This window comes from Podarcis liolepis, assembly GCF_965112155.1.
Source record: "Podarcis liolepis genome assembly, chromosome: 8".
Classification (NCBI taxonomy): domain Eukaryota; kingdom Metazoa; phylum Chordata; class Lepidosauria; order Squamata; family Lacertidae; genus Podarcis; species Podarcis liolepis.
Window position 1 is genome coordinate 25,634,103 of NC_139560.1, and position 102,774 is coordinate 25,736,876.

General features: G+C 44.4%; 3 protein-coding genes across 20 annotated transcripts; 1 reads left to right on the top strand and 2 right to left on the bottom strand.

Moving 5' to 3' along the window:
* Window positions 1-4,656: 4,656 nt before the first annotated feature.
* Window positions 4,657-22,509, top strand: CCNE2 (cyclin E2; the record flags this gene model as incomplete). Of its 5 annotated transcripts, none has more annotated exons than XM_083518357.1 (12): window positions 4,657-4,780; window positions 8,414-8,451; window positions 8,612-8,714; window positions 10,946-10,996; window positions 11,834-11,985; window positions 14,182-14,317; window positions 14,919-15,065; window positions 16,759-16,854; window positions 17,896-18,030; window positions 19,111-19,222; window positions 20,485-20,639; window positions 21,506-22,509. In XM_083518357.1, the coding sequence occupies exons 2-12, from the start codon at window positions 8,438-8,440 to the stop codon at window positions 21,602-21,604; spliced, it is 1,200 nt and encodes a 399-aa protein (XP_083374483.1). In that variant the 5' UTR covers window positions 4,657-4,780; window positions 8,414-8,437. The 5 variants fall into 5 exon arrangements, with proteins under 5 accessions (XP_083374483.1, XP_083374480.1, XP_083374482.1 ...); XM_083518356.1 differs by lacking the exon at window positions 4,657-4,780 and adding an exon at window positions 5,735-5,808; XM_083518354.1 differs by lacking the exon at window positions 21,506-22,509 and having other exon boundaries at window positions 4,677-4,780; window positions 20,485-20,873.
* INTS8 (integrator complex subunit 8) lies at window positions 20,332-48,002 on the bottom strand. Of its 5 annotated transcripts, XR_014529464.1 has the most exons (29): window positions 47,928-48,002; window positions 46,924-47,105; window positions 46,191-46,365; window positions 45,354-45,494; window positions 44,477-44,548; window positions 43,925-43,976; window positions 39,529-39,711; window positions 38,905-39,012; window positions 37,574-37,723; window positions 36,672-36,772; window positions 35,616-35,757; window positions 34,768-34,838; window positions 34,010-34,185; window positions 32,700-32,833; window positions 32,122-32,232; window positions 30,715-30,916; window positions 30,191-30,312; window positions 28,848-29,032; window positions 28,407-28,440; window positions 27,291-27,347; window positions 27,139-27,200; window positions 25,203-25,321; window positions 24,000-24,103; window positions 23,580-23,630; window positions 23,329-23,402; window positions 23,188-23,252; window positions 22,824-22,867; window positions 21,178-22,673; window positions 20,332-21,090 (listed from the first exon to the last, which is right to left on the bottom strand). XR_014529464.1 is itself a non-coding variant. In XM_083518352.1 (28 exons), the coding sequence occupies exons 2-28, from the start codon at window positions 47,051-47,053 to the stop codon at window positions 22,557-22,559; spliced, it is 2,982 nt and encodes a 993-aa protein (XP_083374478.1). In that variant the 5' UTR covers window positions 47,054-47,105; window positions 47,928-48,002; the 3' UTR covers window positions 20,332-22,556. The 5 variants fall into 5 exon arrangements, 4 of the variants coding, with proteins under 4 accessions (XP_083374478.1, XP_083374477.1, XP_083374476.1 ...); XM_083518352.1 differs by having other exon boundaries at window positions 20,332-22,673; XM_083518351.1 differs by having other exon boundaries at window positions 20,332-22,673; window positions 46,191-46,368.
* A 1,347-nt stretch (window positions 48,003-49,349) lies between these two features.
* LOC310713293 (neural-cadherin-like) lies at window positions 49,350-101,371 on the bottom strand. 10 transcript variants are annotated; one of them, XR_014529197.1, is made up of 35 exons: window positions 99,897-101,371; window positions 91,851-92,045; window positions 90,264-90,489; window positions 89,288-89,492; window positions 87,853-87,964; window positions 86,440-86,689; window positions 84,846-84,988; window positions 84,121-84,293; window positions 83,602-83,770; window positions 81,391-81,561; window positions 79,451-79,623; window positions 78,942-79,109; window positions 78,071-78,320; window positions 77,843-77,970; window positions 75,954-76,140; window positions 75,683-75,826; window positions 73,478-73,761; window positions 71,236-72,853; window positions 69,251-69,344; window positions 67,699-67,883; window positions 66,214-66,446; window positions 64,650-64,927; window positions 62,877-63,091; window positions 61,591-61,718; window positions 61,175-61,302; window positions 61,038-61,084; window positions 60,097-60,220; window positions 59,813-59,993; window positions 59,117-59,283; window positions 57,996-58,260; window positions 56,788-56,968; window positions 55,085-55,338; window positions 53,045-53,110; window positions 52,649-52,803; window positions 49,350-50,173 (listed from the first exon to the last, which is right to left on the bottom strand). XR_014529197.1 is itself a non-coding variant. In XM_083517147.1 (34 exons), the coding sequence occupies exons 1-34, from the start codon at window positions 100,945-100,947 to the stop codon at window positions 50,163-50,165; spliced, it is 8,349 nt and encodes a 2,782-aa protein (XP_083373273.1). In that variant the 5' UTR covers window positions 100,948-101,362; the 3' UTR covers window positions 50,035-50,162. The 10 variants fall into 10 exon arrangements, 5 of the variants coding, with proteins under 5 accessions (XP_083373271.1, XP_083373270.1, XP_083373274.1 ...); XR_014529196.1 differs by lacking the exon at window positions 53,045-53,110 and having other exon boundaries at window positions 52,629-52,803; XR_014529198.1 differs by lacking the exons at window positions 53,045-53,110; window positions 61,038-61,084 and adding an exon at window positions 51,042-51,198 and having other exon boundaries at window positions 52,629-52,803; window positions 99,897-101,362.
* Window positions 101,372-102,774: the final 1,403 nt, after the last annotated feature.

The following is a 102,774-nucleotide window of genomic DNA, read 5'->3' on the forward strand; positions in this document are numbered from 1 at the left end:
ATTGAAACATAAAAAGATGTGTGTTTATCTCTACATTTCAGATCTAACATTGTTATCCTTGAAACAAAATATTTTAAAAAAAAATCCTTCCAGTAGCACCTTAGAGACCAACTAAGTTTGTTATTTGTATGAGCTTTCGTGTGCATGCACACTTCTTTTTGCTATCCTTCTTTATACATTTGTCCAAAGACACCAGTATGAATCCATTGGCCTTTGCAAAAATGTTAAATTGCTGCCTGGTTTCCATAATCCTCATTGCATTTACTATGCATGCTTCACCTGTAGGTCCCTGGGCAGAGTGCAACAATTAAAAACTAAAACCAGGTGAAACCGATTACAATCACAAGGATAGGGTGGAAAACACACACCTCAGGTATCAGATAACACTTTTCAGGGTCAAGAGACTCGTACAGCACAATCCTAACCATGTCTACTCCGAAGTACTCAGTGGATCTGACTCTTAGGTAAGTGGGTTAGAATTGTAACCTTAGTAGGACTCATAACTTAATTTATAACTTGAACTGTAGTAGGCCCTAAAGCCATCTGAAAGTTAGCCTTCTCTCCCTTAAACCTCTTCTTAATGTAAGTTGATGGAGAGCCAATTGATGTGATGGTGAGAGGAAAATACTTCAGGCATGCATGTTTATTCTTTCTCTTCACCTGTTGCCAGCTTCCAAGGATGGTCTGTGGCTGATTCTATGATCTTGTAAAACTTCCACTCTTTCTTTTAACCAGCCCTCTGGCAACCAGGTGACCCCCCCCCCCGGATGTTTTGGATTACAAATCCCATCAGTCCTACGCAGCTGTGGTTGATGGGAGCTGTAGTATGAAGAGTGCCAGCTTGGAACAGGCTGTTTAAAACAGAACTGGAGCCACACTGATTACTTTTTCAGTTGCTGTTTCTCTCGCAGCTATGAGTCATCACAAGTTCCTTGCAGAGGCTCATTTTTGACTGCGTTATCTTATGATTGGGCAGGCTAATCTCCTTATCTGCAAACTGAAGCACATCACTGTACTTTTTATGGCTAAGGCAATGGAATATGGATGACCTTGATCACACCTTGCTGCAGTATTTTGGCCACACCACACCCAGGAGGCTGAGTTCTGTTAGTATAGTGATGCAAATTGCTCTGATGGGAATGACCTCTTCACCAGCAGTTTCAAGTGAGATTCAGCTGCTGTTTTTAAAAAATGAATGTGAATCCCAGAAGGGAACCTGGTAATTCAGGTCACTACCAATCTCAAAGGAGGGGCAAAAACAAAACAAAAAACCCACATTGCATTTAAATGCAACCCAAAGGTGGTAGGCAACACCTACAGGTTTTGTACAGAAAAATGGCCTGCCAGCTGCTTTCTGGTCCTTTAGAATTCTTTCCTATCTTCACAATGGTCCTGTGAGGTGGGCTAGGCTGAGAGAGCGGATAGGCTTAAGCATCTCTGCACTGAGCAGAGATTTGGGACTGGGTCTCCACATCAAAACACAAGGGTTTTGCCTTGATTCTGATCACATTATTTGGCAGCAAGTTCCACAGAGCTTTAAGGAACTTTTATTTCTTTTCTTCTTTGGAAAACAGGTATGCTGAGGATTGCAGCCACAGCTCGGGGTAGGCTTTGGCAATGCAGCTTTGTGCACTTCAAGCTTATTTTATTTTATTAAAGATTTCCTTGTTTTAGAGAAGTAAGTATAATGTCTCTCATATTTTTTCCATGTAACATTTTTACAAATCTGTTTCATTTGTTGAGACATTAGGGGGAGAAGGGGGGGAAAGGGGGTGGAGGGGGGGAAGATAGGTGGGGGTGGGGTCGGGTGGCGATGTTTCTATTATGCTTAATGTATGTAGGGTTTGGTGTCAGCGTTGCTTGTGCTGTTCACTTGTGTTCCTTTGGTGGTGAGAGAGGTTGGGGTTGTCCTAGGGTGTGGTTGTTTGTTCGTTTGTGATTGGCTGTGGTGGTCTTTGTTTTCGTGTGTGAGTGGGGTGGGTGGGTGTTTTGGATCAGGTTAGCCATACTGATTTGTATGCTGTTGGTGGATTATTGTCATTGTCTTGTTGGGCTGTGTATGTGATAAAGGGGAGCCATACTGGGGTGAAGGCGGCGTCTTCTGTTTGTCCCCGTGTCAGTTTCAGTTTATTGGTTAATTTTTCTAGTAGGGGTGTTTCCCATACTATTTGGTACCATTGGTCCATGCTTGCTCCTGACAGGTCTCTCCAGTGTCTCCTTATGGTGTTTCTGGCTGCTGAAAGTACATTGCCAACCAAATACACCATATAATAGCATATATACTCAAAGATGAGACAAAACAATGGGTACACCTAGAGAGGGACACAACTGAAAATATCTGCACTTCAAGCTTATTAACCCTGCTTCGTTCGCTCTGCTTACAACATCATCCAGTCCTGAATGCTGTTTAAGCAGACAATGGAACTGTTTCTTTAACACATATTGGCAGTGAAGCAGTTAACAATGATGGCAGTAGGTGTAATCCACACCATCCTACTATGACAAGACTTTCACTGATTGCATTTGCAGGAGGGCTCCTGTCTTAAACCAATTATGCACTCCCTAAGATGCCATAATGCCTTTTGTCTTGCTACAGTAGACTCAACACAGCTTCATAAATGGCATTTCTTTCTCCTTTCTGGGATTTCACATCCACATATGCTCTTGGCAATGCCTGCTTGTGCTGCAAAACAGACATGCAGTATTTAAGCAAACCCCACCTCCCACCCCCATTTCTCTCTATCTTTCTCTTTTAAATGCTATTGTATTTTATGATTGGTTTAAATCGCTGTCAGCTTTTCTGGGTGATGCATAGCCAACAGAATGGCAGGATATCAGTTTTCATATGAATAAATACATTAATGACGCAGTCCCAGCATTTATCTTTGGCAACTGATTTTAATATCTGTGAAGGGTCCCACCATTAAAAGAGGCTCAGCTGGTGCTTAGGGAACAATCATTGAAGCATCAAAGTGGTCTTCAAGGGAAAATCTGACCTTTGTTGGACTTCCTTACACATTCTTCCCCCTTTTTTGTATTCTCATTACTTACTCCCAACAAAACCAAGGGGCGGACTCCTAATGTAGACTGAAATAATGCAAGGATGGCTCGCATTAACATCTGACATATGTGCATTTACATCTCGGCATATATTTAAATTTTGTGTCATTTTAGAAAGTAATCTTTTATTTTATGTTTTAATATTTTTATTTTGAATTACCTATTGGGAGGCACCAAAATCTTTTCAGCGTTTAGGGCCTCTAATGGTCTTCATCCAGCCCTGAATTTAATCAAAAGCAAAGGATATCAGCATGGGCTGGTTAAAACAGAAAATGCAGAAACAATCTTGTCACTGTGCTGCTGCAGTTTGAAAGGATTATATAGGGAAAGATGAAGATTATAATTTCCTAAATGGTAATTTTGCACAATGTTCATTCAAAAGCCTTGGGGTGGTATTCAAGGAATACACACTGAAATTAATGTATTTAAGTTAGTCAATATATATTGACTTCAACCAGTCTGTTCTGAGTAAGACTATCTTTGAATTGGTCTGAGTACTCAATTTGCTTAAATGATCACTGTTGGGAAGTGTTTTAAACAGGGGTCAGCAACCTTTTTCAGCTGTGGGCTGGTCCACTGTCCCTCAGACCTTGGAGGGGGGTGGACTATATTTTTTGGGGGGAATGAACAAATTCCTATGCCCCAGAGATGCATTTTAAATAAAAGGACACATTCTACTCATGTAAAAACATGCTGATTCTTGGGCCGGATTGAGAAGGCGATTGGGCTGCATCCGGCCCATGGGCCTTAGGTTCCCCATCCCTAGTTTTAAACATCTAGGGAGCAAGGCCTGGTTTTGTTTGTTTTTCCTTTTCCCTTTGCAAGCCACTTTGAGGGGTTTTTTAAAAAACAATCAAGCGCTGTATAAACTTTGGTAAATAAATGCCAGTTGCAGGAAACTGCAGGAGAGAGTGCTCTTAGAATCATAGAACTGCCAAGTTAGAAGGGATCCCGTGGGTCATCTACTCCAGCCCCCTGCAATAAAGAAATCTGATAGTGCATTTGGAATACTTCTTTTGTCTTTAATCAATCTTGAGTTACAACACCCTTAAAATGAAGAGTCTCATGCTCTACGGATTGAGCAATCCTGGGTTATTCTTGCTTGAAGGCTTCCCGCAGGCAGACATCTGCCTGGCCATCGTGAGAACAGACTGCTGGGCTACTAGGTGGGCTTACCTTAAGTCCTCGTCTTCCTTATAATGACTTACTAATAATTGTATACAGTACTCATCAGGATACTGCCAGTACTTATTTACCTATAGATCGTATTCTATTACAGTCCCAAGCACTTTTTCCTTTCTTTTTCTCCTCACCCCTGCGAGAAATCTCCCCCCTCCCCCATTATGTCGAACATTTCTCGTGTTCCTGACCACATGCCAAAGCCTGGACACAGCCCTGCGCGCTGCAAGAAGGTCCAGCACCCCTTAACGGTGCTTTCACAGTCCCTCCATCTTTGACAGCGGCCTTCCTCCTGGCTTCCCGCGAGCCGTGTTTACATTCTGCCGACAGGTCCACGTTGCCGAGCCATTCGGCCTTCTGATTGGCCGCGGCGCGCGGCGCGGCTCCGCCCAGAGGTGGAGCCCGACGTGGCGAGCTGTCTAAGCGCGCGTGTTGCTAATGCCAGGCCGAGAGCCGCGGCCGGCGCAGGAGCCGTTCTGGTTGCACGGGCTCCCGGGAACGCAGCTGACACGGCTTTGCAGGGTTAACGAGCTGTTAACCGGTATGTAAAAGACGCGCAACAACGGGCTGAGAGGACGTTTGGGGAGGGAGGAGGGCTGGTTGCTTCCATAGCTGTCAACTTTCAGATTTGAAAATAAGGGATCGGCAGCCTCACCTGTCCTGGGGACAGTCTACGGGATATCTAACAATCCAGGATAGCAGCGGGAAACTGCGCTGGAATAAGGGAATTTCCCGCAAAAAAGGGAAGGTTGACAGCTATGGTTACTTCCCCCACCTGCCTTGGCGGGGGGCTTCTCCCCTCCCGCCTCGGCTGTCAAAGCCCCATGGGTGCCAACTCTTTGGGACCCTGGGTGCCCGAGCACCCACCCAATTCCCCATGAAAGGGCCGGGCACCCACACATTTCGGGGCCAGGGCCTTTCATGCGCACTGCATGGCACCCACGGCTCCGGAGAACCAACGATCACGGGGTCAAACTCTTGCAAAAGCCCCGTCGCGTCTCCGAGTCGCGGGCACAGCCGGTTGCCATCTACGACCGGCCTCGGAGGCGAGCGAGCATTTGGCGGGACTGGCGGGGGAAGCGAGACGTCCTCCAAAGGGGACACTCTTACGCAATGTCCCCCCCGGGGGCGGGGGAGAGAAGACGGACGGGGTGCGGGTATGGCTGGGCGATGCGCGGGAGCGTGCACCGGGCGTGCCTAAAAAGCTGCCCTGCTGTCATTGCATATAGTATATTTTTGGTGTGTGTGTGTATATATATATTTAGTAGTGTTTCCCTCTCCGAGGGGAAAAAACCGCAACAGGAACGAGCCGGGGGTTCCTAATGTCTGTCCGCGGCTGGGAATCCGCGAGGTTCGTCCTTTCTGTAGCGCGCGGGGCGCCGGGCGCGCTCCACCTCGGGGTTCCGGGGCGGTCGGGCGGGAGAACTCGCAGCCCGGGAACTGCAGGCGGCGACGAGAGGGCTGAGCTGGGACCCAGGCCGGCGCATGCGCAGGCGGCGCCCTATATAAGCGCCTTGGCGCCGGCGCCAGCTGAGAACAGTCCAGGTTTGGGCGGCAGCGGCGGCTGAGGTGCGGTCTTGGGGGGTCTTCTCTATGGGGCGGGGGGGCGGCAATGCTCGGGAAGGAGCTGGATGGCGGGCGAGGGCAGCGAGGGCTGCTCGCGCCCTGCTGCTTTCGGCCTATATGGGGAGGGGGGCTGGCTTTTTAAAAATTCCCCCCTCCCTGCGTGTGGTGAATGTCCTGGCGAGGAGGGGGCTGAGGGTGCCGGGGCGCCGCTTAGGGGGCTGCCCCAGAAAAGCGCTGAGGGGGGGGGGAAGGCAGCGGGCGGCAGGGCTCCAGCGCCGGCTGGAGGAGGAAGCGGAGCCAGAAGGCGGGATGCCCGCCCTCCCAGCTCGCCGGCCGGGCTTTTTTTGGAGGGAGAATGAGGCGGCGGCGAGGAAAGAGAGGGGATCCCCCACCCATCCGGCCCGGGGGGGCCTCTCGGGGGCCGAGGTGGGGGGTGGCAAGGCGGGAAAGTGAGGTGTCTCCCCTGCAGCACATTGTGGGGGGGAGTTGCTCCCGGTTTTTCCTAGGGCGCCTCTGCCTTTTTTGGGGTGGGGGCGATGGGGGTCTCCCTATGGGGGACCCTTTGCACCCCCGCCCCACCCCCGGCAAACCTGTTCCTCTCGTCGGTGTGGTCTGGGAACTGGCTGGGTCGGCCTGCCCTTGCTGGGCGTGTGAGGCTTTTTTGGAGGGAGAGCGACTCCCTCCTCCGGGGCGGGGGGCGGGGAGCCCGCCTGGTGGCTTCCCGGGCTGACCCGAGAGCACTTGCCTCCGTCTTTCGCCCCCTGACCCTTCGGGGTGTTTTTGCGGGGGGGGGGTCTCCACAGAGGAAAAGGTGTGTTTCGGGCGGCGGAAGGGATCTTCCCCCTCCCCTGGAAGGCGGGAGAGGCAGGTTGGGGTGCGGGGTCCATTCTGCAGAAGCCCCCCGCTTTGGCTCTGGACTCGATTTATTGGGGGACGGCGGGAAGAGAGGGGGGCGCATCTTGCCTGGGGAGGGGGCTGTGTTTGTGGGTCTTTCCCTCTCTTGCTGTCTTGATGCAAGGAGGGGGGGGAGCAATCGGGGTTTCTACTCCTATCCCGTGCACCCCATCTGTAACATTTCCTCTTTTGCAACCCCAGTATATAAGGGGTCGTCTACTCAGCATATATAAGTGTAGGCGGGAAATGCTTTTCTTAAAAAGAGAGAGAGAGAGAGTGCTCTTGCCCCCCCCCAAAAAAACTCCCTCCGGTATCCCTCCCCCACTTTTTTTAAAACACTGTGCTCTTTTCTTCATTATTATTTTTTACGTTTCACCCTCTTAGGGCAAGCGGGAGTTTCACCCGCATGCTGGATGGAGGGTGGTGGCAGAGTCCAGCCTGCTGTTGCCGCCTCCTGCATTTACCCGCTTTCTGTAAATTGGCGCGGGCCGGAGAGCCGCGTATAGCTGGCTCGGCAGCTTGGGGGTGGGGTGGGGGGCTCCTGAAGCTGCTGCCCCCCCCCCTTCCCGCTTGGCAGGCAGCGGGGAGAACAAATGGCAGAAAGAGGAGGGGGCAGCTCGAGTCTTTGTGGTTTACTTAGTTCACTCAAAACAAAATGTGTGTCTTTGCAACAAGTCATCATAAGTGATAAGATCCTAGTGAAAGTACTGTAAAGCTTGGCAATCTCCTTGCATGTAGGATTTTGGTGTGTAAACTATATTCATGTACAGTAATAGCTGTTTATAGACATGCAAGTAGTCTCGGCTCCTGACAATGCTATGTATGGGGTTTGATTCTGAGCGCATGGGGCATACATATTTGCAAAATATGCAAACCAGCGCTGCTTATGATTGATGGGGGTACAAAACTTGCAAGTCGGCAAATCTTACCTTGGGACTACATGCTCATAGCAGAGTTCTCTGAGGAAGCAAATGGAATGGTGCCTGGAGCAAGGCATGAAGTGGAACAAAATGGCTACTGGCATTGATGCTGGGAGGCAGCAGATGGAAGCTGGTTGAACCTGAAATTGACCAGTGAGCACATGGATGATGAGAAAGGGTGACCTTCAGTTTTGTAAAGAACTCTTGCTTTGAGCTGAGATGGAGGCAATTAACACAGACCACCCTTACTAAGAGGGATTGTGGGGTAATGTACTGCCAGTTCACTTCTCTTAATTCAGGTGTGCAGGGTTTTTCAGGGACTGGAGGAACATGACTAATGTGGGCAGTTTGCCCAGATTTCCTGTTCCAAGCGCAGGATTGTCACGAGGTAACAGGTGCCTGCCTCCCTGTGGAACACTTGTAGGCTCCTGGCTGTACATAAAAATGCCTTGCCCACGATGTTGGGCAGTTGCCATTTGGATGTTCTTGGTCTCTGCTACTTTCTGGAAATATCTTTGGGGTTTAGGCAGCAGGCATGCACACACTGGGAGCTGGACTTAATTTGAGGGGAAGGGCTGTAGCTCAGTGGTACAGTATCTGCTTTACACATTCAATCCCCAGCGTTTCCGGGTAGTGCTAGGAGACAGCCCTGCCTGAACACCTGGAGAGCCACTGCCAGTCAGTGTAGACAGTACTGAGCCAGATGGACCAATGGTCTGACTTGATGTAATTCATGAGCTAAACAGCACTTTGTATGTACTTTGGGTTAACCTATAGTCTTCTCTCATTTGCAGGCAACTATCTGGAATCCTAATAAGATGTCAAGGCGCAGGTAAACATCACTTTTATAATATGCTAACTGTATACAGTCTGACTGCAGCCCATAAATATATGCCATCATAAAAATGGTTAGTCTTTAAGGGGCCACAGTGTATGTATAGCAATACTCTCTACTGCTGTCTTGATGGGAAAATGTATTTACACTTCCACAGTAGTCGTTTACAAGCCAAGCTGCACCAGCCCTGCCAGGATATGTCTCCTCAAGAACTGCAGCTGCCAGAGTCTCTTCAGAACAGAAAAAGGAAAGCAATGCAGGTAAGTAGGAATTGAAACGGTCTCCTGGAGCCAGATGTGGTTAAGAATATGAGCAGGATTGCCTTGTTCAAGCTGAAACAAGAATTCACGGCATTGATATTGGTAAAACCACCTTCCTCTTGGCCTCATCCTCACACCTGAAATGTAGAGATAATGGGTGGAATTCAGCACCACACTATTACAAATGTTCCGTCTCTGCAAACATATCAACTTGCCAGATGGGACAGTGGCACACTGTTCTAGGGGTTCTCCCACCCACTCCAGAGCCAATTTCAGGGCAGTGGCGTAGCGTGGGGGGTGCCAGGGGTGCCGGCCGCACCGGGCGCAACATCTGGGGGGGCGCCCGCCGCCTCCGGAGTCGCCGAAGAGCCTCGGGCGCAGGCTATAGCAGAGCCCCATGTCTCGAGAAGGAGGAAACCCCGGCCATGGGCGCTGTCCCCAGGTGGTGCAGCAGGAGCTAGGTGGCGAAGGGGAGCCCGGGGGAGCGGAGGCGCCGCGGGGACACGGCTCGGGAGCTGCCGCTGAGGAGCCAGAGCATCGTCCCCGGGAGGAGCGGTGGTGGCGGCGGCGGCGGCTGCTACTGCAAAGCAGGGAGAGAAGGAGGCGGCGGCGGGGGGGAGCCAGGCAGGGAAGTTGCTGCTGGGGATGAAGAGGCGGCGGCGGCGGGAGACGGACTTCTCTCCCTCTCTGGTGCTGCTGGCGTGATGCGCTCGCCAGCCCACCGGCCCCTCCTGAGCGGGATATGGGTGGGCGGACGGGGTGGGTGGGGGAGAGGCGCCGGGCCTGCCTCGTGCCCTGACAGGAGCCGCCGCTGCGCCCGCGGGCGCCCTTGACAGGGCGCCCCTCATGCCGCCTCAAGAGGCGTTGGGAGGCAGCGAGACTCCGCCGGGCCCCGCCCCTCACTCCGCGCTCGGCTTCAGGGCTGTCTTGCGAGGGGGCGGCGGGAAAAGGCTCTGAGGAGAACCTCGCTGGCTGTCCCGCCGCGTCGCTTTTCCTCACGTCGTTTTTCCATTCCCTTGAGGGGACGGGGAGGTGAAGGGAGCCCGCACGTGGCGAGTCGTCGGTGGAGGTAGAGAAACCACGCACATTAGATATTAATAATAATAATAATAATGCTTTGAAATTTAAGACTCCCCCCCCCCAAGGAAAAGGCACTTTCTTGCCCTGCCCGTGGACCAGGAGGTCGTGGCGGGCGAGGCCTTCAGCAGCGGGGCCCTTATTTGCGCTGCCAGCCTGACCTTCACCCTCTTACATATAGAGAGGAAAGGAGACGCGGAGGTGCAAAGGCTTACGGGGCAGAAGTAAGCCCCGCTGAGTTCATCAGGGGTGCCAACGTGAATACAGTATGATATTGGGGGGGGGGAGGCAAGTAAACCCCGCCCTGCATAGTTGATCACATTGGCAATGCCCATCAACTGGGGGGCTGGCCCCCTCAAATGTTTTATTGGGGGGCCTGAAGCAGCGGCGTGGCGTGGGGGTGCGGGGGGGCTGGGCGCAACGTCTTGGGGGGGGGGGCGCGCTCGCACTCAAGTGCTAAAATCCACGGGTTAGGGGGCGCAAATTACTTGCCTTGCCCCGGGTGCTGACAACCCACGCTACGCCACTGTTTCAGGGACATACAGTACATGAGGGGAGGGGAGGGAATCCCCATTGTGGAAGCCTTTGAGCAGGCCTTCTGGGGATGGGATTTGTTAGATGAACCCCACACCATATTTGTAAACAAGGCAGACATCGGCACCTGGCACTCTCAAGTGGTTGCCAAGAGGCTGCTGATGTTGAAGTCTCGAATTCCTTGGTCTGCTTCTTCCCCCACCCCATCCCAATTTTGGTTTGTGTGGAGCTTCCCCAACATTTTATATTTTCCACAATAACCAAAGCAGCTCATTGTTTCTGTGGTTTGCAGTCATCTGCCACAGATCACAGCTCTGTTGCTGCCTGTCCACGCTGCCAAGTCAAGGGAAGGGGTGCTGACACTAAGCAGCACTTTGTCAGGGAAGATTTTAAACCTCGTCCTGAATTATCACTGTTTAATAGCTGTGATCAGTGGTTGGGCATATGTCGCCAGTAAATGACTTTCAAAAATGAATAGTTGTTCACTGACGGCTTTAATGCTCCTATTTTTGAGGGAGGGATTTGAAATTGAGGGAGCCCTTGATGTACCAGGAGAATTTGGCTTCACTTGGTTGCTGCTTTGCTCTTAATCAAGGTGCATCTGTGTCTGTTTTCCAAAGGACCCCACGAGAACAGAAGAGATCAACATGAGACATCAGTATGAAATTAAGGTAATAATGACCTGCGTAACCATTGATTTTTAACTTAAGTTGGTTTGCATTCTTCAGTATGTATGAGAATTTAGATTGTTAATGTGTCCATTGTGAGCAGGAGGTTCTTCACTTTTTGTCAGGGAAAGCAGCTTTTTTCTTTTTAACTAAATACATAAGGGAGAATTAATGAATCCAGCTGCATAGTGTGTGATTTGTATTCATTTTGTTGTGTTGGCTGCTGCAGTTTGTGTTCAATGAATATTTCACCACGGAAAAACTTACTTTCAACTTCCAGGAATGTATAGTGTTAATTATATCACTTCCCAATATCCCACCTAATGTCTTGCTGCTGCAAGGGTTTGGATAAAATGCTTTAGGGTTTGATTTGCAAGGCCTAGTAAACATTAGCTGGTTGATGGTGTACCTTATTTTTCGCCCTATAGGACGCACTTTCCCTCCTCCAAAAATGAAGGGGAAATGTGTGTGCGTCCTATGGGGCGAATGCAGGCTTTCGCTGAAGCCTGGAGAGCAAGGGGGGTCGGTGCGCACTGACCCCTCTCGCTCTCCAGGCTTCAGGAAGCTATCTGCTAGCCGTGGGAGATGCAGCTCTGTTCTGGGGGCTGGAGTCGGGGGAAGCTCAGGCTTCCCCAGCCCCGCACCTGGGGGGAAAATAATTTTTTTCCCCTTTATTTCCCCCCCAAAAAACTAGGTGCGTCCTCTGGGGCGAAAAATACAGTATTCTATGTGACAGTGAAAATGTTTCAAAAGGCTGGGACAAATTCTGCTACTCATAAACTATCTTGCTTGGTGTTGTATGTATTTTTCTCATGCTAGCTCTTAATATCTCATTTGTAGAGTTGTTGGCCATCTACAATATCAGGCGGCATCTCCCCTTGTATTATAATAGAAACTCCTCACAAAGAAGCGACAACCACTGATTTTTCCAGATTCAAAAAATACAGGTTCAGAAACCTCTTCATAAATCCATCACCTTTACCGGAACTTAGGTAAGTTACCTATAACCAAAAGCAATTGTGATGCTGCTATACTTTGATATGTCAGCAAAGCGAATGTAGTGCAACCCCCCTGTGTTCTTCACCAATTTGTATTGGTGGGTAGTCTTTGATTTGGAGCTAGTGACATATAGAAAACACAATGAGGAACACCACTAATAAAACCGTCTTGTTTTAGTCCTTGGTCTGAATGCTTTGCCTATCATCAAGGGCAATATGTGAGCTGTGAAATTTTGATGGACAAATTATATTCCAAGGTGTCATCTGTGTTTGATGGAAATTTCATATAAATCTGGCATTCTATGAAAAATGTGTTAAGATCATGTCTGCAAGTATTGTTGCTGTGTAGTCTCTTACACTGCTAACTTTTTGGAACTGCACTGACTAGAATAGTCTTCCTCAGTACAGTGCCCTCCAACTTAGATGTGCTACCTCCCCGTATACACCACCTCTCCCCATATAAACATACCTGGACTCTGCGATTATCATACGAGGCCCTTCTTTGTGGGCCCCCCTCCATGAGAGGCCCAGAGGTTGGCAACACAGGAATGGGCCATTTCTGTGGTCACTCCCCATTTGTGGAATTTCCCCCCCTGGGTGGCTCACCTGGCGCTTTCACTACACATCTTTAGGCACCAGGTGAAAGCATTGATAACCATGCTGTGAATATTTTATTGCCTTTGAAATGGGTTTGGGGGAAGAGGGTTATTGATTTGTTTTTGTTCTATTACGTATTTTTTGTTCTCATATTTTTACGTTGTGAAACCACCATGTGATCTTTGGATGAAGGGTGGTATACAAATTTAATCCATAATGAGAGGACTCACAGGAACTGTAGTCTGAAGCATCTGAAGGGCATCAAATTGGGGAAGACTGGACTACAAGAAGGTGGCGAGATTGGGAACAACACATTCATGCATATAGTAAAGAGAAGCACCTATACCGTATTTTTCCATGTATAAGACGTCCCCTATTTTGGGGGACTCCAAATTAAGAAAATGGGGAGGATTACTCAGAGTTGTTTAGCTTTTTTGTGGGGGGAAATTGCCGGAAATCGCTCACCCGCCACTGACAATTGCATGCATTGCTGAAGACACGCAGTCGCCAAATGGCCACCCTATTGCCGCAGCGGCAGCCAATCACCAACAGCCCTTCTCACAGCTACCAATCACCCACACTATCGCCACTGTGAATCTCCTGCTCACGGCTGTGACCAATCGCACCCCCCCCCCGCACTACCCATGTATAAGACGAGGGCTAATTTTAAAGCTCATTTTTTAATTAAAAACCCTTGTCTTATAGATGGAAAAGTATGGTATGTGTTGGTTTTCATGTCCTTTCTCTTTCCCTGCCCTGCTTGAGTGAAACTGACCATTGTTGTGAAACTGCCCAATTGTCAACCTAGTCCTAATAGTCATTCATTGTTGTCAGTCAGAAAAATCATCTGTTACAGTTTTGCTTAATGACAAAATGACAATAATTTGAAGCAGTTGTTGAAAACTTACTGTCTTCTGACAAGTCTCTATAGCCACTTAAAAGCTCAGTGAATTGATTACTGAGTAATATCTACCTCTTTTCAGTTTTTTCCCTTGAAGGCATGCAACATTGACCATCCTTGATTGGATTTACAAACCTCAAAGCAACTCCATTTGATCAGGGGCAGCAGCTGAAGGGAAGAGCAAGCACCTTTTATTATGCTTGTCATTGGCATAATTAAATCATAGAAATGGTGCAGGGGTGAAGGATTGAAGCCTCATCCCAGGGATGTTACCTCAATCTCTTATCTTGTTGGGAGTAGGAAGTAGCCATGCTGTGAGACCTTTCAGTTGAGAGGGGCTAAAATGCTATAAAGAAATGTCCCATCCCTTCAGCTCCCTTTAAAGTCTGAAAAGTCAGATACAGCCATCTGCATCATATGTAGTCTTCAGGCAAATGGACTTTCCTTATCTGTTCTACCTCAGATATTTTTTTTTAAAAAAACCTGTATTTCATGAAATCCAAACAAGCTTCGAGTAGAACCCCTTTGGAAAACTAAGGTCATTAGAGTTTGGAGACTAGAAATAATACATTGAATGCACTAAATCCAAGCATTTGGCTTCATGCCATTGAAGTCCAATTTTTGCTGAGACCACGTATTTTATGTCTTTTTAAAAATAATCTGGAATTTAAAATGTCTGTCTTTGATTTTAGCTGGGGAAATTCTAAAGATGTCTGGTTCAACATTCTCAAAAAGGAGAACAAATATTCTCACTGTAAGCATTTCACATCTCTACACTCCAACTTGCAGCCACACATGAGATCAATTCTATTGGACTGGCTTCTGGAAGTGAGTATTGAACTTATAAATGTAATGTGTGTATAAAGGACAGTCCTGAGAAGTAGCAAGACTGACCCAGAGTGCTTCATCCCCCCCTCTTTTAAGTATTAAGCTTGTTTATATTCTGCTTTTTCAAATTGTGCTGAAAGCACCTCACAAGTTTAGTCAGCATATCAGTATATAGCAGGGGTCACCAAGGTTTATCTTGCCTGGGCCGGATCGGTCCCACAGAGATCCCTCTGTGGGCCAGATTGGTGTGCATGTGAGTGCCCGAGCCCACGATTTTCGGCATCTGCACATGCGCAGATGCCATTTTCAGCGTCTGCGCAGATGCCATTTTCAGTGCCGCAGAAGCAAGTCTCCACACCGTGCTGGTTTAGTGCAGCGCATGAGTGGGCAGCTCAGTTCAGGGGCGGCTTGGGGGCAGGTCAAACGACCTCCACAGGCCACTTCTGGCCCATGGGCCTTAGGTTACTGACCCCTAATATATAGGCACAACAAAAACATAGGCATAAATATATCCCCTGCTGAATTACAACTTTTTAAAAATGTTTTGTCTCGCTGTTTGTAGTATAGTGACTGTGAATAAACAAAGCTTATTCTGTAACAGGTATGTGAAGTATACACGCTCCATAGGGAAACTTTCTACTTGGCACAAGACTTTTTTGACAGATTCATGCTGACTCAAAATAATTTAAACAAAACCATGCTTCAGCTCATAGGAATTACAGCCCTGTTCATTGCTTCCAAGCTTGAGGTAAGTAGCTGTCAGTGAAACCATTCTGCCGTTGACAATATAGCATTTTAAACCCATAATTGTGCTGCATGTCCTTTACAGGCAAAGGCCCATCCCAGTATAGCAGCTGAGGAAGAAATGGGTCTTTTTTCTTTTGATTAAAGTAGTTTGGCTTATTACTGAGGAAAATGGAAGGTCTGAGTTGCAGAGTTTGCACACTGAAAGAGCAGCTCTTGGAAGTCTGTGTGTGTGCTCACAAATGATAGCCCTAATTGCCATTAGCAAATAGCTGCCTGTGTTCTTAGCCCTCAGAGTTCTTACTAGGATTCTAATCACGGGGAAATGCATCCCTCAGTAACTGAAGGCTGGGAGTTTCCTAATACAGTACTTAGCTGAGACTGAACACTTTATTTTGTATCCTTTCTGCTTTACAACTTGCCTTTTCACCAAGAACCTCAAGGTGACCTGCATCGTTTCCCCCATTTTATTCTCACAACAACCCTGTTAAGCTGAGAGGTGGTGACTGGTGTAAGCTCCCGCAGTGAACTGAATGGGGGTTTGAACCCTGGTACTCACAAGGGACGCGGGTGGCGCTGTGGTCTAAACCACTGAGTCTAGGGCTTGCCGATTGGAAGGTCGGCGGTTCGTAGCTCAGTCCCAGCTCCTGTCAATCTAGCAGTTCGAAAGCACGTCAAAGTGCAAGTAGATAAACAGATACCGCTCCAGCGGGAAGGTAAATGGCGTTTCCGTCCACTGATCTGGTTTCGCCAAAAGTGGCTTAGTCATGCTGGCCTCATGACCCGGAAAAACTGTCTGCAGACAAATGTCAGCTCCCTCGGCCAGTAAAGCGAGATGAGCGCCGCAACCCCAGAGTCGTTTGCGACTGGACTTAACTGTCAGGGGTCCTTTACCTTTTTACTCCCAATTCTAGTCAGAAACTCCAACCACTACCATACTGGCTTTTGCTAAGACTTGCTAAAAGAAGAGCACCGATATGTATGCCTAGCAGGCCAAACATGTCAACATCATTTGAATGATGCAACATGTTTTCGTTGTAAACTTCACCATCTTTTAATGCACTCTATGGGCCGGGCCTGTACATCTTAAAATGTTTCAATTAAGCTGGCAACTGATGAGATCTGTAAAGATCTCAAGCACAGCTTAGGTTGGGGACATGGTAAAGGACTTGGTTCTAATCGTCTGGCTTCAAATTTCACCTCTGACTCCTGCTTTGTGACGGTGGTGCTTTGCAAGTCAGACCTGGGCAAGTGACAGTGGTTCAGTGAAGCAGCTTTTGGACTGCCCTGTGCAATGGGCCTTAGGATTTCATGGCGTTGCCAGTGGGCTCATGATATGAGAGTTTGCACAGTAGTACCACTTCTGTGAAGTTTCTTCTCCATGTGTGGGGATCAGTGCATAACCGTAGTGGCTGAGGATCTATCTCAGCGAGTGCTTGGCTCTTTGCTTTTTCAAGTACTTGCCCACTCCTACATGGAAACAAGGATTTGCAGCTGAGCCTATAAGTTGGCATGCTAATGGCTGCTCTCCCATGGGTGGTAACAGGAGCCTAAAAGCATCTGAATCTAATTTGTGAAATTGAAATAGCTGTGGTATGCAGAATAGGGTTGTAGGAGAATGGATCAACAAGTCTGTAAGCCCTGTTGGATTTGCTGTGGTTTGTTCTAACATTCTGTCTTTTTCTTCTTCCTTTAAGGAGATTTATGCTCCCAAACTACAGGAATTTGCCTATGTTACTGATGGTGCTTGTAGTGAAGATGATATTATAAGAATGGAGCTCATTATATTAAAGGTAACAAAATGAAGATGCTGACCATTTTAGCACATATTTAAGAGTCTGCATCCTAGGAATTACTCTATTGGATGGGTAGCTAACATGGTGCCTTCCAGATGTTTTAAGTGCAGTTCCTATTACTCTGACCATTGGCCATGTTACCTGCTCTTGATGGAAATTGAAGTCCAAAACATCTGGGGGGGGGGTTATCATATTTGCTCCTCCTACTCTATTGGCTTCTTAGGCAGAGCAGATCGTATTTATTTATTAGCAATGTCTCCAAAATTTGGAATCTGACTCTGATGTGTACCTTGAAAGCTGCTTGGATACACTCTGTGAAAAGAGTGGATCCATTTTAAGCTTTGTATTTTACAGAAGATATTTCTTGACCACCATCTCAGGGCTGGAAAGAGTTGGAGCTATGTATAAAGCAGCTAAACATCTCATGCCAGTGTATACATCCTGGAATGCTCTAACAGTACCCTCTGGGATAAGAGAATTGCCTGTGACTTGAGCAACTTTACTTGATTTTACATAAGAACTGGTTTTGCTTGGCATTCTCAGAATGGAAGTGCTTAATCGGAGGCTTGTTGCCAGTACCAGGAGAGGGCACTGGGATCTTGTACATATTTTCAGGCAGGAATGGGGTATCTGTGGCCCTCCAGATGTGTTGATGGGAGTTGGAATCCAGCAACGTCTAGAGGGCAACACAGGCTCTCTATTCCTGATTTAGGGCATTGTGCAAGGGTTAAGTCTTGCAGAGCAGTAGATGAAAAGACCGAGTGGATTTCTGTATCATAGGATAGCATGAGGGGAGGGCTCACAACTTGAATTCTGCTTCATTCTACACAAAGAATGCTGAGCATGTTGGGGAGAAGGGAAAAATAAAGAACTGTTCTCCCTGACGCGTCAGTGATACAGTGCAGAAACAGTTCTGCACACTGCTGTGTGAGAACTTGTGCAGGGTTTTGGGCTGCATGAATAGAAGTTTACTTGCTAAGTTTGTAGATGTAGGCATCATGCCCTAAAGCCTTTGTTATGATATTCACACACATGTAGGCTCTAAAGTGGGAGCTGTGCCCAGTAACGATCATCTCTTGGCTGAACCTTTATCTCCAAGTGGATGCTCTGAAAGATGTCCCAAAGGTGCTGCTACCTCAGTATTCTCAGGAAAAGTTTATTGAAATAGCACAGGTAAGTTCCTATTCCAGCACATCTGGTGCATAAGAGCACCATACAGATATATAGATGCAAGATTTCAGCTCAGGTAGACAACTTGCAGGGTTCATGTTTGAACACCAGGAAGATGACATTGAGGTACAGGGCAAGAATCAAGTGATGGAAATTTCTTCAGTGCTTGATCATACAGCTGTCTCCAGCGTTGGTCTCCCACAGACGACTTGAAAATTGTGAAGGGTCTTGGCAGACCACGTAAATGATTTTTTTGCCTGTTGGAGCAATTGTGCTAGATGCTGTATTATTTTTAATTGTATTTTAATTCAAGCTTTTCTTATGTATTGCATTGTAATACAGTAAAATGCAGAATAAGAGAACATGCTTGTTGCATTGGTTATAAAGCCTGTATGATATAACCCCACCCACCCCGCTTCAAAATATATGGAGGTACCCAGTTCACCTGGTCTCTGGATGATTCAAAGCAGTGCTTGGTTGCAAACAAATTATAAGATGAGAAACCTTTAGTGCAGCACATCGAGCTCTTGGCAAGTGGATACATAAGACAATTGGTTTGGATTCTAAAATGTGATGAGGAATCTCATGAGCTAGCATCAGTGCAGTGTTGATCTCGAGGACTCAGGACGATTATGTGAGACTGTAGCTTGCAAATGTTTTCCAAATACATTTGATCTTAATTCAGTTAAAATATTTTTAACATCTGGATTTTATTAAATTAATTTGTCCTTTGGATAGCCCTACTCAGACACAATAGTCTTAAGTGTTATGAGGAACCTCCATGTATCAGCTCAAGTAACATAAGCTTAGTGAAACTGGTGCTATTCCTAAACTCTAAGCCACCGACAGGCATCATTTGTAATCTTGCACCCTCATAATCCAAGCAATGGACAAGCAGCCATCCATCACGGATGCTTTAGTTGAGATTCCTGCATTGCAGGGGACTGGATTAGATGACCTTCAGCATCCCTTCCAACTTTGATTCAGTGAGTTACTTCAGCTTCTAGTGATTAGCTATCTAATACGGAGATTGGTTATAACCAAGTATTTATACTAATAAATGTGGTTTTTCCCTCCTTGCAGCTTTTAGATCTATGTATTCTAGATGTCAATTCTTTGGATTTCCAGTATAGAATATTGGCGGCGGCTGCACTCTGTCACTATACTTCAGTACATGTAGTTACAAGAGTCTCAGGTAAGATGGAGCATCTTTTTTGTTGTTACTCATGTTTTCATGTCCTAGCTATTGTAAGATGTCTGAGGCTGCAGTAAATATGTGGGCATGCAAACTGGCACATTAAATAAATATGTGGGCATGCAAACTGGCACAAACTGGCTGGATACCTTTTTATTTTAGAAATAAAGTACAAGCAGGGCTCCTCAACAATATTGTATCACTGGTGTGTTACCCAATATTGTGGCTGAGGGGGCTGTTGGCTCAGGATTGAAAGGGGTCGTTCTCACTCTCTGGAGGGTTAGTTATGGAGCCTGCTCACAAATTGTGTCTGTGTACTTCTCAATAGGCTAATTTTTCCTCTGTTTCCTCCCTTCCACCTCTGCCCTTAGCTCATGCTTTCTCATAACTCTGCTGCCCCTTGAGCTTTCTTGCATTTAATCGTGCTACATTAAATTTTGAATTCTAGGGTTACCTCTCACTTTATCCCTGGCACATTTAAAAATTGCCTACCCAAACAATGGGATTTTTCCTGTCTTTTACACAACGTCTCTTCATCCTGTTCTGTTCCATTTCTCTCCATGTGCAAACTGTGATTACTCCAAGCATGATAAGATTAATGAGAAACAAGAGGGCGTTTTATCTGCAGTTGTCACTAGCTGAGTCTATTAGGAGTTATCCTTGGGCATGCTGGGTACTACTTTATCCCTTTGCAATAGGAATAAGAATTGCTACATCCTCTTGCCAGCACACCAGCCACTATCTTGGAAATAATATCTTGCACTTATGCTCATCTAGCTTCGCTGGGCTGTGGCTGTTTATATCTGAAACAAGGCATTTTAAACTCTGCACAAGGTTCAGAGTTTCAGAAATGCACAGTAGTGGCGGAACCAAGGGGTTCATGACTGTTGTTTCCTAGTTTTGAGGTTGCCTTGAGTCTGAAACTGATGGCCAATAATGAAACTGAAAGCTATTTCAGCGAGTGCAAGAACGTTAAGCTGTGAATGAGAGAAGCTAGAAACTGAAAATCTTGCCTCTGCCATGAACTCAGTAGTTGGCCTGGAACAAGCCACTGTTCCAGTAGATTTGTTCTAGCATTAATGGCTTAGTAATATACGCAGAGTGCCATATAAATACTTAAAGGCTTTTATTTGTAATCATGTAATTTTATTTACATTCTGTCCAACTGTTTATGTAAAATATCAAGTGTAGCTCTTGTATGTTGTAGAGCAGTGAATACGCATTATGAAGACCTAGACTCAAAATTTCTCTTTTATTATTAGGCTTGGAGTGGGACAGTATTGCAGAATGTGTAGAGTGGCTAAAACCGTTTCTTAAGGTTGCAAAAAAATCACCAGTGAAACTAAAGAATTTTAAGAAAATTGCAGCAGAAGACAGGCATAATATACAGACGCACACAAACTACTTGGACATGCTGGTGAGTTGTTTCTCCCACTCTGAGTTTCATGTTGTACCTCTGAGTGTTAAAGTAATGTCACGTATCTTGCCCACTTCCAGTGTAAAAGTTATTTGGGCTGGCAAGACATATTTGTATAGCACTACAGAGATGTTTAAAGAAATAGGTTCAAGTTCAAGGTCAGGAGCTAGTGAGTTCTGGGCCAGATCCAGCTGCTTCCTTCTCCACTTGAGCTGGTCCAGGACAAACCTCTGACCCTTAGGTCTTTTAAAACATGAAACACTATCGTCCCTGACCATGTTCATACTGACTAGGGCTGTAAAGACAGTGATGTACATTTTTGGCAGTTAATATAGTTGCATTAGAAAGTAAAACTAATGTATAAAGATAACTGAAATTTGAAGATGCATCTAGTTTTAAATACATGAACACAATAAGAAATAAGCTGTGTTGGAGCAGTAGTACAGTTGGTCTTTTATCAGTAGACAGGCATACTGTAAACAGAACCAATGTGCCCCCAACTCAGACTAGGTGGGCTACTGGCTTGATCCAACAGGGCTATTTTGACCAGTCACTAGGCTTGTTTAAGGGCAATGGGTAGGGGTGGATACATGTCCCCTTACCTCCCTGGAGAAAAAGGAAGGAAATTCTTGCCATTTGCATGAAAGATGCAGACCATGAGGTGAGGAGAGGGCACCCTAGCTGTACCAGTTCCTTTTCAAGGAAAGGGGGACTATATGTAGGAATGCAAGGGAGCAATTTTCTGCCTTTGAGTCCACAGGCAAAAGCTCTCATGAAGGAATGTGCTCTGAACCATAGGGGAATAGCAAAGCAGAAATTGCTTGGTTTACCATTTTGGTGCATTAATTTAAATATTAATTAAATAGGATGAAGTCAACTATGAAGTAGCTGTTGCAGCACCAGGCCAGCTATCACCGGTGTCTACAGGAGGAATAATTACCCCACCCAAGAGTTCTGAAAAATGAAATCCCTGCACAACAGGAGTGTGTGCCAACCTGAACAATATTGTAAGACTGTTGGAAAATACATCCTGGACTTTTTACACTTGACAAGTGGTTGGGAAGCCTATCAAAAGGAAGCTCACATTCAACTTTACTGACTTTGCAGCCCAGTAAAGAACAGACTATGAATTAACTGTTCAGCAGTCAGAATGAACTACACATTTTTAACCTGTTGAATGGCCTCAAGTAACTGAGTTTTTTGATACCTGTGGGTGAGTGTGTCAGTGGTTTAGCTATGTATGAACTTAAGATATATTCTGCTGACTTCTGTTGAAAGCACATTGTACAGTCAACTTCTACACTCAACAGCATTAGTCAGATTTTAGAAGCCTGCATAGCAGTGTAACTGCTACTGGGAGATCAATCTTGCTACTATACTTCTGTAGTATAGCTATGAGATAAGATGAAACTGGTTTTAAGCATTGGCGTAGGAAAGTGGGGGTGAGAAGAGGCTGCAGTTAAACATTGAAACTACTTCTAAAATCAGCAGGCAACTTAAGCAACCAGCATGTAACTGGAACAACACCTGCTTTACCGTGAATAAATGTCACATACTACCTCTTTCCTCATGAGGTGCTATCTTTCCTTTTATACAAGAAAAGCTGCCACAAAGCAAGGGTGAAAAAACAAGCAGGTGAAGTTAAGACTGTTCTGCAACAGCTTAAGTACTACGGAGAGTCATGCTCTGTCCAAGGTATTTTACTGTCCCTCTTTATGCCAGCTTGCATTACAAAAGCTAATCCGCTTCTGTATAATCTTGTAAAAAGAAAGGAAGAATTTTTAAGTTTTCTAAATAGGAAGATGCCACACAGTATGTTTATAAATTTGTAAAAAAAAAAAGGTCTTATGCGTTAATAAAGTGTTGGAAATAACTTGCAGCTGCCATCGTTTATCTTGCTCTCTTAGAAATGGTGCTCTAAAAGTAAAGCTTTGCCATTGCTTGAAGAAACTTCTTTTTCCGTCTTTGAGCAGCAAGCTGCAGCACTTCTTCTGGATTACTGGAATTCAGCTCAGTCTGCCCAATAGCTTTAATCTAAGTATTGAAACAAGCATCAGCATAAGTTAGTACTGGCAATAAGCAAGTTCTGAGAATCATTTCAGTGTTTTATATGCAATGCATATTGTTTATGTAATGGCTGCACAGAAGAAAGCACATAGTAGCAAAAGTTAAACAGCAACTTACTGCTATTTGCTTCTTGTCTGTCTCTCCTCGCTTATGATGAAGGTCTGAAACACAATTAAGGAAACCTAGAAATACAGTGAGCAGGACTTTATATAGAAAGTTTTCACATCCTTTAGCCTCTCACAATTATTAAATACTCCTATGAATGGAAGTTCTGCTTTATTATCTTTTTCATCTTAGTAAAATAAACCATTTTAAAATGTCATTAATACAACAAAATAGAATCGTGGAATCATACAGCAGAAAAAATAAAGTGAAGTTTATATACTTTGATGGAAAGAATCCTTCTGTGAGCACAATTCAACAGTATAAGCCACCCTGGTTTTCAAACCAATCCCACGGTGCTGTTTTTATAAAAGGATACATGTCAAGTATTCCAAGATGGTAATATCCCAGATGTAGTCATAATAGGAGTCCATTGCATCATGGCTAAGAAAGAAATCTTAGTTAATGTACGTCAATACATTCAAATGCACAGTATGTGGAAAGTTAAAACCTTGCTTACCTGTTTTGCTCCTGAAGTGCTTTAAATGCAGTTTTATAATCTATTTCTCTAAGAAACTGGCACAAAATGGCTACCTAGAAAAATTGAGAGTTGATAAAATGTAACTATGTCACTAACTCCAGATAAGGGAGGCTCCTATTTCATTTATATTATACTGCAATATACATTATACTATACAAGTCTGTGTTTTATTCTAGCAGACTTGTATTGGTAGGACTTGTTTCTAGGTACACAGCGGATATATGCCTTACCTGCGTATGGCAGTTGAGCAGAGAACAACATTTTATCATTCGTTTTATCACCTGGAGAGAAATGGATATACCATTTTTAGTAAGTCTATAATGTATCCAATCATCTGAGATAATCATCTGATACTCCAGATACAACTAACCCCTCCACAAAGCACTTAGCCTGCTACTTTTTTTGGCTGAAGCTAGCAATAATAAAGTAACAGAGCAAATATATCTGGCAACTATATCAATTATCTTTTTGCTCAACATGAATTTCTACAGGCTTCTGGTTTACTTAGAACTAGGTTTCTTTGGCTCTGGAACTGCTCAGAGCCTAGGGAAACCCATCGACTGAACTTGTGTTATCAAACTTTGAAAACCAGAGCCCTATTTTATGTTGAAGCGGAACATCTTTTGCCTGTTCGCTGACATGTAACTCACCTGATCTGTATATACATCTGGCGGTACCATTTTAGTAAAGAAATCCGAACACACAGCTCCTGCCTGAAGATAGTAGTGAAGAGCAGCAGAGTACTGATTGGTTGCTGCATTGGGGAGAGAGCAATAAAAACAAGCAGTAAATTTCTATCCTGACTCTTTTGAAACAGCATGCAGTAGGTAAGATTAACTGAAGACAGCAGTAAAAGGTATAAGGATCCCTGACCATTAGGTCCAGTTGTGACTCTGGGGTTGCGGCACTCATCTCGCCTTATTGGCCGAGGGAGCCGGCATACAGCTTCTGGGTCATGTGGCCAGCATGACTAAGCCGCTTCTGGCGAACCTGAGCAGTGCACGGAAACGCCGTTTACCTTCCCGCCGGAGCGGTACCTATTTATCTACTTGCACTTTGACGTGCTTTCGAACTGCTAGGTTGGCAGGAGCAGGGACCGAGCAATGGGAGCTCACCCCGTTGTGGGGATTCGAACCGCCGACCTTCTGATCGAAAAGTCCTAGGCTCTGGTTTAACCCACAGCGCCACCCACGTCCCTAAAGACAGCAGTAGTTAGTATTTATTATGGCAACTAAGGAAGCAAGGGTAAAAAACAAATTTTCAGTTAAGAGTCTAGTCCAGGCTTCCTCAAACTCGGCCCTCAAGATGTTTTGAGATTACAATTCCCATCATCCCTGACCACTGGTCCTGCTAGCTAGGGATCATGGGAGTTGTAGGCCAAAAACATCTGGAGGGCCGAGGTTGAGGAAGCCTGGTCTAGTAAGCCTACATTTCTGTACTGGCTGTGGAGGAAGAAGATTCCTTTCTGCATGAAAGTGCAGCTACAAACCTTTTATAATAATAATAAATAATAAACCTTTATTGTCACTACGCCACCTGTGTGCAGTGAAATTAAACCTTCTAAGCAGGCTGGTAACCTGTTTATTTTTGAAGCTGCTCTACAAGAACAATGACCACTCATGAGACAGAACGCCCCACTTGCAATTCCAGGCATTGCTTCCAGAGGAGTCTCAAAACTATTATTCACCAAATCTTTCCTTCTATCTTACATAACAAGATGTGTGTGTGTGTGTGTGTGTGTGTGTGTGTGTGTGTGTGTGAGAGAGAGAGAGAGAGAGAGAGAGAGAGAGAGAGAGAGAAGACAGCCAGTAACACAAATGAAAGAGTGAGAGGAAGAAGTTCATTCAACTTACCAAAATAAATATCTGCTTGAATGATTAACCAGAAGTGATTATTTGAATTTACAGTCAGTGCATAACTGACCAACTCTTTGATAGTAACAGCTACAGCTTCAAAATCCACTGACTGCAAGCTGAAAAGACAAAACATTTTATAACATTTGTCACCTACTTCTAAACTGAAAGTGTAGCATTCAAATTTTAAAGATGTAATTAAACTCTCACATCGTCATACACTATTTAAACACATTTCCTGTGTGTGATTAAAGTACCCCAGGATCACAGAAATACCACCGCTTGGGCATGTTAAGTGTGATCAGGAAGAAGCCAGGCTGCAGCAAGAGCTACTTCATTTTTGTCTGCAGCTGGTGCAGAATTTGGCAGCCAGGTTGCTCACCAGGGCAAGTTGGTTTGAGCATATTACACTGATCCTGGCCTGACTGCACTGGCTGCCAATTCATTTCTGGGCCCAATTCAAAGTGTTGGTTTTGACCCATAAAGCCCTAAATGGCTCAGGACTGCAATACCTCAAGGACTGCCTCTCCCCATATAAACTGACCCAGACTGCATCACCTGAGGCCCTTCTTGATGTGCCCCCGCCACAGAGGGTGGAAACATAAGAAAATGCATTTTCTTATTAATATTCTACAGCCTTTTAAATGTGTTTGTGGAAAGGGGGGGTTATTGATTTTTTTTGTTTCTGTTTCAACTAATTATTTGTGCTTTTATCTTGTATTTTGTGAACTGAGATCTTTTGAAGATGGGTGGTGTGTACATCTGAAGAAGAATACAATCTCATTACAGTGGTCTAGTCACACAGGAAAGAAGTCATGTGCAGTTTTCCACTTCATTAATTCTCCTATTCTCCCTCACCATTATCAGCCAGGATTAAATAACTCTCTTTCCAACTTTGCATTTCACAGACATTCCAACAAAACACCTCAACCAGGAGATACATAGAGCAGACAGGGATTCCATTATTGGTGTTATACTGGCTCCAGGCTTAAAGATGTACAGTTACCACCCTACACGATGCACTGCCAAAACTGGCTTGAGCCACTCTAGGAAGGATGGGGAATTTGCCCCATAATGTTCCTTATATATTCATTTGGCATAGTCTCTCCAAGCTGATCATTATCCAATTCCCCTAACAAACCCAGAGTCCTCCTCAGGCATCACCCGCTGTCACATAAGCTTTAAGAAAGGCACGTTAACACATGAGAGTAGTTAGTCAAGCACAACCAAAAGGTATCAAGCCCTAAATATTCTAGATTTAACAAACAGGCATTGCTCTCTCTGGGGAAAACAGAATGGGAGGTGTAGTTCCTTGCATAATTGACAGGAAAGCCATTTTATTCTTTAAAATGGAAGGCGCAGAGTTGCTCCTGAAAAACTGTTAAAATATAATTGCCGCAGTTTTCACTCCATAAGACGCACCTGACCATAAGACGCGCCTAGTTTTTAGAGGAGGAAAGGGGGAAAGCCCTGTTTTGGGGGGATCAGCTCACAGTTCTGCAGCTTCTTTTGCAGAGGGGAAAAGCCCCCCCCCTTTTTTTGAGGATCAGTTCAAAGTTGTTGAGCTTACTTTGCAAAGGGAAAAAAATCCTGTTTTTATGGGGTTCAACTCACAGTTCTGCAGCTTCTTTAGGAAAGGAAAGGGAGCCATTTCCAGACAGATAATCAGCCAGTCAGCAGAACATTCAACAATGGAGGCCTGGGCATGGGGGCGGGGCCAGAAAGGGAGCCAGCGATCGACCACACGTTCGCTCCACAAGACGCACAGACATTTCCCCTTACTTTTTAGGAGGAAAAAAGTGCATCTCAAGGAGCAAAAAATACGGTAACACATAGACAACCCTTGAAACAAGACACTCAGGACCAAGAAGCAATCTGCAGATCCCCAGAAAAGCACATTTCACAATTATAATTGGAGCAAAAACAATTTTCTTACTTAGGAATGGATGATGGCCAAATAGAAATATGTTCTGCGGTAATATCATTCACAATGTCTTCCTAGAAGAGGAAAGAATATGATATGGGAAATGAGTCCGAGAGGCAGACATCAAAGTCAAATATTTATGATAAGGAGAGTACTGCACTTACCCGAACATTATGAAGCTTGACAAACAAAGATAATATTGTTGTCAAAACTAGAGGCTCCTATAGCGGAAAAACAAAAGTACATGATACAATGCTTCTTTTCAGTGTCAGGGAAATCCAGTTTTTCTTCGCAAACTTTCAAAATGCTTATACAACTTTGAAATGAAATCTATATACATAGCCTCTTAGATTACTGATAAGGATATTACATGTCGTAGAAAACTATGCAACTTCACACACAGGTTAAGGCCATTTTGCAAGAGATGTGTGTCACTCTTTGCATTTCTCAAGTCTATTTTTTTTTAAAAGCTGCATGGCCTACGATGCACACTTGATTAAAATGACTGTCTTCCGAATCTCCCCAACATATTAAAATATGGCACTGTACAGAACAGGTGTTCTTGCAGTTACTTGCGAAAATAGATTTAAGTAGCAATTCTTAGGTAAGTTACCCAAGCTATTTATCTGTAGGGCCACACCATAGCAAAAAATTATATGGCCAGCTGCATGTTTAGGTTTGGGCTTCTATTCAGAACAGGGAGCTTGTTTCCTACCACTGCACTGCTGTTTCTAGAAAGTCTGGTGCATATTATTGGTAATATACAATATATAGCTAAGCCTGGATAGCTCAGAACATGGTGCTGATAATGTAAATGTTGCAGGTTTAATCCCCAGATGGTACATATTCCTAGATGATTCTCAGGGTCCCTTCCAACTCTGCAATTCTGTGATTCTATAATTTTCATTCTATGTATTTCTCAGTTTGTGGAGTCAAAGGCAGCCTCTTTGTTAAATCAATGATAAAACAAGAAACCTAAAGAATAGAGTCAGTTTGAAAAAGGGGACTGTCCACTGAGAACACAGAAGTAGTCACCCATCTCTCTGGAGTTTGATTGATTTGCTTTGGTTTATTACATTTATTCTCGCATCTATCTGGAATTTGGCAAACTCAACCTGACAAAGGGGAATGCATCTCCTGTTACAACTCCCTTTGAACGAAGGATGAGGAAATAACACATTTCTCAAGAAAAAGATAATATCCGCCTGCAAAATATTTTCCTGCAACAGTGGTTTTTTTACAGGGTTAGTCCATAGCAAAAACTTTAGCTCCAAACTCACCCGCAACTTTTTGATAAAAGAGAGCAGTTCACTCCTAAATAATAGAAGACATGTGGTTACTGTTATCAACTATTTAAAGAAATTCATTATTTATATTTATTTAATTTATTTGTAAAAGGTTTTAAAAGCAAATTTTAATGCAACAGGAACTACAATGTACAATCAACCATCAGACCTGAACCAAAATGCTGAAGTGTATCTTCAACCCCAGAACAGAGTGCTATAAACCATAAGGGGCTCAAATAAGCAGGCCAGTTTACTCTTTTCCCTCCCCACCCATATATTCAATTAATCCTATGCAATAATTAATTTAATTAGACTCAATTTAGGGGTGGAGCAATGTTGTAGCTCTTTCTAATGTTGGCTACAGGTACACCCATGTTCAGAAGACACCTATTTTGGCTTTGAGTTGTATTTTTTAAAAAAACTATAGCAACTTACCTGTACATTATGCCCAACGTTGAATCTCTCTGCTTTATTAAGCTCACTCTGCCATCATTCCCTCGTTTGTGTTGGTTGGTTACACTGCAGATCTGTACAACCACCTCCCAAAGGTCTTTCGCTGCCCGTCTACTTTCTTTGGGTCCAGGAAGATCTTTACATGTGGCAGCCAAAAGCTGTCCAAGCTAAGCAAAACACACCACCAAGAAGGAACCGTCAGTCTTTGAAAGCTTTCAAGGAACGCTGTTTCTTTTTCCAGCAATCTATGCCTGGTTACAGCTAGGAAATCAAATCTGGCAAAGAAATCCTCAGCTACACAACCCAGAGACCTACTTCGGGGAAACCCAAAGTTGCTTGTGTATGTCCAGAATGTTTTACTCTTTCCTGGCAGCAGACAAACTCTTACACCTCATATAACACGTGCTTTTGGAATTCAGAATTTCAACAAGTTTAGCACATACCACATTTTGTGAATCTTTGTACGTTTGTCCATTTACTGTTTTTATGTTTCCCAATTTGAACTATCAAATGGTGATTTTCTTGAGTCAAAATGAGAGCACCCCTAAACATTATTTTTTTAAAACAGCACTGTGTGTACCGTATTTTTCGCTCCCTAAGACGCACCTGACCATAAGACGCACCAAGTTTTTAGAGGCGGAAAGCAAGAAATAAAATATTCTGCGCAGAGCATGTAAGCGGCTCTCGTTTTTCTTGCTTTAAACCCTTCCATCCCTCTTCCCGCTTCGCTGAAAAGCCAGCAGAGCAAGCTGCGCAGCTCTCACTGAAACCAGTAGAGCAAGAGCGATAGCTGTGCAGCGCCTCTTGTTCTGCTGGCTTCCCAGCAAAGCAGGATGAGGGACGAAAGGGAGACCTTACAAGGGAGCGCTGAGCAGAGCCCGGCAGCGGCTCTTGCTGGCTTTTCCGGGAGTTGTGGGAAGGGACATAGGGCAGCCCATCAGTCCCTTCTCCCACCTTGCGAAAAAGCCCCCAAGAGCCGCACACACACTTCATGCAGCTCTTTAAAGGGAGCACTGAGCAGAGCCTCCCACCTGCATTAGCTCCATAAGACACACACACATTTCCCCTTACTTTTTAGGAGGGAAAAAGTGTGTCTTATGGAGCGAAAAATATGGTATGTGTATATGTATATGTACATGTATGGGTGTATCTATATCTATATGCAATCTATATCTATAGCTAGACGAGTTAAAGCAAATGTTGTTGAAAAATAAAGCTCCATTAATTTGGGAAGCATTTGAACAGAATAACAGGTAAGTCTGGAGACAGTTTAGGATTTATACAATTTCAAATGTATTGGTAGTCAGTTCCGAAACATGCCTTACCTTCACGTAAGGATTGGTCTGAACCAGTGGGAGAGGAACTTGCATCGTTAAGTACTCATTCTCCCTCCAATTCAACAAAAAGGCAACGCATTCCTCTGCTACAACTTGTCGAAGTGGAATATCTAAAACAATATTTTTAAAAAGCAACTGATTAGATACTTTTAACATCTTATATGTTTACAAGCATACAATGTTTATTTGTTTGAGAAAATTTATATACCACGTCATTGTAGTCAAACCTCTAAGCCGTTTGTTTACAATAAACGTTAAAATTATCATTAAGAAGCTAAAATCAGTTAAAACATTTAAATATAATTAAAATTGACAGCAATAAAGATTGAAGTGCATCAATGTTACTTCAGCATCCTGCTGACATCCTTCCCCCAAGCACCAGGATTGAAGAATACAAATAAAATCATTCACTCGGATTACAAGCTAATATCTATCAGTTGTGGAGCATTCCCCCTCCTCTGATCCTAAGCTTCTGAAGAAGTTTTCTCACATAATTAGCCAAGCATTCTTACCAGGAACCCTCATTTCTAAGTAACCTCGAACTCTGCTGATCAGGTTAGAGGGGGGTGTTTCTCCCAAAAGCCCTGCTCCTGCTTCATGGGAATAAATGTCCAAAAGTAGCACCTCGTTCAGCATGACTTGGCGTAGCTTTGGAGAAAACTCTGTCACAAGTTCAAGGCAAGCGGCAAAAAGCTGTTTTGCATGGACAAAATCCTGTAATAATAATAAAAAAACAGTGTGAGGAGTTTGCCTATTTCTCTTCTAGTTGCACGTAGAGTGGGTTTTTTTGGGGGGGACGATGACAGTAGCTATATTCATGTACAGTGGTACCTCGGGTTAAGTACTTAATTCATTCCGGAGGTCCGTTCTTAACCTGAAACTGTTCTTAACCTGAAGCACCACTTTAGCTAATGGGTCCTCCTGCCGCCGCCGTGCCGCTGGAGCACGATTTCTGTTCTCATCCTGAAGCAAACTTCTTAACCTGAAGCGGAGTGTGTAACCTGAAGCATATATAACCTGAAGCGTATGTAACCCGAGGTACCACTGTACTACAACAAAAAGTCCAGAGTCCTGTAATAAAACATTTAGCCTACAGAAGCACATAATGCAATACGCTTGCTAAAGTGGTGGTTTGTTTTGGTGGAGGCAAAGGGAATAATTAAATTCCACACTCATGATTTTGGTTGCTGCTAAGAAGGCTGGGATAAAAATCAATGGTCTCCATGCCCCCATACCCTATGAAGATCACTGTGCTGCATCATGACTGTCTATCACATGACTATCTCCATCCTGTCTTAAAGGGCTAGTAGGCTTTTGAAATTATTACTTTGAACCACAGAAACTGAAATCAACCCATAGAAAATAAGGAAAGTCAAAGTAGTAGGTTTTTAAATATCTAAATATTGCATGGAGCACAATGTTTTCATGCTCATAATTGCCTTGCTCTGCACAGCAATGCAGGCTATGGAGCCAGCTACGCCTCTTTCTCAGTTGTGAGAACAGATCTGCCCAGAAAAGGCAGAACAATTCCAGAGCACCTATTGCTGATATACAGTGGGAAACCCATCCACAAACCTATCCCACCCCATGTGAAAGGCCAGTAGTCTTCAGGCAAAAGGAACATGGAGCAAATTAGGCGCACAGCCTAAAATTACAACAGTCAGCCACATTTCCCTCTCATAACGCTGGTGGCTTTATGTGCAACTCAAATATGCCATTTGCGGCCTAAGACCAAGACACCGGACATCACAGTGAAGGGAACAACCACGGCGAATAGGAAAGTGGCACCATCTTTTTAAAAAAAAATCCCACATGCTTAATCTCCAACAACATAATACTCAGTCCTAGTAATAGTTATTAGTAGCATTCCATAATGTTAATTGGCAAGATTCTTATTAGCAAGATAATGATTACCTCACCTTGACTGTACTGCAGTGTAGTCCCTTTGCCATAAGGATGTAGACCAAATCCCTGGTCAAATTATCTTTGATCCCTAGGATTACATTGCCGTAAACATTTGGCACTTCCCACTAAGAAAAAGCAACAACACAGAAATCAATAACTGTAATATAGCTCAGATTTAAAGAAGTTGCCATATTTTTCCATGTATTAGACAAGGTTTTTTGACTCAAGAATCATGTCAAAAAACTGGGGTTGTCCTATACATGGATAGTGGCTTGGGGGGGAAGCTGCGCGCAGCCAGCCAGCTGGTTGGTGGGCACGCAATTCCTTACCCCATGCCGCTGTGGGAGGCGCACACTCTAGGGAGCTTACCACCTGCAGTGGTGTGTGGGGAGCGGCTGCCCACTTTTGCAAAAACCTAGCAACGGCCCTGCTGGGGTGATGGTGCTCATGCAATTCCCCCTAAAAAAAAGTTCAACAACTTTGGGCCATCTCCCCTAATTTTCTTTAAATTTAGTCCCCAATAGTAGGGGCCATCTTATACATGGGGGTGTCTTACACACAGAAAATTAAGGTAGTCAAAAATTAAAAGTACCTTGTTAGAAACTGTCCAGAACTGGCGTTCTGATGTCATGCCATGCAATTCAATTAAAATTTGGCGGATCCTCCAGGGATCGGCTGATAATATAAGCTGATGTTCAAGCTGACCAATATTCACACTTGCTGAGGCTGGAAGAGAAAGTATCACGGAGGTCAATGAGCAATTTATTATATTGAGTTTTCCTTGAACCAAGCTATAACTAACTGGAGGCAACAGACAAAAGATTGACATTTTTAAGAAAAGATGGATCAACTAAAGATACTTTTATTTTACACCAAAATGAAATCACTTTAATTAATGCTATCCACCATATAGAAGTTTGAATGTACAGTGCTAATGTCATTGCCATACGTAGACACAGACATACACAGGAAGCTTCAGGGGGCATCAAGACTCTTTGTAGTCATAGCCCTCAGGACACATTAATTTTGGATTCCCTAAAAATGTTACACTTCTGTACCTACCACCCACACATCCACACTGTGTTTGGTCATCCTTTTCAAGACAGGGAAAATGAAAATTCTGCATTGGGTTACAACAATAAACGAATAGACTCTTGGGCTCGATAAATAGTCTCAAAGAGAATCTCTGTCTCAGAAATACGGCATGACAGCAATATCCCACTGTTTCACATAATGCCCAAGATGATGCCTCTTTCCTGCTCTAAGCTCTCCAACTCAACTCCCAAGTAAATATGGGTCATCCTAGCTGCAGCTCAGAAAGCCATGTAAGTCCAATTCTGTGCCTCCCTGAATTAAGCTGGGAAGGCAAGCAGAAAGATCTCTTTCCTGCTCCCAGGAGCACCTTGAGAGATTGTATGCTTGGTTCTACCACTCTCATTTCTGCCCTGAAGGGCCAGTAGCCCTTAAAGCAAAAGACAATAGCACCATCTTCACAACCTAGCACCGGCTAGTCCCATTATCTTAACTCTTTCAAGCCAGAGCGCAGCAAGCAACAGTACTCTACTGGCTACAGGTGTGCAGTTTAGATTTTTCACTCAGATGCTTGCCAGGGAGATAACTATCGCAGATTGAGTAGTGAACTGCAGGCCTGTTGATATCCCATATTGAGCTGGAACCCTTAGCACCTGGTAGTCAGAAGTGCATGGCTTCTGAATATGCAGGTTGCAATGTTAGCCATCTATGATGGCTAACAGGAATTTACAATAACTGCCAAAACACATACTATAGCAACTTGTTGCATAAGCCGATTACTTCTTTGCACAGGGCTTAACTTACTGCAGGACTGTCATTTGTCTTCAGAAAAAAAGCTATCAAGGAATATTTTAGGGGGGGGGGAATAACCTGGAATATCATAAAATGAAGTTATAGGCTTAGTGCCTAAGTTGACTCGAGGCGACCTTTTCCTCATTTGATCAATAAGCAGCTTTCGTTCATCATCTTTCAGCAACGCTATGAAGAGCTCGTGGGAGGAAATCATGAAGACAAGTTGGAGGTCTTCCAAACCCAAACAGAGATTTCTGTAAAAAACAATCAAAGGTCTCATTAAGTAAAGATTAGCAGAAAGAGAAATTGCAGCACTTTGTGTAGTTTGTAGTGGCATGACATTTGGAATATACATTCAAAGATGTTTTTAAACAAGGGGCTATTTACTAATCACTGCGTTTACAGTGAATCATGCCAGGTGTCCAACTGACCACATGAGAAAGGTAGTTGTTGAGACACTGGTGTCTTGTGTAGCAACGGCTAAGGAAATCAGCAGGTCTTAATTACAACTGCCTTTTGAATCACCTACCTAGAGTGGATCATGGCAATGAACAAAAAGCATTCTACGTAAGAGTTATTTAGCTTAGGTTTGACCACAAATTACACCAGCAGTTATCACCCCACCTTTTAGAAGTGGCACATGTGGGAATTTGTTGAAGCTGAGAAAACGTCTGAGGCCTATTTAGCTTACAGACAAACACTATTATGTTGTTTCTTCCTTGGTACCAATGATATCTTAGGACCTGATATACTTAGCACTTAACAACTTCCCTGAATGAAAGATACTAATCAACTTTTTAAGGAGGACTGCAAGTAATCTAATATTGCATACTTACTTCAGAAAATAGGCCATTTTCCTTTTTGAGGATTCTGAAGCACTTTCTACTTGTATTGATTTTGAACATACCTGCAAAGTTGAAATACTGAATTGAGCTTTAGTGAAAAATTAAGTAAGCTTAAAACAAAAACAAAAGCACACACATTTAATTGTTTTTTCATATTGTGTATACTCCTTCAGAAAATAGACATTTTCATAAGCTCCCTCAAAAGAGTATGCAAAAGAGGAGTAATAAAGATAGCATGCTAGCCACTGAGGAAAAAAACATTCTAACAACAGCGATATGAAATGTTATAAGATCCTAGATGGATTTAGTGGTTCATGAGTACAGCACCTCTACACAAATGCAGCCCTGCATGCTACTGAATGTCTGAATCAACCCCATGAAAGAGCAGATTTTACCTGAAGTAGTTGTCAAGGCAGACTTGAAGCTAGCCAGCAGATAACCTTTTCACATTCATAACATTAGTTCATTTGGGTGAGGGCAATCTGAAAACATACTGTGTATTGTGGCTTCCATATGCTGGTTGTATACCTTCTGAAGCAGTTAAGTGTATACACTCAATTGTCTGATAACTCTAACCAATAATTACATGGTAAGGAGATGTATCTAGTCAACCAATCTGCTACCCAATACCGTAACTGAACGGCTAATGATTTCATAGCCACAAAACTAAGCAACACATATTTTAAAAGTTAAGTAGCACCCATTAGTTCAGATGCAACAGTGAAAAGCATAGCACTTAAAAAGTGCATTAGGATCAATAAGCTGTATTCAGTAGCTTTAAAAAGCAGCTTAGAAAACAGTTTAAGCAGATGTGCCTAAAACTGAGGACAATTCCATACCTCTAGGAGAAAGTCTATTTTTTCTTTGGTGGGTCTAAGAAACAGCTGGTTAAAGTGGACACCGACTGGTCGGCCTTGCATTACATCACAAACACTGTTGCACACACACACCTTGAAACATATTTCTTCCAAGACATCATTCCTAGAAAAATACGGAAAGTTCACATGCTGTTAGAAGAAAAGCACATAAAAGGACACAAGGGACAGTTCTTACACTCCAGAATGCAGCTTGACTGCCCAGAAGGGACTACTGCAGAAGCAAGTTTGAGAAAGGTATTGATGATGGACAGTAAGATATGGGGCAAACAATTCATCCTTCACATTCCAGCCATTCTCTTATTTGTTTGTTTGCTTGATTGATTTCATAAAATTTATGCACTTGTATGGTAAAAAACCTCAAAGCACATTTATCATCAGCATAGAAGACAGAGATTATGAATGTGGCATCAGGACTGTGGATGGATATACACCAGGGATCAGCAACCCTTTTCAGCCGTGGGCCGGTCCACCGTCCCCTCAGACTATGTGGTGGACCGGAGTATTTTTTTTTGGGGGGGGGGGGGAGATGAACGAATTCCTATGCCCCACAAATAACCCAGAGATGTTCCTCAATGAGGCAACACAAAATACAGCTTCTTAACCCTTTTTTTGGAAGAAATAAACACAGAAAGTGTATGCTTCGAACCTAGTTGGGGGGGGGTGTCATCAAATGCATTTTGAATGCTTACAAGTTAGCCCTGCACTGAACCAATGAAACATTTCAATTCTTTTCACACTAAGGGAATAGTAGGGACCAGACACCTAGGATTATTCAATTCCTGCTTGAAATGCTGTTCTAATAATGAAAAGCAAGTAGTTCAACATTTTAAAAATAATGTGAACTACAAGCAAATCAGGCCAAATTACCTCAGAGTTTTAAGTTGTCAACCATGAGCTGAAAGTACCAATTGGCTTGGAACTGGTCCGAGCCAACTGCTCGGAAATCTATACCTTCTGCCTGGCCTTAACTGTTAAGCAAAGAGTGCATCGGAATGATTCATTCAAGTTATTTCTCACCCTTGTTGAGCTTTCTGGGAGAGTTCCCTGAGAACTGATTGCCTGAACTGAACGGGTAAACTGGGTGTTCGGTTATCTTCAAGGAAAATTTTCACTAGTTCCTGAAGTACACGCAGAGAGAAGATGAATCAGTTTGACAATATATGGCATTTGGCCCAACACCAAGACGGAATAGTTTCAAAGTTAGCTGGAACCAGTTTACTGGATACTGCAACAACAACTCAACTTATACAGATATTAAATTAACTTATACAGATGTGAAATGTTATTTTTCATCGTTTTGAACTTAAAAACATGTCAATATACAAAGCGTGCTGCGAAAATCAGAATATGAAAAGGTTTTAAAAGTATAATGAACTTTTTTTTTGTTATTTATGTAACCAATTGATTACAATACAAAATTAAAAGTGACAGCTTTGGTTCTATCTGTTTTTTATTCTCAGGAGAATAACAATTCCTATATACAGCAGACTACTTAATATTCTGCTTACTACTAATAATATACTTGAGGAATAGGGACGCAGGGGGCACTCTGGTCTAAACCACTCTGCTCTGTCCCAGTTCTGCCAACTTAGCAGTTTGAAAGCATGCCAGTGCAAGTAGATAAATAGGTACTGCTGCGGTGGGAAGGTAAAAGGTGTTCTGGCTTCTGTCACGGTGTTCAGTTGCACCACAAGTGATTTAGTCATGCTGGCCACATGACCTGGAAAGCTGTCTGTGACAAACACCAGCTCCCTCAACCTGAAAAGTAAGATGAGTGCCGCACCCCGTAGTCGCCTTTAACTGGACTTAACCACCTAGGGGTCATTTACCGTTTACCTTTTTACCTTACTTGAGGAATAAACAAGCAGACTAATATAAGGATCACATGATGTGCAATTCAAGCTTTGCAAATCCTTTACCTGATAACTGCCAGATCTTAAACAGCTGTGGATTTGACTGTAAGGAGTTGATGGCTGTGAAGTATTGTCAGAAGGTGCAAGAACTCCACAAGCTTGGCAGTAACCAGCTAACCTTTTTTCATCTATGATGCAATGAAGCGAAGAGCCAATCTGTAAGAAATATCCAATTTCTATCAGTAACTTTAAAATAATTCATTATTTAAGACAAATGTCTTCAAAGGCTATATACAGTGGTACCCCGCAAGACGAATGCCTCGCAAGACGGAAAACCCGCAAGACGAAAGGGTTTTCTGTTTTGGAGGCGCTTCGCAAGACGAATTTCCCTATGGGCTTGCTTCGCAAGAAGAAAGCCCATAGGGAAATCTCCGGGGACCTCTTTTAAATGCTGGTGGTGGGGAGCAAAGCCTTTCCCCCCCTTCGGCCTTCAGAAGAGGTCCAGGAAGGCCGGCGGGGGCCGAAAGGCTTTGCTCCCCACTGCCAGCATTTTAAAAGCAGTCCGGGATAGCAGGGAAGCGCTTCCCGCTATCGCGGATGGCTTTTGAAGGCAGGCGGGGGGGAGCAAAGACTTTTGCCCCCCGCCCGCCTTCAGAAGAGGTCCTGGACCTCTTCTGAAGGCGGACGGGGGGCGAATGTCTTTGCTCCCCCCTGCCTGCCTTCCCGGGAGAGCGGAGAAAGGCAGCACGTTTCTCCGCTGTCCCGGACGGCTTTGGAAGGCAGGCGGTGGGGAGCAAAGACTTTTGCCCCCCGTCCGTCTTCAGAAGAGGTCCAGGACCTCTTCTGAAGGCGGGCGGGGGGCAAAAGTCTTTGTCCCCCCTGCCTGCCTTCCCAGGGGCTTTTACATCGCCCCGGACAGCGGAGAAGTCCTCTGCTGTCCCGGGGTTTTTTAAAATGCTGGGGGTGGGAAGAAAAGCCCTTGTCCCCCCCCCCAGCCTTCAGAAGAGGTCGGGGGACAGACCGTCCCCGAACCTGGTCTGAAGGCGGTTTCCATAGGAACGCATTAATTGATTTTCAATGCATTCCTATGGGAAACCGTGCATCGCAAGACGAAAAACTCGCAAGAAGAAAAAACTTGCGGAACGAATTAATTTCGTCTTGCGAGGCACCACTGTATGATGAAATCATTTCCTAAATGTATAAATATTATGCATTACATGTTCCAATGGAAAACTCAGTTTTCTTGTACTTAAGACAAAGGATCAGGAAACCCAAATAGGTAAACCCAAATTGCTCACAGGATATATCTAGTTAAAGTGAGCACTAGATCGCATTGCATGAATTTGGTTACAGAGATGCAAAAACTGAAATGAGCTGTCTATTGTTGAATGACGTACCTTTGAAATCAGTTCCTTGGTTCTAAAAAATTTCTCTCTGGCGTTTCCATAAAGAGCAGAATCTGTGGAACCTTGCTGAAAATAGATGGCACCTAAATCATAGCAGACCTGAAACACAAACAAGCAGCATTTCTTTCAAAATTATATTTTTTGTTTCTTACGCTGTGGGAACATTAAATCTATGTTGAAAGTTCAGGATATAAATTATCTAAACAAACAAAACTATGGTAGATGGAAAAGATTGACTATGCTCAGAGTGTCGAAGACTCTGTGGTACATATTTGCTTGAATATGGGTTTTCCTTCCGTTTCCAACAATTGGAAAATATCTAAATTGAACTTAGTAATAATTGGGAAAGGAACAGAGGCCTAGAGATAATTGTAAGACTCCATACTTGAAGCTTACTTTTTGTAAACCACTTTGAGATTATTATTTTTAAAAAAATACACATTCAAGTGATATATGCATTTTATGAAATAATTAAATATGAAATAAGCTTAGAAGCCACAGGTAAATCAAGGAAGCTTGAATATGGAATAATAGTGGTGCTTTGAGGCATGATGAATTGCATCATAAGCACCACCATTTCAGCAGCTATGCTTTCAGGCAAAATGTCTGGCATACCTGACACTGCAGTTCCTCAGCACTGATGTTGAATCCCGCTGTGGAACTCTCTGTTTCTCCATTAACCGCACCAGGGTCCATGGCTAGCAAATCTAGAGTCCGTATTGTGTGAATATAAAGATCTTTATTTAATTTGAGTGCTCCTTCTAAGACCAGAATGGAATCAGCAGCCTGTTCTTTTAGCTGTAACGACCCAAAGAAATGCATGTATCCAGTTATTATTGCCACTTATTTATTCAATGTGTTCATTATATTTAGAATATTTAGCACAAAGTTCTCCTTTACTCCATAAGCAGCATAGGATCTTACTAACTTACTTAACCCCAAACAATAACCCTTTAATTGGCTTCCGGTTCAGATTATCTTGCACACTTCAGAAGTAACATCACAGTCCTGAACATGCTCACTCAGAAGCAAGCCCTACAGAATTCAATCACAATCTTCAACCAGGCCTTTGGCTGATTAAAATTATACACCAACTTTAAATGTGCCTGTGAGAAGAGAAGATTATTGTTGCTTTTGTTTCAATTATTTACTGGTGTTTTTATCTTGTATTTTATCCTGTGAACAGCCCAGACATCTTGTGATGAAGGGTGGGAAATACATTTAAGAAATAAATAAATAAAAATATGAATGAATGAGGGAATAAGACTAGTAACTTGTGAAAAGAGCCTGGCTCTTTCTTCCTGTGCTTTTGTGGCCTAGTTCCTTGCACCACAATACACATACGTGAGAAAATTTCCTTTGGGGTGGGGAGCTGCATCTGTCCGGCAGACCAGATCATTATGTGTCCCACCCCCTTCCAGGTAGAGTGTGACAAATGACACCAGGTGATCTTTTAGCCCAAAGTTGTCTCCAGTAGCCTCCTTTAAAGCACTATTTCACACAGCATAGGGTTTTACAGACACTGCCAATCAGCTAATCCCTGAGACAGGTTTTTATCTATCCCATACCTTACATCTTATATGACACAAGGTGTAGGAGCAGGTGGGAATGACTTAGCCAAAATGACCTGGCAGACCAAATTAGGCCCGTGGGTCAGAGGTTCTCCACCCCGACCTCCTTGAATAAACTCTTTCTTATAACATGGACCTGGAATTAGACCACAAATAAGAGGGCACCAACAGGGTCACAGGAAAGTTACAAAAAAGATGGAGACTACGATACAGCAGCGGTGAGAAAACCTCCTTAAAATCTTAAGTTGTTACATACATAAGCTAATTAATTGAATGGAAGACGGTAGCTGCAGGATAATCCAACGGGGGGGAAGGGGGGGTTACATTCAGCCTATATGTAGACTTACAGTTGTCTGAAGGATAAAGGTAAAGGTAAAGGGTCCCCTGACAGTTAAGTCCAGTCGCAAACGACTCTGGGGTTACGGCGCTCATCTCACTTTACAGGCCGAGGGAGCCGGCGTTTGTCTGCTCTGCAGACAGTTTTTCCGGGTCATGTGGCCAGAATGACTAAGCCGCTTCTGGCGAAACCAGAGCAGCGCACGGAAACGCCGTTTACCTCCCTGCCGGAGCAGTACCTATTAATCTACTTGCATTTTTTGGGGTGCTTTCGAGCTGCTAGGTTGGCAGGAGCTGGGAACAAGCAACGGGAGCTCACCCTGTCGCAGGGATTCGAATTGCCAACGTTTTGATCGGCAAGCCCAAGGCTCAGTGGTTTAGACCACAGCACCACCCGCATCCCAGCTGTCTGAAGTATAGGCCTCCCTGAAAGGAAATTATTCAGTATTCTTGGAAGATAAAGCCGGCAGTAGTCAAAACACGCCCCAGCCGCCCAAGCAACTTCAACTATTAATGCTGATAAGAGGCTGCGGGAGGTTCATCTCACTCAAAAACAACAATAGTGTTTCTAGAGTAAACCTATGCTTAATTAAGCCGGCTGCTCTGTAATTTTCAATCACCCTCTGACCAGTCTGGCACACTAACTGGTGGGAAGGATGATCAGGGGGCCAAACAAACGTTTTAGAGAAATTGAGGACTACTCACTCCCTGCCCCCCACAGCTAAACAGTCTAAGATCGGGATTTCCCCCCCTCAAGATGTCTTGCTACGTCTGCACAAGTTCCCTTTCACAATCGCTTTGCAGTGCTAGCTGAAGTACATGGAGATTCATATGAAGATCCTATCAGCAGTATCGGGGAGCCCAACAGCAATCATAATAAGGCAAATTCAGAACCCCAGAAGGCTGAGACGAACCCGAGTGCTACTCAGAACCCAGCTGAGCTGATTCTAATGACAGCTAAAACAATTGATTTGTCAAGCACTGAACTTACTACATTCCAAAATGAATATTTTGATCAGTAAGGTCAAGGGGACACTCGGTAGGGAGATCTACTCGAGTTGTCACAGGGTTTCAAAGGTACCTCCTCTAACGCCCCACAAGCTAAGGAGATAAACACCCCCCCCCCCCAAAAAAAGAGTTCCAAACCTTGAGAGAACTCAAGCCAGAGGTCTGGCAGTGAAATGAAAGAGCAGCAACATTTAGTGCTGCAAGCAAACCAAGTCAGCATTACAATATGCACCTATAAAGGCAGATTCCTACCTTGGTCCACATTTCTATCAGCTAAAAGACACATGAGGTCTTTATTAGGGGAGCAAGCCGGTTATATATACCTGGTTAATGTGGAGTCTCTGATCTGCCCCAAACAAACACATAAAGTTTTACTATCTTTCAGGAGTTCCAGTATCCTGACAATGTTACCATGTGCCAAGCCTATGTTGACCGCTATGCGAGTTTTTCCAACACAAGCTTTTAAAAATTTTGACTATATTGCCATTATTAGATAACCCTAAAGCAGCTGGCCATCACAACAACAACAACAACAACAACAACAACACACCACTAAGGAGAATTCAAAATAGCCAAAGCAACCCCCCCCCCCGAGGTTCTGATCAACAGCCTGGAATCAGAAAATTTAACCAAAGACAACTGCAACCGGGAGGAGAATGTGAAATGCTCTTTTAAAGATCTCCCAATGGAAGAGCAACAAGGGATTATCGGAAGGCTTGAACTTTTGAAATCCAGTCTTTTAAAGATTTCTGCAGAGTTCAAAATTCCTACAACATACCCAATCAATTTTCAATCCAAGGAGTCTTCACAAAAACCCATTATCCTCAATACCACCCACACAAGGAACTATTCATCAAAATACGAAACAACACAAGCACACTCCAGTCCCCTTCGGCAAGCAACAGCTCTGATTCGGTGGGGAAAAAACGTTACAGTGAGGCAGGTATGGTCACAACATCTGCCTGGCTCTCAATGCGGGAGCTTGAGGATCAGGAATTGGGTTCACCACATAAGGCAGTAGCATCACTGCTTGTTGGAGTTCCTCATTTTGCTGCATTGATTCACCCAGAAACTTGGGTGAAGGATTTAGCAGCGGACGAAACAGCACATCTGCCTGAACAGAAGATGCAGCAACCGCGTATAGTACAGTGGATGCTCGGGTTGCGAACGTGATCGGTGCGGGATGCACGTTCGCAACCCGCAGCCTTCACAACCCACAGTGGCGTGTCTGCGCATGCGTGGGTTGCGATTCGGCACTTCTGCACATGTGCAAAGCGCGATTTAGCACTTCTGCACATGCGCAGCCGCTGAAACCCAGAAGTAACCCATTCCGGTACTGCCTGGTTTCGGCGGTCCGTAACCCAAAAAAACACAACCTGAAGTGTCTGTAACCCGAGGTATGACTGTATACAGGACACTTAATAGCGGCGTGGATCAGGGACTCTGAACTGTAGATCCTTAGCACAGGAAATCTTAGAAACTAGTGTTCAAGAACCTGCTTTGCTGACATCACCTGCACAGCAACGGCAGTTGCTCACTGCTATCTGCCATAATGATAATAACTTTACAGAACAACTTAATGGGGGGCGGGGTAATTAATAACCATCTGTCAGAAGGAGTACTGACACCAACATAATTACTTTAAATGTGAAGAGACTGAGAAATGTGGTAAAACAGGCCAGAATGGCAACATATTTATACAAAATAGACCCACACATAGTATTCTTGCAAGGAACTCTTAAAGCAGTTATTTACACAGTCATGGGTTGGGCAAAAATTTATAGCCAGTGTCTCCAATAAAGCAAGAGGAGTTGCTGCGTTAATACACTCATATCTTAATTTTCACTCACATCTTAATGTATTCCCTTTTAATGAGATTGGAGCGCATGAGGTGTTACTCTATGGTTTTTATGAGCATGAGAATGTTTGGAATATATGCTATGGCAAATAAACTATTGAAAAGAAAAGAAAATTACCAGGGGCCATATTTATCCAGGAAGGATTTAAATTCAGTACATTGATCCAAAGTTCCACATTTTTTCTTTAAATACCTCAATCCACTCACATTCACATCTAGCAAAGAAAAAGGCACTTACTACTTTCAGGATATTTTCTGTTACTTCCTTTTCTTGCTGAATCTGATTCATTCTAAATAAAAAAGGCAAAAGCAACAATGAGCGTACCATTCAAAGCAATATTAAATGGATGCCCCTATATTTAGATTTCCAAAACAGCTTACATCTTTTGAATTTAAAAAAAACAAGGGGTTTTTTTGTTTACAAATTTTAAATTTCTCCAACAACACTTCAGTAATAGAGAATTGATTCAGTTTTTAGATTTTAGGCATTTTACAAAGCTTTTCTGAATATAATTTGCTCTAATAGGACCAGAACCTATTCTCAGCTACAATGAATTCAGTGGCAGGGTTCTTTTTTAAAAAAAAAGTTTACCAGCACGCACACACACCCTTTTAAAAAAAAATACAGTAAAGTTTCAATTGACCATGTAACCAACAATAATATTTAACGGCTGAACAATATTTATTGAAATTATCTATGATGTTAAACCACTTCTGTGTCTTGCTAAAATTAGAGTTAAGTTGATTAATATATTGCTTGTAAGGGTCTGAAACAAATGCACAAACTTACACATTTAACTGAGGTGGACCAGGTTTCACTTGTTTGACAGGAAAACTGCTTTTGACTATGGTCCTAATAGCCCTATTAAAAGAAAGTTAAGTGATAAGCATAGAGTTCAGTCATGGAAACAAACTGATTTTTAAATTGCCCCCCCCATTATGTTTTTACTGTAATTTTACTGGTGTTAGCCGCCCTGAGCCCAGCTCTGGCCGGGGAGGGCGGGCTATAAATAAAAAATTATTATTATTATTATTATTATTATTATTATTATTATTATTATTATTAGCTCTATCCATTATTACAGCTTCAAACAAAAGTTTGTGCTACATTAAAACAGCACTCAAAGTGTGATAGTCACAAGTTATCAAAAAGCACCAACAGCCTATCTGATTCTAAAAAATATCATGTATAGTATTGCACATGAAGTTGCCAACTTTTTTCTTGCATGGCTCCTACGTATAAAAAAGCTATTTTACAAGGAAAAATATGTGAAACTTTATCCATGACTGCATATGCCCCACCCAAGAAAAATGGCAACAAATAGATCTAAGACTCTACACCACATTTAAAATGGGATTGTGGTCAACCTCTCCTCCGATTCAATAACTTGACAGTATATCCCTATAATTTTCCTTGATCTTTTATGTAAGTTACAAAATAATATTATAGTTAGGGATCTACGTACACATTGAAAATAATGATTTATTACAACTGCTGGTTTAAATCTCAAAGAAAACTGCAAACCAATGTGCATACAACATTTTTGTCCTAGGACTATCAAATTAGACCAGTTTAGTTTAAGCAATATAATCAAGATTAATTTAATCTTAACACTTGTCTCCATATTTGAATTACATCAATGACACTCAAACAATGACGTTCTCACCATCTATTGTAGAGTAGTATCGCCATTGCTGTGGTTGGAGGTAAACTGGCAAGGTCCACATCTACATGCTTAGTTCCTGGAGGAACCTTACTAATGCACAGCAGTTCGTTCAGCAGCATGTTCAATACAGGAACCGATAAGCTGAATAAAAGACCAAGGATTGCTAAAGTTACAGAATGGTACTTCGTTGCAAAACTTCCTTAAAGCAAAACAGTGGTACCTCGGGTTAAGAACTTAATTCGTTCTGGAGGTCCATTCTTAACCTGATACTGTTCTTATCCTGAGGTACCATTTTAGCTAATGGGACCTGCCGCTGCGCCGCCGCCATCATGCGATTTCTGTTCTCATCCTGAAGCAAAGTTCTTAACCTGAGGTATTGTTTCTGGTTTAGCGGAGTCTGTAACCTGAAGCGTCTGTAACCTGAGGTACCACTGTACAACTTAAGGTAGCATACATCAGGTTTCCAAGTGTTCTCCCATACAGGCGCTGACCAGACTTGTTTACTTTCAGCAGGCTTGCTGAATCATGATTAATAATTATTAATATAGCATTGTAGGTACTTTTTAAAGCATACATTTGTATTGGCATGTGCTCCTCTAAGACAACAAAAACAATAAAAATCAGAGAGAACGTGCACAACAGATGTATTTTTTTTTAAATGAATGCTGTCTAAACCCTGGGACCCTCCAGATGATGTTGGACTACAACTCCCATCAGCCCAAGACAGTATGGCTAATGGTGGGGGATAATAAGATGTTTCTGGCCTACAATTCCCAAGAGCTGCAAGTTCCCCATTGATTATATGTTAACAACATTAACCAAGAAGTCCACTGATACCTTTTCTCCAGTACATCCAAATCCCACTTTAAATGTGCTGCAACTTTCAGAGCAAGCAATTTTAAAATGCGGTTTCTCTTGTTATCAGGTGGAGGCTGGACCTGATTCTGCTCATTCACCAAAGGTTTGGAAGCCTGCTCCAAAAACTGAACGATTAGCTGAACAGGTGAGGGATCTACTGGGCAGAAAAGACAGGTTTGGAAATGTTTGATCTGGATGAAAATGCTAGAGAAAAAGAGGTAACCAATACAAAGCAAACAGCATTCTTTCCAGGATGAACGTGCAGTGATGATTTTTTATTTAGAGAAAACAAACTTGTCTGATTATTTAATACTGATGAAGATTACAACCCTGCATTTATGGCCCTTTCACACATCACACAGACACAAACTCAGGTCTACCACCAAATGAACACTGTAACCAATCATGGCTATGTTTATGATGTGTGCTTGCAAATGTTTGCCCTATTTCTATTCAATATGATACCTTTTATACATTTTTTGCTAAACATTCACACATTCATAATATGTGGCATTCCCTTAGGCTAAAATGCCACTGATTTCAATGGGATTTAAGCAGCTTAACTGTACGGCCACAGTCAAATGACAAGTAACAAATTTAGCTCACAACAAAAGAATTCCTATACATACAACTAAGGAGAATCCTAACCATTCCATCAGAAACAACACAGTCAAGCTCTCTTGTTCTCTGTAGATTTTTTGATATTACTAACCAGGCGAAACTTTTTTCAGATGTTTGTCCAGCAGAGACTCCTCTAGCAAAAACTCAAACCAGGATGTTTGGGGAGGTGTGCAAGGTCGACTTGAAGTGACGGCCTCCCGGTCAGCAGCTTCTGCACTCATCTTCCTCTCTGCAGTTTCTTTCCCTTTCTTCAAGCATTTGCTGGGCCAGCAGCTGCACCAGATTTAAAAGCAACATCATAACAGAACATGGCTGCTCCATACAGTGCAATATATTCCTACGACTGCAGAGTATCTAATCCTCACTGAGATCCACAACACAAACACAACAAATGGGGATCGGGGTGAGCGGGGACGGATATCTTGTTTGTTTGTTTGTACGAAAGCAACACACTCCAGAACCATCAAAACAAATGCAAAATAAATAAAATGCAAAACAGATATTTAATTATTGATTGATTGGTCTGCAGCCAAACATCCATAGATCTCAGGGGCGGTTCACAACATTAAACGCTTCTCATTAGGCTCCATTTCCATTTCACCTGCATCCTTACATGAAAACCAACAGAGAGTCCCTCATTAAAAAGCATACATGAAGTGACTCTTTTTTTTGTTTTTAAAAGGATTTCATTGAGGCCTTTGCTTTTGTGCACCGGAGCTGTCTTCCCCAGGTGCACTAGAGCTCTTATTATCAGCTGACACGGATACACGTAGAAACGTTGCAAATGTTGCAAACAGTGAGCTTTGCATAGAAGCGTCACCTTTCAGGTGTGTGTTGGTTACCACCCTGTTGCATCTCACATACGCGGGGGGCCAACCATTCCTGCATCCAGACCCCGTTTTGGAGGGGCCACGGCAGCGGTGCAAAGCGACACATTCCGGGACCTGCGGCACATCTTCCAGCGCCTCCTCCTTTGCACCCCTTCTATTTTGCAAGACCGCACGCCACCTATTTAAACATCCCATCCCTTCAGAGCACTCCCCACCACCACACCACTGGAACCCAGCGACGCGGCAACCCCTTCGCCCTCCTCACCTTTGCTTCTGACCCTTCACAGCCAAACACCTCCGCCTCCTCCTCCTCCTCCCGCCACCAACCAAAATGGCCGCCGCCTGCTCTTATCCCGCCCGCCCTGCCTCGGGGAAAGGGGAGGGACGGAAAGCCAGCCGGCCGGGCTTTTGCTCCGCCCCGATTGTAGGATTCCGGCCAATCCAGAAGCGGCGGCAGGCCGGGCTCGGAAAGCGATTCGTCACACCACAGAACTCGCACGTGCGCGGCGAGAAGCAGTAATTCAACCGGTAGACCTTCTCCCGGGGTAGCTGTGCGGCGGGTGAAAAGGTTTAATGGATTGTTAATCCCGGGGGGAGCTGGAGCATTTATGCGTGTGTGTGTGTGTGTGTGTTTAAGACGGTGGAATCCTGCGCATTATCTTGGCACTATCCGCTCCCTTGAGATAAGTTGCAGAGATGTGTCTTATCATTTCTACACCGCCTGATTGCAAATATACGGATCAGCTGTGTCTCCACAATCCAATCGCGGATGATTTTTATAGTGGGCTGAGCTGACATTGAGCAACAGCACCGACAGGTGGGCGAGAGTTGAGCAGTTTACAAACGTCTACTCCCTCATTTATTGCCCACCACACTTCCCCAGGACCCTGGTAATGGTGGTTCACCATCTGCTCTCTCTGACCCAGGTACCTGCAGCCTTTTTCTAATTTTCCCTCTTTCCTCCCAAGTGAAGTGCTCAGCACAACAGGTGAGCTCAATACCACATTCCCACCCATCAAGCATCCTCTGTATGTGGCAATGGAAGCCTTCCAAAGCAACTACTCTATTCCAAACTTAAAAATGAAAAGTGTAATGCTGGTGGTCAGCAAAAGAGGGACTCTTTCAAGGCAAATCTTTTTAAAATGCGGTATAAACACTGATAACTGGGAAACACTGGCCTGTAAGCGCTCCACTGTGGAAGGACGTGTGGAACCAGAATTGGCCTCTGTAGTCACTTACAGACTCACTGTTAAGATTGTGTTCATGGAAGACAATCTTACTTGGCCATGAGTGATTGCCAAAGAAGTTGGCTTGTATGTTCTCACCAGCTGGCCATTCCCCAGCACTCCGTATCTCTGCAAGAATCTGGGTTAGTCACATACACACCCCTTCTGCTTGCTTCTGGCTCTCACACAGGAATCAACCTAATTAGCACCCAAACTTATAGGCAGGAGGCTCTAGAAGGAACAATGCCCTTTGGTATCAAATCATTCAGAGGCAAGCCCAACAGCATCAGACCCACCACTCAAAGAAGTGCTTCCCATATGCCCATGGGGGGCTGTGGGTTAATTCTATACTAATTCTACATTTTATTTGTGGTTTCTGCTGCCGCCCAACTGTTATTTTCTTCCCCTTATTTAGAAAAATGAGAGAAGATTTTATTGACGCCCAAGTACAAAAAGAGAGAGACAAGTAAACAAATGTATTTTACAATATCTACACAATATCTACATAAAACATTTAGCATTAAGAGGATTAAATAATACAATATGGCGGAAATTTACTTGCACATCTAGATTACTACTAAAGATTCACACGTTACAGATACTTTAGAGGCTACTCTTCAGTGCTACAGAATTCCTTCATTTCAAAGCATTTCAAAGCTTCACAACAAATATCCTTCTAACGTTATTTGTACAACAGACACTAAAATACTGTATACAGATAATTTAAGGGAAGGTGAGGAGATCAACCACACTACTGTTCCCAAATAACCAGCATGAATAAATAGAACCAAAATTGGATTGTTAAATAAAATACTAAAATGTTTTTGAAGTGTGCTCTCCTAGGAGTAGGATCCATCACACAGCAATGTGCTAGGTTCCTGTCTCCCACATTTTACAACTATTCAGTTGGAAGTTCATAGAGCTCTTTTAACCTTACAAACTTTGGTCCCCATTCTTGGAGATAATTATAATTTAGATCTTCCTCTATGCTGGAGAGGTCCAAGGAATGCAAGCTTCCACTCAAAGAGTGTTGCCACTCTCGACAATAAACTTGAACGGTATCAGCTGGAAGGCTCTGCAAATCTTTGTCTGCATCCTGTTGTATTTGAGACACATAATATTTGAGGTCTGGGACCAAAGAAGAAGATTCTTTCAGGCATGCGTGATTCACAAGTGGGTTTCTTTGTGGTCCAGAATGTGATCTGAGGAGTGAAGCAGTGTTTCCTGAGGAAAGATGAGGTATACTTTGCAGAGGTTGCTTCAATGCGTCTATATTATAAGCACTCTAGGGAGGAAATGGAAAGGAAACATTAAGCAAATAAAATTACTACCTTTAATTATTTTATCACACTTTTCATCACTTTCAAGTCTTTATTCTGTTTTCTGTCCCAGTGCCCTGGGACGTCAGTCACTATTTGTCCTGTTTGAAAGATGGTGACCATGGTAGTAAGATGATGGACTTACTCAAGGCCATATTCAGACCATGGTAGAGGAAGGAGGACTTTGCATTGGGAGTTTTCCAGATCCAAGTCCATCTCTCCTTCCCCAATATGGTGGCCTACAGAAGCTGTAGGACTCCAACTCCCATCAGCCCCAGCCAGCATGGCTGATGGTCACAAGTGATGGGACTTGTGGTCCAAAACATCAGGAAAGAACTGGTTTGGGAAAGGCTGCTTTATCTACTGAATCACATTGATTCTCAAAAACTCAGTCAAATAAATGGCAGTGCTTCACATATTAACCCTTAGCCCCACCCACCAAATACACACTTCTACATACAATCAAGGTCAGGTCATACAGAATTTCTTAAAGATTTCTGCTTCCCTTCTGTAGGTCCACAGACTTACTAGCCAATGAACATACAGACTCAAACTTCATGTGTTGATGGTTGGGGAGAACCACTCCTGCCAGACCTCTTAATTCACAGTGTATATAGTTTTCCCCACATGAAGATCAAACTCTAAGAATTTTTTATTATATGAAATAGCTTTCAGAGACCTCATGAGGGAACGTTTTGGCAAAACGTCAGTCCTAGAGCAAGACCTCTGGCTGATTCCAGAGAAACAACACAGTTAAAATGCACAACACCAGTTTTTTAAGAAGTTAATGCTAATTAATATTAAACACAAGACAGGAGAGACAGTGTCAAGTACCTTTTGTACTCAGAGTTGGTTTAGCCTCAGCTGAAAGTACTGTATTCAGTTTTATCTCTTCTTTTAAATGTGGCGACCAATAAAATTTGCGAGTACTCCAGACCCGGCTCTTGGATTTTGGGGGGCGCTCAGACAAGGCAACCCTGGCCCTCTTAACCTGGAAGAAGCAGGTCACGCAAACTGAGAATCCTCTCGTGCTGCCACTGGGAGGGGGAGGGCTCCATACAAAAGGAGAATGGTGGGATGATGGGCCCTTCACCCATCTTGAAGCCTCCTCAGAAGCACACCTCATCATCCCCTGAGCCAGCCCTGGAGTACTCAAAGGGGAATTCACATACATGTGCAGTAAAGGACTACATGGAGGGTCTGTGTGGGCTAGCACACTTGTGCATTGCTACCACCACACTCTGTAACATCCGTGTGTTCAGTGGCATCAGGAAGAGTTGTACCCACATACAGATGTACACAGGTAGAACTTCCAATTTCAACTGAACATGAAAACTTCAGGGAATGTGGCAGTGACAGGTAAGGCCCTATGATGATCCCTTCCATGTGGAGGGGTTCATGTGAACCACCCTAAAGGAAAGTGACAATGACAAAAAGGGGAGAGACGTGAAACACAAGGGAGGTCTATGGGAACTCAATGTTTACCTCAGACAAATAAGTCTGGGCTGGTGAATGTGGTCCAGGACGCTAAGAAGTCAGGGTCTGGGTTTTTTAAATCAATGTTAATGAGAATATTTGAGGGATAGGCATCAGGGATAAAATCAAGGGCAAAGGGGGTCTTATCACAAAGGCAACATCTCTTTCCCATTACAATTCTGGAAGTGGTTGTGACACTTATTTCCTCACTGACCCATCCATTCCCAGCCTCCCAGTTTCGTTTTTTTAAACTTTCATGGCATACTTCCTGTATCAAACCCACAGCCCATGCTTTGCTAGTCAATTAACCTGTTCTATTTGGAACCTCGCAGCAAGAGGCTTACAAAGGATGGACTTCAGTACCTGGTCAGGTAAGCTGCATACAGCTTGGCAGGGGCTGCATTATGCAACTGTAATTTCTAATCTCTTCCAGTTTTGTAAGAATGTAACTAAAATTTGTTTTGTAACACAATAACAGTAATAAAAACTAATTAAAAAAACTGGAAGCACAAATATTCTTTGCAATGTTTTTGTCTGGAGAGTACATTTTTTGGGGGGGGGAAGGGTGTATGTATTTTACCCCGATTATCTTTTCCCCTATATTCACTCTTTTCTTGTTTATCTCCCCCCCCCCACTCTTATTCATATTGTAAACTGCTTTGTAAACAAAACTTGAAAGCAATAAATAAATATTAATTTTATGCAGTCCTAAACCTGCACACTAGGGAGTAATCCCCACTGAACACAGTGGGGCTTACTTTTGAGTAAACATGGACAGCATTATGCTTTAGCTATGGTTAAGTATTTCATTTACGAAACTTTTCCCCTGACAAAACAGTTTGTATTTATGCCTTCAAAATGTTTATTTTACTTCTTTTTTATTTTTCTGATGCATATTTGAATCTGGCCTATTAAGGAATTTAAAATGCCGTCGTGATGCCATACCAGGTCATGCAAAACCATACCAGGTCATGCTCCCCTCCACCCTCCTCATTATAATTGAAGATGTTTTCTCTAACATCTTCCCAGCTTTCGTGTTCCTCAGGGATGTGGTAAATTCCTCCTTTCCGAAACCTTGATCTCCCCCACTGACTCCACACAGTATAGGAAACTAATAAACCTGAGGAAGGAAAAAGAAAGAAAGAAAAAAGAAACATTGGTTATGAGCAGCCTTCAACCTGCAGAGCATAGCTGTATACAATTCATAAAGAAGAAAAGCAAAGCATTTAAGGTTCATATTCGTATGGAGGAAATTCCGTGTTTTAATTTAAGGGTCAATTAAACAAAAGTACATTTTTCAGGAGTGTAATGAATCATCTATATCTTAACATCAAGCTTCATTAAAAGGGTATTTTACTTACCTACAGGAATCCACTAGGACATTTAAATAGAGGGCATTTTGGCCAGTCTCTGGCCTTTCACCAATCCTGAGTAAATAAGATACCCAAAGTAAGTAAAACACTGTTTTAATGAAGATTAAAGTGGTATTATAAATTGAGTCATTACTTTTCTGAGACATGTACACAGTGGCCACATTTGTATGCTCGAAACTTGACTTAAGCTGAGGCACATGAACCTTTTACTCATGCGTGCAGCCCCTTCCTTCCTCTCCCCTTGTTGAAAACCACGATGAAATGAGGAAGTCTGTAAATGACCATAGTTTCCCATTTCATCTAAATCATGAAACTATTGGTGCCAGCTTCAGAACAAGTCAGGATATTAAATCACGGTTTGAATTTGGTTTAATATATCTTGGCTTGTTCAATGACTAATAGTTGCTATAGCTGTATACCGTATTTTTCGTCCCATAGGATGCACCTAGTTTTTTGGGGGGGAAATAATTATTTCCCCCCCAAAAGCAGGTCGGGGAAACCGAACCAGGTCGAGGAACAGCGGGATGGCGGCGCTGCGCCTCCCTGCTGTCCCCCGAGCTTGTGGGGCTGGCCGATGTCTGCCCGGTGCGAGGGGCGCTCTGCTTCAGGGCGCCCCGCCCGCTGGGCGGCAGGCTGCTATCCGCAGCGTGGGGAGCCCTGCGGGGAACTCCTGCAGGGCTCCCCACGCTGCGGATGTCTGTCCAGCGCACGGGGCGCTCTGCTTCAGGGCTCTCCCGCAGGGCTGCCTAGGCTGCGGATGTGTTCCCGAAGTGCCGGGAGCTCTGCTTTCAGCACGCCCGGCGCTCCTGGAAGCATGGTACTATCCGCAGCCTAGACAGCCCTGCGGGAACTCCCGCAGGACTGCCTAGGCTGCGGATGTCTTCCTGAAGCCTGGAGAGTGAGAGGGGTCGGTGCGCACCAACCCCTCTCGCTCTCCAAGCTTCAGCGAAAGCCTGCATTCGCCCCATAGGACACACCCAGATTTCCCCTTCATTTTTGGAGGGGGAAAAGTGCGTCCTATAGGGCGAAAAATACGGTATTACTTCCAGGGTGAAACTCTGCATGTCTCTGCATACTAGTCATTGGGGAACAACAGTGGGGGAGAGCAATTGCCCTCATCTTGTGTACTTTCCACAGGCATCTGGCTAGCTGCCGTGGAAAGCAGGATGCTCTGATCCAGCCTGGCTCTTCCCACATCCAAAGAGAGAAGCGAAGGGGCTGCAAAAACACGAATAAATAGCTTGTGCTTATATCAGCAGAAATATCACCATCCAAACTGACTATTTGAGGGAGGCTTTTATTTTGCTTTATTTCCTGCCTTTCCTCCAGGCAACGTACTGATCCTTGGGCTCATTTTTATCTTTCCCGAGTTAACAATTCATTCAAAGGTTTTCAAAGTCCTAAGCACAGGGTTAAATGCAGGGAGGCAGCCTTGGAGGTTCAAGTGTGGATCTCTCACTGGCAAGTCCCATGCATCTGTGGAGCTCCACTGAACACAGCAGCCAAAGAAGGGGAGCCCTGGGTACACAACCAGCTTTAGCAAGACTGCTCAGCTGTTATCCAAATGCACACAGCAGGGGAGTAGAATCACACCCACTGGCCCTTTCTTTCCCTACAGTGGTTGCCCACAGTGCCCAACATAGCAGCATTCTGGGGTCCTGTGGGAAATGTAAATGCCAGGTCTTGGACCCAGTTGCCCAATGCTGATCTGAGCACCAGGGCAGGGAATTTTACGGGGTGCACAGAGGAGCAGTGGGACTAGGCCTGCCACATATATTCAAAACAATGTAGATAAGCTTCCGTTTTGTCTAGCACGTGTGCCAATCTTGACCAAGAACTACTGAAGACATAGATGGGGAGATGGGAAGAACTGGGGCGAGGGAAGGGAAGGAAGAATGTAGCCAGATTTCCATGGAGTATCTTTTACTAACAGTTGTTAAAGCAGTACAGGAAGGCAGAGGCGTTGCTAAGTGTCCTCATTTCAATACAGAATTAAGTTGTAGCACAAGAGAGGTGAAACTTTCCTACCTAGAAAAACAAGCAGGCACATGCTGATAGCCAAGATGGAACCAGAGCTGAGCCCCACGGGTCTTCCAGCTTTCACAGGGCCGACTTCGCACCATTTCCCTTTATAACCTTCAGGGCACTGGCAGACGTATTTGTCTCGGGACTGGGCCACACAGGTCCCTCCATTCCTGCAGTTCCAGTGCCCGCAGGGTGACGATGTGCACTGTTTCAGGCCCGTGAGATTATCCATCACTTCCACTTTCCCAGCTGGGCACCTGGATGAAGAGAAACCCACCGTTTTCATAAAAGAGATAAAACATGAAGCCGCTGTGTTATTTTGCAATGTAAATAAATGCAAAGGAAGGATCGGAAATCCCTTGCCGTGGCAATTTGATAAGCATCCGCTTTGGGGACCCACAAGTTTCTTTAGGGGAGCGAGCAGAACCAGTGGCTGAAATAACAGCAGGTACCTTTTGGGTCCCACCTATGCTGCTTTTGTCTCTGGATGTCTCCAGGCTCCACTATTTTGCGGGAGGGATTCAAGCATATGCCAGAAATTCAGGTTTGCATAACTAAAGTACATAGGGGCACTCTGTTGCCCTAGTGCAGGGGTCAGCAAACTTTTTCAGCAGGGGGCTGGTCCACTGTCCCTCAGACCTTGGGGGGGGGGGCGGACAATATTTTGAAAAGAAAAAAAAAATGAACGAAATCCTACGCCCCACAAATAACCCAGAGATGCATTTTAAAGAAAAGGACACATTCTACTCGTGTAAAAACACGCTGATTCCCGGACCATCCGCACGCTGGATTTAGACGGCGATTGGGCCGGATCTGGCCCCCAGGCCCTAGTTTGCCTACCCATGCCCTAGCACAACAAACCCAATTAATAGGAACGGCAAATGGACTCTGATAGGGAAAATGCACTGAAAGTTGTGGGGTTAGGAGGGAAATGTGTTAACACTCCACGAGCAAAGCAGTGTGACTGTTCATTGTTACAGAACTGCCACATAAATGAATCGGAATGCATGCTCAATGAAGGCCAGGCACAGCGTAAGCTTTGTGCCAGCAAACCAGGATCGATGCAGAATAAACAGATTGCCTGGGAGGAGCACCTATCTTGTGTGGCTGTGCTCCTGCAACGATGAACCAGAAGCAACACTTCCTGTGGTCCCTTGGTGATGTGTGCAGGCCAATAAGGACCCTGGACTACTTGGTGCCCCTCTAAAAGCAAGGGATGGGAACGGAGTTTTTTTTCAAAAGTGGTGCAATGCTCTCCAGCCCCCTTAAGCCAGTGCTTGCCTGCTCCTGCATCAATGTTGATGCCCTCTACAGACGAGTTAGAACGGTTATCACAAAATCTGGAACGACGGCAGGAAATGTTCTCGGGAACAGATGTTGTCCCAGAAAGTAAGCTAGTCCCAGCTCCCAACTAAAGCAAAAATGAAAAGCTCTCTGGGTGCATGTAGAAAGGTTCCTTTCTTGTCTGTGTGCAGGAGCTCATGCACACTGGTGTTGCAGCAAAAAGACTTAACACGGGACATTTACATTCGGTTGCTACATATGGTAGGGTTACTGCTGGCTTGATTCCTTCCACAGATATGAGATCAGCCCAATGGGCCACCTAGGCTGGCATTCTGTCCTCACCGTGGCCAACCAGTTGATTTTACAAAAGGAAAAAGATTTCAAAAGGAAAAAAGAACAAAGCAAGGCCAGGATATATATACCTGCACTCATACTTCCTCCAAAGGTCTACACAGTGGAAAGGGCTGTAACAGGGCTGACTGCTGCAAGAGCTGGAATGGCAACCTATGGTGATGCCCTGCTGCTCCACAATAAAGCTGTATTCAGTGCTTTTGCCATCCACAAGAAGAGGCTGACCATTCAGGCGGACATCCCTCATGCAGCCTGCAGGGGACACCAGAAGGAAGAGAGGCTTAAGTGAGTTTCGTTGTAAATGGTCCTCCTTTAACGGGAGTGTAGTGCGACATCAGAAGTGGTGAAAGTGCATTGCACCGATATTCAGTGAACCCTGGATGTCACTCAAGTCAGGAGCACCATGCTGGTGCAGCGATGCAGAAAACTGCTAGTCTGGCCAAGTACAGCACAGTGCAAAGCTGTCCCTTAACAGAGAAATGGGTGGAGACAATGAGAACCACTTCCCAATGCATCATCTAGAAAGGTTATTCCATTGCTATTGAACAAGCAACACCTATTACCTGTTACAATTGCATTCCATTGATACAACATAGAAAAAGCCACAGTTATGGGGAGAAATGATGATAATGATAAATATTTTTAAAATGAATGGCTTCCTAGGAGTTATACTAGGATGGCATGGCATTTTCAGTGGGGGCCCCAAACATGGAAGAAGTGGGTGGTGCAAATTCTCATAATCTGCCTCTGATCTTCTTAGATACGCTGTACAAAGCAGAACTCAAAATAAAAAAATTCCTTCCAGTAGCACCTTAAAGACCAACTAAGTTAGTTCTTGGTATGAGCTTTCGTGTGCATGCACACTTCTTCAGATACACTGAAACAGAAGTTGCCAGATCCTTCTATATAGTGAGAAGGTGGGGAGGGGTATTACTCAGAAGGGTGGTGGGAATGGGAGATAGGCAGATAGCTGAGAGAGCCTCTTGACGACTCTTAACGACTGTAATAGGTCTTACAGGAAAAGGCAAGGGGTGAGAAGGTGAGAAATGGCTTAGTCATGTATAATGAGATAAGAATCCAATGTCTCTGTTCAGACCAGGTCTCTCCATGGTTTTAAGTTTGGTAAAAGCAGAACTGGTAGTACTGTTAGATGAGTGGGCCCATTTCTGGTCTTGGGGCCCTGGGAAATGCCCAGTGCTGCTACCCTCTGGAGGAAGTTCTGAGCTGCACATCCTTAGTGGTTCTACAAAGGGCATGAGCAATTTTTTACACCACGTACCTTGGAAATCGCTTTCTGAACCGTTAGCAAGGCGGTTTCCGAGCACAATGCTTGCCAAATTCATTTCAAACTGTCCGCTTGATCCCAGAATGGCCGAAGTCTCATGATCGCCTCCACCATCATTGATACGCAAATAAAATTCATTGTGATACCGCTGTAAGGCTAGTTCAACCCACTGACCGTTGTCTATGTGCACAGTGCTTAACTGAAGCGTGTGGTCTTTGTCTCCCAAACTGAAGCTCACACCAAAATGTCCACCAATTACCTGCATGGAGACATGATAAATAATTTTATGGAAGACGCATACAGCATACTTAAAGATCTGAGGGTTTAATGGGAGCAAACTGTTGTTCTTTGCAGCGGGAAAAGTGCTCTGCTCCAATTAAGTTTTTATAAGATTAAAGAAACTTTTCAGAAAATGCAGCTTTTTAACTGGAAATCCATTTAACTGGGAAATGAAAATAAAAATAATTGTTGTGTTGTGTCTAACATAATCACAGGAGAAAACAGCTGTAGAATTATGTAATATGTAAAAACAACTTTCTTTGTTAAGTATCTGGGATGGTCATGTATGCAATTTGTACTTGAAAGCTGGATGCTGGCTGCAGCCAGAATCTCAATGACACAAAGGCAGCTGGACAGCTCAGCTGGTTATAGCACAGTGGTGATTGAAGCCAAGGTTGCAGGTTCAATCCCCGTAAGGGGCAGCTGCATATTCCTGCATTGCAGGGGGCTGGAATAGATGATCCTCAGGGTCCCTTCCAACTATGATTCTATGATGATTCCATGAAAGGTAGAAAACACTGAAGGCCTTATAGTTAACACGTTGTTATAGAAATATCCATTTCGGAGAGGATTACCCACAATTTAAAGGTCTCCAATGGGTCAAAAGACCAAGATTGTTTTTGTGCTTTATTTCTTGCACTTTTGGAACTGATGCAAATTATTCTCTACCTGCACTGATGAGGGAAATCTGGATTGTCTTTTCCTTAACATCAATGTATGATGTGACACTTACTTTTACTTAATTTTATTTTTTGCTCCTGTAATCGCTGGTTTGGTTTTTTTAAAAAAAGAAAAAATGAAAGTGTTCGTGGAAAAACAGTGGATTAATTGTTTACCTCCACTCTAATGTATCCGCTTCCATCCGAAGATGCCATACTGAGAAGGGTGCAGAAGGACATCCTTGTGCGTACTGCAAGTTGGACACGGGTGTGGTACGCATTAAACAGTGTTTTCAGTTCATAGTGAATCCAACTATCCTTTCCAAAAGTCCATTCTGGAAGAGCTAAATGTGAAAGGACAGACGAAGGTCATACTGTGTAATAATTTGGACTTTCCCACCTCCCTTTTACTTCCTAAGTGTCTAGTATGAATTTATATTTTATTAAAATCAGAGAGTCTTTATTAGGGCACAAGGTTTTGTGGACCACAGCCAACTACATTGCTGCAGGAAGGTGTTCTATTAAGCTGGCAGGCATAAACACGACACATTTATTGACAAAAAATATTAGCTTGCATTTTATTTTGGTTAGGGACAAAAATATATCTAGTCCTCAGCACCTCCAAGTCCATTTACCAAAAGTCCCTGTTCCTTGTTATGGAAGCAGAATTAGATTATGCAGCGCTTAAGTAAAAAATACACAAAATTAGGGGTGGGAGCATGGTGCAAAATGCACTCCTAATGGAAAAGCTAACAAATCCATCTCATTAAAATCAAAACCGAAACCAACTCTACTCCGTGATGAGTCCACTGCCTTGTTGCCAGAGTCTTTTCCTTGGGATTACTGAGATTTCCCCCACAATGCAAACCAAACCTTTGTCACATCTTGCTCCTGTGTAGCCGGTGAAACAGTCACAGTTAAAAGAGCCCCAGTCGCCAATGCATTTGCCATGGGTGCCACAGGAAGACACACCAGCTTTCTGGCACAACCCGTCAGTCAGAGAGCAGCCTGGTGCACTGTTCAAGGACTCTGCGGGATGCTCTAAATTGTATACCTATAGAAAAATAGATAAGCAAGAAGAATGGCGGTAAGCAGCTGCAGGTAGACTGGGATAGCAGGGAGCTGGGGAAGAATGTGCAATGCCTTGACGGTCTTACCTGGCTATCGAGGACAACATTTCGGATGCAGCCAACAAACCCTCTGAAATGCTTTTGTGACGTATGGTAGGGCTGGGCCTTCTTCACTCCACCCAGCTGGAGAGGCTGGTGAACATTGAGAAATCTACCAACAGCAAGAGAATTAGAAAGGTAGAAAGCGAAAAAGCAAAACACACCCCACAGTTCTAATAAACCTACAGCCAACCTAGATAAGGATAACCGCTGGCCTTTGAGGAAGGGAACACAGGAAGATGCCCTATACTGAGTCAGACCACTGGTTCATCTAGCTGCCAACACTGACAGGCAGCAGCTCTCCATGGATTCATACTGTGGCTGTGTACACACCATGCATTTAAAGCACACGGCTCCCCCCAAAGCAGCGGCGTAGCGTGAGTTGTCAGCACCCGGGGCAACGCAAGTAATTTGCGCCCCCTAACCCGGGGCAAGGCACGTAATTTGCGCCCCCCCTAACCTCTAACCTGCGAGTTGCCGCTGGCGCTGCTGCCCAAACGACGCCGCTTGCCCGGAGGAGGAGGGGGGCAGAGAGGCGAGGAAAATGCAACGGCCCAGCAGCTGCAGCAGCAGCGGCGGAGGCGGGGCTGTGAGGAGGGGCTGCCTGGCGCGTCCTCCGCGGCGAGCGCTGAGAGCCGCTGCCTGCCGGGCGCCTTCAGCCGGGCGCCGCGAGACACGCGGCTCTGCTACAGCCTGCGCCCGAGGCTCTTCGGCGACTCCGGAGGCAGTGAGCGCGCCCCCCCCCAGATGTTGCGCCCGGTGCGGCTGGCACCCCTGGCACCCCCCACGCTACGCCACTGCCCCAAAGGATCCTTGGAATGGTAGCTAAACTAAGAACCCCAGACAGAAGGCAGGTTGTTGACAACTGAATGGTATGATGTCTGAAGTGGCCCAAAGAATCAAAGGTTATCATTAAACAAGTCACTAACCTGCATGTCTTGCGACGTAATGAAATTTGCTGACTTAGCCCACGGCCCTACCGATTCAAATTGGCCTGCATCAATTAAACAACCTAAACTCAAGTTGATTGATCTACCAGTCAAAGCTTATATTTCCAATATTTTACCTCTCACTTCCTGGAGTCTCGGAAGAAACTTTACAGGCAGATTTATCTGCCCTCGACACTCCCTGCAGGGCACCGACGCTGTTCATAACAGAGACATTTACGCAGTGGTCCAAGATCAGCTGTACTTTCTAAAGTGGAAAAGATATTTATGTTGACTCAGATTGGAGCCAGAGCACTGGAGAGTCCTGTCTCCTGCCCCCCGTGCCAATTCCCCAACCAAATTATTCCACCTGAGAAAAAAATATGCATCTACCCATGTAGCATCTAATCACAAATCTAATTTCCTCCCTTCCTCTACAAATGTGATTTCCATTCAGGATAAACTAACATAAAAAAAATATGCTATGCTCAAATAAAGATTGGGTGTGAAAGCTCAAAAACTTCTAGAGTCCTTTTGGGGTACACTTTACACTTGCCTTTCCATCGTTGATTATGTTTATGTTATGCCAGCGCCGATCAGCGACGTTGACTTTCTCCGACAGCTGCAGAAGCAGTGCCCCTGAGCCATGGCTCAAAGTTAGCAATGGAACGCCCTCCGAGAGCTCTGTTTAATGAAAGAGAAAAGCATATTGGGTGGTTTTCTTCCTTGAGAATTTCGCTTGATCCTTGTTGACATGCACTTCTTTTGTATCATCTAAGACAGGCATCCCCAAACTCGGCCCTCCAGATGTTTTGGGACTACAGCTCCCATCATCCCTAGCTTACAGGACCCGTGGTCAGGGATGATGGGAACTGTAGTCCCAAAACAGAGTTTGGGGATGCCTGATCTAAGACTACAAGAACTCCCATTACCTTCATGCAGGAGCAGTTTGCCCAGTGGAAGAGGAGTTGGCCACAGCAACAGCATCCCAAGGAGAAGCGTCACTGTCGCTTACCAGGAGTGGGGGGAAGCGGATGCGACTTAGAGGTTGCACCAGCAGGACTGCTCAGTTGGCTCTACCAGTGCATCTGTGCAGCCCTGACCTTGCTGCTGCCTCGTCCCTCCCTGTAAGTAGCAGCGATGCTACTGCGGGGAGGCCCCACCAGTCAAGTCGCTCCTGGCTTTGCATACCCTCAGCTGGGATAACTCAGTTGGTACAGAATGAGACTCTTAATCTCACATGTCGTGAGTTTGAGCCCCACGTTGGGCAAGAGATTCCTGCACAAGAGATGACCCTTCTATGATTCCGGTATAAATACAGTTGAAAGAGAAATATACCTTAGGTGTAGAGAGCAAAATGAGAAATAATAATAAGTTTATTATTTATACCCCACCCAACTGACTGGGTTGTCCTAGCCATTCTAGGGAGCTTCCAAGAGAATAAAACACGGCAAACAAATATCAAACATTAAAAACTTCCCTATGCAGGGCTGCTTTCAGATGTCTTCAGAAAGTTGTGTAGTTGTTTATCTCCTTGACATCTGGTGGGAGGGTGTTCCACAGGGCGGGTGCCGCTACCAAGAAGGGCCTCTGCCTTGTTCCTTTTAAACTTCACTTCTCACAGTGAGGGAACCACCAGAAGGCCCTTGGAGCTGGACCTCAGTGTCTGTACTGCCATAGTCCAGAGGTCTTTGGAATCACTTCCACTGCTCTACCCATTTTGCCTCTGGCCCTACCCATCTCAAGCATGTGGTCCTGAGGGAATGCCGGGGGGAGGGGGATGATTCCTACCCCTGCTTTATGATCCAGTAGTACAGAAGGAGAGAAACAGAAATCTTTCACCTAGGGCAATGAAATCCTCTGCTTCCCCCGGCTTCAGGTGTGTCATGGGCCCGTTGTAAAGCAGAAGTCCATTGGCTGCTTCGGTAATGAAATCCAGCGCGATACGGCTCTGAAAGCAAGGCTTGAGGGTCGGGAACCAGGCATATCCGTGTCCTCGGAAGGTGTGCTGTGTCTGCTGGCATTCAGGCCCATGGAAAGCCATGGGGCACTTGCAGCTGCAGAAATAAACCAACGTGTTATTCCTGTCCCTCTCTCTACCCCTAAGCAGACACACATTGCAAATCAGAAAGCGTAGTAGCTACCCTTTGCCACTGGAAGGATGGTTTCTAGGACTCACCTTATTCTTCCTGATGGTTAGTTGTTTAAACTGGTTTTAATATTTTATTTGTACATTACTTAACCCGCTTTGAGATCTTCTGGTGAAGGGCACGCAACAACCCCCCCTTAAGATTATTGTTAGTAGTAGCAACATACAGGCAGAGTTTCTTCACACAGTGCAGTTAAACTATGTAACTCACTCCAGCAGGAGGAAGTGAGGGCCTCTAAAATGGGTGGATTGGCTAATGACCAGGGGTGATGGGAGTTGTAGTCCAGCGACATTTAGAGGGCCACAGGTTCCCCACCTTGGGTTATGGTGTCAGATAAGGGCAGGGAAGAATTCTCCTCAGCCCTTAAGCTCAATGGATGACCTTGAAATAGCCGTTATTTCTCAGAATTATCTACCTCAGTGTGTTGTTGTGAGGATTAAAAAGGAGGGGATGGGGGGGGACTATGTACACTGCCTTGAGTTCCTCAGAGAGAAGGTGGTATATATCTCCTACATGCACACACTAAATCAAACAAAACAAATTTCTTCTAAATTCTTTAGTATCTAAAGGGCCTAATGGACATCCACAAATAAAGAAATGGGAAAGTTCACTGTACAGTGAGAAGTACTCAAGAGATGGCAGACAATGTTCCAGGAGGAGAAAGGAGACAAAAACCCAAAACATTTTTTGCAGGGGAATAATTTCCTTTCAAATATAACGGGTCCACTTCTATTCATTGGTTTTAGGAAAGAATTGATCAGGGAGGCAAGAGGAGCTATCCTTAAGCTTGAAACCATAGAGATTTAACTTCAAAGCCCAACATTGCCATCTTGTGTCTTGGAAAAATATGACAGCCATGAAGCCATTTCAGAAACATGTCTGGGGTCAAAGATGTATAATTCTGCAAAACCTGGGATTCTCCCAGGCTTCAAGATACTTCCCTCTTGTGTGCAGATGGTGTTGTTTCAGCTACATCAGAATTGGTTATTAGCATATAAGGTGACCCGAGTATATAATCTGCGAATGGTATTTCCTTTACTGTGCTTTTAGTTGGAATTATTGTACTCCGCCTTGAACATTTCTTCACTATAAAGCCTCTGAGACTTGTCCAGTCTCTAAGGGCGGGTGCTCACCAGGTCATTTTGTGTCAACCGCACCCACATTTTCCACACTTGATGTCAGGAGCGGGAAGTTCATGAGGCAAACCTTCAAGCTGTGGCTGCGAAGGAAGGAGGGGGAGCCCATTCTTCCTTTGCAGCCATTCAATTCGCATGGTTTTATATGATGTCAAGTGATTGGCAGCTGAGTGGCCCCACCCGCCTGTCAAAAGAGGCCTGCAGAGGGTTGGCTACTTTCGAATCTGGAGTTCTACCATGATCCAGTTCCCCACCCCCACATAAAGGTTGGCACTTCTTTAAAACAACAACAGCAACAACACAGCTCAATCATGAGCCAATCTACTAACCTGTAGCCCAGGTCTGTGTCTGTACAGGTGCCACCATTAAAGCATGGATTGATCCGGTAGGAGGAACAAGAATGGTGCTTTCTCTCCCGAGCTTCGCAAGTACACTGGGCACTGCTCATCACTGTAATGGAGGCCAGCAAAACATTTCCGGAAGAAGTAATCGTGGGAAGAGCACTGAATTCATTTTTGCTGGTGCATCCGGCGCTATGAGAGCAGTTTTCAGTTGCACACTCATCTATGCCAACTTGTGTGATGCTGATATTCAGGATAGTTTCCAGCTGTTGTGGGTTAGATCTAGTTGTCAGCCCTTTTTTTTTTAAAGGAACCCCAAATGCACAAGAGAACTAGACTAAAAACACCTCTTTGAAGACTTCACAAATGATACCTTTTGGGCTCTGCTGCAGTTGTCTCATAGCAAGCAGTGCCCCACAATGTATTTGTTCTTAAAAAGTCTCCTCTGAACTGAATTCAATGTTCAATTTGGTCTTAAGCTAGTGCAGCTTTCCGCAACCCTGGTACCCTCCAGGTGTTTTGGACAACAACTACCATTAGCTCTCCTCCAATAACCCACTGGACCCACCCTGTCAAGTCTCCTTCAGCCAGCTCTAAGAAGCCAAGACGGGAAAGGGTCAAGGGGGCAGGTGAATGGAATGGGCTTGCTTCTCCAAGCAGCTTCCCCACTCCAATAACTGAAACTGCCCGTTCACTGGGCAAGCTGTAACTGTGATGTGCAGCTCTGTGTGACTCTGAGCCATTTTGTCCCTCAGGAATTTATTATTTCTTATTGCATTTAGAAATCTGTAAAATTGTTACAGTAGGCTGCTGAGGACAAGAACAACGCTCTCTTGGCCACATGGCAAGAGTCCACTCGCCACTTGGAAAAGTTTTGTTGGATGGCTTTTCCTGCCATCATCACCCTACGGCAATACAGTCATACTTTGGAAGTCGAAGACCTTGCGACTCGAACCTTTTGTCTCCCGAACACTGCAAACCCAGAAGTGAGTGCTCCAGTTTGCGAACGTTCTTTGGAACCCAAACGTCCAACATGGGTTCCACGGCTTCCGATTGGCTGCAGGAGCTTCCTGCAGCCAATCGGAAGCCGCACCTTGGTTTCCGAACGTTTTGGAAGCTGAACAGACTTCCGGAACGGATTCCATTCGACTTCCAAGGTACGACTGTATACCCTCAGGTTCAGACTGGGATTTACCCTACCTGTGCTCCAGCTGCCCCCTCCCCCACACCATTTTTTTTTGCCAGCACACCACCAGGTGTTAAGGAAACCATCAGATTCCACCAGTCCCCACAGGCAGGCCATCTCAACAGGTCCACTCCCCCTGCAGAGTGGAGTTCTTTGGGGGAAAGACTATCTTCAAACCTGTTTGATCATGAAGTAGTTGCCGTGTGTTTCCCATGCAAAACTGCACTCTCAAAATCTGGAATAAAATTTAGAAGGAAATCCACAAAGATTCCATCAGATAGCTTCTGTAGACTTCATTAAAAATGTTGCCTAGAATTGCAAGGGGTTTTTTTTGGGGGGGGGGAATGACAAATAAACACCACTTACCCGTGCTTTGGACACAGCAACATTTCCGTTAAGTTTTTCTGCTTTGTAATAGGGTGATCCATGAATTGCAAACCATACATCTACTCCTTGTGTTTTGCCTGGGCTGTTCAAGACACTGAAGATGTGGACATTTTCGAGTTGGGCCGGTATGATTTCTGAAAAAAGCTTCTTCATTTGGTTGTACTTACTTTCACTCTCGGATGACTGATATATAAAATCCTCTGCAGTGATATCTGTAAATATATCACACACACGCAAATTTCCAAGCCTGACACTGAAGCAACGGTGAAATAAAAACCTTCAGGCATCTCCTCTCTAAAAGGCAAGACCACTTCCAGAACGTTCATAGGAATTCATCCTTTGAAAATTTATCCAATCTCATACCTAAACCTTAATTTTTTAAAACACATACTACTTTACCAACATCTTGGTACTCCATGGTTACCTGTGGCCTCTACCAAGGGACAAGACACGTTGCAGGAAACCTTGGGCTATTAAACTGACCTGAAATCCTGGCTTTGGGGGATGCCATGACTAGGTATGGGGGAGATATTTGATTCAGTTCATATGTAATAGTGGACATGCCAAATTTTGCACACACAGAAAAAAAATCACAACCTGAAACACAGCCATTGTTTGAAATTCACATTTCTCTGAATCTGCAATGCAGCTTTCTAGCCAAGTGATGCATACAAAAATGCATAAACCAGGGTAATGTTTGTATTAAAATGCACTCTTATTAGGTAAACTGCTTTGCAGTTTAGACAAAATTGCATACAAACACAGGTATAGAAAAATGTACCCGAAAATGCTGGTGAATTTTTGTAAGAAAGTTTTGTTAAAAAGGAGTGGCAGACCGATTTGAAAATGAGAATGGAAAAAATAGGAACTTGACAGAAACCATAATTGACAGTGTTCCCCATCACTAGTCATGGCAGCATTTGAGGGTGCAGACCGCTCTTCTCCTACTGATACTGGGAGCCAGTTGAGTTAGCTTGTGCTGGAATCCAACCAGGGAAGGTTGCTGACAGTGAGAAATCACTTTCTGTCTTCTATACCAGGGGTGGGGGACCTCCAGCCCTGTGCAAAAGCATCCTTTGAAGCAACGTGCCTGCATTAGCCACTTCAAAGAGGCTTTTGCAAAGGGAAAGCATCACTGGATGCCGCTATAAGGTCAGCTGATTGACATGTCAGAGGTCCAGCCCGCCTTGTCAACACTGGCCCGCTAGAGGTGGGGTTGATAAAGATCAGGTGCTCCAGCCAGAAAAGGTTCCCCACCCCGGTCCTAGAATATCACTCTTCTGGGTCCTGGATCAACAACCTTCCACCAAGAGAACTATGATACCCTTATGAACCTGTTACATTGCAACCTTTGATACCCCTGGTCATGAGTCCTTAGTGACTCAGTTGCAGGCCTTGGTGGGCATTCAGGAGTCTCAACAATGTTAACTGATCTCCAGAAGATGCTTACAACTCATCAATTACCTCTTATTCGGATGGATCCTGCATTGTGAGCAGCTTCTTCCTTGATTTCTTTCACAACCACCCTTACAGTGGAGACCACATCAGGCCAGATGCCATCTGTAACTTTCACTCTTATGTCATAGGTTCCTGAAGGAGTTCCTTCTTTGATACTTAGTAAGCCAGAATTGTCATTCAGAATAAAATACCTGAGAGGAAGAAACCATTCATGGTATCAGCCGATCAAATTGTGGCTAGAGCTCTCTGTTGACTCAAGTGGTGTATAAATTTTGTTAAATGAAATAACAACAAATGCATGCATTCACATCATCTGCTTGATTTTCATTGCTGTGTTGGCTCGTTGCATTTCATGTGAATTTAACCCTCTGGCAAATTTATCTGCTCCCCAGTATAATTGGTTATGCTCACCTGTTGATCCTTAAAATAAATTTGTCCAGGAGCAGTAAGTGAGAAAGGGTGGCACTAACGCACCTGACCTCCTGGCCAACGAAGTTACTGCCCTCCTGGAGGGAAAGGAACTAAGCAACCCGTGCTCTGCGGGCCCAGTGGAAAAGCCAATCCAGCATTCCTGCTGATGTGTTTGCACAGCGTCAACCACTTCACTGCTCCTCCTCCCCCCCCCCACTTCTCGGTGATTGGCAGTGCCTCTGCTTCTGGGCAGTGGCACACCACCTTTTGGGGACTCCTGCCCTTCCCAAATCACTTTGAAGTATGAAATTTGCATATTAATGCATTGCAAAAACACACATAATCTCTTAAAGACTTTCCTTCTAAAGAAACCAAACCTATGGCACATACTTGCACCCCTGAAATCTCTCATAGTTTGAAGTTAAGGGGTGCACATAATACTATTTTTTAATAGGTAGATTACATTGTCATGTGCAAATCGCCCCATAAGTGACGCATAGGGCCCAGCAATTTATATCTAGAAATCTCAATAGTCTTAATAACAATAGCCGAAAATGTTTTCCTATGTCCACCCTTTCACTTTATGCACGTCACACTAAACTATAGCATAGCGCAAGGGTTGCCAACATTTTTAGGTCCACAGGCACAATTAGATTTTTGGGCAAGTGGGCACTATGCCACTGGTTACCCCCTACCTTAGCAGCCTACCTTTAAAACAAAACCCAGAAATAAAGTGTGCAAACATTTCACATTTCTAAGAGCTGGGTAAAAGTCAGATTCAGCAGAATCCATCTGAGCCTTGAAAACACATAGAGCTGAAAGAGGAAGTGGGGAAGAGAGTCCCCTCCTCCAACTTCCTTCTTCAGCTCTATGTTGTTCTTAAGGTAGAAAAAGGAAACCACTCTTAGCACCTTAAGACAAAGGGGGTAGTGTGTGTGTGTGTGTGTGTGTGTGTGTGTGTTTGTGTGGGTGCTCAGAGGTATCAGCCGCCATGTTGGCAACCCTGATTTAGTATGATGTGTGAATGCAGCCCATGTGTTCTGTGAAGCTATACTGCATTAGTTTTCAGAACAGCTACCCGTTTTTGATACTCGACTCTCTCATTAAGAGAGAGTTATTTTAAAAAACTTAAAAACTTGACATTTACCTGGGTGCTTTCCCTTCAAAGTGATACGTCTTGTGGTCCCAGTCATCATTGTCTGGGGCATGAATCTGACCCAATACAGTTGTGGGTAAGATACCTTAAAAAAAGAGAAGAAAAATGGGAAAAAAGAAAATCTACTACTTACGTAAATGTGAGAAGGCATTCTGCAAACGTAAAAAATTACTATTCATTTTATTCTGCTATCATGTTTGCTTTTCAACTATTCTGGAAGCATGTTGTGCTGTTGAAATATCAGCGCAAGATATCAACACCTGCAACCTGACACACCCCTGTCATCCAGGCTGTGCAGGCTGTATGCCTACGAAAACAAAATCTGGGACAAGAAAACTTTTGTTTCAAGGTAAAGTAAGGAAAATCAAATTTAGTGAATTGAGACAATAAAGAAAAAACTGCATATGCTTGCTCATAGCAGGCACCTGTTTTAGAAACCCAGGTTTTTTAAGTGGAGGGAATGTCTCAGAAAAGGAAATACGGAGACTCAGAAACCAGCCAGGTAAGGGCCATGGGAACTATGCTGAGCTCACCAACCACCAAAATTCCTGTTCAGGCCCCTATGCCACCTGAGGCTTGGATCTAACAATTCCTAGGGAGGAGCAGAGGGACCTGCTTTATGCCTAGTCAGACCACTGCTCTCACTATTCTCTACAATGACTCACCATTGCTCTCCACAATTTCAGACAACAGAAGTATTTCTCAGCCCTACCTGAAGATGCCAGGGATTGTACCTATGACCTTCTGCATGCAATGCATGAGCTCAATCACTGAGGAATGATCCATGCACTGGGGGGAGGGATGTGCCAGTTCCAGCCCCTGCCCCCCCCATGTAAAGTCCTCTCACCATCTAGAGTGGCTTTTCAGAAGTTGTAGCATGCTCTGCGGCTGGTGGGGGAAATCAACAAAATACCCTGCACCTTCAGAAGTGCTTTCCTCTTGCCCACACGTGGATCACTGGTCCCAGACCAGGATTTCAGCAGGCACTAGAATTAGATCTGTGAAGCAGCCCAGAACCTTCTCTCCTCTAACTCTCGTGGGCCAAATTTGACCTGTCAGTCACTTGACATGACAGTTATGCCAGGTGATAGGGGCAATCTTGCAAAGAGCCCTGCATGGTGCATTGAAACACCACCCATCAGCTGATTATCACACATGATGTCAGCTGTAAAGGGAGGTGGGTGTGGGTTAAGAGAAAACAGCCTCATGGGCCAAATTGAGACCTAATTAAACCCATGAGCAGAAGGTTCCCCAAGCCTGGTTTGCACTCATTCACACTTCTCTTAAAAAGCAGGGCTAAACATATGCTTTTTATTAAGGATAGATAGCCAGAATGCCAAACAGCACAGCAGGTGCCAGTCTCTGCTTGCATAACAGCCTGATGGACGTGACAATCACTACTGCCATGTGATTTAAGGGGAAGATTGATGGTAGTAGGCAAACTGATGGGCATTCGCCAGAACAGATTTTGGAAGACATTGCACGAAGGAACACATTCAACCTACCTGACTTTCTTAGTACTATTTTTACTCCTTCCCCCAAATGCACCCAAATTTACAACCCGTAAATCTTTGGGAAGGACTCATCAAGGTAAAACCAATCAGAAATGTAAAGTTGGGAGGGGATTCACCAAGAACCCCTCTGTATGCATCCTAATGTTCACCCAAGGTGTTCTGAAACTGACTATGAACAGGGAATGCAGGCCACAAGAATGCAGAATACAGGCATGACCATAGATAGCTTCGTGGCAAGTCACATGCTCTGCATGAAGAAGGTCTCATGTTCAACCCCTGGCATCAGAGTTTCTGGGGGTTTTTGTATTTTTTAAGGATCAGCGGGTGGGGAAAATGAGCCTGAGACCCTGCAGAGCTGCTGCCAGTTTGAGTAGACAATACCAAGGTAGATGTACAAAACATGACCTGGAATAAGGCAGTCTCCTTTAAGCATGGAAGCCAGCTTCATCACCATCAGCTTACCGTTGTAGCTGTAGATGAGGCACTCCATGAAGCCAGCAGCATGAGGGTGGTCATTTCGGTCTCCGATATTCACGGTTAATGTGTTGGTTGAGCTCATGGGAGGGCTCCCGCTGTCAGCAATGAGAATCCGCAGTTCAAATACCTTGTGCACCTCCCTGTCAAACGTGTGCAACGCAGTTAGCATTGCACTCCCGTTGCTGAAGTCCTGCAAATTAAAATAAGTCACGCTGCCAAAGTCGCTCAGTAAGTGAAAGGAGAAAGGCGCCCCGTTTGCTGGGCTGTCCCTGTCCTTAGCGTACAAAAGCGTCGAGGTATCGTTCATCTGGACAATCTGAGGAGAAGGAGTGTTTTCCCAAACTACTGGGTTGTACTGCACCTCAAACTCTGGTCCGTTGTCGTTTACGTCCTGAAGAGCCACGAGGACTGTGGCACTGCCGCTCAAGGGAGGCTGTCCCATATCTGTAGCGATGACCACGAGTTGGTACTGTGCCACAGTTTCATAATCCAGAAGACCTGCCACAAGGACCCAGCCATCAGTAGCCACAGAGAACTTCCCATTTGGGTCCGACTTATTTAGCAGGCGGTAAGAGAACCGTCCATTCAGCCCGGAATCTAAATCAACAGCAATAACCTGGACGACTTTAGTTCCGAGGGGGACGTCTTCAGCCAGACCTGCTACCTCATAGAATTGTGGGTAAAACAGAGGAGCATGGTCGTTGGAGTCCTCCACGTAGATGACACAGTGAGCTATGCTGGAAAAATCCAGGTCCTCTGCTTTTACGGTCAAGTTAAACACCCTCTCGTGGGGTTTCTCGAAATCTATCCGCTTCCTCAGTCGAATTATACCGCGTTTGTCTGCTTTGTCCGTCTCAATAAAGAATTTGTGGTCCTCATCTCCACCTACAATGCTGAAAGCCACCACAGCGTTTTCTCCTTCATCCCCATCAGTAGCTGACACCACAGCAACCTCAGCGCTGAGGCTTGCGCCCTCGGAGACAAAGGCCGTGTAGATCTTTTGCGTGAAGGTTGGCGTGTGGTCATTTACGTCAGTGACCAAAATAGTGGCAGTCCCTGTTCCAGTCAGGCCTCCTCCATCTTTCGCCTCAACCACCACCAGGTACCGGTCTTCTTTCTCCCTGTCTAAGGATCCCAACACAGTGTAGATGGTGCCAGTAGCTGGGTTAACTGAGAACAGGTTGAGGTTAATCTCGTTTTGGACGTTCTGAATAATACTGTAGGTTAACACGGCATTCTTCCCAGCTCTGGGGTCATCAAGGTCTACCGCCGACATCTCCATGACGGTGGAGTCAGCGGGGGCGTCTTCTGGAATTTGCCCCATAAAGCAACCGTCCGAGGCGCAAAGGAAAAGAGGCGGGTTGTCGTTCACGTCCGTCACGTCAATGATGACGTCAGCGAAGCCTGTTAGACCCTCCCCATCCTCATCCGTAGCAAGAACAAGGAAGCGCCACACGGACCGCTTTTCCCGGTCCAGCTTCTCATTTGCAGTGATCTCGCCTGTGTACTCACTGATAGTGAACTCCGCTTGGGCACCCTGACCGTGCAAGGAGTAGCGAAGGGCACTCTGGTCAGCTTCCTGATCGGGGTCAGTTGCAGAAACCTGAAAGCAAGTACAAAGGTTCAGCACCAAACACCTAAACTTTGGAATTCCTTTCCTACGGAGGCCTGTTTAGTGCCCCCTACGGGTGGTCTTCCGACAACAGATACATTATTTAGAAAGGTTTTTAGCCATCAAGCTCACCTGGGGGTTTTTCCTGCTGCTTTTAATAGGCTGTTTCATTGATCTGGGTTTTTTAAAACCTTGTCTTGTATATCGGTTTATATTTGACGATATTTTGTTTGTTTTATGTTATACTTTGTTTGTTCTTAATCACTTTGCACATTATTATCTGGATAGGCGGTGTATACATTGAAATAATAAAAATAAAAACCCAAACATGATAGTTTTATTGCAACCAGCTGAGATCACTATGGAGTCTGGTAGAAACCAAACAACGATGACATGGTGTAAATGTACAGTTAGTATCCAGAAATTCACATAAATTAGGCTGCAATCCTAAGCGCAAACCCACACTTACTATGGAGAATTAATCCAACAAAGCTCCTCAAAACTGTCTTCTGAGTGAATATGCTTTCATTTCAAGAACTGCAATTCTTTTAAGTTGCTGGAATTTTCCACCAGTGTCATTTGCATAATTTTTGAACCCCGATTTACCCTGCTTACCCGTAAAACAGTTACCGGCAGATCAGTAAGTTCCTCCAAGACACTGCTGTGGTATTCGTCCTGGGAGAAGACAGGGGCTTCGTCATTCTTATTGACTACATTGATGATAACAAGGGTGTGGTTCTCCCATTTTCCATCAGAAGCTACCAACTGAAGCTCATAATGCTGTTCTTGTTCATAGTCAAGACACTGGGCAATCAATAGAGTTCCCATCTCAGGTTCCACGTAAAAATCTCCTCGCTCATTTCCTGAAGTGATCTGATATCTGAGCTTGGCGTTAGATCCTAAAAACACGAGGTTGCTACCATATTATCCTTATCACAGCCCGGGAGATCTCTGAGCACTAGGGTCTATCCCAACATTACTTTCAGAAGAATTTTGAAAAAAACAAGAAAATTTTAGATCCAGGCTTAGTGTTGCTTAAGAGTAGACCCATTGAAATCAACTGACTTAAGAGCCATGTGGTTCAATGGGTCTACTCTCAGTATGACTAAGGCAGGCATAGGCAAACTCAGCCCTCCAGATGTTTTGGAACTACAATTGCCATGATCCCTAGCTAATGACCAGTGGTCAGGGATGATGGGAATTGTAGTCCCAAAACATCTGGAGGGTTGAGTTTGCCTATGCCTGGACTAAGGCTTCAGTTCTAACCCCACTAACTTAGAAGTAAGCCCTGCTGAATTCAACAGGGCTTAGTTCTGAGTAGATAAGGTTAGGATTGCATCGTATGCTTGGATCCAACACAAAATGTAGAAGGGTCATGCATGCCTACTTCCAAAGTAAACTGTATGTATGTATGTATGTATGTATGTATGTATGTATGTATAGCAAGACTCTGAAGTGAATCCAGAGGCTAGGTACCTCTCTCTTATATCATTATCATTACTTTGCATTTTATTATAATTCAGTAGGCATAAAGAACAAACAACAGAAAACTGTCCCAGTTTAGGAGTCATGTACAGATAGGAACTGCTACTGACATGACAGTGCGATACGTTCTGTGAAAAGAGAATAGCACCATAAAGAGTATATGGCTTCCAAATATCTACAGCAAGTGCTGTTAAGTGTCTTTGTGTATTATGGTCAGAAATATACAAAATACAGTTTCATCCCCAGTGGCACAGAAGGTATGTGGTTTTTTTTCGCCTTGCAGAACTTGTGCATCTCATGTAATCTTTTCTGAGACTGCAACTGTCCAGACATTTTAATACCAAGCAGCAATATTTAGACTTTCCAAAGCCTTCCACCTTTGGACTACAGTTCGTTAACGGCAACTAGCAAAAAATGCAATAAGTCCTCCAATTTAATAGCAGCATTTTGCCCTATAAATAACAATTCCGGCACGGAAATAACAAGTCCCTTTGTTATTTTAACCAACTCTTAATGGGCGTCAGTCCAAAATTATGATCCATCCTATTTAAATAAAAAACCTTGGGAATGTAAGAGTGCCAGACGAAGATACTAACACATGTGAGATACTAGCCAAAAACTTTTAGCTTGGCTATATTCTAACTCAAAAGGTCCGAGTCTACTTTCCATTAAAAAAAAAAAGGGGTGGATATAATGAGCTTATGAGAAATGCTTTAAAAAATTATCCCGGTTCTCTTTACAGAACATTAAGAAAGGTCTGAATAAAGCTAGTTTCCAAATACAGTGGTGCCTCGCAAGACGAAAAGAATCTGTTCTGTGATTCTCTTCGTCTAGCGGTTTTTTCGTCTTGCGAAGCAAGCCCATTGACGGATTAGCGGATTAGCGCTATTAGCGGCTTTTAGTGGCTTATCGGATCAGCTGATAAGCGGCTTAGCGGCTTAGCAAAAGGGGGGGGGAGGGGGAAAAAACCGCAGGAACTCGCAATACATTTTCGTCTTGCGAAGCAAGCCCATAGGAGATTCGTTTTGCGAAGCACCTCCAAAACGGAAAACTCTTTCGTCTAGAGAGTTTTCCGTCTTGCAAGGCATTCATCTTGCGGGGCACCACTGTAGTCGTATTTTGAAAAGTACATGACATGCAATTTTTGCCATTACTGTTTTATTCCACATTCTATAAACCTGTTCCTGTACCACATATAGAAAAAGTTCCTTCGAAGACAGGACAGTTGCCACCTCATCTTCTGGAACAGCCTGCCATAGCCTCACTACTGCGTCCAAATTAGAGAGGTTTCCGTCAAGACTGGACAACACATAAAATAAACCTGTGTTTCTGTACCTTCATCTTTGTCATCTGCTGTTGCCGTCAAAAATGCATACCCGACATCCTCGTCTTCATCTATATTAATTTCATACACCAAATGCAGGAAAGCAGGGGCATTGTCGTTTATGTCGCTAATTAAAATCCTCACATACGCTGTATCTGAAAAGCAAATAATCAGCTATTTGCCTTTGGAGGCTCAGGCAATCACAATGCCAGCACATCATTCTGAACCCTCTTTTGACCCACAGGAACCTCTATGTTCTTTTTGAAACCCACTGAGGTTTACCTGTGTTAGGCTGCCCATATAAACCAGGCCTGGCTGATTCAGAAGAATCCTGGGAATGAACTTCAATCAAGTAAGATCCTCTCTTCTCTCTGTCAAAAGATGCCTGGGTAGAAATGACTCCCAACTTGGAATCAATGTTGAAGTATTGGTAATCTTCACTAGTGTCCTTCAGTATTGAATAGTGGACCTGCAATTGAAGAACATAGGAGTGGGCTTTATACTCTATCCCATCTTCGTAACAGCTCAGAAACAGGAACACAACCACTCTCAAGGACATCCAACTTAGTTCAGCTCCAAGACCATAATTATTTGATAGTCACAGACCTATGCCATTTGTAGCACTTACAGAAAGTTAGGTAACAGCACCGTTTGTGTGGAAGCGAAAGGTCTGTGTAGTCACAGTATAGCCACAAATATGTGGACTGTGGTTTTCTACCCTCTAGAGCAGCCTTTCTCAACCTGTGGGTCCCCAGATGTTGTTGGACTACAACTCCCATCAATCCTAGCTAGCAAGGCCAGAGCTCAGGAATGATGGGAGTTGTAGTCCAACAACATCTGGGGACCCACAGGTTGAGAACCACTGCTCTACATTTTGAACAGCTGTGTGGACTTGCCACAGAGGGCATAACCTTTGAAGCAAGTCAACGACTGAACAATTCAGAACTCTCACCAATTGCTGCAATTTGGATTCACACACTGGTCTTTAAATCTTTGCACTGGAGAATCAGACATTCTTATGTTTGTGAATCTGCTGTTGGTTGCCGTTGATTATTGAGTAATGTGAGAACGGCTTTAAGGTCTGAGGTTGCCCTCAGCAAAGTGTCTTCTGGAGTCCTGTCATGCCAATAAGCCCTGCAGGTGGCAACAACACTTCTGCTATCAAATCTGAGTAGCATAAAGTCCCCGTTTTAATTTGTCACAATGTCCCCGAGTAATGTGACCTCAGAGGCATCGTGGGAAGTTAAAATGGAAGCTCACAGGCCCATCCACTCAGCACAAAGTGGGGGAGGGGGAGGGAAAGTATCAGCACAGTCGTCCAAGGGTCCCCTATAATACACTAACATGAGGTCAAGAGTAAGCAATCAATTCAGGCTCTAGCCAGAGTTAATCTATTTCTCCCATGAAAAGAAGAGGGTGAGAAAGGGGAAAGGAGGGACAGAGAGAGAGAGGGGGGAAGGACAGAGACAGGGAAAGAGATGGTCTCACCCACTGCCAGGATGCAGCCCCTAACAAATGACCCCTGAGAAGAATGCAACTTTTGGCAGGAAATAAGAATTCTTCCATTCTTGTCTTAAATGATGTACAGTCTACACAAGTGCTTTAATGCATATTGGCATCCACAAGTTTTAATGCATGCAACAGATGGCATGTGGCGCCAGTTGAAAAGAATATGTATACTGTAACTTCCTACTTCAGGAGGCTATTACAGTCAAACCTCAGTTTTCTAACGTCTCGGCTGCCAAACGTTTCAGAAGCCGAACGCCAAAAACCCAGAAGTGAATGCTCCCTTTTTCAAACAGGCCTCAGAAGTCGAATGGCTTCCAAGGCGCTTTTTTCATTTCCCCCCCCCCCCACTGACTTTGCAGCCAGCCCACTGATCCTCGGTTTTCAAACGTTTCGAAAGTCGAACAGACTTCCGGAATGGATTACATTCGAAAACCGAGGTTCCACTGTAGTACAAAAAGTTAGGGTCTTGAGTCAATTAAATGGTACTCAGCTAGATTTTACTCGGAGCGCATGCACTAAAATTAATGGACTTAACTTAGTAATGTTCAATGGGTCTACTCTGAGCAAGACTTCACTGACCACCACCCAGAAAGTTTAGGGATACAGAATCGCATGTTGCATTTTCTCACTCGTTTTCAGTAAAGGGAAAGGTAACAACGAACCTCTCCGTGGAGTCCCGAGTCTGAATCCGTAGCAAGAACCTGCACAACAGAGGTACCAACCGCTGCTCCCTCAGGTACAGAAACCTCGTAAGTAGAAGATGTGAAGAACGGGACGTTATCATTGACGTCTGCGGAACAAAAAGGCAGATTTAGCGATACATGGTTCGCTGACATCAAGTACTTGTAATTTCAGTTTGATATGCCGATATTAATAAACGGATAACCAACCTGTGACATTAACACAAACCGTGGTGAAAGATGCCAATGGAATTGTAGCTACATTCTGAGCCTTGATGCTCAGTGCAAAGAACTTGGTGGTCTCGAAGTCCAGAGGTTCAGCTACCAGCAGTGAAGCAGACCCATCTGCTCTGTTCGGTTTGAGGTAGAAGCGGACAGGCATGTTTGTCTCCGGAACCTGGCCCTCCTCCAGGGTATAGGTAACCCTTGGGTCACCAAGTGGGGACGTTGCTTTGATAGTCTAGGAACAGGAATAACCAGGAACACCATTCAGTGGGGAGATGCATTTACATGGGCCACCTTGATCCTTAAGAGTCGAAATGCAGATGATACTATTGCGGCCAACGGCCCATGGCATCAGAGCTCTGCTTTCCTGTTAATAATAACCAATCCTCTAATTCTGCAGATGTTTTGGAACACACCTCACATTAGCCCCAGCCAACTGGCGGTCAGGGATGATGGGAATTATACTTCAAAACGTCTGGAAAGGATGTTCAAATTACTGCCACGCACATTTCACACAGGAATCCACACCCAAGGAAGAACAGAAATGAGCTGTGGAGCAAAAGGAGCCAATTCTTCTTTAAAAAATAAATAAATCAGAGATGCAGAAATATGGATTCACTTGTGGATACCGGTGTCCAATAGGAGCAAGACTTGTTTGCAGAATTTCAGAACAATTAGGGGAGGGACCATGACTCATAGAAAAGAACCATGCACACCCTCTTGAGCTCCTGGGAAGAAAGGTAAGAAACTAATAGTCCCACTCTATTTTGTGTCCAGTTCTGGGCACCACTCAGTGTAAACCAGCTTCCTTTTATCCTGAAACAAATACGTTTCCAATTTTATTTTTAAAGCCTACCACTATCTTGGTGTCTCGAATCGTGCTCTCCGGGATCGTGACCGAATAGGCACTTTTCTCCCACTGCGGCGACTGATTAAGTGTGTTCGTTACAGTGACGGTCAGTTCCACCGTGCTGCTCCGGTTCCCTCCATCTGTAGCCACGATGTATCTTGTGATCTGAAATGTCTGCAAAATAATTTTTAGCAGCCGTTCACCAAAAAACGAATGCTCGTTTGCTAGAACAAAGGCTGAAAAAAAGCAGGTGCAGCAAGTATTCTGCCTGCCAGATTATATTCTGTAAACCAGAGCTTTCCAAATTTTTCATGCTGGTGACATACTTTTTTGGACATGCATCATTTCACAACACAGCAGTTCAGTTTTAGCAGCAAACCGGAGGTTAAACTGACCCCTTTCCAGCTCTGGGAGGAGCGCAGGTAGTGGCCACGTAACACACCTACACACTGAGCCAACACACTAATGTGTCGCGGCACACAGTTTGGAAAGCTCTGCTGTATGCAGAAGCATACCTGGGAGATTACGAGATTCACGTACACCCAGCCTGTGCTGGGGCTGACTTGGAAGTATTCTGGCTCCTGCGGCAACATGGAGTACGTGATGGCGGCGTTTACCCCCTGGTCATCGTCATGAGCTGCAGCATGGAGGAAACTTGTCCCCACTGGGGTGTCTTCACGAAGGAAGTCTTTGGAAAGATGGAAGCACAGAGTTCATTCTAAACATGCCCTGGCCTAGTTAAAGTGGCATTTCAGTGATGGCAATGACAGCACATAAAAATGCAAGGAAGGCCCTGCCGGATCTAGTCCAGCATCCTTTATCTTAGTGGCCAACCAGATGCCTCTTTAAGAAGCACAGAAGCAGAACATGATGGCAATAACCTCTTCCTGCTGTTTCTCCCCAATGGACTGCTACTCAGAGGCATTGTTGCCTCTGATCCTGGAAGCAATATTTAGCCCAGGGACAACTTGTGCCTGATGTGACTGGTAAGGCAGGAGGAAAGGGAACAACGGTAGGTGGAGCCAGAGGCAACAACAGTTAAAGCCCCCTTTTGAAGGCAGGCAGGTAGGGGCTGGCTAAGGACAGAATGAGGTTGGTGGGGCAGAGTCCAACTTGTCCTAATGGATTAGCATCTGCGGACAGCCACTGTATGCAGCCTGGGGGTCATTTTGGACTCACAGCTGCCCATGGAGATGTAGGCCAATTCTGTGTCCAGGGTGGCCGCCTACCAGCTCCATTTGGTACGCCAGAGGAGACCCTACCTGTTTGTGCACTGCCTCGCCAAAGTGGTACATGTTCTGATTATCTCCCACTTGGACTACTGCAATGCGCTCTACGTGGGGCTACCTTTGAAGGTGACTCGGAAGCTACTAGACAGGTGAGTGGGAGCAACTGCCAGGACCATAGAACACCAGTCCTAAAGGATCTACATTGGCTCCCAGTATGTTTTCAAGCACAATTCAAAGTGTTGGCGCTGACCTTTAAAGCCCTAAATATATCTGAAGGAGTGTCTCCACCCCCAGACACTGAGATCTAGCTCTGAAGGCCTTCTGGTGGTTCCCTTACTGTGAGAAGTGAACCAGGCAGAGGGTTTCTGGGTAGTGGCACCCACCCTGTAGAATGCTCTCCCATCAGATGTCAAGGAGATGAGTAACTATTTAACCTTTAGAAGAGATCTGAAGGCAGCCCTGTATAGAGACTTTTTTAAATTTTTGATGTTTTATGATGTTTTTATATTTTGCTGGAAGCCATCCAGAGTGGCTGGGGCAACCCAGCCAGACAGGTGGCGCATAAATAATAAAATTAAGATGATGTTTATTTACTTCCCCCCTTTCTTTCATCTTGGAACCTACATTTTCTTCCTAACAAGTAATCCACCTAGGCCAGTGACCACAAATGTACATTTTCCCATACAAAGCAGTCTTCACCTAGCTTTAGTATAGCTGGCTTCTGCACTGCTGCTCATACAGGTGAGGCGAGTATAAGCCGCAGTCAGAGATGTTGCAGAATTCCAATAAAAACAGAAGCGGAAATTGCCAACGTTCACTCAATTGTCCCGTGCCAAGAACAGAAATCAATCCATTGACTACAATTGGAATTTGCTTCTGCACCCCCCCCCCCCGTTTGTAAATGATACGTAACACAAACAATATGTATTTCATGATGCTATCCCCCTTCCCATTTGCCTTGCATTTCCTATACAATGAAATGAATGGCCTTTGAACTGGGACAAATGGTGTGGAATAATGTAATGATAACTCTTTGCCAGAAACTGAAATGCAGTGGAACGGAAACATTGCTGCATGTGATGAACATGGGTTTGAAAGGAAATTTAAATTTATGCCATCTTACAGCCCTACAGAGCAGGAATCTAACTGAAGGCTTCTGGGCTCAACACGCACTTCGCAAACTTAAATAAACTCTCATAGTGCAACAACAGTTTGTGCCTACTCACATTGATAGCGGCTGTTCTCAAACTTTGGATCGTTGTCATTCATATCAGCAATGAAGATGGTGATTTGACACACTCCAATCAGTGGCTCCTGAGCTTGATCTGTAGCCGTCACAGAGAGCGTATACTCCTTCTGTTTCTCTCGGTCAAAACGCCGAGCCGAAACGATAACACCTAAACAGAAACATTACTATCAAAGAGTCAGCAGGATCACCGCTGGCTTTAATCAGACGTTTTCACAAGTCTGCAGCAACTCACTCCCACTGTTCAGGCTTAATAAAAGCTTATCCCTTGTAATGTTTGCCTGCACAGAGGAGCTCCTTTTTTCTTCCACTCTGCAATTTATTTTTCTTGTGTCTCACAAAATAGCTTAGATGGTATACAAACATTTACTGAAGAAATTGCCCAACTCCCAATGTGTTTTGACCCAATTTCTCTCTTCTTCAGGGTAAAGGGCTATTTAAAAGAAATAACATAACTACAGAACCACGAGCTTCTGCTGAAATAACCAGAAGATGAGTAGTCAGCTTGAAATGCATTGAGAGTCTGAAAACAAAAATTCAGTAAATATTTGTGCACCCGAAGAATTTAGCATCATTATTTAGAAGCACAACACGGTGAGGCTTGAAATAAGTACAAGGATATACAGTGGTACCTCGCAAGACGAATGCCTCGCAAGACGAAAAACGCGCAAGACGAAAGAGTTTTCCGTTTTTTGAGTCGTTCCGCAAGACGAATTTCCCTATGGGCTTGCTTCGCAAGATGAAACGTCTTGCGAGTTCTTGCGAGTTTGTTTCCTTTTTCTTAAAGCCGCTAAGCCGTTAATAGCCGCTAAGCCGCTAATAGCCGCTAAGCCGCTAATAGCCGTGCTTCGCAAGACGAAAAAACCGCAAGACGAAGAGACTCGCGGAACGGATTAATTTCGTCTTGCAAGGCACCACTGTACACTTAAAAGCAAGTGACAGTAGGCCAACAACCAGTTTAGATGAAGAAAAACTATTTCCAGTGGGATTGACAGGGAGGAGAGGGGTATTTAACCCCCCCATAACCCCTTCAAATGGTTCATCTCCATTTAAAATTTGAGGATATAATTTATTGCTTTATTTCATAACAATAGTTTATAGACAATTTCCCATCCAAGGGTCCTGCAGCATTTATAGCAAGCACTAAAATGTAAAAAAATGCAAAATAAAATGAATATTAGAATATACATAAAATCTCAGGGCAGTTCACAAGATAAAAATACATAATAAAAGCACGAGATAACTAGTTAAAGCAAAAACAAAACAATAACCACCACCACCACCCTCCTTTCACAAATATGAATATAATGTCAGGAGCAGTGTCAGGGTCAATGGGCCAATGACTTAGCCAGAGAAAGCATGAGCAAACGAACAGTCTTCCGAAGCACTCTAGTGCAAGTGCCTCCCATTCAGGGAGGGCTGTAGAGCTCAGTGGGTGGAGCACCTGCTTTGCATCTAGAAGGTCCCAGGTGTCTCCAGGTAAGGGCTGGGAGAGATCTCAGCCATGTGAAATTCTGGACAGGCCCTGCCAGTCAGGGCAGACATTGCTGAGCTACATGGACCAGTGGTCTGACTCTGTATAAAGCAGTTCCCCAGGTTCCTATAGTAAGAGGGGAACAGGCTATGGAGTTAACACTTTCTGATCATGCAGGATCTGGCTCGCCCGGCATTTGAGAATGGAGAACTCTGAAACAACAATGGGATATTAGCTCCGCCCAAGACATGATGGACAGCAGCAACGGCTGGGAAAAGATAGACATAATATTTTACAAGGACAGGAAGGAACACCACGGACAGAATAATTGTCACACACAGGAGGAATAAGGGTGTAGTTTGAATGCTTCACCTATAGATGTATAAAACATTTAATGTGTCAAGACGAATGGATGTCGTTAATATTGCAGTTGTTGTGTAAGGGATTGTTATTTTGACTGGAGTGTAACTGAGATGAATAGGATTTTGGAACGCAGAAACAAAGTAAATCATCAAACCATCCATTCTAGCACATGGGAGGCCACCTAAATTATATAATTTGGCATCTGAATGATTGGGATTAGTAATTGCATTATAATTTGGCATTGTTATAATGAGGCTATCATTGGACTGTTGTAATTGAAAACCAATAAAAGGTATTGTAAAAAGAAAAGAAAAAGAATGCAGCGCTAGCCAGACTATGAAAGGCAATTCTTACCTGAATCAGGATCAATACTGAAGCCCGGTGAAGCTCCATCTCTGTGCATGAGGCCATACTTCACTTCTCCATTCACTCCAAAGTCTGCATCGTAGGCTTCCACCTGCAGAACATAGGTTCCTGGAGGCTGGTTCTCTAGAACCCAGGTACTGTCACTGTAGTAAGCACACTGCAATACAAGAAAACAACAAGTTAACTTGAGCAACTTCAGAAATCCATTATCATGTAAGGCACAGTACTCTGGCAACCAAATTAAGTGCAAGATAAAGCAGATGGAGTCAGAGGCATTCATCTGAAAGGAAGAGAGAAAGTTTTAAGTAGAAGTTATTTAGGAAGACTTCAAAGAGCGACTTAAAACTGGACGAAACTTTACAGGTTTGGACTTTTCAAAATCAGCAGCAGCCAAACATAGAGAATACCACATCTTGCACGTTTGACAAGCAGAAGTCAAAACTACTAACAATTCTGCTGCTACATTAAAAATTAAAAACACACGAATGAGGCAGCAAGTCAACTCACCTCCCTGAAAACAGGCTTGTTGTTGTTAATGTCATTTATTTCCACCATGACTTCTGCAAAGCTGCTGAGAGATCGTGGTCCCCCCGAGGAATTGTCATCTATGGCAGAGATATTTAGAACATACTGCGGGCTTTTCAGTTTAGGCAGGGGGTTTCTGCGAAGTCTAAGGATACCTGGATTCAGAAGATTGAAGATCAAGAAAAGAAAGCAAAAGAAAATTAAGTATACTTGGATTCAGGAGTGGGGGGGGGAGGGGGAGTTACCAACAAGGAAAATAAAAAGGTATCTCTCTTTACAGGACATAAGGGTCTTAAATGTGAGAACGATAGGTCCCCATAGATTTCTGGAAAAGGTGGTTTGTTTTATCTTTAGAGTGACACTTCTAAAGGGAAATGTTTGTGGGGGTGATCAGGCAAATTCATCAGTGGAGCAATTGTCTGTTTGACAGAATGCCTGGTTTTTATAACTATTTTAGCTGTGTAATATATTTTATCTTGTACTTTTCCTTTTTGAATGGCTTTGGCTACACAAATAAACATGACAACTTATAATAAATGAATAAATCCAATTTATTCTGGCATTGCCAGGAAAGCTATGCTGAAACAATGAGCAGCCTGCATATATTTGCAAGGATTTTCCTATTTAGGTTTATCAATACTGTACAGGCAATGCCTACAATGCGGAAGAAGATACAATAGATTAACATTCAGCATCTCTTTCCTTACCTTTATGGCTATCCAGTTCAAAATTGCCTTCTTCATTCCCACCCGTAATTAAGTACAGCACTCCATCTCCATCAGGATCTTTTGCGTGGATGGTAGCCACTAATGTACCAGGGCCTGCATCTTCTGAGAGGAAAGTTCTGTAACTGATGTAAGGAAAGAAAACATGCATTCTAATTCCTAACTCACCCAACAATTTCCCATTAAACAGCATTGTACAGTTCTTTAAACTTCGTACAGAGTGGGCTGGGCATATAGCAAAGCACAGTGCTGGTGAAACTCCCAGCCACCACCTTAATTTCCCAGAGGCATATTTACACCCCCGAAAAAACACCCCCACATATGTAAATCATATGTAAATGTGTGTTATGGGACTAAGCACCTAGCAATGCCTCTGGCGCTAGGTGGGCAAGCAGGTTGACACACCAGAAAATGAAAACACTTGGTTTCCCCCACAAAACCCACAGAGCTGTCAATTTACCCCTCAGAGAGCTACAATTCCTAGCACCCTTAACAAACTACAGTTCCCAGGATTCTTTGCAGGAAGAAATGTACTTTATAGGCACGGTGTTTGCACAGCCCTGCTATCCATCGTTCTGCCTGGACGCTGAGGTCCAGCGCCGAGGGCCCTCTGGTGGTTCCCTCGCTACGAGAAGCCAAGTTGCAGAGAACTAGGCAGAGGGCCTTCTCAGTAGTGGCACCCGCCCTGTGGAATGCCCTCCCACCAGATGTCAAAGAGAAAAATAACTACCAAACTTTTAGAAGACATCTGAAGGCAGCCCTGTTTAGGGAAGCTTTTAATGTTTAATAGGTTATTGTATTTTAGTGTTCTGTTGGAAGCCGCCCAGAGTGGCTGGGGAAACCCAGCCAGATGGGGGGGGGTTTAATAAATAATAATAATAATAATTCATAATAATAATAATGATAATAATTTGGCCTGATTTCACTTTGTGACTAAACAGCTCTTTAGGAAAGGAGAATTTTGGCTTATAGCGTGTGGACTTTGTGCGATGCTAGAATTATTTGTACATCATTTGTGTGCCAGAAGCAAGGGAAATGCTTATGTCATTTGACACTGAATAAATGTAATACATTGTTTAGCACTGAGGAAGGGAAGAGAATACATTCAGGAATTTTGAGAGAATTGTAATTTAAAACCTGCTGTAGGAACTAGCAGGAAATGGTCAGGAACTAAAGGTAAGTTCATCGGCCTCCATCTACCACATAGTCACGCCATTGCTGATTCTATGTATCCCATAATATGTCTGACTAAACAGGCCTTTACGAACCTGGCCCACTCTAGATGTTTTGGACTTCAACTGCCATCAGCCCCAGCCAGCAGCTGTAGTCAAAACATCTACCTCAAGTTGTCTTTATTTTTTATTTTTTTAAAAGCAGCGCCATATTTTTACATATCCTGATGGTCCAAAAAATCAGGATATTGCAGCTATTTTGTGCAATGCACCTTCATAACATTGCATTAGTTTCTGCAGGTCAGTTTAAGACAGCTACGGGTTAGGACCTAACAACCATTTTGACTGGCACAACAAGATCTGCAATGCAGGAGTGGTACCACTGCAAAGGAAGCTCTGCTTACACTGACTGGGAGAATACCGGGGTTTCATCATTCACATTTGTCAAGCGAATGCGCACGGATGCCGTCCCTGTCCGAGGAGGGTGCCCTTTGTCCACGGCAATGACCACAAACTCATACATGTGGTTGGCTCGCTCATAGTCCAGCCGCTGATTGGAATTGACGACACCCTCGGGCGTGATGGAAAAATCCGCACTCTGAATGAAGTAGAGGATCTCAGCGTTGGATCCAGAGTCACAGTCCGCTGCAAGAACTGCAGCCAGGAATGTTTAAAAGGGTGAAAACAATGAGGACAGATGAGCTGGGTCACAATACAGAAGACTAGTCAACACAAGTTTCAGTAATTAACAAAGAACTGCTCAGACACACAAACACTTTCTGGGACCTTAGAGTGAAGAGCAGAAAATAAAGGAATTAGTACCAATAGTAATAATGATTCAGACAGGAGCCCAGGTAAATTTGGAGGCTGATTGGTAAGGGGTAGCCTCGTGGAAATAATTAAAACCTTGTCTGGTGGCAGCTGGTCTTTAAAGCGGGAGAGTGAACAGAGGGGTACACTCTGTGTTAGCAGGAAACACCCTTCCATCAGAAGACATGGGAGGAGACCATCACAGTCTGCCAAATGCAACCTAGGAAAAAGGCGCTGTTTGCACTGCAGAGTCAAACATGACAGGAAGTAGAAGAGCTGTTCTGTGCTGTTTCTAACACCCAAGAAAGATGTTTTCACAGCTGACCAAGAGGGAGAAAACACGTTGTAAAGCCCTATGGGAGCAAACGCTTTTTTCAGAATCCCCAGTGCAATTAAGAGGATGGAAACTCACTGACCTTTGGGTATTCATTCAAGATATTGAGGGCACGAGACCAAGAGCTGTCCAAATATTCAGCAACAGGGTTTTTTTTTTTTTAAAAAAAGCAAAATATAATAGTGACTGCTTATTTGTTTGAAGTGCGATAATAAGGGGGGGGGATAAGCAGAATGCCAGAATGAAATCTTAATATACATGGATGTATTCTTTCCCAGTGTCATGACTACACCATCAGGCTCAGCCCCAGAATGAGAGGCTCTGGAGGAAGATGAGGAGGTAAAGGAGGCTGGAACAGATGTCCGCTGAGCCCCCTCACACCTTGCACCCTGCCTGGCTGTAGTGGGAAGGAAGATGGAAGTCTGGAGCTGGACAGAGTGTTGTTGGAATCCAGGAAGGGCTCTGGGGGTGGGGAGGAGGGTCCCCAGTGCTCCATCCCAGGACCAGGGAAGAGGCACATGTGCCCACTTTCATACTAGCTGCCAGAGCAGGGACAGAGACTCTTGTGAGTAAGGGCTGCACCTATCTCTGCTTGAAGTAGCTTGCCTACAGTCCTCGGCTCATCATGTGGTGCTTTGCAAAGACAGGCAAGGGAATGATGGCTCTGGTTTACCTTGCAATAAAGACGTGCCTATAGGGATTGATTCAAGAATGCTTTCCCGGCTATAAATAGATTGCTGAAATTCAGGAGAGCAGTCGTTTTCATCTGTGATATGAACTATGACCTACAAGGGGACAGAAGAGAAATGCTTAGTTACATGGGATCCGATCAAGTGCATATTTCTTTGCCAAGAGAAATTCGTTCCATTTTCCATAGTCCCTGGAAAATGTACATCCTGGAGTTCTGGTTCTAAAGCAACCACTCAAGGCGGCTTACATAACTTAGATAATTAAACAATTCTAGGTATCTGCTCTATATTGAGCCTAACCATTGGTCCATCTAGCCCAGTACTGTCTACACTGACTGGCAGCAGCTCTCTCCAGAGTTTCACACAGTGGTCCTATCTGGAGACACTGGGGGTTGAGCCTGGGACCTTCCCAGGAGATGCTCTATCATTGGGCTATGGCCATTTCAATGGTCTTACATGACAAGGTAATTAAACAAATTATATTTTAGATCTAAAAATATAAAGAACTGAACTTAAAAAAACAACAAGATTATGAGGCAGCCGATAAACCAAGCAACAACGAACTGACGAACACATCACCTCAGGGATCCAGATTCTGGGAACCATGTACTGAAAAATGGGCACCTTTTGTTTCTGTTTATTATTGTTGTTGTTCATGCTATTCAACATAGCATTAAGCAGACTGCTCCACTGCACAAGAAATCCATGCACTGATGGACTCACCCCCCCCCCTCCAAGTTCCCTAAATCAGTTCTGGGAGATTCCCTCAACCCTTCAGAGCACATTTGGGAATGGCATGGGGTGTAAAGGTAAAGGACCCCTGGATGGTTAAGTCCAGTCCAAGGCGACTATGGGGTTGCAGCACTCATTTTGCTTTCAGGCTGAGGGAGCTGGCGTTTGTCCACAGACAGCTTTCCAGATCATGTGGCTAGCATGACTAAACTGTTTCTGGTGCAACAGGACACCGTGATGGAAACCAGAGCGCACGGAAATTCCGTTTACCTTCCCACTGCAGTGGTACCTATTTATCTACTTGCACTGGCATGCTTTCAAACTGCTAGGTTGGCAGGAGCTGGGACAGAGCAATAGGAGCTCACTCCGCCGTGGGGATTCGAACCACTGACCTTCTGATTGGCAAGCCCAAGAGGCTCAGTGGTTTAGACCACAGCACCACCGGCGTCCCTGGGTAACCCATAGGGCATGCATGGGTGGAGAAAGGGAAATCCCCTTACACAAGCGCTAATGCCTTTTTAAAAAAAATCCATTTAGGGCTGCCATTCTAATTCAATACCCAAACTTTTTAGGCTGGCATTGGAGGACTGGTATTTCGATATGCTCTGTGTAATGATCTTAACATGCAACTCCCCTATATTGAAATGAACAGATCACCAAGTACGGAAAGGAAAACCCTGGCTCTACCTCAGTGACGCTGCTGAGCAAACTCTCGGCTTCCATTGCTTTAACTAAAAAATGGTAGAGGTGATGCTCGCTCTCGTAGTCCACCGTATGAGTCAAGCTTAGCATGCCGGTCTCTGGGTCCATGCTGAAGAGGCCACTGGGATTCATCAGCAGAGTGTAAGAGAGAGGCTGGCTTTGGAAGGAGACTGCTTCAATAACAGCCACTCTGAAAAGGAAAGATTAACCAAGAGACAGTTTGTTAATCCTGGGTAGGCAGAAGAGATGAAAGAGGTGAACCAGGATCCCTTGCCAAGTTACCAGTTTCTCCTTGCAAATTTCATTTTTACACTTTCAGTACATGGATTTAAAAATAACTCCTGAAATTAGACTTCAAATTAGGCTGCTGCAGTCAGCCCAGGTGCTCCCACTTTGCTCTTCCCCTGGTTGGGTCGGAAAACAAACCATGGAGGCAGCTGGCTTAGCAATTACCAGCACCTATGGTTTGTTCCTTACCAAACAAATGGCGATCTGTTTCTCCCAAACAAACCACAACTGGGGAGGTGACTGGGACATCAATACTAAGCCAGCTGCTGCGTGGTTTGTTTCAAGCAAAGCAGGAGTTACAGGGCTATGCATGCCACCATACAGATTGTGCAAAGGACGATTTGCTCAACCATAGCTAATGGCCTGGTGTTCTGTCTGATGTGGCCATTAGGTTTCTGCAGACACAAACTGGGCTCAGAAAACAACAGGAAGCTACTAGAGCTGTAGCATGCTCCTGTTGACCCATTCACATAGAGAAGCAGATTTCCACAGTTTTCACCTGATAAAACTTCAAAGCAGCCATCAAGGGTCGCCCCAGTAGAGCAAGCTAGACCCAACTACACACTGAAAATAAATTTTGGTTTTACAATGCAAGCTTTTTATGTTTAAGTAACGTGCGTAAGTATCTACGACGCAGTCTTTTAGTACAGCAGGACATTAATTCACCACTTACTTTTCACTTGCTGGAGTATTTTCTGGAACAGACACACTGTAGGACATATTCGTGAACTGAGGAGGCCTGGAGCCAGCCAGGATAGAGATGTAAGCGTATGGGCTTTTGCTGCCATATTCATCAATGGCCAGCACGGTGACCACATACTCCTGGTTCAGAGTTAAAGGCAAGCCAGTTGTCAATATGACCCCTGTGTCCATATCTATATCAAATCGTTCCTCACCACCTGTTGAGTGAAAGGAGTACAAAAAATTATGAAAAGAGGTGTTGTTACCTTTTAGCACCAAGCTCCCCACTTACACAAATTTCTTTCCCAGTACTATTTCCCACCAACACTGACTTTTACACATTGCAGTGGACAGAATAAGATGCTTTTGATGGCTGAGTGGCAGCTAAATCACCAAGCAGGGTGGCTTAGCACATCCACCAAACTTGGTGCTCCACTTATTATGCCTGGGAAGGAAGACTTTGAGCTGCCACCATCAGTATTCTAAACAGGAATTCTGTTCCCATTCCTGGGCCAAAGTTAGTAGCACACATGAGCTGCCACTGTCTCCTGCACACACCAGTGGCACAGGAAAGAGCAGGGCTTGCACACATTCCTGTGTACACTCTGAGCCAATTAAAAATCCCACTTATGCAAAGCGGTTTGGCACTAGCGATTAAATCAAGCAAGTCCCTAACCAATTTACCTCACTTGACTACATTACACTATCTCATCTGCTGCTTCTATCAAGCATATGCCACAGAAGAATGAAGGGTATAGGAAGGGAAAGTGAATTATAGGGGAAAACAACAGCAGTAGGGGGAGAAAAGACCATTTGCAGAGCACTGACGCTTCAAACTAATCTAGGACTCAGCACAAAAAGTAGTTTGGCTGTGGCTGCAGTGGGGTTTGTTGAGGTGGGGACATTAAATGGGGCAGTAAAGATGCAATCCCTTAGTCACTTTTCAATTAAAATATGCATAATCAACGCAACATAACAAAGGCTTTTTAAGTCTGCCAAAAAGAGACTAGCTGGGGCAGAGGTGGGTCAGTAGGGTGTGTCATTTTAAGGGGTGATACTTAATTTTTGCAAATTTCTTCAATGAAGGGTTTTGAAAATATGGTTTTGGGTGTGATGAATTCAAATCTGCTATTATCTTTGTGACTGGACAACATTTAGCTTGGTAAATCTGCATTTGATGAAGAAGCACATAAACTGCTTTTGGAAAACCTATGAGTTTTAATTTTACCTACTGAAAATGTCAGGTAATGCTAAATAAAATAATAAGAAAAATATAAGTATAAATAAATAAATATTTAATAGAACTGCAAGTACTTTGCAATCATTTTAATGATTTCTATGCAATTTTGCACACATTTTACTTGCCAAGCCAACCTAAATTATATTAAGTTAACTCAACTATCTTTTGAATTTCCCCAGTCATGTTACACCTTTTTAGCACCACTCATTTTTGGAATTGGAAAGTTGAAAAATTCAAAGCACCCTAGTGGGTCAGGGCTTGAATCCTGGCAGTGCATCAATGAGTTTCAAAATAAAAAGAGGCAAAATTCATTTCAGACAGAAAGCAGCACCTATTTACCTGCAATCAGAGCATAGGATATCCCAACACTAGAATTTTCATTACCACTGTAATGGGCAACAAGTTGATAGACTGATGTGCCGGCTCGAGCGTCAGGATCAACACGTGCCAAATAGGGGTACGGATACATTTCCCAAGAGATGAGCTCCTCTTCAACGGCTATAATCACCACACGGCACAAATACCAGTCATGGTCTGCAAGGGATACAGAAAAAATAAGTAAGTAAATAAGAATTTGGGAGCTTACACAGGGAGGCCCAGCAAGGCCCTCCGCCACCACAGATATATCTTGTGATATCAATATATTTAGCTGGTATATATTGTGATGTTGAGAGCCAGGTATCACCCAGCCCTACTCTTAGCTGGCAGGAGAACATGATAAGGTGGGAGCTGCCAGTAATAATTAGAGCTTAAGTTCAGCAGGCACATCTTCAGCCTTTTACAGCAGAAGATTGGTGGTTAACTGCCAAGATGGTTGTTATTAACACCTGTAACAGCACAAAAAAATCATTTGTCAGGAACTGTCATATATAGCACCAATATCCTGCCTAATTAATTGGACAGCTCATTAACACAGATGGTGTGATAAGAATCCTTTGTCTTGGTTTAATGAATTCCTTTGGCTACTAGGAAGGACCCCACGCATTTCAGTGGGCATCTTAGCATGCACAGAAGATAGGTAACTACAGAATAACTATAAATTGCATGTGTAAGAAAAAGAATTTTGTAAGGAAATGAGGTAGGCAGGGAGTGAGTGCTGAATTCTTTCCCACCTATACTCCTTCCTGAAAGCCCCACTACATTTTCATTTTGATCAGAAGAGGAATTGTTTCAAGGAATATCAAAACCAACGGTGGGTTTTTTTTGGGGGGGGGGACTGTTAGAATTCCTGATCCATGATTGCAGTCATGGGATTTTTGTCTTTCGCATGACGGTGTATGTTTTGACTCCACAGGGTGGGAAGTGACGGAGACAGGATGTTTGTGCTACTGTGTTCCGTGAAGTGGGACTATTGTCCTTTGTTCTTTTTCTCTTTGCTGTCTGATGCTAGAGAGGGAGCCATGTTGCAGTGCTCCGTGCGTGTTTATATGTAAATAAAGTAGATTAGCCAAAATGCTGAGTTGCTGAGGTCTGCCACGCAAGTTGCGAAGACTCTGCGGATCCCTAAGTGTGCCGGTGTCTGTTGGCATCGGTCGCTGTGATGTTTGGGCTGAAGAAAGCTTACGAAGCTCCCAAACGATCAAGCTGGAGGGAGAGAACATGCCAGTTGGGCATGTGTCTCTGCTAGGGTCCTACTCAAGGGTAGGCTGAGCTCCTGACAACAACCTTCCTGTTGCTCCCAGAATTGTAGAGCTGGAGGGGAACCAGATGGTCATCTAGTCCAATGCAGGACTCTCAACTAAAGCACCCATGACTGATGGCCACCCAAACTTTGCTTAAAAACCTTCAATGAAGGAGAGTCCACCACCTTCCGAAGTTAATAAGTGACAGATTTATAATCCCACCGCAATGCAAAAACCCTGCAAGGCATTAAGCCCATCACTACAGCATACAAACAAGCTCTCAGAAACCACTCACGGAGCTCACCCACTAATTTGCACATAGGTCACTTAATAGCCAGAGGATAACAAGCTATAGCAATCGATGCAAACTGGCTTATGTTTGAACTTGAGCCATTCTGCAGGGAAGGACTTTGGTAATATGGTGCCCTGAGTGAGGACAAAATTTGGCGCCCCCCCCCAAATATTTCTTATTATCGCAATAATTCATTTATTATTTTGTGCTCCCTCGGCTTGGGGAAACCTCCTGCACTGTCCTAAGTCCAGCACTGCTTTATGAAACCAATGAAATCCAAAATGCCAGCGAACAGGGCATACTAACAGAAAACGCTATCTGGACCTTGATTAGTTTTACCTTCTGCTCAAGCAAAGAGTAGGCATGGATTCGGAACAAAGAACTGGGGCTTCACCATTGTTTTCTGTAGCATTTTCAGCATCTCAAATGCCTTGGAGCCCTCCTTTAAACCTCTTTTTTTTTTTGTAAACCCATCTGGGGTGTTCTGCTTTGTTTTTACAATCAAGCGGTATGTACCGGTAAATTTTATGAAATAAATAAATATAATTCACCTTCAAAACCATCTTGCAATGGATAATGGTCTTTGGCTAACATGACCAACGATCAGAGATGATGGGAGCTGTTGGCCATCTTGCTAATGCCAAGCAGGTTTGGGTCTGGATGGTGCCCCAATGAGAGACCACTGCATCTTTATATCCGTAACTGAACAAAGGTGTATTATAAACACATGAAAAGCACTGTTTTATAGGCACTGACAAGAAAACTGAGGCTAAAAGACTTAACTTACTTGATTAAAAAGAGGCCTTACTGAGGTTGACTTGATTAACTAAAGCCACTTAGAAAGAGACAACCACCTTTGCTTGACAATGGCTTTTAATAATTCCAGATGCACTCACACACGTTTAGTTTCCATACTTAACTGGTGGCTGGCTACATCGTTCAAAATTCGGCAGGCTCCAGGTGCACTTTGCACCTGGCTATCGGCCACTTGCAACCAAGTGCCACGCCTTGGATCTTGACTGTTTTCACACATTAGCAACACATGCTGGAGAATTCTATCCATTATATTTTATCTGCACGATCAGAATGAATTTCAGGAACCAAAAAGTTGTATTGAAAAATATGACTTTCAAAGCTGTCTGGCCCCAAAATGGCACTAGGCATTCCATTTTGGTGACTGTAACCCTGGTTTAAGGAGCCTAGCTTATATAGCTGAGTTTCTAACACTGGCTGGCTACTTACACAATGCTGCCAACTTTGATGATTGTGTTGACGGGGCTTTTGGTGAAGAAACAATTCCTGTGGTTTGTGCTCAAGACATGCTTTTCAAATGGAACAAAAGCCAACCAAATTACCTTCTTGTGTTTAGGATGTTACATACTATTAGCCAAAAATTCAGAAGTACCCAAATACTTAACATCAGTGCTACACCAGACAAGCATTTTACAGACTACAAAATGTGCCTCCCTGGCTCCCGATTTTCAGCCAAGCCCCCGCCTGACAAAAAATAATAATCAGACATACAAAAGTGTTCAGCTAGTGCTGAATCAATATGACCACACAACATTTTGTTCCGTTGACATAAACAGCTTGATGTTACAGCCAAGTTATTTGTCAATACTGATCTGTCACCACAAGAAAGCGATCTGGCAAGACACAAAATCAGCAGGATGTTTAAGCCAAACTGATAACAAAGAGTGCGGGGGGGGGGGGTATTACTACCTACTTAAACCACACAGGCCTGGTCTGGGCAAGTTTACTTAGCCCAAAATAAGTGTTGAAAACTGAATGCAAACCACTGCTGCTACACTTTCGTCCCACCAACTTATTCCAAAAGTATACAAAGCAATAATAAACGTAAGCTGCTTAAAGAAGAGACATATATTTCCTTCATCATGCGAGGTACTGCCAGTACTTGGAACAAATTCACTGAAATAGTTCAAAAATATCTCTGAAGTCATTCCTATAACTTCTGGGTGAACTGATGAGAATTAAATTCCTCTGGCAGAATGCGGACCATTTTTAATTTAGTTCCATTTTAATTCAAATCGGTTTTCATTGCACTTAACTCTGTGTTTGATCTATCTGAAAAGTGCATTTTTAAGAATACACACTTTTAACACTCAGAGAACATCCGTTATGGGCTCTATGATAAATGTTACACATAAAATGAGTTGATTTGTTATACAGTGTGTTAGAGGACAATGAGCAGCCACCCTTCAGAAATACAGAACATACAACTTTTTTCCCTTTTTTACACCCTGCTCTTTTAGGCTTTCCATTTTGCTAAGAAATAAGGTGATGGAGAGCTTGGAACTCCTCTCAAACACTCACAAAAGTGCTATTTTTCGCATTCATAAAGCTGCGGCAGGGTTCAATATGCAGCTTATGGTCACTTTGTCTCTCAAGTAGGGCAGACACCAAGAGCCTCAGCAAGATCAAGGGAAAGGACACAAAGGATGGATTTATACTGGAAGAAAAGGAAAGCAATAATGACCAGTACAAAGAAGCAGTCCTGGGAATTTAATGGATTTTGTATTTTCCTATCTTTAAAAATTTAGACTAATTTGGAGATTAAATTGGCTTTTGTAATTACCTGTTTCCTTTGCTAATTGGGACCCACACAGACTAAATTAGACTCCCAGGGACAAGGAGGCACAGAAAGCTTATAGCCATTCATGACAGAGCAATGTACACAAACCTTAAAAGATGACAAGAATAGCACACAAAATAATGAAACCAGAGTCAGCAAAGCATCAAACCTACTTTTTTGTAATATCCATGGTGGGCAATAACATTGCCTGAACTAGTTTATCCTTAAACAATTCTATGCACTACGTGTATTTCCATTTTATAGGTAGGAAATTGAAATTGAGAGATAACTTCCTCAACATGTGGTTATTATGGGAGTTGCTTTATTCTGTTTTCATTATATAGCTTATTTATACTTTCTTTTTAAATGTGCTGTGAATCGTTTGGAGACCCCTGGGTAGCGAGGGATCAACAAGTCTAATAAATAAGTAACAACCACACAGGGCAACTTTGTACTGCCTGTTTAAGTGTAATCCTACTCAAATGAAAAGCACTAAAAAAAAAATATTACAGAATTCTCTTTACATTTCCTTCCTCATCCACATAATGGATGTTGGTAAAGGGCTGTTTGCTCCATGCAGTCATGAAATACATCTGGGTCAAGCTTGAAATTCCACAGTATTGCACTGTTGCAAGAGCCACCAATGGGTTGGTTTTTGCCAATTCTTCCGAGTGCATTTGTAAAACTTAATAGTTCCCGGAATTGCTTAACAGTTATAAGCAACCACGCAGACATTTTCCCAGCATGTTTTATTTTGAAGATTTCCAAATGTAATTTAATTTTGAACAGCTGCTCTAAAGGAAGTGTGGCTATGACCTTGTCCTACATGATCACTGGAATTATTTCCACCCCGAGGCGTTTTGTCTTGTCGATATTGTTATTGGGCACAGGATGAAGCAGAACACAGCTTTGCAAAGAGGATCATGGCAGAGATCATAATAAGCTCTTTTTAAAGAACAACAATGCAGAAGAGCAGCACACCGATTGTGCAGTCGGCTTCACAAGTTAACACAGCAATACCCTTCATCAGTTTGCCTGCTTTTAACTTAATAAGCTAGATCAGGCCTGCACAAAAAGCCTTGTCTGGACTTTTAATGCAGTGGAGGTGGATGGGACTAAACCAATTTGAAGGGCTGGCGTGGGGGGTGGGGAGGAACCACAGCTCAGTATTTTATTATTTATACATTTCATAAAATTTAGACACTACCTGGTTGTAAGAAGGAAAACTCAATGCGGTTGACAAAAAGAACCAAACAGTAAAATCATCCATAAGGACAGTTAAAAATAGCTATTTAAAACATTCAAGGGATGTAGTAGAGCATGCGGTTTACTCCAGGAAGTGAGGATCCAGTTGCCCTCTTGGATCACAACTGCCATCATCTACGATCACTGACCATGGTGGTTGGGTCTAGTAAGAACTGGAACCTAGGAACACCTGGAGGGCCAGAGGTTCTCTGTCGCTGTTTTGAATGGAGAAGGTCCCAGGTTCAGCCCCTGAGATCAAGTAGCAGCTGGTGGGAAAGAGCATCTGCCTTTGACTCTGATACCAGAGAGAATACTGGACCAGATGGAGAAATGGCCTGACCTCTGTTACCATGTCCTCATCCATGACATTTGCAAACAGAAATGTACACAGTAAGCATGGGAAAGACGTCCAGATGTTGTTGCATCAAACCTGCACTAAGACACTGTCTAGATTATGTCAATGGAAAGAGTCATATGAGATGGAAACTAAGCCACTTGGAGATGCTCCACAGCTCAGTGTGGCCCTCCAGATACAACTCCCATTATCCCCAACCATGCTGGCTGGGAGCTGCCATATCTGGAGGGCTACAGGCTACCCATACATGCTGTAACAGGCAGTGTTAGCACCTTGAGAACACAACTGGCTCTTCATATGACCAAAAATACATAAATGTGTTGTTAGCCCTTGTGAGTGTGAAACCTCAACTTACACTGACGTCCAGGGATGGGAAACAAGGAGGAAGCTTTAGAACACATATACAAAGTGTATCTAAATATGTTCAATCTCTATGACCAATAACACACCCTTTAACAGTACCACCTGCATGTAGATAGCAAGAGTAACTCCCAGGCGCCCCAGCCAACACAGTCAACAAGCAAGTTGTAGTTCAGCAACATCTGGAGGGCAGAAAACTTGCTATCCCTGATGTAGGCACTTGCCCCTACTTAGAGAAGGAAGGTGTACTACTGAAAATCCAGACACCATGGCTTCAAAATCAAACCAGCTCTCTTATCACCGCTCCCCGTCCTTCCCACTTTGCTTAACATCCAGCATGATAAAGAGTTTTGCTGGACTCAAAGAGCTTGTGCACTTTTTGTGACATTTTGGTTAGTCACAATAAAGGGACTTGCTCCACTACAGTCAGTTCCATCTTAGAAGTCTTGAAGACTAGAAACTTAATTTTTTTTCCAGGAAAAAGAAACAAGATTCTCAAGAGGCTGAAGCACTATGCTTTCACGGGGAGGGGGGGGGGCTGTTTTGCAATCAAGGAATGTAAGCAATGAATATCAATACTGCACTTTCAGATATTGCCGCTGCACCTGTTTAATGACCTCTCTCTTTAGAAAGGAAGCTGCATTTATTCAAAAGCAAACTGCATATTTGAAATAACTGTAGTTTTGTGCAAACAAGCAACCATTTTCACACTGGTTAGGAAGGATCCCTCAGTCCACACACTGTTTGCCAAGGATAATAGGATGTACAGCTTGAAATGTGCTTCAGCATGTCTTGTTTGCTTGTGAATGTTTGCACCATAACTCAATATTCTGCTCCAAACTGTTGAAATCTTTACAAATGATGAACTCACACAGCTAAACTCTAAAATACAAAGTTGAAGAAAAATCAAAACGTCTGCCACCTGGGATCAAACAGCATGACATCATGTTTACCTGTCCTGACTTTTTTTCGTTTGAAATAAGAAGCAGCCTCTGAAGGCTGCAATCTCAAAGAAATGAGGGAGGAGGTGGAAGAGCTTCTCAAACCATTTTTTCTAATCAAATATTGCTCTCCCATGTCCTTCTTCTCTCCAAAGGGAAAACATGAAAGGATTGTGTACTTTTCCCATCAGGAGAAATGACCCAAAGAGAAAGAGTGAATCACCTCCTTCCCATCCACCAGACCTGTGACCATTTTCATTTGAGAAAAAGGCTGAGCAAAATTACGAAGACTTGAGCACGATGTGTATTGTAGTTTGAAGCATTAGACAAGCCTCATCTATGGAGAGTAGCTGTATCACGAGTCTGAAGAATTAGGAGGCAGAATTTCTGCTCAGTAGGTTTATTTACAGGCTTGATGCATTTCTAAGGTCTGCAATCTCTCACACAAGTCAATATATGCTTTAAAACAAAATAATTAAAAAGGGAATGAGCCTGTGAACTCCAGCATCTCTTTTGAAATAATCACATGAATGCAGGCACCAATCTTTCAGTCTACATGCTGCTTCAGTGTTGCTCCCACAGCACCACAAAAATGTTGCTATCCCAGGAAATCATTTGGGCAGCTTATGCAACTAGAACAGCCTTAGTGGCAAAGCAGTTCTCTGACCCGCTCCACATGGGGCAATTTACCACACAACCCACACCTGGCACCTAACACTGTGTTCTGTTCAGCATCAAGCCCAAGCATTTTAGAATATGCTGCATTTAGATGGTTTCATTATTCTCAATCTTATTGCGTTGCTGGGACGTTTACCTTAAATTTCTGTGTCAACAACCCCAAAAGATATACTTTGAGTAAAGGACTGGCTTATAGCTGTTGTTTTTATTAAAACCCCTAAGATGTCACTGCATCTGCTTCGCACCTGCTCAGAGACCCCCACGACTTAGCAGGCTTCCCAGGTGTGAGGCAGCCTCACCTTGCCCGTCTATCCGATGCACCTTGACCACCACCTCCGTCCGGCCTCCCCTCTCCAGCTGCCGGACGAGGGACAGTCGGCCGGAGCCCCTGTCCAGCTCCACCGGGAAAGCCCCCGCCGCGGCCGGAGAGACCATCTCGAACCAGCTGCCGCCGGCCTCCTGGTAGCGGGTGTCCGGGACGGTGAAGATGAGCTCCCCCGCAGGCGCCCCGACGGGGACGCGGACTTTGTAGCTGGGGCTGGAGGAGGCGGCCAGGGCGCGAGCCTTGCGCGGCGACGGAGCAGCGCCTTGGACGGCGGCTGTCGTCGTCCTCTTCCTCACGGCCAGCTCCAGGCGCCTGGCGGGGCTGCGCAAGGGCCGGGGCAGCCCGTGGTCCTGGGCCGAGACCCAGAGGCTGAGGCGGCGCAGGCCCAGCAGGGAGCCCACGGTGAGCACCTGCCCGCTGCGCGGCACCACGAAGAGGCGGCGGCCCGGCTCGGAGGCGCCGGGCCACGAGCGGTAGGTGAGGCGCGCGTTGGCGCCTTCGTCGGCGTCCAGGGCGCGCAGGCGCGCCACCTCGGAGCCCAGCGGCGCCAGCTCGTCCACCTCGAGGGGCGGCGCGGGGCCCGGCGGGAAGCGAGGCCGGTGGTCGTTGCGATCCAGCACCCGCAGCCGGAGCAGCAGCGCCGCCCTCGAGGGGCCCGTCAGCCACAGGCTGTAGCGCGGACGCGCCTCCCGGTCCAAGCGCTCGGCCGTGCGCAAAAGCAGCAGCAGCGCCGGCCGCCGACGGGGAGCCCCGGGCGGGAGCAGCTGCAGGGCGAAGTGCGAGGCGCCGTCGCCCTCCAGGGCCCAGGCGGCTCCCGGCGTCGGAGACGGCGCCCGCAGCAGCAGCCTCCGCAGCGGCACCCGCAGCCCTTGCACCCGCGTCCCCGGAGGGCTGTTCTCGGGCACCTGCCCATAGAAGCAGAGCGCGCGGGGCGAGGCGGGCCAGCGGCACGGGGAGCCGCCCGAGCCGGCCGCCAGCCAGAGGAAGAGGAGCCATCGGCGGGCCCCGGCCGGCGAGTCCCTCATTCTCCCCCTCGGTGCGGCGCCGAGCGATTCCCGGAGACGGGGCAAGTTCTCCAGCAGCCCGAGACTGCGCGCCCAGCACCGCCGACTCCACGTGGAGGGACGGACGGGACGGGCGCTCCGCCCTCCGCGCAAGAGCGGCCAATCGGATGAGAGGAGGCGGAGTGCGTTGGCCTAGAAACTTGTACCGAGTGGGTCGATGGTGTGAAAAAAACGGCCCGCTTTCTCGAAACCGGTACGTGTTTGCAGATTCTGTGCGTAAGATCACTCTCGCAGAAGCGATGACCAGTGGTTTTGGGGGTGTGATGCCGCCCGCAAGGCAGGAGGAAGAGTCAGGGCAGACTCGAGACGGGAAGGCGCGCCAGATGTCGCAGGAGAAAGTTCAGCCAAGAGACGGGTCCGTAGGCCACCTTCCCCCGCCTCGCTGTCTGCTAGAACCAAGAGGGGCTTGAACATAGCTGTCAACCTTCCCTTTTTTGCGGGAAATTCCCTTATTCCAGCGCTGTTTCCCGCTGCTATCCCGGATTGTTAGATATCCCGTAGACTGTCCCCGGGACAGATGAGGCTGCTGATCCCTTATTTTCAAATCTGAAAGTTGACAGCTATGGGCTTGAAGCGAAAAGCACAGCAGCACCTTCAATGCAGAAGTCTCAGGTTATGGCTCAGGTTGCAGCAACTGCTCCATAGGGCCCAGACCATGTACCTTCCTGGAAAGGAGAGTCAATCACCTTTCATGGGAGTCCATTCCACTGCCAAACAGCTCGTATTTTCAGAAAGTTCTTCCTGATGTTTAGTCGGAATCTCCTTTCTTGTTGTTTCCAGTCCTACCCTCTGGAGCAGAGAAAACATGCTTCCTCCATGTGACAGCCCTTTAGATACTTGAAGAAGACTGTCATATCTTCTCTCAGTATCCTCTTTTCCATGCTAAGCATACCCACTTCCCTCAGCTATTCCCTCTAAGGCTTGATTTCCAGACCCTTGATCATCTTGGTTGCCCTCCTCTGCACACATTCTAACTAGTCAATATCCTACTTAAATTGTCGTGCCCAGAACTGGACACAGTACTCCAGGTGTGGTCTGACCAAGGCAGAATAGAGTGGTACTATTACTTCCCTTGATTAGGACACTGTACTTCAGTTGATGCAGTCTAGAATAGCAGCAGCTTTTTTTGCTGCTGCATCACACTGTTACATTAAGCTTGTGGTCTACTAAGACCCCTAGGTCCTTTTCCCGTATACTACTGGCAATCCAGGTGTCCCCCATCTTATATTTGTGCAGCTAGTTCTTCTTGCCTAAGTGTAGAACCTGACATTTGTCCCTACTGAAATTCAACTGTGGATTTTAGACATAAAAAGAATCAACAAAATGTGCAGAGGTTAGAGTTTGTTTCTTTAATAAAAAAAGGTTTACAAGGCACATGTTCCAACTGGACTGCAACATCGACAGCAAGAGGTTTGAATGCTTTTTTTTTTTTAAGGACTAGTTATTTCTCCATTCATTAGAACCATAACAGGTTATGCCCGAAAAACACTTAATTAGAGTGATGCTTACAAGCTTTCCAAATACCGCCTTCAAAGTCCTCAGGGAATGTTAGGAAAATGCTGCATTTTGCACAACTAATATAAATAAAAAGACCTCATCTACCTCCCACTTCTGGCTATTCAACAGCTAGTCCAATAACCAACATTAGATTTGCAGTTTTAATTTTTTTTGCTACTTTTTTCTCTATGGGGGAAAAAACACTACCACGGTTTGTGAAGTTTTTATCTAACCAGAGGCCATGAGAGCCACCACCTCCTCCTTCCACAGCTGCAAATCTGATTTCAAAAG

Excerpts from the sequence above, each read along its gene's own strand:
- INTS8 (XM_083518349.1), bottom strand. The coding sequence starts at position 47,768 with ATGTGTCGCTTTGCACCGCTGCCGTGGCCCCTCCAAAACGGGGTCTGG. Across the intron at positions 37,724-38,904 it reads CCAAGGAACTGATTTCAAAG|ATTGGCTCTTCGCTTCATTG; the intron begins GTACGTCATTCA and ends TATTTCTTACAG. Across the intron at positions 22,868-23,187 it reads CATCTTGGAATACTTGACAT|ACCTTCATCATAAGCGAGGA; the intron begins GTATCCTTTTAT and ends ATTGTGTTTCAG.
- LOC310713293 (XM_083517144.1), bottom strand. The coding sequence starts at position 100,947 with ATGAGGGACTCGCCGGCCGGGGCCCGCCGATGGCTCCTCTTCCTCTGG. Across the intron at positions 61,303-61,590 it reads ACATAATCAACGATGGAAAG|AAAGTACAGCTGATCTTGGA; the intron begins GCAAGTGTAAAG and ends TTTCCACTTTAG. Across the intron at positions 59,994-60,096 it reads ATGTTGTCCTCGATAGCCAG|GTATACAATTTAGAGCATCC; the intron begins GTAAGACCGTCA and ends ATTTTTCTATAG.